This window comes from Camellia sinensis, chromosome 8 (assembly GCF_055761805.1).
Source record: "Camellia sinensis isolate YWXY chromosome 8, ASM5576180v1, whole genome shotgun sequence".
Lineage (NCBI taxonomy): Eukaryota > Viridiplantae > Streptophyta > Magnoliopsida > Ericales > Theaceae > Camellia > Camellia sinensis.
The window spans coordinates 32572548-32716726 of record NC_138968.1 but is presented as its reverse complement, the minus strand read 5'-3'; the positions used below and the strand labels follow the sequence as shown (position 1 = coordinate 32716726).

The window sequence follows — 144179 nt, the reverse complement described above, 5'->3', positions numbered from 1 at the left end:
AGATGAGCTCCTGGGGGCTCAAACCAAAATAACTCCATTAGGTTTTCCATTCCTAAACCACAGGAAAACTTAGCCCAAAAATATTTATAACACGGTTTACTTGTGTTAGACAATTTAATTTAAAATTTTTTGTTTTGGAAAACACATACCATAATATCAAATAATATGAAGTTAAATTTATTATTAGTATTTTTTTTTGTGCCCAAAACCATTGCTTTGATACTACTTTTGTCACGATCCAAACCCAGTACCCAAAGGCTTGGCATCGCAACAAGAAAAAATAAAAATAATTCTAAAACTATTGTAGTAGTAGCGTAGCGAATAAATTAAATAACTTAAAATAAAATAATTGGGTACTAAAAGTTTATTAAAAAAAAAAGAAAAATAGTCATTTAGGCTTTCATTTTATTATAAGAGTCCAATCAAAAATACAGATAGTACAAAAAAAGAAGAAGGAAACACTGTAGTTTATCCCCCATCTTGATCCTGCTAAATCTCGTCACCTGAAAGGGGTAACAGTTATATGCACATAGCAAAGTGAGAAATATTATACTATGAGTATCGGGGCACAAAATAGCCATAGATAGTTATTTAAGCTAAAACATTAACATAATTTAAGTTGAATAAACAAATTAATTAAGTAGCAGAAACTGAAATACAGAAATTACGTAAATAACTATAACCACAGTACAGGACAGGACAGAACAGAACAAGGGTCAATGGAGTGACAATCAGAACATGGGTCAATGGATTCATGACAAACTGAGGACCACAAAGTGGCTAAACAGAGGCCAATGGTTATTTAAGTCCCCCAAGGCGTGGGACTCCCGTAGTGGTACTTACAGAAAATAATTGTTTACAAGATATTTGTCAAATAATTATTAAAAGTTAAATAGACATATCCATGGGTTTCAATTTAAGTAAAAAGAGTTCAGAAAATAAGCCACGTAATTGAAACATTAACGTAACCATAAAACATAAATTATACAAAATAAATTTTGGTAACTCAAAACATTCGTAAAATATATTATGGTAACTCAAGACATATTTAAAACATGTTATGGTAACTCAAGGTATAATATAACTCACCTTAGAATTGACCCTTAGCTTTTGGTTTCCTACTACTAACTCTCTGCTACTTGTATGCTGCCTCTTAGTTATTGATTTATATACATTTCTTTTTATTTTGTTGAAGCTCAGTCAGTCACTACCTATTTATAGGTAGTGAGCGTGCATCTACCCTCGGCCACATGTCTTAACAGGCGCCACTTTGCCCTTCCCCTATGTGTCCCTCTAATTGGTGATTGATCAAAGTTATGAGGCCTAAGTTGGTGATTCACCAAAGCTATACCTGCTTCGTTTTTTTTTTTTTTTTTTGATAATATATAATCCCTAATTAAATTGCACCTTATCACATAACATTCACTATTTTATTTTATTCTAATTACACATGGTATTTAATTAAACAATTAGGGTGTCTCACTACCCCTCATTTGAGCTATTTGATGATAAGGAGAGGCAGGGTGGACAGACATCCCCTGAAAATGCTCTATTTGTTATCTGTTGCAGCAAAGCAGTACCACAAACTAATGGCCGACTGGCCACTTTTTCTGTACGGTCGTCCACCATTTCTGGCCGGCCGGTCAATTTTTTTCAGCTATGTAGTGTCCCTTTTTCCTACAAAACAAAGCAGAGGTTGAGGTGAAAACTGTGTAATTTTCTAACTGCAAAATTGAACCCTTTTGGCAGCAAAATAGAGGCATTTTCGGGTGGAAACCGCCTTCATGCATGAGCATTCCTTACTTCTTGGGGCTGATTAGTTAGAGTACTTAATTACTTCGCTTAATTAATTGTATAGTGTAGCTACTTAGTTAGTCCTTTATATTATTACATTTGTGTTGTAATTAATTAATTAGCGTAGCTAGTTAATTTTGTGTTGTAATTAGTTAGTCAAAGTAATTAATTTTGTGTTGTAATCATTTAATTAGCTAGGATAGTTAAATTTGGCGTTATAATAAGCTAGTTAAATAGCTTAGCTAATTCATTTATTCGAACCCTCTTTTGCGAGGGCCAATTTGTACTAATTAGCTAATGTAGTTAATTTATTTCATTTGGTTTGTAATAGTTAATTAATTCGTAGTAATTAGCTAGGGCATTCATTCGGACCCTCTTACGCGATGGCATACTTGTAATAATAAGTATGTCTTCCAACCTCACGTCTTTCTTCCTTTTATTTACTCGCTTATGTTGAATAACATAGAGCATCATATTTCGTTTAACATTTCGCCATGTATAAGGCATTCATTTGTCTTACATGCATTAAGCTCAGCTCATCATTCTAACTCACATTGTTATTTATTACTTCTTTGAAAACGTGCTCAAACTGCATGCTATCAAATTGATTCACATGCCATGTTAGTAGTCGAGCTGATTTAAATTGCATATCGCATGAATTGCATTAGTCATTTTGCATCCGTAAGATCATGCATTTTTTCTAACTCTTTTATTTGTTTTGGCTTGCCTTGGAGTACTAAGTGAGCATTTATTACTTTAGCATATCATATGCGTGTGATTGTTGTCATATTAAAAATGTTTTCCATAAGGGTAAGTGCTTAATATGCTTGTTTGAATGCTTGTGGATAAAGGATAATTACTCAAATTGGGATGATTAGATCAAATGTACATATGAGATCACTTTTTCAAGTGGTACATATTTGAAACAATTTTCAACCAAACATTAAATCAGAGTATTTTAATTTTTACAAATTAGTATATACTTGTGTGCATCACCTAGTAAAGTGTTACCCAAAAGACAATCTAAGATGGGAGTAAATTAGGTTTTTACAAATAAAAATAATAATACCCTAATAAAAATTATGACTAGCACAATAGATAAATATAGTTAATGAAATAAAAATAATTAAAACAAGTGTTCTAACAACTATGTCAATTAATGATTTTAGCACAATAAAAATATGAAATATAGCTATGGAAATTTAAATAAAATAAAGAGATAAAGGAGAGAGAGACAAACAAATTTATAGTGGTTCGGCTTCAACTCGGCCTACATCCACTCCTCAAGTTTCACTTGAGATTTTCCACTATTCTCTAGCTTCACAGGGTGCTAGCAACCTTTTCACAGATGGAGCAATCCTCCACGGATTTTACACAGACTTTCTAAGCCCAAAAAAACACTAACAGTACTACACTCTTACAAGATTGAAAAGGATGTATTTTTGCTTTCACAAAAAGCTACAAGAATTATCTCTAAAAAATAGATATAAAAATGAGACTCTGATTTTTCTGTAATCCTCACACAGGAAAGATGGGCTTAAAGCTATACGACTTAATGTATAATTTCTGAGAGAGGATGTAAACAAAAATTAAAGAACACTTCTCAGAAAAATTTTCAAAGAATAGATGAGAGCGATTTTAAATCAAAAAATATTTTCTGGTTTCTGTAACTTGTTTGTAGTTGCTGTCACTTGTTCACATCAGAGGCTTTGGTATATATAATGAAACTTATAGCCGTTTATAGCTGTTGTTTTCATTTGAATTTATAGCTGTTTATAGTCGTATTCATTTGAATATCTTCCACTCCATCATTACTAATTTGAATATCTTTCACTTGAACCTTTTGGCCGGTTGCTGTGTTGGGCTGTTTAAACCTTTGTTTTGGGCTGAGTGAACCTCTGGTTTGGGCATTATTTTTTTGGTTGAAATGAACTCCTGATTTAAGCAAATATTAAATACATTCAAACAATATTTAGGATAAAAGTTTAGGTGAGAAATAATGGGACAAAATAAATTTTGATTCTATTTTTCTCTTTCAAATAAATTAAAACATAATTGTGGGGAGGAGGTTTGGAAATACTCTTCTGATCTTGGGGGACGCTCGTGATCCTCAGCTAGCCACCTAAAAAGGAATGAACACTCCGGTCGAGAGTGCCGGAATTAGCACTCCGACGGATAAGTCAGTGTATATTCTCTTGATTGCTTGTATATTAAGTTAAGTATACTAGTTCTCACCTCCCTTTCTCTGACTGATGATCCTGCATTTATATTATTCTCTTTGGGCCTTAGGGCCAGGCCCATTCTCGATCCTTTACATGTGCTTTTACTCGGCATTTGTTCTACTGGTTGGAATGCCGATTATTTTATTTGGCTCTTCAATTGACTAGGATCAATGCCGAATAAAGGTTGTGTCCTAGGCTGGACTCGTTCATTCGTCCCTATTGATCCAATGAAATTCGGCTCCCACAATAATTAAATAAATCATCAAAATAAATTTTGGATTCTATTAAAACATAATTGAATAAATCATCAAAATAAATTTTGGATTCTATTAAAATATAATTAAATAAATCATCAAAATAAATTTTAGATTCTATTTTTCTTTGTCAAATAAATTAAAATATAATTAAATAAATCATCAAAATAAATTTTAGATTCTGTTTTTCTCTTTCAAATATATTAAAACATAATTAGATAAATTATTAAAATAAATAAGTTTAACAATAAAGTTAGCCTAATAATCGGAATAAGAGCATATAATGTAAAAAAGAATCACATCATGATTAGTAGAGGTCGATCTTTGATCAGGTGAGTGGGATGCTTAATTCATGACCTTCCTCTTTCGTACCAACGTTCCCGAGCCGAGACATTTTGGTTATGACGGACACGTGGCCTTTGGCACGAGTTATGGGTTTCCTAAATTTTCCAAAAATATTTAGATGGCGACTCTGTAATTTGGCAAAGCACTCCATTTTTGGCATTTTGATTCAAAATCGATTTTCTAAAAGAATTGTCGAATTTGGACTCATTTGTGTTTATCTATTTTACATTGCACTTGTGAAATCAAATTCAGAATCACGGGAGTTCGAACTATAAGGCTATCGTATCAGAAAGGAGCACGAAAAGTAAGCTACACTCCTTAGTGTATTTTTTCTAAACATAACACTCCAATCAATATAACGCACAAAAACTCCTTAGTGTACTTTTTCCAAACGTAACAATCTAATATAACATCAAAAAATCATACTAACAAAAATGCAGATTTTAACTTGACAATCAATATTTCAGCCACTAATCTCCCAAAAAAGAATCTTTCACCTCACTTTTCCATTTCTATTCCAAAAATGAATCAGAAAATTAGAAAAATGAATTACAAAAGGGCATTCACTTAGAGTAGGGGTGTAAAAATGGCTCGCGGCCCATAGGCAACCCAGGGTGGGCCCGGTTAGGCTCTGGCCCCAGCCCAGCCTGAGACCCTAAGCCTGGGCCTGGGCCATCATTTTGAAACTTGGCCCGGTCCGACTGGGTCAACCCGTCGCCTGGCCCATTGGCCCGCTCAAGGCTCACTAAAAGCCCAGCCTGTCCAAGGCCTGCTGTCATTTTTGGTTGAAAAAAATATAAAAAAATGTTCAAGCCCTGCCGACCGAGCTTGAACCCAGGCCCAAACCCATCGGCCATGTCCAGATACCCCTTAGACCTGGGCCTAATTTTCTAAATTGTGGGTCGGGCTGGCCCGAATTTTGGTGGGAGCTAAATTCGGCGAGAACCTGCGAGGCCCGACATGGGCCAAGCTGAGCCTAAGCCTAGGGGGCCGGGTCGGGCCAAATTTACACCCTTGGCTGAAAGGGTGTTTGGGATGATCTAAATAAGTATACTTTTTGACTTTTTACGAAAAAATATGTAAATAGGTAATGTAATCCAAAAAGATAAAAATATAAAAAAGTGTACTTTTGTAGAGAGATACTAAATAGTTCCTTAAACGCAAATGGTACCAAATTAAATAAATATAACTTTTTAAAACAAAAAAAAACTAATTAATTCATAAAAAAAAAAACTCTTAAAATTAAATAGATGAACAATCTCTCATATAAAATTTATGAGTAATGTTTTTTTTTTTAATCGCTCATAAAGTTATTTTTCCTTCTTTTACTAATGTGAAAAAATGGCACGAATAGAAGAGGGAAATTCACGTTCCTAGGATGGCATATACTATGGAGTTTAGATCCTCGGCCGCACTCCCTAGTGGTCCTCTCTGCCACGCTTGCCAAAACGACGTCATTTTATCTAGTGGTTTTTTTTCCCTCAAAATTTGAATTTCCCGCTTTTTCTTTTCACTTTTTTCTTCGTCTTTGTTTAGCCCTAATAGAGAGAGAAGAGAGGCGCAACTGGACAAAGAGAGAGAGAGGCGGAGAGACGATCGGCAAAGACGAAGAGACGATCGGTGAATAGAGAGACAAACGGCGTGATCTGCGAAGACGGAGAGAGAAACGAATTGAGAGATATGGTGGAGGGAGGCAACAGTGAATGACAGAGGTTGGCAGAGAGATGCGTGTTCGGCAGCGACGCGACGTCGGCAAGACGACATTGCATCCATAATGAGGTCCATTTCAGTCTCTGTCTCATTTCTCCATCGCTATATACATATATATGTATATATAATTGTTTTAATATTAGGTTATCTGCTTCAATGGGTATTTCAGTCTCTGTTTTATTTCAGTCTCTTGTGTTTGTTTTTGTTGAAATGGGTACTGTTGAAATGGGTTTAATGATATGATATATAAGATTAGTTGCTGATATGCAAAAGCGCATGCATAAGTATATTTATGTATATACATATATATAAACAACTTAATATATATCTATATGTATAACTGATGTTATGATTTTCTTTAAACTTCCAAGCCATGTAAAAAAGCAGCCAATATATTTGAACATTCACCATCGTTCTGGCTGTTGATGTTTATTTCATTTTAGATAATTTATGCATTGGAGCCCATTTTGTGCACATTGTAGCAGATGCTATCTTTTACTTAAGAACAATGAAGTAGAGAATTGTGTCCTTTAAGGTGATGATTGAAGTAGAAGTTTGAATGCCAGTTCAAATCATATGAAGCATGTACTGCCCAGAAATAAACGTGGCTAGATTTCTTTCACATCCATTTATTACGGTTTGTCTCTCCATCTAGTTTATGCCTAGACAGGCAGAGAAATAGAAAAAGTCTATTTTCTTTTATCTTATAGTTTGCTTGTTTAGATTTGAACTACCTTCCGTACCTTTATTTTTGTCTGAATGATAATTGGATGCACAGTGTTTGATGAAATGGGTTTGATGATATGTTGAAAACTCAAATATATGTCGCATTACATCAAGAAAAAATAACGGCTCTGTTTGTTTGTATTCTCAAATCAATTTTCTACGTGTGTTTTGGCGCATGATGTTTGGTTACGTTTTCAAATCAATTTTCTACACTCTCTGCAGAGAACTCTGTGCACACAGGCGTGTTTTCTGTCCAAAGGAAGACCACCCGGTAGACCACTCGGATGACCACCCGGTAGACCACCCGGATGTCCACCCAGATGTCCGGTTAATTTCCAGATTTTTTTTTTTTTTTTTTTTGCAATTGATTTACATAATCGGGACAAATATTTTCTGAAAATTTTTAAATTTTTTATGTGCTTTAAAATAATTTTGAATTGTATGTTTAGTTATGAGTTGTAAATTTTTGTATCACATATCAAATGTCACATCAATAATTTCTCACTCAAATCAAACCTCTTTTCCAAAACTATTTTCAAAACTCTTTACCAAACAAATTTTCTACACTCAAATCATAATTCCACAACACACAAACTCAAAATACAACTCATACTCTCAAATCACATTTACAAAACTCTACCAAACACTACCAACATGTTTCCTTCAAAATTAAGAAACAAAACATTTATAAATGATGCTTCAAACTCAAACTCAAACTCAAGCTTTTAAACTGAACTGCTAAATATATTTATTTATTATTGTTTAATATTAGGTTATCTGCTTCAACTATTGTGTGCTTTTGAAGCTAAAGTTCTGTTTTTTCCCCTATATAATTAGAAAGTTAGTATATGTTTATAGATTGCTGATGTAATTAAACTAGAAACATAGGTACTTTATTAAATTAGAAACACAGACGTAGAAAATTAAACACTGTCATACCTGTCCAAAAAAATTCAATTAATATAAATTGTTTCATTGCACCTATAAATTGAATTGGAGGTAATGAAAGAAAATAATGTTGTTAATGAGTTGGCCAATTATGGTTGGAAGCTGAAATTAGGCATGTCATTTGACTTTGAACAAGCTGTGTATGACTTTTACAATACCTATGGCAGAAAGTTGGGCTTTAGTATTAGGAAGGCATTTGTACACAAGAACAAATAGACTAAGGAAATAACTTCACAGACTTTTGTATGTTACAAAGAGGGAACTCGGGGTATTGACAAGCGAGATCCACTAGTAAAATTTCCGAGACAAGAGGTGAGATGTGGTTGTGGTGCCCGATTTAGTATCAAGTTAGATAGAAATTTAGAAAAATATGTTGCAATTAATTTTGTTGAACATCATAATCATGACCTTGTGCCTCAAGAGTGCATTCATACGTTGCCATCCCAAAGAAAAATATCTACCACCCAAGCAATTGAAATAGAATTGGCTTTAGAATTTGGAATTCCTCTTAGGTCTGCTTATGAGCTATTTGGTAAGGAATCTGGTAGAAGAGCATCACTTGGCTTCACGAAATTAGACCAAAAAAATTACTTGAGATCGAAGAGACAAAAACATTTGGAAAATGGAGAAGTGGGTAGTGTGTTGTAGTACTTTCGTAAGAAAACTGTGAAAAATCCATCCTTTTATTATGCAGTCCAATTAGATTGTGAAGAGCAAATAAGTAATATATTTTGGGCCGATGCTCAAATGATAATGGACTATGCTCAATTTGATGATTTAGTGACCCTTGACACTATTTACAAATTAAATAATGAGCATAGACCTTTTGGAACCTTTGTTGGATTTAATCATCATCGAGAAACAGTTATATTCGGTGCAACATTGTTGTATGATGAGATTGCTGAATTATTCACGTGGTTGTTTTAGATTTTTTTGGAGGCAATGTCAAACAAAGCTCTAAAAACTATTTTCACAGATCAAGATACTACGATGGCTAAGGCTATTCCAATTGTCATGCCTAATACAAACCACCGATTTTGCATATGGCATTTGATGCAAAATGCTGTGAAGCATGTAAGTTCTCTTTTTGAAGATGTAGGGGGAAAGGGTGTGTTTTTAAAATTTATGCATAAAATTGATGACAAAGAAGAATTCATAATATAATGGGACTAAATGTTTGATAGGTATGATGCACGGAACAATCATTGGTTGGAGCAAACTTTTGGTGTGAAGGAGAAATGGGGATGGCCATATATTATGAATTCTTGGGCAGCTGGAATGAGTACTACTCAACTAAGTGAATCTTTCAATGCATTTTTGAAGAATTATCTCAATTGTGATCATAACTTGATAAAAAATTTTATACATTTTGAGAGGGTGCTATATGAGAAGAGGTATAAAGAATTAGAAGCCGAGTATAATTTGTCCCAAAAATTGCCAAGGATTTCAATTCCAACTTTGATGTTAAAGCAAGTGGCAGAGATTTACATCAAAACAATTTTTGAGGAATTCCAAAATGAGTACGTGCAGTCCATTGAAGCGTCCATTGTAGGCACTATTAATGATGGTGAGAGTACCATATTCACAATTTGAACGGTGGTAAATGGAAAAAAAGATAAGAATGTGACAAGGATAATGTGTCGACATTGTCTGAAGGTACTTAGAGATATATTCAATGCAACGGACCTTCCTGCACAATACATACTGAAATGATGGACTAAAAAAGTAAGGGCTGAAAGTGTGAAAGATAGCCGTGGATATGACGTCTAGGCTGATATAAAACTACATCAAAGCGACCGATATAGGTCATTGATGAATATGTTTAGAGCAATAGCAAGTAGAACCGCTGAAAGTGAAGAAACTTATTGTAGACGTCCCCGAACGTCCTGGGGAAATCCCGTTTTGTCCATTGGGCTTACTACAGTTCGGGCTCAATGTCACTGTTCTTAATCTGGTCTCGCAAAGTGCAATACGAGATTGATAAATCACCAAAGAGTCCAAATCCGGAAAATCATTTTGAAAAACTGATTTTTAGAAAGAAGTGCCAAACATAAACTGGTTTGCCAGATACAGAGTCGCCACCTAAATATTTTATTTTAGGAGAATTTAGGAAACCTTGATTCGTGCCTAAGGCCACGTGTCCGTCATCACCGAAGTTGCCTCGGCTCAGGAACTTGGGTACGATTAGGGAATGTCATGCAATGAGCACCCCCGCTCGCCCGATCAAAGATCGGGCACTACTAAACATGATATCTTTTTTTTGAAAAACATATGTGCTCTTATTCCGATTTATTAGCCTAGAATTGCTACGTGACGCACACAACATACAAGTATAGACTGGATCGTCTAAGTTGGAACAAAATATCTCATGTTTGTTTTTTAAAGCGGTTTGCTACTCGTAAGTAGGCTAAAATGCGGATTTTGCCACCCTCAAGTGGGCTTAGAAAACATGGTGATTTGCCACTCTCAAGTGGGCTTAAAACTCACAATCGATGAATTGTTCCAATTTAAATAATCCAACCTTCACCCACTAGCATTTAGGCAGGTATATCACATAAGCAGTTAGCCTCAAGGCAAACATGCTATCATGGCAATCACTCACACAGATGCAAGGATGCTAAAGCATAAACACTCACCGAGTACTCCAAGCCAAAACAGAAACTAGTTAGTAATCAATGCATGATCCTAGTTCATGTTAAGATAGCTAATGCAACACAAGCAAAATGCAACTAAGATAGGCTCGGCTATTCTAAGATGGCATATGAGATGCCACAGATAACATGTATTCAACTCGGAATTGAAATACAATGCAGTTAGTATGATGCGCCGAGCCCGGTGCATGCAAGACAGATGAATGAATGCAAACATGCTAGCATAATGATGCTAATTGAAACATGCCCTAAAACTAACCATTATAAGCTGGTAAATAAAAGGGAAAAATACGTGGGCTTGGAAGACATGCATCACACACACGCACACTTATTACAACAGTTGGCCCTCTCGGCGGAGGGTCCGAATAAATAATACAACACCAACTAGCTAGTCTAAACTAATCTAATTAAGCTAGTTATTACACAACTAAAATAAATAATGAATTACAGCTAATTATTACATAACTTTAATTAATTAACAAACTAACTAAGTAAGCAATTAAACTAGCATGCAAACTACAATACATGTGGACTGCCTCAGCTCTGCCTTGAATGATAAAGGATGCACGCATGCTCGAGTCGCCTCGTCAGGAAATCCATTGCGATGCCCCAACTCGCCTTTGTTTGCAATTGATCTCAGAAACTTGCACAAAGCTCCAGAGAGATGAAACTCCACCCTAGGAATCTATGGGAAGGCTGCCGACCAGCTTATGGGCATGGGAGACCACCTGCCGACCACCTTTTGTGGTGAAAACCAAAGAAGGTGGTCAGCCTGCCAGAAAACCTGGCCGGCCGAACAGTTTCTTCTCCTGGATTCTGTTTTTCTGCAACAAAGGAAAAGAGAGAGGCACGACAAGGTATTTGCAACACATGTGTGCATGACCACTCTCCCCATCCTTACATAAGCTCAAGGGAGTGTGGTCCTCGACCCTCGGGCCACCAATTACGCATTTCGATGCATGATGGCCGAGGAGCCGAATTGTAGGACTCAATATGAAATGAATGCACATATTAACACCTAAAGCCGACAACTCCATCATGGGTAGTCAAGAATGTCGGCGATCGGGAATTGAGGCACGTTTCATCACTTCAAGTATGAAACGTCCCTCGCTTCCCGTGTTTGGGGCTAACTCCTATCCCAAACACAATGTAACAAGCATGGCATGCTCAATGTGACTCCAAGTATGCAGCCTAAATGCTATGCAACTAAGTGATGCAAACATGCAAAGGATGACATGCAAACATGCAACTAGCATACACAATGCTATGAATTAACAATGGCATACTCAATGCACGTGGTACTTAGCATGCACAATGCACCTAAGAACTAACATACATAATGAGATGAACAAGGCATGCACAATGCAATGATCAATCATGCGACAATGTGGCATACTCAATGCTATGGAATACAATGGCATACTCAATGCAAAAATGGACTTAAACCAAAATGAATGGGCCTCAGCCACACCCAAATCAGTGACCAATGATGATGGAATCAAGGCACCAAAACACATACAAGTATACAAAATGCAATGGCCCAAGCCTAAGGCACAAAAACACAACTTTGCACATGCATTGAAAAGACTAAACATGGAGTACGATGGCATATATTCCAGCTCTGAAATGGCATATAACATGACTCCAAAATGACTCCGAATCATGCAAACAAATCACACCACACATGTTGAATGGCTCAAGCATTGAAACTAGTGAAGTGCATTACACTATAAGCATGCAAAGCGATGCTCAAATGATGAAACCAACCCCAAATAGACCCCATCCAGGCTCAAAACAGTAGCAAAATGGGTTGGGATGATGGCTTGAAAGGCACAAAAGTGAAGCTCATGCAATGGCTCACAAATAGGGCATAAATGCACAACTCTAAAGAGCACTTAAAGCATGGAAAATATGGAAGTGTATCACCCTTATAGGCTCTGAAATATCATGCTCAATCATGCTAAAGCATGCAAACACCTCAAGTTAAGCATGCAAGGGGATTCAAAACTTAAGGCTAAGCAAGGCTATTACACTACAACCATACATGGCAAGCATCACTCGACCAAGGGACCTCAAAAAAGAGCTAAGGCAGCCCAAAATATAAACAAAATCAGTTTGGAGCATGGCCAAAATATGCTAGCATAAAGGGCCAAAACAACATGCATTATAAGCTAGTGAACATGATTTACACTACAAGCGTATGAAGTATGTGAAGGACTACCAAGCCAAGCAAAAAAAGAATCATGGCATGCCAAATGATGCCCAAAAATCCACTGAAACAAGATCAATACATGCAAGAATGTCATGCTCCTTTGATAAGCCATGAAAAGGATTACTCTACACATGCAAGAAGCAAGCAAAAGGGGACGAAACCAACCATGGTCAGAGCCTAGGCAGGTCTTAGAAGTCACCAAAAAGTGCCTGAACTAGGCCTCCAAATGGTATAAACATATGCTCCTTTGATAGGCCAAAAATGCTAGTAAACAAGACAACAAGAGAGAGGGTCACCCCTCTCTGATTTAGGCCCTCAAAGCCACATTCTCACCAATGAAAATCCACTAGATTTCAGTGGTAGGAAGGCCAAGAAAAGACTAGCTCGAATGCCTTATGGCATGGCACAAAACAAGGCTAAATAGAGCATGAAAGAGGGTAGATGACCCTCAACACCAAAAGAGCCTTAAACAAACATGAAAATGACTTAAATATGAACCTTTTTTTAGTTGATAACAAATCTCAAATAAGCATGCAAATGAGGCTAAGAGAACGATCAAAATAATGCTTAAAAGAGGGAAAAGTGATTACCCTTGAAGCTCAGCAAAACCAGCAAGCTTCTAGACCAAAAACTCAACCTTTGAGACCTCTCAAGACCCTCCAAGAACTCAATAACAATGGTGGAGGTGTTAGGCTATGAGGTGTGGTGCAAAGGGCTAAGAATAACACTCTTTAAGGCCAAAATGTAAAGATATATAGAGAGATATGTTTCTTTGCCTTGGACCAAAATTTGAACCTGGTATAAGGAGAGGGAAGGCCTCTCTTATAGAGTTTCAAAGCCAAAGCTTCTCCAAGAAGCAAAAAACTTGGTTGGAAATCCTCCATACACGTGTATGGAGGATCCAATCTGTGCCTTCCAGCTGGCACAACTGGCATGCACTCAGACAGACAAAACAGGAGGAAGCTGGCCAACCAGAAAAGGTGGTCAGCCGACCACTTTCCCTGGTCGGCCGACCAGGTCAAGTGGTCTCCCAGATAGAAACTAGTCGGCCAAGGCAAATGGTGGTCTCCACATTGAAAGCAAGCTAGTGGTGTGGTGGGAGACCAGCAAATATGGCCCAAAGACCAAGAAAACCAGCTTCCTGACAAGAAAACCAGCTGGCGGGGAGAAAGTGGTCTCCAAGGAGAAAAGGTGGTCTCTCACCCTTGTACCACCTCTCAAACAAGGAAAACAAGGTTTTATGCCAAAAAATGAACCAACACGGATCAAAACGAGAGTTCGGGGGGCAAAGCGCGCGGCCGGGTGCCCCGAAAACTGGCTGTTGAGCACCAAAAGTGGCGTACAGCCACAAAAGTGGTCTCCCAGACCACAGTGTCCCTCTAGATAGAGGAAACAAGGTGTGTTCCAAAAACTGTGCCAAACGGAGAATGTTAAGCGGTTCCGAGCCGAGGCGCGCGGCTGACGGCTTCGAAAATCAGAAACTAGTCTCCAAACAGGAACAGTGGCCTACGACCACGAAAAGTAGTCTACGACCACTAAGAGATGGTTTACAAGACCTTTCCCTCCCTCTGGGATGAGAAAACAAGACTTAGTCCGTAGACCTAGTCAAAGTACAAAAGGGTCCCGAGGTCCGGAGGTGAGGCTCTCAGCCAAGAACTCCGAAACCTCGAAACGAGCACAACATGCACAATCACCGAGCGCTCAATCGATGACGTCTGAGTCTTAAGGTCGGTCAAAAATAGGGTGTCTACACTTATCATTTGTCACTTGCAAAAGGTGAAGAATTGAGTGTAATGGTTGAAGACAAAGTAAGTGTGCATATTTGTGGTCAAGTGCAAGTCACTGAATTGAGAAATTCCTCAACTAACACATACCCACAGAGTGATGAAGTAGATTGTTCAATCCAAGCTAAAAGACTCAAGAAAAGATAAGCAAACTAGTAAGGAAAGAATGAGGATCAAGGGCGGGATGGAAAAATCTATTGCAAAAAAGAAACGAATACAATCTAAGCAGGTAATTATAGGAAAAAGTTGCATATGATTAAATGATATTTGTTATGTGTTATGTGTGATTGTTATGTGTTATGTGATATGTGTTACCAATTTTGTGTTATGTGTGTCGGAAAAGTAATGAATTAAAGAAATTGGTTGTTTGTAGGGTGATGCTTTTTGTACTCTCGAAGGTCAATCTGAGCCTCTTGTCGCCATGGATAATAATTCTATTCAGGTAATATTTACTATTGTGTGCAACCTTGTACTAATCATGTTGGATTGGTTATTCTTGCAATCTAGTAGGGTGATATTTATTATTTTGGTCTTTTTTGATGCATGTAGGGTGGTTCTTTTTGTGTTTCCCAAGGTCAATCTCAACCTTCTTCCACCATAGGTAATCATTTAATACAAGTAATAGTTAATATTGTATGCAACCTTTGACATGCATAGACCTTAGGGAAATTGAACCTCATACGGAACCATTGTTTTATGTTATTAATGTTGTTGGATAACTAAGGCTCTATTTGGATGTGTTTTGAAATTACGTTTCAACCCTATCACTCCCGCTTCACGTTTGGATACCACTTTCAAAATAGAATTCCACCATATAATTCAAACTACAATTTGAAAACCCATTTGGCAGCTTCGTGATTCATTTCTCCACTTTCAATGTCTTCAGCCTTTTTCCTCTTCCTTTTTGAAAAGCTTCCATGTCCATCGTCTCTGAAAAGGTTCACGTGAACTGATCTACTCATCTTTCTCTGTTTCAAAGATCAGGACTGAAGATTCGTCACGTGTAGTGTTCACAGACCATTTTATAGATCATGAATGAACCCGCTCCCTACTTATACCATCTCCTACAAATCAAGTGACTTACAATTTGTGCGTTATGGAAGATTCATTCTACGGGCAACCAAACAATGACGGCACTGAGGTCAAATAAATCACAGATTTATTTCACATATTTTCTTATAGGTCACTGATTTGAAAAAATCATCCCTAATTTTATTCCTAATTGTTTTTTGTCTCAAGTCAAATTTATCAAACCTATTGTCAAATCAGATGACTACCAAAGAGTCGCACATTCAGTCACTGTACCCACTCCATCACGGGTGATAACTATTCAACTCCCACTAATCTGGTAAGTATATCCTTTAATTATCTGTTATGTGCAAATGAGTTCTGAAATGATTTCTGAGAAGTCCAAACGAGTATGGAGATAGTTTCTGAACTGTTTGACTCCTTTTGACACCTTTATAGCTGAGCCAGTCATCCCCCGGGTCATCCGACCGGTCATCCCCCTGGTCATCCGGCCGGTCGATCTCCCTACTGCTCTTTTTCTGCTGCTGCTTATTTCTTCTTCTCTTATTCTGCTTATTTCTTCTTCTGGCCTTATTCTTCTGCTTATTTGCGGTTATTTTTTTACTATGCAAACTTGCTTCACAAACTTTTTACAAACAATGTTACGTGATTTTTATTTTGTCTCTGTTTTGGCCTTTAAATCATCTGTCTTTCTTACAGTTCAAATAAACATTGATGTTATCTGTTTTTATTTTCTCTCTGTTGCCCTTCAAATCATCTACTTCTCCTAGCATTATTTAATAAGTTCAAGTAAACATTAATGTTATATGGTTTTATTTTTTTATTTGTGTTTCCTTTCAAATCATCTGTTTTTCCTAACATTATTTACAAAGTTGAAATAAATATTACTTTTGGTTCCTACATAAATAATTGTAATTGGTTTTTGCTATGTTATTTTTTTATATCCACTCCAAAGTAGTTTGCCCTGTTATTCTTTTATATCCACTCCAGAGTAGTTTAAATATAAATTGTATGTTTATAGATAAATGGAAACAATTCCGATGACAATCAAGATACAAAAATGTGGACTCCCAAAATTGAAATGAAATTAATAAACATGTTGAGAGAAGAAGTTAAAAAAAATCAAACAACAGGTTGTACTACTGTGTCGACAATTAGCCATTGGAATCATTTTGCAAATCAATTTCACAATCTGTATGGATTTCAGTATACAGCAAAAACAGATGCAACAAAAATATTAGCGATTGAAAGCTGATTACCAGACGTTTAAGCGACTGCAGGCACAGATTAGTTTGGGATGGGATCCCATTGTAGGCACTGTTGTAGCACCCGATGAATTTTGGGATAAGATTTTTCATTAATCTGTACCATTTTCAAATTTTTTTTTTAACATTTCATCACATATACAGTATGCATAATTCAATATTTTCAATTGTTGTAGGCTACCAGAAATGTAAAGAAGTTTAGGACAAAAGGATTTGAGTATTTTCAAGAAATAGCGGAAATTGTTGAAAATTGTTGTGCCACAAGGGCCTTGTCTCGTGCATCCACACAAGGAGCCCTTAACTCAGATGAAGAAAATGAAATGCTAAATAAATTTTGGAACCCTAAAATTGGTGAGAGTAATGCTGCTGAAGACATTCCTGTTGACTTATTCGGCGATGAGTACATGGATCCAGCAAAGGGCAAAAGTCACAAGAGGGGCCCTACAAGCAGCCAGACTGACAGTGGTCGTTCGAAAAAGTCACGGTCAAGTGGGTTCGATGATGTGTCCGCAACTTTCACATCCTACGTACAGGCAAAAATAGAACATTCACATGCACGATCAAATGAGACAGAGGCTGTAAGTGCAGGTGGTGATGTGTAACAACCCTCATACTGCTTACCGATTTATGGCTGATTGATTACCGATAACCATCGATTACCGTTAAATTGAATTGATTATGACTGATAATTGGACTGATTAAAGTACTAAACTGACTGACTGGAATTAATTGACTGAGTCTATCTGTTTAATTGTGCATCTATCTGTTTGGTAAGATTATTTGATCTGTTCGTGTTTTACGTTTAAACTGCTAATTGAAGGCCTTATCGGCGGCCGAACCGGGAATTGATTGATGTTTTATGATCGTCATAATTTATGTGATTTTATGGTATATTTATCTGAAACTGATTAGGTATGATTAAATTAGATTAAAATGAGTTAATTTGCACCAGTTGCCGTAATTACCATTTTGCCACACTTAGTGGCCACTATCTCACACACATGTGAGCCTTGTACACACTTGAACAACATTTCATTAGCCCCTTCTTCTTGTTCAACCGACCATGAGAGGGAGAGAGTGAGAGAATTTGGTTTTCATCTTGAATTGCTTGGAACTTGGAGAATTGCTTGCTAATTACAGAGTAGATTGCTTAATTGAACCTCTAGACTTGCATTCAAGGAACCTAGGTATGAATTTCATCCTTTTGGTTTGTCTTTAAGTTGATTCGTGCATGGTCCATGTTTAATTGTAGAGATAAGCCTTGTTTTAGTTCATACATGTTGATATAGAGCTCATTCCATGCTTGCATGTTTGAATTAATGAGTTTTGAGTTGAATTCATGGTGAAATGGTGCATGCATGTTCATGATTTTGTAATGGTCCATGTTTTCAACTTGTTTTTGGATCAATTGGCTTCTTAGAGCATCAATTTGGAACTTCAAAGTGATTTGAATTCATGCATGTTTGCATGTTCATATTGTTCTTGAAAAATGGTTTGAAGTTGGGTTTCGATTAAACACCCTTGGGCTTTGATTTCTCAAAATTGAGTTTTGAACTATGATATTCTATGTGTTTATAAATGTTTTCCAGAAAATGGGCCCAAGAGGATTGGTTTTGATGCATTTGTAGGTGAGTTTGAGCTTGGAGGTGTAATCTGGACTTCCCAGATTCTGCACTTCCGCTCGAGCGGGGGAAGTGCCGCTCGAGCGTGGAATCCAAGCATCCAGTATCTCTGCACTGTTTTACTGTACGCTCGAGCGAAGGATTGGACACTCGAGCGGAGTCATGTCTCAAGCTCGAGCGGGCGTCGAGCGGAGATTCCACCCATCCAGTACTTTTACAGTACGCTCGAGCGGGAAAGTTGACGCTTGAGCGTGTGCCTTTGTTGCATGACCGCTCGAGCGGGGAAACCTGCGCTCGAGCGGGATTCTGTTTTTCTGAAAATCCTGAAACAGTTTTCTGATTACATCTTTGCATCCTCATTCCGTTCTAGGCATTCTTAGGCCTAGTTTTAGACATCTTGTTGAGGATAGATGTAGAACACACCGAGGCATTAGGGGTTAAATTATGTTATCTCCCAACTGTGTAGCTTAGTGTGTGTTCAATCTGTTAACTGTGTAGGGTTGGCGACTGGGGAGACACGCTCTAGCATACTGTACCCCAAACTCTGTGAGTAACGATTGTGTAAAGATATGTTCACAATGATTATTTCTGAACAACTGAACTGTACTGTTTTAAACTGATTACTGTTAACTGATTGAATGTATGTCCGATATTCTGAACTGTATTGTGGCATCCTTAGCACCTACTATTTACTGTTACTGTGACAGAAATCTCTGTCGGTTCCCTCGTTGGAACCACTACTGTTTACTGACTGATGGCCATCATTACTGTTCGGTCTTTTAAGACCTACTGTTTACTGTACTGTTATGCTAATGGGTGTACCACATATGACTGTACTGATTGAATGACTGAATACTATTTAAATGAACTGTTTTCATACTGTAAGGACATTCATTCTTAACCTCTTTACGCATTATGTTATTCACTGGGCTTTAGCTCACTGCTCATATATATATGTAGGTGTGCAGGCACCAGACCGCGGCTAAAGGCGTCAGGGTAACTCCAGTTTTGTCAAGCCAGCCTATGTGCCTCACTGCGAGGTTCCGAGCCTATTGTGTTAAGGCTTAGGGGTGTTTTACAATTCCCCTTCTGCACCGTCTTACTGTTCTGTATAGACTGACTCTTTACTGTACTGCTTTATAGGGTTGAGTCCCTAGTCTGAATGATTGTAAATATTGTGCGTACTGTTCTGTACCGTTTATGTATGAATGTATGAAAAGTCTTTTTCATATAGACTGTCACAGCTCAGTGGACATTATTTATTTACTGTTTTGGCTTCCGCCAGGCCCTGTACTCTGTTTTACTGTATTACTGTTAAGCAGGCCTTTGGTAATCTCGGATTATTGGCCGGTTACGGTGCTAAACCCATAGGGCCGGGTTTGGGTCGTGACATGATGAGTATTCCCTTTATGTATGTTAAGATGCATTGCTAAAGCTTGGGGACTTACCACCAGTGCAGTACGTTAGGGCACTGACACTGTTTAAAGACAAGGAATAGCGAAGGTTTTTTATGCATAGCTATGGTCCTTGTTTTGCAGTGAAGTGAGAAGTTGTGTTTTGATTGTGTTAGCGAATCTCCTTGTCGTTCTGCAAGATGATTTCATGATTTCTGATTTGTTTTTTATCATTTTTTTCATTCCATGAGATGCTCTTTCTTTTCCATCTTCGTATGTTTAATTTTATTGAACTTTTAAGTAGTTTCTGTTTTACATCAATATGTTGTGTTATTACAAGATGACTACATATTAAACAAATTTTCTTCTCATATATATTTTAGTAGATGCTGGTAAATGACTAAGGCCGACTATTCATGTAGCCACTTTTTAATTCAGTTTCACCAATAATGGTAAGCGTTACCATATTGTCAAACATTATTTTATAATTATGCTTTTACTGTGATGTAGACGAAACAATATGTCATCCGACACAGAAAACAACGCAATGGAGATCTCATCAGAGGAGGATGAGGTTACTGAAGATTTTATAGATTTTTTGATGATTGCTTTCATCCATGACCATATCAACGCATCAAGTAGTCGCCGACCGCCGCGAACTTGTCCATTCAGAGGTGATGATTACATCTTCAGCTTATTAAATGGCCATCCAGAAACAATGATGGACATTATGCGAATGGATGCACAAATATTCATTTTATTGAAAAACACCTTACTCTAAAATGGCTTTATCGATATTGAACATATGCATATCAGTGTGGAGGAATCGCTTGGATTTTTTTTATACACTTTTGCACAAAATGATCGCTATCGACTACTGGCAGATAGATTTCAACACTCCACGGAAACAATTTGCCGGCACATAAAAATTATTATGCGGGCATTGTGCAAGCTTGCATCAACGGTTATCAAACCACGTAACCAAGACGAGATACCGGCAAAAATTTTAAATGACAAGAGGTTTTTTTCCTGGTTCAAGGTATGAATTTAATGATTGTCCTGTAAGTTTTACATAACAATAAGGGACGATATTTTTTTTTTCTCCTATTATAAAAGTAATATCCAAGTTTGTTTCGCTTTTAATGTCAAACAAATATCTTTCAATTAGGATTGTGTCGGTGCTATCGATGGCACATTGGTGGATGCACGGGTCCCTGCTTCAAGACAAAATACATTCCGCAATCACAAATCTACGGTATCGCAAAATGTACTTACAGCTTGCGACTTCGACATGTTGTTCACATTTATTAATTCTGGATGGGAATGTAGCGCTCACGACAACGTTATTTAAGTTGACTCTATTACAAGAGCTGACCTACAGTTCCCACACCCACCTAATGGTGAGTGTCCCGAAATATCATACGGTACACATTTCGGAATTATTTTTTTGTACATCTGTTTGACAGAACAGTTCATTCATTATTTACATGTAGGCAAGTATTATTTAGTGGATGCTAGTTTCAAGAACATGCCTGGATTTCGTGCCCCATTTCGTTCCAAACGCTATCACTTACAAGAGTTTCATGGCTGTCATTAGTCAGGACCTAAGGAATTGTTTAACCATCGACATTCGTTGTTACGCAATGTCATAGAAAAAACATTTGGTGTTCTGAAGAAGCAATTCATCCCAATATTACGATCCATGCCAAATTACAATGTGTACTGTACAATTGGATCCGTTTACATACAGATATAGACCCATTCTTCATGGAAGCTGATAATGAAATTGCCGCAGAAGCCGAAGCAGACGGGCTTGTTGGAGACCAAGCTGAGTATGTTGACATGTCACAACATGGGTTAACGTACCAATCTAACTTTAGGGATGCAACTGCTACTGCTATGTGGCAAAATCATGTTGGCCATGGATGGATTTGTGATATGAACAACGCAAGTGAATATCGTAGTGACTAATGGTTTTAAATGTATAATTATTTTACTAGTTTCAATCATTATGACACCTTCATTACATAACTTCGCCCACTTTACATAACTGTGAATTTAATGACTTCTTTTCTGTTTTTGTAGGATAACTAACAATGAGGACAACGATTGGGTTAAATGGCAATTAAATGAAAGGGAACATAAAAATCAACACATGGTCAATCAGTAAAATGTTATTACGTTAATGAAGACACTTAAATATGTTGTTGATACAATGTATAATATGCAGAGTCAAATACTTTATTGAATTTGATGGTTGTATGATGCATGCAAAAATTGTAGTTTATGATATTCATTCAGTTTATGATGTTCATTAACTTTTTATTAAAAAAAATTTGTTGGGCATGGATAGATTTGTTATTAATTTTAATTTTTTTAATTATTTGTATACGACATTTTTTTATTACTTTATTTTTTTCATTTTATTGAAATTTTGGCTTTGTTATTAATTTAAATGTCTTTTTATTAATTTTTTTTTTTGTTCATGTTATTAACATAATGGTTTTGTTAGTAATTTTTATATCAAACAAGTTTTTATTAATTTTTTTCCTTTTTATTAAAGAAAATATATAATTACTACTTTATAACTTTTTTTTATTTCATTTTAGCCGAATTTTTTTTCTTAATTTGTTTTTTCCATTTCATTAAAATAATGGTTTTGTTATTAATTTAAATTTTTTAAACTTAATTTGTACACGACATATTTTTATTAATTTACTTTTCTCTTCTTAAAACAATTTGAAGGCTATGTTATTAATTTTAATTTCTTTTTATTAATTGTTTTTTTGTTCATGTTAAAATAATGGTTTTGTTATTTTCAGATATTATACCAAACAAGTTTTTATTAATTCTTTTTTGGGTTGCCCTAAATAAGTCCACTTTTTGGCTTTTTGGACTAAAAAGTTGGGGAAAAAAAAGATGGTTGTTTGGAATAACTTTTTGGCTTTTTACGAAAAAAATGTGTATTTAAAAATTGTATAAATTAATGTGTATGAGAAGATTGGATGGAATAGGTGGTACGGTGGGCTGAATGCAGGGACAGCGTTGGTAGAGTAGAGGTTGGGACATGTTTCCTTGTTTTTCGAGCATTGAATCGGAGGTGTTGTCCGGCCTGTGGGGACCCACCACGGGTCCCGTTTTGCTAATCAAAACCGTTCAATGTGTAGAACTCGTCAAGTACTATCTTCTTGTAAAAAATTACGTTGATCAGATATCGATAGCTATCTCATTGGATTAGTTTGTTTTCAACCGCTAACTATAACACCATCCATTTTATAAATTTTAACTAATTTGATCATATAGTTACCGATATCTGATCAACGTGATTTTCCACAAGCATATAGTACTCGACAATTTCTATACATTGAACGGTTCAGATTATTAAAACGGGACCCATGATGGGTCCCTACGGGCTGAACAACATTGAGTTATTAGTGCACCTAAATAGAAGCTCGTTTCCAAAAAGTGAGCTCTGTCTGTCCCACATCAGAGTTGTTTGAAATTTTATTTTGTGTAAAATTATTTTTTTAATATTTTTTTTGATGAATAGTGATAATTTTTTAACTTTTTGAGTAACTTTTTTAACTTTTTGGGTTTTTTTTGAGATCCCAAACCAGGCCTAATTCCTTTTTCCTTTTCATTTAAGAAAATGTATAATTATTAATTTTTAACTTTTTTTATTTCATGTTAGCTGAATTTTTTTTCTTAACTTGTTTTTTTCATTTTATTAAAATAATGGTTTTGTTATTAATTTAATTTTTTTATAATTAATTTGTAGATGACATATTTTTATTAATTTAGTTTTCTCATTTTCAAACAATTTGAAGGCTTTGTTATTAAATTTAATTTCTTTTTATTAATTTTTTTTTTGTTCATGTTAACATAATGGTTTTGTTATTTTCAGATATTGTACCAAATAAGTTTTTATTAATTTTTATTTCCTTTTTATTAAAAATAAAGTATAATTATTAATTTTTAACTTGTTTTATTTCATTTGAGCCGATTTTTTTTTAATTTGTTTTTTTTTTCATTTCATTCAAATAATGGTTTTGTTAAATTTAAATTTTTTTTATTAATTCGTACACTTTTTTAATTTTAATTTTAATTTGAATTTTTTCATTTTATTGAAATGAAGGCTTGGTTACACATTTATTAATTTCTTTTTATTAATTTTTGTACGATTTTTTTTTAATTTCATAATATAACTCAAAAATTGTTATAACATTGTCATTGGTTAATTTTACAGTGCAGAAAAAAAATTGACTATTCATTACATCAATACAAAATATTACAACAAAATAACAAAATAAAATTACCACAACAAAATGAGAAAACAAAATAAGAAAACAAAATATAACCACAGTATGTGTGAACCATTTAAACGCTCATCGAAATAAGTTAAGCATCATTGTCAGGTGGTGGTAAAGGTGGAGGGAAGTAGTAATGGTACACCTGAGTGACTCGATGGTCAATCTGATCAATGCGGTTCCTAGTCACTTCATCACGTCTCCCTGAGTCTACACGAAACTCACCAAATTGTTGAATTAGTGAGTTCTGAGCGGCGGCAAATTCATCGAATCGAGTACCCAATGTATTGACCTGATTAGCCATTTGTTGTTCCCATTATAGGCGTTGATTGTACCGTTCTTGTTCCAATGCTAAATAATCAGTTCAGTATTTGGGTTGTTCATTTGGTGGCATGGCATTGTCATTGAGTTCTTCCTCTTCAAGTATTAGTTCATTTTCAAAATTAATAAAATCGAGTAAGTTTTCAGCACCACCAGCTCGAGTCAGTGTGTACTCAGAAATTGGTGAAGTGATTCTCACATCTACTTCACCTTCCAGGTTGACATGATGCGCTTTGAAAATTTTGGTTAACAAAGCTCCAAAAGGTAGTGACCAGCCACTAAGAGTACCAAATTTTGCAACCATCATTTCTCTCAGTAATATGTAACATAAATCTAATTTTTGTCCAATTTCAAAACAATATAACAAATAAACATTAAGACATGGAACAGCATCAAAATGTCCTTTTTTGGGAGTGACATTTTCAACTATCTATCAATGAAGAATACGGAGGTGGGGTTTTAAATGTCTTGCTTGTAAATTAGTACTGGTGAATCGGCTCTCACATATTGTGGTATAAACCTCAGTTAGATCACCAACAATGTTAGCTAGCTGATCCTCATTTTGAAAATGGCATTGCAAATCTTCTGTTTCAACTCCAATAATTTGTGTGAAAGTGTGGGGGTTGAGTGTGATTACTTCCTCTTTCACATAAGAGGTCAAACTGAACGGTTCCACTTGTTCCTCAACAGATGTCAAGTGAAAGTAAAATAAATATACAAGATAGGGATATACCTTATATGGTAAATTAGTTAAAGGTAATCATCCCATCGTATCCAGTATGCCGAGCAACAGTGGATCATATTGAGAAGGTAGCTTTACCTTTCTCCCCGTAACAATTGGTCGATTAGCAAAATTTGAATAAGGTTGTTCGTGATGATATGTGAGAAAATCAACAGTTGGATAGCGATGATGTTGTTGCTGTGGTTGACGTTGTACAGGGTTAGAGGTTTCACCACGTTCGGGTCTCGCTCTTTTTGTTCTCGGTATGATGACTGCAAAAATTAAGAGAAATGTATGAAAAATGTATAGTAAAATGTATGATGTTGGTGTGAAAAAAAAAGGAACAAATAGGCAAACTGAGCCTCTGCTAAAAGGCAACCAACAGATAGCGAAATTGAGCGCAGAAGGCGAACTGTGGCTCAATCCAGATGACTGGCCGGATGACCAGCGGGATGACCGGCCGGTTGTCCCGTCTAGTGGTTCTTCGCCTTCCTACAACTCAGCTCTGAAGCTATCAAGAATATGAACTTTAACTCAGCTCTGAGGCTATCAACAATATGAACTGTGCTTTTTACTAACCTCTTATCTCTTCCTTCACACGGATATCTACACTGAATGCAGTTAATATTGTGGGGGTGAAGGAGTTGCTGAAGTTGTTGGAATGAGATGGTGAAGATGGTATGGTTAAACGAATGGATAGATAATGACTTATATAAAGGCTCAAGTTCAGAAGGTCCAGAAAGGGTTTTTTTTTTTTTCCTTATTTACTTTTCATTTCTTACTGATTATTTTTTTTTTGTTGTCCTTACTTATTTTTAATTTTTGCCATATATATGTGTGCAGGTTTTTGGCTTCTTCTTTCTTTTCCTTTATCGCACCTAAGTGATGAACTGAATAAACTGACATGCTGTGGGTCTATTGATGAGCGAAATTACAGTATTATCCTTTTCATTTAATTCTGACATAACAACTTGTCATTCAAGTCAAGAGGGGCGAATTAGTAATTTTGTACACAAATATCACTCTTGCCCCCAATTATATGACCTTCACGGGTGAGAATCAGACGACAATAATGCACCAACGAAAAGAAATGATTTTTTTTATTAAATTAATAAAATTTAATAAATGAAAAAATGTTGATAATGTTTGGTAACGTTTACGTTTTGGTTTGTATTTAAAACTATTGAACACATTGATTTTTGTTAATTTTTATCAATATGTAATCTCTAAAGTTGTTGACTTCAACAAAATTTTTGAAAAATATTAAAAACGTATTGTACAAAATGTTTGTACAGGCCGTAAAAATGAATTAACAGAAAATTAATTGACACAAAATAATTGACATAGAAGTTATTTAAAAAAACAATTATTTGAAAAAAAAATTATTCAAAAAAATTACTTAAAAACAATTAATTGAAAAAAAAAATCATTTTTTTATTTGAGTATTTTAAAAATAGTTTGGTTATGACTGTTGATCAAAAATACGGATATCGATATATGAGTTGTGTATTTCATTATCAATTACAGGTTGAATTAAGTTTTGAAAACTATTTTGAAAACTCATCACCAAACAAATTTTCCTATTTCACATGTCACATTAAACTTTCAAAAGTCAATTCCACATACAATTCAAAACTCAATTCAACACTCTATTCAAAAACCATAACCAAACAAATTTTCTACAGTCAAATCATAATTCCACAACTCACAAACTCAAAATACAACTCATACTCTCAAATCATATTTACAAAACTCTACCAAACGCAACCTAAGATTCCCATATAAGTTTATGAAGATTATAGCTTGTATTCAATGAATATCATATACAAAGAGGTCATCAGTATATAACCCTAACCTACCACTGAAAAAGGAAATACAGATTAATTCCTATTTACATCACCACAATCTTGCCTAATTTGCCTAATTCCTAATATCCACAAGTATACCATATATACATGTATTCTCATACCCCCACTCAAACTCAAGGTGTTTTAATAGAAAACACGGAGAGTTTGCCAAGAAGAAACTGAAACCGAGCGGTAGTGTGAGTCTTGGTGAAGAAGTCCGCAAGTTGCAAAATCGAGGAGACGAAAAGAAGCAAGATAGGGCCAGACTATAGATGTTGGCGAACAAAGTGACAATCAATCTCAATGTGATTGGTCCGTTCATGGAAGACCGTGTTGTGGGCAATCTAAATAGCACTACGATTGTCACAATAGAGAGAGGTCGGAGAAGACTGAGGGACACCCAAATAAGAGAGAAGACAACGAAACCAAACAAGCTCAGTAGTAGCATAAGCCATAGCACGGTACTCAGCTTCGGTAGTAGAGCAAGCAACAACAGTTTGTTTCTTGCTTTTCCAAGAGATCAAGGAATAGCCAAGAAACATACAGAAACCAGAGGTGGACTTGCGATCATTAACATCACCAGCCCAATTAGAATCAGCATAGGCCACCAAATCTAAAGAGGAAGTAGAGGACAACAGCAAGCCCTGAAAGATGGTACCTTGGAGATAGGGAAGAATGTGAACCAAAGCAGCCCAATGGGTAGAGCAAGGAGCAGAAATGAACTGACTAACCACATGAACAGCATAAGTAAGATCAGGGCGAGTGATAGTCAAATAAACTAAACAACCTACCAGCTTACGAAAATCCGTGGGATCATCCAGAGGGACACCATCAGTAGAGTTGGGCTTCACATTAAGCTTAATAGGTGTATCAGAAACCTTAGTATCAATAAGACCGGCAGGTGAAAATCTCATTAGCATACTTGGCTTGAGATAGAAGATAGCCTTTTGGAGAAGAGGCAACCTCAATACCAAGAAAATACCGCAATGGACCCAGATATTTCATTTCGAAGGTGTGGAAGAGATGTTGCTTGACCTCGAAGATAGCAGAAGAGTCAGAGCCAGTGATGATCATATCATCCACATAGAGTAGGAGAGCAACAAAACCGAGGTAAATCTCAAAAACAAAGTAGAGTCGGAAGCAGAATGATGAAATCCAAGCTCGGTAACAGCAATTTGAAAGCAATCATACTAAGCACGAGGAGACTGCTTCAAACCATACAGAGCACGCCGAAGATGACAAACCTGTCTAGAGGAGTGGAGAAGACTATGGGGAGGACGCATGTAGACCTCCTCAGTGAGATGACCGTTAAGAAAAGCATTCTTAATGTCCATCTGATAGAGAGGCCAATGGCAAACAGCAGCAACAGAAATCAAGGTACGGACAGTAGTCATCTTGGCAATAGAGGCAAAAGTCTCCTCATAATCAATACCATATTCCTACGAGAAACCCTTGGCAACCAAGCGAGCTTTGTAACGCTCGAGAGAACCATCAGAATGAGTCTTGACTTTATAGACCCATTTGTAACCAATTAGATTCTTGTCAGCAGACAAAGGAACCAACTCCCAAGTGTTAGTCTTCTACAAGGCAAACAACTCATCCTCCATAGCGTGAACCCAATTAGGATCCTAACAGGCCTCCGTGCAAGATTAAGGTTCTGAAAAAGAATGAATAACAAACAAAAAGGTACGATAGGAAGTAGAAAAACATATATTAGACCAATCCAACCTGCTTGGAGAATGACGCTCACGAGTAGGACAGCGGTGTATAGCAGGATCAGAGTCGTCAAAAGCAGAAGGAGCAGTAACAAGAGTAAAGACAACTGGTGGTGGGGGAGCCTTGAGACGAGAATGGACCAACAACGGAGGAGAAGAAGAAGTTGAATGAGGAGAAGGAGCCATGGGTGACGCAGATGAAGAAGGAAGAATCGCCTCATGAGGAACAGTAGAAATGTACTCATCAGACGGGACCTCAGAAGGAAATAGGTCAATGTGAACCAAATCCTCGTTGGAAACGGGAGCAGTGAGGGGGTCAAGCTGAAAGTAAGACAAACGTTAGAGAACGGCAACATGACGGGAGACATAAAAGCGACGAGAGACAGGGTCATAACAACGGTAGCCTTTCTGAGTAAGACTGTAACCCAAAAAGACACGCAAGGCAGATCGAGTACTGAGTTTAGTCCTATCTTTACGGGGAAAGAGGACAAAACAAGCTGACCCAAAGATACGTAGGAGGGAATAATTGGGAGGTTGTGAATACAGAGCCTGATAAGGGGATTGACCAGAGAGTAGGGAAGTCGGCATGCTATTAAAGAGGAAAACAGCGGTAAGAACTGCCTCTCATTCTTTCTGTTGCACGACTATTTTGGGCAGGGATATCAGTACAGGAGGTTTGGTGAATAGTACCCAATGTAGCCAAATACTCATAGACTTCAGTTTTAAAGTATTCCGCCCCCAAGTCAGATCGAAGTATTTTAATTGTGGCACCAAACTGTGTAGTGATCATAAAACTGAAAGGTACGATATATTTGGTAGAAGTCAGATTTATAAGCCATAAGATAAACCCAGATATAGTGGGTACAATCATCAATAAAGGACACATAGTACGTAGAACCCCCTTTAGTAAGAACAGGAAAAAGTCCCTAGACATCAGTATGTACAAGATAAAAAGGAAAAGCAGAAATAGAAGTACTGTTATTAAAAGGTAAAGCCGTCATTTTAGAAAGTTTACATCCTCGACACTCATTAATTTGACTAGGAGAAAGTTTACTTAACAAGCCTGACTGAACTAAAGACCGGAAGTGGTCAACAGATAAATGACCTAAGCAAAAATGCCATAAATAAAACTGACTCGACTGAGAATCTAACTGAAAAGATGAAAGTGCAACAGGGGAGATAGACAGAGAAAGATACAGGCTTTCCACCACATAGAGATCTCCAACTTTATGGCTGGTCTCAATCTGCTTCTTGGACACCCGATCCTGCACACAACAGACAGAAGAAGAAAAGATAACATCAAAACCCAAAGCATCAAGCTGACTGATAGAAAACAAGCTAACAGATAGTTGAGGAACATAAAGAACAGAGGAAATAGTAACAGCGGACATAGCAGAGGATAAGACAGACCCAATAGATAGGACAAACATACTAAACCCATTAGCAACATTAATAGTAATAGGAAAGGGAGGAGGGATACAGTTTTGGAGTAAGGAAAAGTGATGAGTCATATGATGAGAGGCACTAGAATCAAACAGCCAGATAGAGGAAGGAATACCTGAAGAAGACCCAAGAAAACGTGAATGAAGAGAGGTGAGAGCAGAGGTATATGAAGATGACTGAAAGATGGACCAGAGATGCTGAAGCCGGGCAATCTGGGCACTCAAGGAAGTCAAGTCAGGATTAGAAGCTGAAGCAGATGTAATGTAAGTAGTAGGAGGGCGAAACGTACTCGGAGCAGGACCTCGGAACTGTGTCCGAGAAGATTGAGCAGACTGACGGCCCTTTTTGGGACAATTATACTTCCAATGGCCCTTTTGATGGCAAAAAACACACTCATCAGAGGCTAGTGGCCCCTTCTTGGGCTTTGCAGTGGCCTAAAGCTGATGAGGGGCGTTTGACAGTAAAAGAGGTTGAGTATAAGCCAAGAAAACAGATGGAGACAGAGTTTGACTGGCCATTTTGAGACAGGTTTCGTCGGAGTGGAGCTCACGAACAATAGCATCCACAGAGGGGAGAGGAGACCGATGAAGGATACCACTACAAATAGCCTCATACTGAAAAGAGATAGCCGTCAGAAATTGGACCAGACGACCATCTTCCTAAAACCGTAGATAATCATTTATCACCTTGATGCTAAGAAGCTCCATCAAAGCAAGTTGATCCCAGAGACCAGTCATCTTAACATAAAAGTCCTGAATAGACTTATCTTGCTGGCGAGCACTCTGAAGAGCGGTTTCCAACTCATAGTGTTTGGAAAAGTTGGACTGTTGATAGACACTGAGTAAATACGCCCACACCTCCTTTATCAGAATCACAAGCATCACATGCAGCCTCATATCCCTCTTTCTTAGAATCAGATGGACAAGGGACTGAACCAGAAACATGACCCCACTTTTTACGGCCGACGAGAAAATTTTTCATAACACTGGCCCAATATGTGTAATTGGAACCAATTAGGCGGCAACTAATGGCATGGCTTTTGTCTTTAGACATGATGAGAACTTAGAAGGGTCAGATTGCAAATACCAGAAAATCTCGAGGTCAGAGTGAAATAACCAACAAACTAAGAATACTTAGCAAGTACACAACCAAAGCTGAGAACCAGATCCGAAGCTGAACCAGATAGAAAACCAGAAGACGATGGGCCAGAGGTGGTTCGCGACTTGTCTGAGACAGAGTGCAACAGCAATCGGGAACCAGAAACAAGAATCGTGAGTCTGATGATGGTCAGAAATAGATCGCGACAGTCGCGATGAAGAAGACAGAGTGAAGGAGTGATGATGGCGATGTAAAATCTTAGGTTGCACAACGATTGCGACTTATGTTGATGACGATCGCAATTTCTGAGGTTGATGGCTAGGGTTTCGGACACGGCTCTGATACCATGTAAGTTGTTTGTATTCAATGAATATCATATACAAAGAGGTCATCAGTATATAACCCTAACCTACGATTGAAAAAGGAAATACATATTAATTCCTATTTACATCACCACAATCTTGCCTAATTTGCCTAATTCCTAATATACACAAGTATACCATATATACATATATTCTCACAACATATCTTCAATTGGTTCTTCTTGCAATCTAGTCATGTGAATTTTTTTTTCCTGCATTGGTTGTATAGGGTGTTGCTGTTTATACTCCCCAAGGTCAATCTCAACCTTCTTTTGCCATGGGTAGTAATTCTGTTGAGGTAATAATTCATATTGTGTGGTTTTTTAAAATGAAAATGCATTATTAATTTTTTTTTTCATTACATATATTTTTTGCTTTATGTTGGTTTACTTTAGGGTCATGGTCATGGTGTCTATATTTCTCAATCTCAACCTGAATCTCAATCTCAACCTCCATTTGCCATGGGTCGTACAAGTGTTTATCATGTCATGTATCCTACATATGATGTGAGTTATAATTATTTACATACTTTACATTCAAATGGTAGTATACATTGTATCAATATTTTAATAAATTTAGTGCTATTGCAGGGAAATAACACGCCTCAGGCAATGCCTTTAGTCTATCCTACTCAGACATCATTTGAGGAGTTGCTTCGAGGTACTAGTGTTCAACACTCTGCAGTCCAAATGTCGCAAGTATCACATAGTCCTGTTGACAGTCATGCAGATGGACATCCCTGAACGAACGATGATATTATTATATTTTCAGATTTGAGAGTATTTTTTTTATGTTGTTTGGATTTGGGTCATTTTTGATGTTATTTTTTGCAATGGGAACAATATTTGGAAACAATGTTCTTCTTATTCATTGCAATGGAAACAATGTTTGGAAAGAATTTGGGTCTTTTTTGGTGTTATTTTTTTATTCTTATGCTATGAATCAGAAGAATGTTCAAATTCTATTATGCTGGGTATTGGCTGTATGACTGAGATAGGGATTTACAAGTTTAAATATTGGGAGTAGAATGCATGCATATATATATATATATTTGGTAATTTGTTGGGTGTATGATTGATATAGGGATGGACAGATTATTTGTCAAATGATAACAATGTTGCTATATTTTGTGAGAACTTAACAATACTCACAAACCTATTAACATATTAACTTGTTCAAAGGTACATTTAACTTGTTGTCTGTGTTTGAAGTGTATATACAAAGTTGCAGTCAACACATTTTTTGTGTTTTCACTGCGAGAGGGGAATAAAGTATAAAAATGTTAACATATTAACAATGTTCCATTCAGGATTAATAATAGTCAATGTACCATTTAGCAGTCAAAGAATGGACATAACAAATCGATAAAAAGAATGTCGCTTTCTATAATTTCATAGAGGAAAACTTCAAGGTACAAAGTGCCACCACCAAGTCCAACAAACATCAGTAAAAAAATGGCACCAACCAACCTGCAATACATTAGTAATAGCAACATTCTCAAAATATATACATTACATGCATAAATAAAGAGAAATATATTACTTCTATTTCTAACTTGCATATATATTACTACATCTTCATAACTGATACGATACCAACTACAAGCAAGATGAACAACCCACAAATACGACACCAACTTCGATTTATGTTTGTTTCCAATTTAATCATTTTCGCGCTTTGAAATTGAAGTTGTTCGCTCATAAATCAAAGCTGATCAGTGATAGTTAGCATATTTTCCATTTGCACTTCTCCTTCACCTTTACATTGTGAATTTGTAGGCAAGCACCATCCAATAAAACCACCGCAATCATGACAACAATAAAATAATTTGTTTTTGTTTCGCTCCATCTCGAAAATTCGAATAGTTGATTTTTTACGACATTTAGGACAATTTTTGTTGCAATATGTAAATTGATTTGAGGTATTGCCGTTAATACTTGAAGTTGATATCTGCAAAAAATATAGAGCCAAAGTAAACGAAGATATTCATTTATAATATGAATAAAAAAACTAATGTTGTAAATGAAAAGTGAACCATCATCACTATGTAAAAAAAGAAATAATCAGCCCAAAACAATTGAAATTCCAACAAGAAAATAATCAAGAAATTACAAACTCATTAACACATTCTATGAGAAAAAGAAGTAATTTCTATTAGAACTATAAGTACAATATAAAGAATAATATAAGACAATCAACCATTCTATTTTATTATATATATTTAATCAGCATTGTCCAATTACTTAAAGAATATGTATAATCCTATACAATATTCTAACTATTACTAATCATGTCCAATTCAGATGTAACCATTGTATATATATATTGCCACAATTTAACCAATAGTCATATATAATCTAGGGTCATTTACTTGCCAACACATTTGAGCTCCAGACAACAAACACAAAGATATGGGTCATGGATTTATCCTGATGCCCTGTTTAGTTAGAGAAACAAACATAAAGGTCTAGGTTATGGATTTTTTAAAAAAATAATCAAAGCAGATGTAGAAAAATGGGTACACAAATTCACAATGTAGGGATCGCATTCTATCATTTTTGTAGAGAAATTCACAAAAATTCTACAAAAATAAGACTAGTCATTTCTCTATATCAAATGTAGGCAAGCACTGTCCAATATAAAAAAAAAAAAAAAAAATGATAGAATGTACACAAGTACCATCAATCATAAAATGTGAAATTGGCGGTTTTATGGGATCACATTCTATCATTTTTGTAAAGACATTCTATCACATTCTATCATTTTTGTACACAAATTGACAATCTAGCTAGTCTTTACACAAATTCACAATGCAGGGATCGCATTCACAAAGCAGATGTACGGATCACATTCTATCATCTTTGTACACAAATTCACATTATGGTTGGTATTTACACAAATTCACAATGTAGGGATAACATTCACAAAGCAGATCAAGGGATCTTAATCTATCATTTTTACTCTGTAAAACAAACAATCAAATAAAGACCAAAGGGAGAGAAATTATAATGAAGACCAAAGGGAGAGAAACGGACCTCGTCGCTGTCTCGCGTTTGTCGTCCTCTCTCTTCGGCTCTTGCCAACTCTCTCTGTTAGTCTTTCGCTGCTTCCAGTCACCTCACCGCCGCTTGTCCTCGCCTCACCTCGCCTCGCCTTGTCTCTATGGCGTCTCCGTTTATCACCTCCGTCACCTCGCCTCGCCTCCGACGCCTCTTCATTCATCGGCTCTCTCTCTCGTCCAGATCCTCACCTCTATTCGTCTATCTCAAAGTCTAAGGTTTAAAAATAAAAAGAGGAAAGTAAAATAATAATAAATATATATATATATATATATATAAAAGTATATAAAACGATGTCGTTTTGTAACGCGAGACAGGGAAGACCACAGGCAAGTGCAAGCATCCGGACTCTATACTGTGCGTCATTTTTAAGCGGTGTGCAATGCTAGTTTTTTTTGTTTGGAGGACCCAAAAAAAAAAAAAAAAATTTAGATCATGAGTTGCGCGAATTTTTATAATCAAACAGCAAGCATCCAAATGAATTAGGGTTTTGACCATCCAGCGGCCCAAACATGCGCCACCGTCTAACCATATATAATCCCAAACCCTAATTCCTTTCTCTTCCTCTCTTCAGCTCCTGCTTCTGCAATTCATTTGCAGCAGGACGGCCCCCCCTCTCTCTCTCTCTCTAGTTTGTCATGCCTTCTCTCGCTGTATCTGAGCCTCAGAAGAAGCATAAGATGAAGATCGACTCGAACGGTGAAACCCTAGAATTCGACCTTTCCTCTGTTAAGAAGATCAAGAAGGAGAAGAAACTGAAGAAGTCGAAGGTCTCCGAGTCTGATTCCGAAGAATTGAACTTCACTGAGAAGAAGAGCAAGAAGAAAGATAAGAAGCGCAAGGCTTCGGAGGTTGACGAGGATAGCGACGAGCAGAAGAGCGAGACGAGCTCCGAATTAGGCGCGCCGATGAATTTGAAGTCTGTCGGTGAGTCGGTGAAGAAGAAGAAGATGAAGTTGGAGGAGATTGATCATGAGGAGGTGGAGAAAGATGGTGGTGTTAGTGAAGATGAAAATCCGAATGCTTTGTCGAATTTTAGAATTTCTCCGCAGTTGGTAGATATGCTGAAATCGAAGGGTATTGAATCGTTGTTTCCTATTCAGTCTATGACTTTTGATGTTGTTCTTGATGGGGCCGATTTGGTTGGTCGAGCACGTACTGGTCAGGTATAGGCTCTGCATTAGAACCATTATTAATATCTCAATATTTTATATTTTATTTTGGTTTGTTGATTATTAATACATGATTGGTATGTAAATTGCAGAATTAATATAGGTTTTCTCATCAAAATTGAATCTTGTAGTGTGTTATAGCTCTAATTTTTGTTTTCTTTTTTGAGTAGTTTGGGATTAACATGGATTGGTCTGCTATGTTTTATTATTGTTTGAAGTATCTTGAATAATTGGTTGTTGTGTGGTGCTGTCTTTTTTGGGTATCAGGAAGGGCATGAGATAGATTCATTTAGGAAGGTAATGACACTAAGTTAGTGTTTGGTTCTCTGGAATGGAGTGAAATGGAATGATCATTTTATTAAAACGTTCATTCCCATGTTTGTTGACTAAAAAATAATAAAAAATACATAACAGATGGAATCATCATTCACAATTCAAGGGAATAGTCATTCTATAAGAGAGATCATTCCATTCCATTCCATTCAATCTCATTCCAGTCAACTGAATTCAAAATTCTGAGGATGGTACTATGTGAAGTTCAATACACAGACACACCTTACATTTGACTACTTGAACAAATTCTCCAGCCCTTTATCTGTTCCCATATCAAACTTAAATGTGAATAAACACCCCCTCCAAACCCTTTCATCTCCTTTACTCAAACTCTTATTAAGATGAGTTTTTCTTAAATCAAGGGTGACTCGAATGTTTACTCTAATTTTTCAAGGCTATTTTGTAACTTTCACAATGCAGCTACAAGAAGTTGAGTTACTGAACTTCTGCATTTTGATTACTGAAAAGACAGATATCCTATTATTGTTGTTTTTTCTTTTTGGCCTTTGTATTTTTTCGCATTGTTTCTTTGTTTTTTTTCCTGTAATGAAGTTAGTGTGCTGATCTTAGCTCTCTCAACATCAAACTTAATTATTGTATTTTGTTACGCTTTTGAAGGACTTGTATTCTCTGAAGTTACGGATTTCTTGGATTTCATTCACTTTATGGTTCTTTGCATAATTAGTTCCCAATTTTCTTTTCTTGTTTACCGAATGCAAACAACTATGCCTTGCAATCGTACAGGGTAAAACATTGGCCTTTGTGTTGCCCATATTGGAATCTTTAACAAATGGTCCTTCAAAAGCAGCACGGAAGACTGGATATGGGAGGGTTCCAAGTGTTCTTGTACTTCTACCAACTAGGGAATTGGCCACTCAGGTATTACATAAGAACCCTAGTTTAAGAATTGTTCTCTTTTACCTTCTTTTTTTTATATTTGTTGTTTTTGTTTATTCTTTATTACAGGTGTTTGCTGACTTTGAAGTTTATGGTGGGGCATTGGGGCTGCAATCATGTTGTTTATATGGAGGAGCTCCCTACCAAAGTCAACAGGTTAAATTGAAGAGGGGGGTTGATATAGTTGTAGGAACTCCAGGCCGCATTAAGGTAGCTGTTTCATTAATTTATTTATGCCCTAGTCATGTACTTCATGATTGTGATCATCGTCTTTGTTTAAAATGCCTTGCATGTGATATTACTATTTTCTTCTTTTGGTAAATTTGACCATCTTATTCCATGAAATTCTTGTTGTAGGATCACATAGAGAGGGGAAACATTGATTTGAGCTCATTGAAGTTCCGTGTCCTTGATGAAGCTGATGAAATGCTTCGGATGGGTTTTGTTGAAGATGTTGAACTTATTCTGGGTATGTAATTCACTACGTAATTCGTATATAAGTACCTTAAGGTTAATAACAATCAGTTGGTTTTGCTAAATACCTTGCACTGGATCGTAGTGTCCAGTACTGAAAATTTTGTTAATATCTTGTATATGTATCATTACATGTGAATAATATTTACTGTTTATCAATGAATTTTGTATTCTATTTGTAGATGTATGCTGTTCTTACAGCTATACATGGGATAAAAGTGGTTATGAATTTTGTTGGAGTTTGAATTGTAATGATCATTTCATATGGCATTATTAATGTCTCAGCTGTTTAAATTTTGTAGGCAAGGTGGAGGACGCAAACAAAGTTCAAACGCTTCTATTCAGTGCTACTTTGCCATCTTGGGTGAAGCAGGTTAGTTTCTTTACTAATATACTTCTTACTTTAAATTCTACTGCGAATTCAGAATTCAAATTGTAGCACATGCTGTTCTTCCCACCCCCCACTCTTTACTTTTTTGACTAAGTATTTGGTTTTATTTTTTATTTCAAACATGTCCCTTCCTCTTCCCTATCTGTCTCTGTTTATCTTGCTGAAACCCTTGTTTTTTTGCATTGACAGATTTCTTCTAGGTTTCTTAAACCTGATAAAAGAACTGTTGATCTTGTTGGTAATGAAAAAATGAAGGCTAGTATCAATGTGAGGCATATAATTATTCCCTGCTCTAGTTCAGCCAGAGCCCAGCTTATTCCTGATATTATTCGCTGTTATAGCAGGTTGGTTGTTTCTGGTGTCCGACTATTTATTAAGTTTTTCAGTTATTCCTTACAAAGTTGTTGATTAGTCCTCTTGATTTCTTTTCACCTGTGGGATGGTTGATTCAGTGGAGGGCGCACTATTATTTTCACCGAGACAAAGGATTCTGCTTCTGGACTTGCTGGCATATTGCCTGGAGCACGTGCTTTGCATGGGGACATACAGCAAGCTCAGCGTGAGGTATGTTAAGCAATTGCTTTCCTATGTTAAGGGCAGAGAATTTTTTTTATTGATTTTTCAGGTTGCAGTGTGGTGTATGTTCAGCAATTTGTGCTTTTGAATTGTTTAATCACTAATGCTATGGGCACATAACCGGCAATAGAACCAACTACATAACCAACCACCGAGCAAGCATAAATGGGTTGCAGGGGTGTTCAACAATCCGATTCACTCGAAAACCCAAACTGAAACGTTCAACCCGATTATACTGTGGGCGGTTTTGACTATGTATTCAGACGGCTGTGGTTCCTTTTTTGCAATTTCTTCGGTTTTTCAATTGGACATCAGATTAAATAAAAAAATATTCGAATAACCCGAACAGACCGACTTAATTATAAATAGGCATTAATTCTGCCTAGGTAAAAATAAATTCATTTCTCCCAAGACATATTTGGCTCTTCAATGTACATACACCTTTCATTGTAGTTGATGTAGTTGCATCAACATCTTCCCAAGACTTTCCTTTCCAATTATCTGATGCAACCTTTCGTGTCTATCTCTCTCTCACTCTTTTTAAATTTACCTTCCCAACACAAAAACATTTCCATCTTCTCTTCCACTTTCTCATATCTCTCTCTTAAACCTCTCTTAACCTTTCTCTCTAAATTTTCCCAATGACAAACAAATATCTGACCTCACCCTTCTACCTTTTATCTTCTTCTCTTTCTTCCACTCTCATCTCATCTCTTCTTTCTATCTCTTAAACCTTTTGCCGCTCTCTCACCCACACTCATCTCCATCTCCCTTTTCTGTCAACCCTTTCGTCTCCTCTCTCACCCACCCCCTTTTTCTTTGTCTCTAACCAGCTCCTTCTCTCCCTCACGATTTGCACCTCTTCTCTCTGCGATTGTGGCGACGGGGCGTGAGATCATCGAAGGGGTGATGGCTTAAGATCGACTATGCTGAGATTGCAGCGCTGATGATGGTGATAGTGTTTTCGTTAAGTTCTGTTTTGCTTCTTCCTTATCTCTTGAAACCTTCACCCTCCCTCTCTTGCCTAGAAACCCTTTCTTCCTCACACCCTTTACTTTGAGATAGTAGAATTTCATTACAGCATTGACCGAAGTTTGTACCACCCGCAACGAACGGTTTCGATGCAGTTTTCGGTTGACATCGGATGAAAAGTTTGCCAAACTGAAGGTGTTCGGATGTTGGTGACTGTCAAAACCGATTCAATCCGACCCATGTACAACCATAATGGTTTGCATCTATAGATGCAAAACCCTTGTTATGCGTGTTCGGTGGTTGGTGGTTGGTTATATGTCCATGGCATTTTTGTTGTTTAATTAGTTACTATCATTTTCTTTTAAGCATTGTGGAAGGATACTTTTTAATCTTGGTAGAGGTTTTGCATTGAACACATTGTTTTTCTAGTTTTCCTTGCCACTCGGGAAGCTGTTTATAGTTGTGCTGAACATGAACAGAACACTTTGATCACCATAGTTCTTTTCTGTAGCCTACTTTTTCCACCCTGCCATAGCGAACAAAACTTCAGTGACCTCAAATGAACAAAACATCAGTTATCTGCCTGTGTTTAGCCTGTGTTTATGATACCTATTCATGTACTCACTACTCATCCTCCTCTGTTTTCTAAAATGTGATCTGATGCTCCCAGGTCACGCTTTCTGGATTTAGATCAGGCAAGTTCTTGACATTAGTGGCCACAAATGTGGCAGCAAGGGGATTAGACATCAATGATGTCCAGTTAATCATCCAGGTTTGTGTTACTAATTATATGCAGATACAGATTCTGTTATTGTCAACCTCTGTTTTCAGCTATGTATATGTAATGATATACTGATAATGCCTCTATGCTTTTAGTGTGAACCTCCACGTGATGTAGAAGCATATATTCATCGATCTGGACGGACTGGGAGAGCTGGTAAATTCTAAACTTGTCTCTTTACTTTTTAAACTTAAGAGAGTTGTTTGAATGGTTGTAGTTGGGTGAATTACTTAGAGGTAATGCTATGTCATGTTTTCTAGGAAATACGGGGGTTGCTGTGATGCTTTATGATCCAAGAAGGTCAAATATTTCTAAGATAGAAAGAGAATCTGGTGTAAAATTTGAGCACATAGCTGCACCTCAGCCAGCTGATATTGCCAAAGCTGCTGGTTCAACAGCAGCAGAAACTATCTCAAAAGTGTCTGATGGGTAATTATTTTGCGTTCTTGTTTTTTGTTTTTGTTTAGTGGGATAATTTTAGTGCTGTCTACCCACATGATATATATGCTTTAAAACTGTAGTGTCATTCCCATCTTCAAATCTGCTGCTGAGGAGCTACTGAGTACCTCTGGTCTGTCACCGGTAGATCTGCTTGCAAAAGCACTTGCCAAGACAGCTGTGAGTTCTGTTTTCTTATCTTGTTTTATTATAAACTTGGATTTCTTGTAACGGTTGGGCTTATCATGTATTATCATTATGCAGGGTTATACTGAGATTACTAGTAGATCACTCCTCACTTCCATGGAGAACCATGTCACTGTACTTTTGGAGGCTGGAAGGCCCATCTACACGCTTTCGTGAGTCCTGGAAACCTTTTTATATTATTATTATTATTATTGTTATTATTATTATTATTATTATGTTTATCTGTATCCCACACATTTTGTTATGATGTCAATGAGAAAAAACTTTGTAGCGAAGTGATACTGCTTGCCTTGATTTTTATTATGGGACTTGCTAATTTTCATCATGGGGCTCACTAATTTTTATGATGTTATTTCAGCTTTGCTTATGGGGTCTTGAGGAGGTTTTTACCTGAGGAGAAGGTGGAGGAAGTGAAGGGTATTGCTTTAACAGCTGATGGAAAGGGGGCTGTATTTGATGTTCCTACTGAAGATTTGGATACATTTCTTGCAGGTATGTTCTGCATGATCAATTCCTGTAGAGCACAGGATTCTTTTAAAGATTCAACCTATTTCCAGAACTAGTTTTTTGCTTCTGTTTGGGGTCATCTAAAAAGTTATATATATATATATATATTTTCTTTAGTGCAATTATTTTAGATGTGTTAAATTTTTGTTGCTTTTCATGTGATTGTAGTCTAGATAGATCTAAAAAGACTTCTTTTGGAAATTTTTTCACCAAAGACCAAAAAAATCCTTATTTTTTAGGGTTTTTTTCTTTTTTTTTTTCTGGTCGTCGAAGGTTTTATTTTATTTTACTCTTCGGGTCCAGTTAGTCCAGTAAAACTTGAAAGTGTATAGTTTTTTGAGTTCAGATGAGAAAAAAGTCAACAAAAAAGTTGCTAAAAAGGCAATTCTCAAACTACACAAGGTGAGTTTTTCATAAAAATGTTCAACAAGCTAGGGATGACAGTTTTGTTTTGCATCAGTGTTTCTGGAAATTGTTTGCATGGTTACATATGCTGAAATCTTTCATAAAATGTTGAACAATCAGGGGTTTATATTATTGTTTTCCTTGGCCTTTCGTGTGTGCTTCATATAATTGGCTCATGTAACTAAACGTCTATTTGTTACTTGTTTTGTCTTTTGCTGTGCTGCACAGGCCAGGAAAATGCAGCTGGTGTGAGCTTAGAGGTGGTGAAAACACTGCCTGCCTTGCAAGAGAGAGAACAGTCAAGAGGGGGAAGATTTGGCGGTGGTGGGTTTTCAGGAGGAAGGGGTGGGAGAGGTGGCAATTTCTCTGGCCGAAGAAATGATAGATTTGGAGGGAGAGGAGGTCGTGGTGGCAAAAGCAAATGGTGAAAGATCTCTGAAATTGTCACAACTTACTGCTGACGGAAGAGAAGATGTGTTGGTTTGATGTTGCAGCGAAATTTTTTTGTGATAATGAAGAAAATAGAAAAATTTATTCTTCAGCTGTTATTAAGGAGAATCAAATCAGCTGAAACTATAGGAATTTTGTCTCATTCATGTGTTCTACTCTCTATTTTAATATTTTAAATTTTGTCTGGGGTTTTTCCAATGTGGCACCCCGTTTTTGTTTTAAAAAAAAATTGCTGCAAATGAGAGAGATTACGGGTCGAGGATGTACTCTTGTTTCTTGGGCAAATGTGTAGTCTGAAGTTATATTTATTTAGTGGCTTTGTATATGGCTCTTGACTCTAGGACATGTATGCATCTCATGTTTGTGAGAGCTATTTATCTGCCTATTAGCTCTTAAATTGATGGTATTAGATTGAACTATTATATCTGTAGTTATTGTCCTGCCTCTCCCCTTTGAATAAGGGTGACAGAATTCAGTTAAATATTTGGAGATTAGTTTTTCTCACATGAATTTTAAAGGAGGGTTTTGAGACAGTTTAGATATATTTTACAGGGCACTCAAGCGAGAGCTTTATTTTTGAGACTGTTAGCTAAGAGGGACATCTATCTAAACGATTACCTATTTGTCTAATATTATCTGTCTGTTTAAATGTCTTCTATTTATACATGGATTATTTATCTGTTCAACTATTTATTTTTTCAGTTTTGCTGGGTAGCTATAAAACGAGTTGCCCCAAATGGCTTAAATGCTAAAGCGACATCGTTTGGCATATTTTTTTTTTTCCCCTTCTGCTGTTGAAACTGGTCTGAGAGAAACAAAGAGGTGAGAGAAGGAGAAGAGGACGACGAAGAGCATTCCATCAAACACCATACAGGCATCTTCAAAAGACCCACATTTAGCGTACATACTAATTTAGTCTTAGTAAATGGGTCAATCTCACTTAACAAACCAATATGCTTATGCAATTTGCATCTCTTTCTGAAATTTCCTCTGTTCTTTTTTGTTCGGTATCTTTGGTGATTTCAAAATCAAAATCAAAATCTAAAAACCAAACCCAAAATCAAATCCCAAAATCAAAACCAAACCTATAGAATCAAAATCAAAACCCAAAATCAAAATCAAAACCAACCCAAAATCAAAATCTAAATCTAAAATTCAAAATCAAATATCAAAATCAAAACCAAACCCACAGAATCAGAAAAACCAAATCCAAAATCAAGATTTAGCTTCGGCTTAGCTTGGACTCACGTTAGGCAATGGAGTCAAGAGCAGCTATGGCTTCTTCTATGGCTTCTTCTAGGTGTTCATTTTTGCAGAGGAAGTTCACATGTGCTCCTGTGACTCTTGAATCGAGTTTTATGGAGAGGGAGGAAGTGAGAGAAAGAGGAGAAAGATGGAGGTTTAACAGAGATGAGAGGGATATGGGATGAGAGGAATGAGAAGGATGAGAGGGAACAAAGATAGCGAGGAGAGGAGAGAGAAAATTTGTACCATTTTGGGCCATTTGAGCTCAGCAACTTCGAGCTACGAATCATCTTTCTTATTTTTTTGAGAATGTTTGACTATTTATTTAAATGTCACCTATATGTACATGTGACATTTATTTATTTGTTTAATGTCATCTATCTGTTTGTTTTACTACCACTAGTTGTTGTCAATTGCTAGCAAATTTTTTGATGTTGGTGATTTTTTTGAGAAATTTTCAATGTGTATCTTTATCACCAAAAAAGAATTAAATTTTAGATTAAATAACATATGGCATCATAAAAATGGATTTTTCACCAATTAACTATTTTATTAAAAGTTTTGATGAAAAATTTGACTCTCATAGGAGTGATTTATATCAAATTAAAGCTTTCGATCTAAAATGTCGAAAATTTGATGATATGCTCTGACAACCGAATGTAAGAAGAAATTTATTTTAGGATAAATTATAAATACATTCCTGAGATTAACTTAAAATACAGATCGTTCCTTGTGGTTTAAAAAATTATAAATACCCCTTTATTAGAATTTTTTATTTAACAGAATTAACTAAAAAAATAAAATTCATAATTGCTCTCCTATATAATAATAAAATTACTTAAATTATTAATTGAAACATATTTTTAACATCATTAAAAACTGTTAATTGACTTGATGATTTATTAATAAAATGGACGATTTGTTATGAAATTAGAAACATCAGGGGGTGAAATATAATTTTCAAAATCACATGAGGCGATTCGTATTTTAATCAAGCCTCAGGAGATATATTTGTAATTTATCATAATTGAATCTATTTTAGAGCTCTTTTTTTTTTATATGAATAATGGTATATGTACCAATTAATGTACCACCTAAGTATACTAATAGATAATGTGATATAATTTTGTAAGTTTTAGGTATTTGTAATTTTTATAATAGGTGAGGTCAGTAATAATAGTATAACACTAATTGGTATACTAGTATGTACATTAATTAGTACAGGTAATATCATCGCTCTTTTATTGAGTCTATTCTAATATTAGAAAGTGATTAAGGCCTCGTTTGGCAACATGCTAATTTAGTAATTTTTTGACTATTTGGCTAAACTATGAGCTAAAAAAATAGTATGTTTGGGATGACTTTTTGACTTTTTACAAAAAAATATGCAAAAAACAGAGAGAAAATAGAAATTTTGACTTTTTAATATGAGTTGTTAACTTTTTGACTTTTTAACTAAACCGGTCGCTTCGAAGCCTAAGAGCTCTAAAATTAGAACTATAATTTGAACTCTAGTGATATAACAAAGCTTTAAAAAAAAAAAAAAAAAAATCATATCACAGTAAAACCCACCCCAATAAAACCCTCTAAAACTCCTTTATTAGAGTTTTCCGTCATTTTTATCTAATATTTGACTCTTTTAATGGTGCGTTTAAACTTGTGTTTTGTAGAAAAATGGCTGGTAGCTCGAAAGTGAAGGGTCGAATGGGTCGAAAATATTCTCTTACCGGTAAGAGAATACAAAAAAAGCCTAAAACGACGTCGTTTTGGGATTTCGAGCCATTCGACCCTCTGATATTTCGAGCTACCAACCGGAGTTGTGTTTTGTATTAGGGTCAGTTATATATATAAAAAGAAGAGTCCTACTAGTGTGACCCCCTAATGATGTAGACCTTTGCATTTCAGGTATTGGTTGGTTTGTATATAAAGGGTGCTGTTATGGTGTGCAATCCCTTAAGGTTGCACATTATGTGCAATCAACACAAAAGGTATAAATAAAAGGTGTAAACATAAAACAGGACAACAAACAGAAAGGCGTAAGCGTAAGGTGTAAATTACACACTTAAGAAAAGTCCGTATATAAATTACTCAATTAAAACTCAAAACTCTCTTCGGGACATATTTTTAAGGTCTCTATTATAACTAGATTTGGCAAAGTTCATCTTTTTGAATTTTATTAATTATGTTTGGTTTATAAATTTAGATAAAAATTTTAAATATATATATATATATATAATTATATTTTACCTATATTTTAAATATGTTTTTTTTATCCTTTTAAATTCAAAAACCGCACACAGCTTAAAACCTTTCTATTTTCTTCAAAATTGGGTTTTTTTTTTTTTTTAAATATTTATTTTCATATTGGGCAAAATCAAATCCTTCAAGTTCCAGACACGTCCATCCACACTCTCTTCCCACTCCAAACAATATCACAAAGCGGTTGCTCTATCAATCCAGACTCTTCTATATCTATACTATTATATCTATATACTACTATCACATTTCACAATGATTCTCTATGATTCTCTTCTTGTAGATTTCCCAACACTATTTGATTACCAATTTCCCACAATATCATGGGTTGGTACAGAAGATCAAAACTCGCATTCGAGACCCTTCACACCTTCGCTTCAAAGATCAAACCCCAAAACAACCCAATTCGAAATCCCACTCACTTCACCCAAATCCCAGGTTTCTTCTCCGATGTCCACAACTCTGGGTTTTCAATCTGGGTTCAAATTCAAACAGAATCAACACAACCCATTTCATGCCTTTCCTCGTAGATTTTACAATGCTGATCGATACGATGTTCAGCATTTCAAGCCTCGAGGTCCTCGAAAATGGTATAACAATCCCAGAACTGTATTCACTGTTGTGCTGTTGAGTTCTGGGGTTATAATCACTGTCTATTTCGGGAATCTAGAGACTGTCCCGCACACAAATCGAAAGCATTTCGTGCTGTTATCGAGAAATCTCGAGAAGCAAATCGGAGAAGCTCAATTCAAGCAAATCAAAGCTGCATTCAACGGGAAAATCTTACCTGCGATTCACCCAGAAAGCATTCGAGTCCGATTGATCTCTCAGGACATCATAGGGGCTTTGCATAGAGGGTTGAGGATTGGGGAGGCTTGGAATGATCTCGGGTACGCGTCGGTGAACGATTCGATATCGGAGATTGATGGGATTGAGGCTTTGGTTGCTCTGAGTGAGAGCAAAGAAGGGAAGTGGTATAGAGATGATGAGGTTCTTGATGATAAGTGGGTTCAGAAGAGTAGGAAGAAAGGGAAGGAGAGAGGGTCTAAGCCTGATACAGGGCATTTGGAAGGGTTGAATTGGGAGGTGTTGGTGGTGGATGAACCAGTTGTGAATGCTTTCTGTTTGCCTGGTGGGAAAATTGTGGTGTTTACTGGGTTGCTTCAGCATTTTAGAACAGATCCTGAGATTGCAACTATAATTGGGCATGAGGTATAATTTCTTTTATAGAATTGTTTAAGAATGGTTTCTATTTGCACATCCCCTTATTTCTCAGTGCACACCATTTGTTATTTTATTTATGGGCAAATTGCGACAGTAGTCCTGTGCTTTGGTCTTGTGTTATTTTGATCCTCTAATTTTAATTGGCTTGATTTTGACCATGAATTTATAATTTTGTTTCAATGTGATCGAATTGATTACAACTCATATTTTTATTTTTTATTTTTTATGAAAAATATGCTTATGTGTACGATGTGTCATAATTATAAATTTACTGACTTCACATTCAATGATTATTTTCAGTCAAAAACTCTAACAACATTATCAATTGGATTAAATTGACACAAAATTTAAAATCAATGGTCAAAATTGTGTCAATTAAAAGTGAGGGACCTAGGAACAAAATATAAGTATTACTGGTACAATTTGCCCGTTATTTATTTATTTTCATTGTATCCCTCAAACAAATTTGGATAAAAGTTGCCCAATACCATATTTTTCAGTACACACCATTTGCTATTATTTTTTATTTCAATTGTATCCCTCAAGCAAATTATTTTTTTGGGTAAAATCCTAAAATTCAATCTCTCAGGCGGGGCTGGAAAGGGGGATTGCAGCAGCCGCAGGAGGGGGCTGGCGGAGGGTCTGGGGACTGGGATGGTGGCTGAGGCGGGTGGTGAAGTTAGGGTTTGAGTTTGGAGAATATGGGAATATTTTGGTATTATTTGAAAATTAATGGTGTGAATTGAAAAAAAAAAAAAAAAAAAAAGGTTTAAATTGTGTGTGGTGTGTATTGAGTAAATGAGTAAATGGTGTGTATTGAGATGAGAGGTGGTGCGGAAATAGAATTTCCCATCGTTTAACCATTTTATTTCTTTGGTAAATTACGTTTTGCACCCTTTCATTTTAGGCCGAATCTAACTTTGGTCCTTCATTTAAAAAAAAAAAAAATTGTAACAGTTAATTTTTGCACTTCCGGTCAAGTTACAACGTAGTTTTCCTGTTAGTAGGTGTTAAATTCATCAATGAAAATTGTAATGTGACTCTCACATGATGTATTTTTTACAGGTAAAATGTAATTTTTTTCTTTTGCTCTTTCTCTATGTTTTCACTCTGTATTTTCTCAGCTGATCACCATTGATCACCCCTTCTATATCCTCCTTGTTGGTGGAGGGTTCGACCACAGAATGTTTAGAAAATACTTACAGTAGATAAATACAGAAGAACAAGAAAAAAGAAAAAGAAAGAAACTTACATTTTCGTCCTAAAAATGTTTTATGTGAGGGTTATCTAACAATTTCCATTTAGCAAATTTAACACCAAACTAACAATATGATTTATATTGTAACTTGTTTGAAAGTGCAACGGATTGACTTTTACAATTGAAAAATGAGGGATTAGATTGGGATTCAGTGTAAGGTGCAAGGGTACTAAGCGTAAGTTACCCTACTTTCTTTGTTATATTGCGGCTCAAGTATTTTGGTATTCAAATATTCATTTCTTGATAGGTTGGGCATGCTGTGGCTCGACACATAGCTGAAGGAATTACGAAAAATCTATGGTTCGTCATGTTGCAATTGATTCTTTTTCAGTTCATTATGCCTGATCTTGTCTATACAATGTCCACTCTTTTCCTAAAGCTTCCTTTTTCACGGAGGTAATTTTACTTTTTATTTTTTACTTTCATTTGTCATATTGTTCAAGTTTGTTTCTTTTGATAGTACTTTATTTGTTGAACATTAATGCCAGAAATTCTTGCTTGATTCAGAACATATACTAGTTAAGATTGTTAATTACTCATTTACTATTATTTTTGTCAAGGGGCAAAATATGTGGGGTCATTGCATAGTAGCTATGTCGTGTGCTTCATTACCTATCAACTCAACGTTATCTTTTGTTAACTCTTGTTTCACATGTAATTTTCATTGCATAAATCTTTCTGATGTGCTTCATTACACTTGGCAGCCTGAGCTTTTAAATGTACTTTGTTTGTAATTGTAAGAGGGGCTAATTTCAGCCCACTTTAGGCCCAATAGCCCAAGATTAGTGGGCCCGAATTTATCGCAAGTCCAAGAATCGGTGGGCCCAGATTTATCGCCATCAAACGGATTGAATCGCTGTAAGCCTCGAAAGGGTTCGGGTCCACGAACCTAGAGACTTACTCGGGCCCGGACTCGAAAGGGTATTAAGCAAGCCTAGAGATCCGAGACACTCGGACTCGAAAGGATTCGGACCCACGAATCTAGAGATCCGAAGTACTTGGCTTCGAACGAATTCAGACGCAATCTAGAAGTCGCTCCGTTAATGAGTCCCAGAACACTTGCGGGCTCGGAGCTTTCCGGGATCTACGCACCAGAACCATGGGCGTAATGGAGTTCGAACAAAGGACCCGATCTCGAGGACGGTGAGTGGAGATAAATTCACTCTTCGGTTAAACTAGCCTATACCCGGGTCGAGGTGGCACGACCCCGGGGGGTTCCATGAGACTCGGCAATATTTTGCGGCAGGACGTCCTCTGGGACTACCCCTGACCCTTTGGAATGATTGGGGATCATTGGTTAGGTGTGGCTAAGAAGAAGGGTTCGCCGAGGGATTGATCTCCTCTTCGGGGTTTTCTCATCCTCGGAGAAGTCACCTCCTCGGAGAAGTCACCTCCTCGGACAAGGTGGTTAGAGAGAATATCCCCCATGTGCCTTGCACATGGGCTCCATCCTACATCATGAGGTGCCTATAAATAGCACCCACCCATAGCTTTACAAGGGATGGATTTTGAAGATTTTTTAACTCTTGGGAAAGAACTAATTTCCCTTCTCCATTATTAACCTTGAGAGTGAAAGTGGGAGATCCATGGAAGAGCCTTGCCATTATTCTATTCTCTAGCCATTTTGCCTTCTTCTTCACCCAATCTCTTATCTCCATCATCTCCTTTGTTGTCGTGTTCCTAAGTTGAGATTATTGAAGAATCTAAGCCTCTCATCATATTCTAGAGAATTCGAAATTGTTCTTCAAGGATCTTCGAAGATCTTCGAATTTTCCAACTCCTTTCTTGAACCCTCTCCTACATTTTGGCGACTCTGCTGGGGAGGCGGATTGGTTAATGGTCTCAACGAGATCTGGAATCCACACAACTCCAACAAGAATGGCGGGAGAAGATGAAGTTCACCAACAAGGATCCTCTAATGGTGGTGATGACAGAACCATGACTCCAGATCAACCACTTTTGCTTGAAGCCATTCAAGGACTTCAGAATACTCAGCAAGAGATTCTTACCACTCTTCAGAATCTCACTCACACCATGTTGGTGATGAGTTCTAACTTTGCACCGGCGCCAAACGGGAATCAAACTGGTGGTGGAGTTATTCTCGCCGGAGCGCAAAATCAAATCCAAGGAGAAGTAGGCCCCAATCAGCCTATGGCTCATGGCAACACGGCCACAGTAACACATGCTCAAACCACAGTAGGCGGCGGCAGTTTGCCCATGCCCGGGCTCCATGGCGTGCCAAGCCAAGATCCAATGGTGACTAGGGGAGTTTCTAGTGTAATGAATGGTGCTCCGGCGACTGTTGGTGTCCAGGAAAACATAAGGAGCGTGATGGCGCAAAAGGGAGCTCTGCCCGTACCTAATCTTGTCACGCCACCAGTAAATGTTACCCAAGCACCAAGCGGGCCTCCTTTGGTGCCGACAACAAATCTGCAAGCACAACCCGGTATAGCGGCGCCGTACGGTGGACTTTACGGGCCTCAATTCAATATCCCATCACCAACTGGCTTGTCTATAGGCGCTGATGGCCAGTATCGTCAAATGTCCTCACCAATGATGAATTCGCAGCACCAGAATGGCCAAGACGCCCCTAGCTCAGTCTTCGGGTACATAAGCCAAGTCCCGGGAATACCACCATCAAACTCTCTCCCTCAACAGTTTCTCACTCTCGCCGATGTGCAGGCCATGTTCGATCTCGAACGGGGCAAGAGGACCTTACCCTCTTTGCCTGATCCAGACGTCAAGCCGCCTTACCCCATTGAGATGCTGAGCTATCCATACCCTGAGGGGTATACAGTGTCGAAGTTCATCAAGTTCGACGGCAAACAAGGAAATGCCCGAGAACATGTTGTGCGATTCATCGAGACTCTAGGTATTCATGGTTCAAACCACGTCCTCCGACTGAGAGAATTCTCTAAGTCCCTCACCGACCGAGCATATAGTTGGTATGTTAATTTGGCCCCAAACTCTGTCCGAAGTTGGGAGGAAATGGTTAACAAATTCCACTCCAAGTTCTTTCAAGTGGCGGAGAAGGTGACCACACTTACATTGTGTAAAGAGAAGCAACAAGAAAGTGAAGACATCCTTGACTACGTCAAAAGGTTTCAGGACAAGGCCGTGGATTGTCATGAAGCAGTTGAGGAGAGTTATCTGGTTCAAATTTGTCTAGAAGGGGCATTGAGCAGGTACAAAATGTTTCTAGTTAACCACAAGCTACCCACCTTCTCGGCATTAATAGAAGCAGCTCGGAACATTAGCATCCCTCAGGCTCAGGAGTCCGGATTTAAAGCCAGTTACAAGACTAGTTTCAAGTCATCTCGTGGACCTATCGTTGCTGCTGCCTCTGCCCCGGATACCCGAAATTCACAAGGAGGAGGTCATAGGGGCCAGAAAAGAAAGCAATATAATGGTGAAAAGGGGAATGCTTCTTATCCATGTGGAATCGAGGAAGTGAAAGCTCTAGTTAAGGAATGGGTGGCTGACGGAGAACTAAAATTGCCTTATGTTGAAGAAATGCCATCAAAAAAGGACCGTGAGAGCCCTGAATTTTGTGTCTACCATCGTACATTGAAACATCTGACAGAGAAGTGTTGGACTCTCAGGAAAATCTTCAGAGATAAAGTCGAGACAGACGAATTGAGGTTCAAAAAGCGAGGGACTCAAGACATCCGAGAACAACCGTATCCTTAACACCGAGACAAGGGCAAGAATGTTGCTATGATAGCTTATGAAGGCCCAATGATCGAGGCTATCGCTAATCTCGATGACGATGACTGTTATCTGGACGACATCCTCGAGCCAGAGGGTGAGCAAGTTTACTATGGAAGTGCTCTCGATCCAGAGGGCAGAACATTTATGACTCATGGCGAAGATCCCTTTGATCCAGAAGGAGGAGAAGAATACTATGGAAGAGGAGGACACCATGTTTATGTGGCATCTTATTTTGAGGAGACCGAGGAGATGGTTAACTACGAGCCTCCAAGAGTGGAAAAAGATCCGGATCACTATGCCAAAACCCTGCAAGACTGTGTAAAGTTCAAGCAGTTCTTTGACCAGCTTGGACTTTCCAGGGAGGCAAGAACGGAAATCACCAAGTCTATCATTAATATAGCCGAGGCACACCATGAGGAATGCATGTCGACTGAGGGGACTTAGAAAATATGAGGAAGAAGAAATATATTTCTGTTATATTCAAAACTTCTTATTTTACAAGACCAAATGACACTCCTTATATAGGAGATATTACAAACATCATTATAACCCATTATATGCCACTTACATATTATATATTACCACTATCTACCACTATCATATTATATATATGCCACTATCTACCACCAACACCACTATCATATTCTATACATGCCACTATCTACCACCAATACCACTATCATATTCTATACATGCCACTATCTACCACCAACACCACTATCATATGCCACTATCTTATTATATGCATTAACACAAATTTCCAGCACTCCCCCTCAAGCTGGTTTGAAGATATCTTCCATAGCCAGCTTGCTAGTCAGCTTATCAAATTGCTTCTTGTGTAGTCCCTTCGTAAGCACATCAGCTAATTGTTCACCTGTTGGAAGGTAGGTCATACAGATTATGCCAGCATTGATTTTCTCCTTGATGAAATGTTTATCCACTTCTATATGTTTTGTGCGATCATGTAGAACTGGATTATGAGCTATAGATATAGCTGCTTTGTTGTCACAATAGACCTTCATAGGTGTCGGGTGAGAAAGCTTTAATTCTTCAAGAATTCTTTTAATCCACATTACTTCACAGATTCCATGGGCAACAGCTCTGAACTCTGCTTCTGCACTACTTCTAGCTACCACATTCTGTTTTTTACTCCGCCATGTAACTAGGTTCCCACCTACAAAGGAGCAGTATCCGGATGTTGATCTCCTGTCTGTAACACTTCCTGCCCAGTCTGCATCTGTGTATACTTCAACTTGAAGATGTCCATGTTTCTTGAACAGTAAGCCTCTCCCTGGAGTTCCTTTCAAATATCTTAAGATCTTATAAACGGCCTCAAAGTGCTCTGCCCCTGGTGAGTGCATGAACTGACTTACCATGCTGACTGCAAAGGCAATATCAGGCCGCATATGAGACAAGTAAATCAATTTCCCGACAAGTCGCTGATATTGTTCCCTCTCTTTGACTTCTTCAGCCTTAGCAGCTTGTAACTTCAAGTTAGGCTCGATCGGAGTCTCCACCATCTTACAACCAAGCATACCTGTTTCTCCAAGGAGATCAAGAACATATTTTCTCTGATTAACGAATATACCTTCCTTGGATCTTGCAAATTCCATTCCGAGAAAATACTTGAGGGCTCCCAGATCCTTAATGTGAAATTCTTTTGCGAGTTTCTCTTTGAGGGCTGCTAACTCTGCTTCATCATTACCAGTTAAAATGATGTCATCAACATAAACAATCAAAATTGCAATTTTACTGTTTTTTGAATGTTTATAAAATATTGTGTGATCTGCTTGACTCTAATTTTACTGTTTTTTGAATGTTTATAAAATATTGTGTGATCTGCTTGACTCTGCGAGAAGCCACAACTGATAACTGCCTTCCCAAAGCGTTCAAACCACGCTCTTGGTGATTGTTTGAGTCCGTATAATGACTTGTTCAATCTGCATACTCTGTCGCTTCCAAGTCTCTGCTCAAATCCCGGCGGTAGGCTCATGAACACCTCCTCTTCAAGATCACCATTGAGAAATGCATTTTTAATGTCAAGTTGATGTAGAGGCCAATCTGAATTTACTGCAAGAGATAACAGTACTCTGATGGAATTTATTTTAGCAACAGGAGCAAACGTCTCCTGATAGTCGATCCCATAAGTTTGAGTGAAACCTTTAGCCACCAGTCTCGCCTTGTATCTCTCAACGCTTCCATCTGCGTTACATTTTATCGTAAACACCCATTTACACCCAACTGTTTTCTTGTCTTTGGGTAGATCAACTATCTCCCAAGTACCACTTCTCCTTAAAGCATTCATCTCCTCTATGACTGCTAATTTCCAATTCGGATCATCCAATGCTTCCTGTATATTCCTTGGAACAAACAAGTGTGAAATCCTAGATGTGAAAGCTCTATGGTTTTTAGACAGTCTTTGATAGGAGAGGTAATTTGCAATAGGATGTTTAATGCAATTTCGGACACCTTTCCTTATTGCTATAGGAACATCAAGGTCGGAAATAGAAGGAATAGGATTACCTAAAATTTCGATGCCAGAACTCGGGTGGACATTCGGGTCATTAGGATGGACATTCGGGTCATTATTCCTCAGATGAAATCGCTTCCTAGTATAAACCTGAAGCTCAGGATTTAGATCATTTTGTAGTACTTCTCCCCCTAAACAAGAATCTTCTTGACTAGGCACTATAGAACTTGGTTCTCCTAAGTGATCATTATCAGACAGATGTGGTTTTTGTGTAGGATAAATGACATTGGGGAGCGGGATAGAAATATCCCAAAAACGGTCTTCTACTCCACTTGTCTCCCCCTGAAGAGAAGTGTTGGGGAAATAGGATTTTGTTTCCACAAATGACACATCCATACTCACATGAAATTTCTTGGTTTGAGGATCGAAACACTTATACCCCTTTTTGTTTGAGGAATAACCCAAAAAAACACATTTTATAGCACGGGGGTCAAGTTTTGAACGAAATTGACTAGGAACATGAACATAGGCAGTACATCCAAAAACTTTGGCGGGTAAATCAGAAAACAACCTCGTGTTAGGAAAAAAAGTTTTGAGACAATCGAAAGGTGTTTTGTATGTTAACACCTTTGTAGGCATCCTGTTTATCAAATAAGAGGCTGTTAAAATTGCTTCACCCCATAAATATTTAGGAACATGCATGTAAAACATTATAGCACGTGCTACTTCAAGTAGATGTTTATTTTTTCGTTCTGCAATGCCATTTTGTTGAGGGGTATCCCGACATGTAGATTGATGAAAAATCCCCTTTTTTTCCAAAAACTCACCCAACTGCTCATTGAAATATTCTGTTCCATTATCAGAATGTAAAATACCAATTTTGGTTTGAAATTGGTTTTCAATCATATTGTAAAAATTTGTGAATAAATTTTTCACGTCAGATTTTTTATTCATCAAATAAATCCAACATAAGCGGGTATGGTCATCAATAAATGTAACAAACCATCTTTTACCAGAAAGAGTAGTGATTTTAGAAGGGCCCCAAACATCACTATGAATCAAATAAAAATGTTTGGAAGCCTGGTAAGGTTTTGGCAAATAAGTAGAGCGATGAAATTTTGCAAAAATGCAACTTTCACAATGAAAAGAAGAACAATCAATCCCTTTAAATAATTCTGGAAATAAATGTTTCAGATAAAGAAAACTAGGATGTCCTAGCCTATAGTGCCATAGCATTATTTTTTCTCGAACAGAGATTGAACTAGTACTATTAAAGCTTTGAGCTTTTTTATTACTAACAGGTACTTCATCAAAGTAGTAAAGACCTTCAAGCATCCTAGCACGCCCAATCATCATCCCCGAGTTCTGGTCCTGAAATTCACAATGGGATTCAAAAAATGTAACACGACAATTAGAATCCTTAGATAGTTTACTGACAGACAAAAGGTTACAGGCTAAGTTGGGGACGTGAAGAACAGCATTGAGATTAATTTTCTCAGTTAGTTTAATAAATCCTTTTCCTGCAATAGGTGAAAAACTACCATCGGCTATTCTGATTTTGTCATGACCAGAACAAGGGAAATAGGTACTAAATAAATGGGAAAAATTAGTCATGTGATCGGAGGCACCGGAATCTATGATCCACGGAGAGAAGTTTAGGCAAGAGAAGGCTTTAGGATTTCTACCTGTTTGTGCCAACAAAACACTAGGAGTAACGGATGAGGAGTTGGATTTTATCAGCTTTAAGAGTTGATCAATCTGCTCTTTGTTGAAGGGACCTGAATCGGCTTCATTAGCGGTAGGAAAGCCACAATTCTTCTCTCCTTGTTTGCTGCTTTTCCAGTTGACAGGTTTGCCATGGATCTTCCAACACGTTTCGCGTGTATGGCGAGGCTTGTTGCAAAAATCACACCAGACCCGTGGCTTATCATCAAACCTGCGCTGGTAATTTGCAGCCTTGTTGGCCGCAGCATCGCTAATTAAAGCAGAAATTTCAATTGATTCACCAGTACCTTTTTTCTTAAGCATGACGCTCCTTCGGCTCTCTTCCCTTCTGACTTCGGCAAATACTTCGCCAATGGATGGGAGAGGAGGTCTGCCAATAATTCTTCCTCGCACTTCATCGAACTCAATGTTGAGGCCGGCAAAAAACTTGTAAATACGGCTGTCTTCCACAGTTTTCTTGTGGTGGTTGCAGTCGTTAACCGATTTCCATTCGTATGTGTTGAAGATGTCAAGATCCTGCCACAACCTTTTCAACGAATTGAAATATTTGGTGACGGAATCATCTCCTTGACGAATCTCTCCCAACTTCAAAGTTAATTCGAAAACTTGAGATTGATTTCCTAGGTCAGAATACATCTGACTAACATTATCCCACAATTCTTGTGCAGTAGGATAGCACATGTAATTAGAGCTTATATCCTCCTCCATGGAATTGACCAACCATGTCATAACCATGGAGTTTTCAGCGTCCCAACTGTCGAACAGCGGATCATTAACAGCAGGAGCCTTCTTGTCACCAGTGATGTAACCGATCTTTCCTTGCCCACGGATATACATCCGGACAAATTGTGACCAGCGGAGAAAATTATCACCATTTAGGCGGATGGTGGTGATTTGGACAGAGTGGGAGTTGGACGTTTTCACCGGAATGGCAGCGGCAGGGGTTGAAGTGGTTTCTGACGTGACTTCCGACATGGCTATGACGGTTTTAGGGCTGCTGTGTTTTTTGTAGCTCTGATACCAACTTAGAAAATATGAGGAAGAAGAAATATATTTCTGTTATATTCAAAACTTCTTATTTTACAAGACCAAATGACACTCCTTATATAGGAGATATTACAAACATCATTATAACCCATTATATGCCACTTACATATTATATATTACCACTATCTACCACTATCATATTATATACATGCCACTATCTACCACCAACACCACTATCATATTCTATACATGCCACTATCTACCACCAACACCACTATCATATTCTATACATGCCACTATCTACCACCAACACCACTATCATATGCCACTATCTTATTATATGCATTAACACAAATTTCCAGCAAGGGGTCTATCCCGAGGAAGGCAAAAGAGCAATCTAGTGCCATTACTTTCTCCGAGGCTGATCGAAAGTATCCTTTTTCTCACAATTGCCCGCTTTATGTGACTGTTTTTATTAACGGGGTTGAGTTCAAAAGGGCCTTTCTAGATAGTGGAGCCTCTATCAACATTATGACTCGCGCTACTCTAGAAAAAGCCGGAATCTCTGAAGAACGCATTGTGAAGCAGCCGATAGTCATCACTGGCTTCGGTGGAGAAAGGAGAGTTACTATCGGATGCGTAACAGTTGATTTAGCCGTTGGAGAGATTCGCTCGGCCACCAAGTTCCATATTATCGATTCTGAGGCAAATTATCACATCATTCTAGGGAGGACCTGGATGCATAGATATGGGGCTGTACCATCAAGTTATCATCAGTGTGTTAAGGCTAAATGGGGAAAGAAGACGGTGACAATCCAGGCTACAGAAAGGCCGTTCGAGATCCATGAAGCTCATTATTCTGATGCCATCTACTTCACCGAACTGGCTGTCGAAGAAGTTCCCACCACCTCTAAGCCTCGAGGGGTCAAAATTCCTCGTTGGGAGGATATCAAAGATGACAAGGAGCCGATGACAGAATCAAGTAAGCGGGCGATGTCTAGACCAGAAAGTCCGCCTATTCCTCGGAAGGTGATGAAAGTTCGAGAAGGAGGCAAGATGGTGTATTATTTATGAAGGTGCGGGGAGTCGGTTTCTTCAGTCACCGACTTCGAGTCAAAAGAAGAGCCTCCTGACAATGATATAGTAATAAAGCCTGAAGTGGCTCCAGAATGTATGCAAGATGGGCCGAAGCCTCAGCCTGAACAACTTATCGAAATAGATCTGAGTGATGGACAAGATGCACCGAGGCCGGTATTCGTAAGTTCGAGCCTTAGCCCAGAAAAGCGGGAACAGTTGTTAAAGTTGATAAGCCGATACTCAGATGTGTTTGCTTGGTCATATAAGGAAATGCCTGACCTAGTCTCCCACTATCTTGATGTGTTCCCAAACTCCAAGCCAATTAAGCAAGCTGCTCGAAAATATCATCCAGATCTCGAAGAGAAGATTAAGGAGGAGATTGAAAAACTTCAACAGGCTGGTTTCATCCGGCCAATACAGTACCCCACGTGGTTAGCAAACATCGTGCCAGTAAAGAAGAAGAATGGCCAAATCAGAGTATGTGTAGACTTTCGAGATTTGAACAAATCTTGCCCGAAGGATGAATTCCCTCTTCCTCACATCGACACCCTCGTGGATACTACCTCGGGACACCAGATGTTCTCATTCATGGATGGATTCAGTGGATACAATCAGATTAAGATGGCTGAAGAAGACGCATAAAAGACTGCTTTTAGAACACCTCTCGGAAACTTCTTCTATACAGTCATGCCTTTCGGACTCAAGAATGCCGGTGCAACTTACCAAAGGGCTATGACTGCAATCTTTCATGACATGATCCATCATGAGATGGAAGATTATGTTGATGATCTAGTGGTGAAATCCAAGAAAGAAGAAGACCATCTCCGAGACCTTGAGAAGGTATTCAAGAGGTGCCAGAAATTCAAAATGAGGATGAATCCTCTCAAATGTGCTTTCGGGGTGACGGCCGGGAAGTTCCTCGGGTTTCTTGTACATAGGCATGGTATCGAGGCAGATGAAGACAAGGTCAAATCTATCAGAGCAATGCCTCCCCCGCATTCTCAGAAGGAGTTAAAGAAGTTCCTCGGGAAGGTGTCTTATATTCGGAGGTTTATCCCAGCACTGGCAGAGATCTCTGCGCCTTTCGGCTCTTTGTTAAAGAGTTGACCGTATTAAAATTCAGAATATTGTTATATGCAACATGATGGGTTTATCAACAAATTCAACTTCGGACGTCATCAACAATTCATTTTCTTGGATATTCTTCAAGCTCAACAAATTTTAATACCAATGGGTGCATCATCAACATATAGATTTTCGTCTTCTATCATCAATAAGAGGTGCAATGTCATAGGTCGCTTCATGATGAAGTTTAATTGGGTCAATTTCTTTAATATTTATACACGTTATTTCAGCCATATGTCTTCTCGAAAGAAACCCGTTGTCCCGGGGTCATCGGAACCGGCTCTCATGAAAGAGAGGGATGTACCTCCGGCATCTGAGTGGAGGAAATCTCCTTATTTTGGTCGGAAGGATCCCTTCTGGCGGGCGGCTACCTCCACCACTTCTCTTCTATCTCCGAAGGGGTCTCCATTATGTCTCACTGAGGACACTGACTCTGGACATGAGGCCCTCATTTCTCCTTCCTCGGTGCTACGCTTTCCGATTGAGCGGGGGGACTTTCCATACTGTTATCCTCAGTTCAAGGGCTTCTCAAACCCTCCTTTTGGTTGGCATGAGTGGGTCGATGATGTCCTCTCGGACAAAAGCTTCTGTCAGCGGCTTCAAGAGGCCCGACTATTGATCCCGGTGAAAATATCTAGATCTCTATCCATCCGTCGCAACAATGCTAGCCTGGAAGCCATGGCTCTTCGGTGGAGCACTGAGACACACACCTTTATACTTGGCCAGCACGAGATAGGGCCCACCCTCGAGGATGTGTTCATGTTGCTGCGTCTGGAAGTGACCGGCCCTGATGCCTTCGACCCTGAGCAAACACCCCCTGAAGATGATTCTTTGATCCAATCTCTGAAACTAAATCTTCAAACTTATGGTCGGTGGAGTTCCGTTTTCGATGGTTCAGCGAGGAGGACTAGTCGAGTAAGGACGGACCGTGCCTCCTATACTGCATGGATCCGCCACTTCTTCAAGGATCTTCAGCCCTTGGCCAGAGATGCTGACCCTGACTCTCGGGAGTATGAGACCGGTCCGATGTATGGCTCCAGGCTCTATTTCTTGGGATTTCTGGCTTGCTTCCTTTCATTCTTCATTCTTCCGAGCACACCTCCGGATTCCCTCAATCCTTTCGTCTTCCCCTTGGCAGTCAGGCTCTTCAGAGGAGATCGGATCCCTTTGGCTCCCCTATTTCTTGGGAATCTCTATTATCGGCTGGATCTGCTACATCGAGATATGGTTCGCTCCGTGGGTCGATATGAGCCTGTCTCCTTCATTCACAGCCAGTTCCTGCTTTGTTTCTTCTTCGAGAGGTTCCCAAAATTTGCCCCTGCTCCGACTGTATTCGAGGCGGAGGTTCTTCGGGAGACAGTGGATAAAGATGGCATCCCCGTGCTTGATACTGATGGGTCTCGGACATTTGAGAAAGCGAAGTCTTGCCAGCCGTTGATTACACGCTGGTCACGTACCATTTCCACCTTATCCTTGAATACTCTGGTGGATGATCCCCGACGCTTTGTGGCACGGCCGTATGTATGCCCACCTGTGGGTGTGGCCACACCGCTTATCTATCATGGTTCCTCCCGCTCGGTGTCCTTTCCTTTGCCGAAGAACATCCCTGCACCCTTTATTGATATGCTGATTATGATCCGTCCGGGTTCATTACCGGTGTGGCATGAGGAAGGCGTTGATAGTGCCGTTTATAGGCCTGACCGTGTAGCATGTCAATTCGGGTTTGATCAATGTGCCCCGGGGCCAGCACCTCATTTATTATCATTTTCAGAGAGCTACGGGCGCTTCAGTCGCGGGCTTGTACACACCGTGCTTCCCATATCCGGTTCTTTGACGATGCCAGGCTTGAGCCGAGTAGGGGGTTTCACCCCCTCTTTCAGGCGGTATTGGCAGAAGAATATCGATGCGTTTATTGCATTTGTCCAGAGCAGACCGACCGTATGTTTGCCTCCGCCGATTTATAAGAAGGATTCTTCTCTTCGGCTACCCGAGAGCCGAAAATCTGACCACATGTACGAGGGTTTCTTCACTTCATCTGCTCCAACTGACCTTTCTGCTCGGGCATCTGCTTCTAGCTTGGCAATTACTTCTCCAGAGCCAGTCCCCTTGAATAAGGCCTCTGGTCCTCGAACGACCCGCCTTAAGAAGATGGCTCACAAGAGGACTTCTGATGCCAGTCCCTCCGCTCCTCGCCTTTCCAAAAGGCTTCATGAGGTACCTGAAATTCTTGATTTGAAGCTACTTTCCTTCTTGCGATTATACCTTCTAAAATGAAAACTTTTATTTGCCCATGTTGTGTAGGATCCTGCGGTTGTTGACGTTGTCAGTACCGTGGCTCCTGGCCATGCTGCCTTCCCCAGGCCGGACTCAGACTTGGACGACACCCTTCCTTTGTCTGCAAGACTTGTGAAGATGCGCACCCCTCGTATAGCAGTTATAGATGACGATGATGATGAGGCTGAGTCCTCCGATCATTTTTGTGACCTTATTCCACGCACGCGTCGTCACCGCCCTACCGTAGCTGAGGAGGAGCACTATCTTGGTGACGAGGTTATTGGGGCTCACCGTTCTGATGTTGAGATTGCTGGAGGGACTGATGCCACAGGAATTGATGCCGCGGGCCATGCTTCTAGAAGCAATGTAGAGATGAGGTGCGCCTCTGGGAATGGTGTGGAGGTAGATGTGCTAGAGATCTCTGAGACTCGCTCTGGCACTTATGGTGATTCTCACCCTCCGGCCCTCCTTCCTTCTTCAGGGATGACTGCTACTGTTCAGGCTTCGTCAGACATTGAGATCGATCAGGTGTTCTCTATACGGCCAAGTGACCTTGCTGATGCTAGGAGTCCTTCAGTCGCTCCGGCTTTGCATATTGATTCTCCCTCTGGTAATCTTTCTTTCTGAAGTTTGTCATTTACTTTTATCTGTGAGAAATCTTTACTCAAATGGCTTTCATGTTCCCTACCTCTAATAAGGCCTTCTTATCTTTTCTTCAGTGTTAGCTGCTAACGGGGTCTTGCCTTCACCTACCTCAGACTCTGCTCTAGTGTTAGCTGCTACCGGGGTCCTGCCTTCACCTGCCTCGGACTCTGCTCCAGTGTTAGCTGCTACCGGGGTCCTGCCTTCACCTGCCTCGGGCTCTACTCCGACTCTCTTTGTAACTCCTCACGGTTCTCCTTCTCAAGGGGGGACACCTGCCTTTGAGACGACTGCCAGAGGTTCTTCATCGCCAGTGCCTTCGAATATTTTGGATCTGAATCTTAGTGATTTCCACATTGATAGTGATGCTTTTGGTCTTTCCCCTTATCGTTCGGCACTCTCAGGCTCGGGACCTCTGCCGGGAGTTACCCCTCCGGGTGGTTCATCTAACCCGATAGACATTGGGGAGATTCCTGAGACTAGCAGCTTTCCGGCCCCAATTCCTCCTTCAGCTTCTGGCAAAGTATCATTTCTCCATTATTGGGTAGCTCCTGAGTTTGCTTCAGTTCTACAGCTTGTGCATTCAAGTTACCCGGAGACCTTTGCTTCATTTGCTTGCCAGTGTCCACTCATTCAGACTGCTCTTCTCGAGTCTTTTGCCACTATCTCATATAGCTTAGACAGGCAACGGTTGTGTGACCTTAATGGGAAAGTAGTCGAGACGGCGTATCAGGGGATCTCTGACATGGAGCGTCACCAAGTGGACTTATCATGGCTTCGGAAGCGCCTGGATATAGCTTCGAACGCCAGTCATCAGCTGGAACTTATGTCTGTGCTTGCCTCTTATCGCACCTCTATAGATGAGATAAAGGCAACTCTTCGTGAACTTGAGTCGGGTTATGCTCGGGCCTTGGAGACTTTAGAGGCACACTCTACTGTTTGTCCTCCAGATGTAGATATGACGGGCAGCTTCTTCGAGGGTGTCTTTAGGAAAGATTGAGTTTTTTTTTTTATCATTACTTTTTTTTTTTTTTTCACGTGTTTTTATTTTATTTTATTTTATTTTTTTGGCAAGTCAGCACACTCATCACGTGTATATACACGTATATAGAATACATGACAGAATAGGAATATTCAAAGAATAATTCCCCATTTTATTTCTATTTAAAGAAAGGCCCAAAACCCTAAACCTCACAAAATTTTTGCACAGCCGCCGCACCATTTCTCAGCCTATTCTCTCTCTCTGGATCGAGAGGCCATCTTCCTTCTTCTTTCTTTTTTTTTTTTTATTTTTTTTCTAAACCGAGAGACCACACCAGGTAGCCTTGTTTCTTCAACAAACCAAAGGCTAAAAGTGTGCACACTGACTGCCATCACAGCCCCGACCAACACCACTGATCTGTCCCAGCTCCGGCTGCCGCAGACGTCGCGACCCAGTCACCGACCTATCCCAGCGTCGTGACCCAGCCACCGACCAGTCCCCGCGTCGCGATCGCCGCAGACGTGTGATCCAAGCTGCTACTCACCATTGCTGCTTCACTTCAGCTTAGCGTCCTCTCTGATTTCAACTAGAAGAGAGCAAAGCTCTGAATGTGTGGATAAATCAAAGAAGGTGAGCGAAGTATAAATTTTTTCTCATTTTTCCTGTTACATGTTCCTTGTCTAACTTATACAGTTTTTCATTATTGACCAGACTGTCAATCATAAAGGAAATGGGCTGCCTAGTCAACCTTTGGATGTTTCTAGAAGAGGAATGGTTTTCAGAAATTTGCAGCCTTCTATTATTGGTATTGTGCTCGTGAAAGCTACCTAGATGTGATTCTGGATGTTTAATTGTTTGTGTGCACATGATCTACACGGCATATCTATATTTAAGTCTCTTCCTGCTAAACACAGATAACTGCAATGCATTTTGAGTGTACATCAAATATGGGCCAAACTAATTCAGATTGTTGCCCTTTTTTTATGCAGAGGATACTGATATGAAGCAAATTTATGATGCTAATGTTTCTGCAAGAAGTCCTCCAAAGGCAGATGGAGAAATATCCTGCCGAATGAAAAAGTCACGGGGTAGTGTGTGGGACAGATTGGGCAAGCCTTGTAAAGAAAACTCCTTTGTTAATGATAAAGCTGTTGATGCTCATGCTGTTGATATTGTAGAGAAAGATCAAGAAATGTATGACCAGCATACATTATTGGTCCCTGTTCGCAATGAAGAACTTTATTTTATGTTGAAATTTATGTAATATTGATTGTTATTGATTACAAGATTGTTAATATTCTATATATTACAATTCCTATATATAGAGGAGAAGATGGTAGTGGAGTGTGTGATAGTGGAGGTGGATGGTAGTGGAGTGTGTGATAGTGGAGTGTGTGATAGTGGAGGTGGTAGGTGTGGAGAAAGATAGTGGAGGTAGTAGGTGAGTGGTAAATTCTAACAGCCCCCCGCAAACTCAAGGAGGATAGAAACTAACCAACTTGAGTTTGAAGAGAGGAACAAAACAAGAAAATACATAAAAATAAAAAAAAAAAGATAGGAGACACTGTATGGTCGTGTCAGACCGTTGATGAAGACACTGAAAGGTGGTGCCATAACATGGTAGAGGACACTGTATGGTGGTGTCAGACCGATGTAGAAGACAGTTTATGGGGTCATGTCGGACCGTTGTAGCAGACAATGTTGTGACAGTTGTTGTGACAGTTTACGGAGTCTTGCTGGACCCTTGTAGAAACTAACCGGAATCAATGTCGGGACAGTTTACAGAGTCTTGTCGGACCCTTGTAGAAACTAACCGGAATCAATGTCGGGACAGTTTACAGAGTCTTGTCGGACCCATAAAGGAGCTAACCGGAATCAATGTCGGGACAGTTTACAGAGTCTTGTCGGACCCCTTAAAAAATCGCATCCTCAAAAGGTGCACCCAATTTTTCAAAAAGGCGTGCCATCAAAAGGCGTGCCCAATTCATCAAAAGGTGTGCCGGACATGATGGCGAGGCACGTGGGTGCCTTGGCTTGCGTGCCCGTTTGTCGGCTGGTGGCAAGAGGCGCGCGATGCGCGTGGCTGCCTCGGCTATAAGACGGAGGCTGAGGCTGAGGCAGAGAAAAGCTGCGAAAAAACCTCTGAATAAAAAACTTCATTGTGCTGAGAGAGAGAGTCTGAAAAACTCTGTTGCGAGAGATATTCTGTAACACTCTGTTGCCCAGAAAATGGCTTCATCGTCTTCCCTGAGAGAGAGAGTTTGAAAAACTCTGTTGCGAGAGATATTCTGTAACACTCTGTTGCCCAGAAAATGGCTTCATCGTCTTCCCGCGGGCTGCTCACCCTCTTTCCCGACCTCAACGAGTCAACAAGAGAGACAACTGGTGCGGTGGCACTGGAACCTCAACCAAGCGCCCCGGAGTTTACTCCGTTGAACTTTCCGATGCGGTCTGTGGAGCAAAGAATGGCAGTGCAGTCGGATGTGGAGGCCAATCAGTATACTTTGAAGGCATGTGTGGAAAGCATGACGGCGGTCACAAATTTGTCGAACCGGCTGCAGAGTAGGACAAATGAGGTGCAGCATTTAAATTCCCAACTGGCTCTGCTCCAACGCATGTATAAGGATGCGCGAGCAGAGATAAGCGTGCTAAGGGCAGAAAACAAGGAGCTGAAGCGGAAGGCCACCGTGATGTTCCGATTTGGAAGGCCACCATATGCTGCAGTGGAGGAGCAGGGAGTAGTGATCGTGCCCAGTGGAATGGGAAACACGGAGGCAACACCGGCAAGGGCCCCAGGACGGAGTCAAGAAGAAAAGACCAGCGGCAGAGTAGAGAAGAAAAAGCCCACCTGTGAATGTGGTTGTTTGTTTGTTTTTGTTTGTTTGTTTGTTTGTTTGTTTGTTTGTTTTTTTTTTTTTTTTTCTTTTTTTTAATTTTGGTGTGTAAAACGGTGATCGGGGTTGATCCCGGAGATGAATAAAAGATGGGTGTGCTGCAAATATGGAAATTGTGGGTTGTGTGTGTGTTTTTATTATTATTAGTATTATTTTTTATTTTTATTTTTATTTATTTATTTTATTTTTATTTTTTTTTGTTTACGTGTTCCCCTTCTTGACAAAACAAAAACAATAAAATAAAAGAAAATAATAATATATATATATATATATATATATATGGGGCAGTGTAAAAGATGGGTTTGAAAAATAGTGGGTATGTGAAGGATGTGATTTTAGTGGGAGTGATGATTATGCTGGGTGTGTGTATCAGTGTGTGTGAGAAATGAAATAAAATAAAATAAAGTGTGGAAAAAAAAAACAGAGGTGATGGAATCGGTGGGCTCGTATGTAAATATATATATATATATAAAAATAAAATAAAAGAAAGGTGAGTGGGGGTGGTGTGTAAAGCGTGAATGGAATGATGAAAGTTTTTTTATTTTTATTTTTATTTTATTTTATTTTATTTTATTTATTGTAAAGTGGGGTATGGTAAATTCTAACAGCCCCCCGCAAACTCAAGGAGTTTGTTTCCATATTTGTCTTGACATCGGCAACAGTGTGTTGAGGGTTCACTTCGGTTTCGAAGTGAGTGCCTTTGAACGTCTGGACGAAGATTTTCATGTTTGAATTTGTGGGTAAGAAAATCGAGTGTCTGAATCCGATCTCTTGGTGGCCGATTAGCAAGAGAAAGCCAACACAAAGTGAGAAAGAGAGTGACCGAAAAAACCAGAAACAGACCAAGGAGAGGAAGGAGAAGAAGGGTTCATGTGAAACCCATTGTTGGGAATGATGATTCTTGGCGAAGATTGGAGAAATGGGTTGGGACTTTCGTCTGAGGTTGCAGAAGCTTGTGCAACTGGTGGATGTTGTAGCTGCCATGAATTGTTAAGAGTGTGTTTGGGAGATATTACAATTACAAGGATTCCTATTATTGTAGCTGCCGTGGATGTTGTAACTGGTGTAAGAAAAATTGATGTATATTATTGATTGATTGTATTTGTGTAGATATTACAATTACAAGGATTCCTATTATATAGGAGTGTGTTTGGGAGTAGGTGGAGAGTAGGTGAAGTGGAGGTGGTAGTGGTGTAGTGGGTTAGGTTTAGTGGAGTAGGTGAGGTGGTAGTGGTGTAGTGGGTTAGGTTTAGTGGAGTAGGTGAGGTGGTAGTGGTGGTAGGTTTATGGTAAATTCTAACAGCCCCCCGCAAACTCAAGGAGGATAGAAACTAACCAACTTGAGTTTGAAGAGAGGAACAAAACAAGAAAATACATAAAAATAAAAGAGGATAAGAGACACTGTATGGTCGTGTCAGACCATTGGTGAAGACACTGGATGGTGGTGTCATAACGTTGTAGAGGACACTGTATGGGGGTGTCATAACCATGTAGAGGACACTGTATGGTGGTGTCATAACGGTGTAGAGGACACTGGATGGCGGTGTCAGACCGATGTAGAAGACAGTTTATGGGGTCATGTCGGACCGTTGTAGAAGACAGTTTATGGGGTCATGTCGGACCGTTGTAGAAGACAGTTTACGGAGTCTTGTCGGACCCTTGTAGAAACTAACCGGAATCTATGTCGGGACAGTTTACAGAGTCTTGTCGGACCCTTGTAGAAACTAACCGGAATCTATGTCGGGACAGTTTACAGAGTCTTGTCGGACCCATAAAGGAGCTAACCGGAATCAATGTCGGGACAGTTTACAGAGTCTTGTCGGACCCTTAAAAAGTCGCACTCTCAAAAGGTGTGCCCAATTTTTCAAAAGGCGTGCCATCAAAAGGCGTGCCCAATTCATCAAAAGGCGTGTCCACTTTATCAAAACATGTGCCATGAAAAGGCGTGCCAGATTGTCGGGCGTCTTGGCTTGCGCGCCCGTTTTGTCGTCTGGTGGCAAGAGGCGCGCGATGCGCGTGGCTACCTCGGCTATTAAACCAAGACGGAGGCTGAGGCTTGAAAGCATAACTAACCAGTGGAAACCTCTTCGTTCTCTGAGAGAGATTTCTGAGAGAGATACTCTGTAATACTCTGGTGTCTCTGTTTTCTGAGAGAGATTTCTGAGAGAGATACGCTGTAACACTCTGTTTTCTGAGAGAGATTTCTGAGAGAGACACTCTGTAACACTCTGTTGCCTAGAAAATGGCTTCATCGTCTTCCCGCGGGCTGCTCACCCTCTTTCCCGACCTCAACGAGTCAACGAGAGAGAGAACTGGTGCGGCGGCACTGGAAACTCAACCAAGCGCCCCGGAGTTTGCTCCGTTGAACTTTCCGATGCGGTCGGTGGAGCAAAGAATGGCAGTGAAGTCGGATGTGGAAGCCAATCAGTATACATTGAAGTCATGTGTGGAAACCATGACTGCGGTTACAAACTTGTCGAACCGGCTGCAGAGTAGGGCAAATGAGGTGCAGCATTTAAACGGCCAACTGGCTCTGCTCCAGCGCATGTATAAGGATGCGCGAGCAGAGATAAGTGTGCTGAAGGCGGAAAACAAGGAGCTGAAGCGGAAGGCCACCGTGATGTTCCGATTTGGAGGTCCACCATATGCTGTAGTGGAGGAGCAGGGAAGAGGCAACTTGCTTGGTGGTCTAGGAAGCACGGAGGCAACACCGGCAAGGACCACCCAGGACGGAGGCAAGAAGAAAAGACCGGCGGCTGAGTAGAGAAGGAAAAATCCCACTGTGGGTGTGGTGGTTTTGTTTTTGTGTTTTTGTGTTTTTTTTTTTTTTTTTTTTTTGATGTAAAATGGTGAACGGGGGGAGCCCCGACATGAATAAAAGGAGTGTGGTGTGCAAGGTCGTCTTATGCCTGGTTGTTTTTTTTTGTTTTTTTTTGTTTTTTGTTTTTTGTTTTTTGCAAAAATAAAAAAAGAAACAAAAAAATAATAATAATAAGAATAATAATAAGACTAATAAGAATGGGCTGTGCAATAGATTAAAAGAAACATAGATATATATAGATAGAGATATATTAAAATAAGAGAAAGTGGAGTGGGGTGGATAAAATAAAAAAAGGAAAAAGAAAAGGGGCTCTTTATGCAGGTGTATGTCGGCTAGTGGAAAAAAAGAAAGGAAAAGAGGGTGGCTGAATATGCCTTTCACTATGCTAAGGCCCATGGTAGAGAGAGAGTGTCTGCAATCCACAAAGCCAACATCATGCAGAAAACTGACGGTCTCTTTCTTAAGTGTTGTCGCGAAATTGCCGAGAAGTATCCTGACATAACATATGAGGAAGTTGTTATTGACAACTGCTGTATGATGCTTGTGAAAAATCCAGCTCTTTTTGACCTTCTAGTGATGCCTAATCTGTATGGTGACATTATCAGTGGCCTTTGTGCTGGGTTGATTGGAGGCTTGGGCTTAACACCAAGCTGCAATATTGGTGAGGGAGGCATTGCTCTTGCTGAGGCTGTGCATGGTTCTGCACCTGATATTGCTGGAAAGAATCTGGCAAACCCAACAGCTCTAATGTTGAGTGCTGTAACGATGCTTCGCCATCTGGAGCTGCATGATAAAGCTGATCAGATACCATGTTAAAGTGGATGACAGATCTGGCTTCAACCCGCATGGTTTCGAGCCATGGCTTGTTCTAGAAAGAGAAAGTATGAGAGAGATCTTGCGAGTTGATGGAGGTCTCAAATTGGTTGAGGTCCGGCGGCTTTCTCTTAACAAATTGGTTGAGGTCCGGCGGCTCAAATTGGTTGAGGTCCGGCGGCTCTGATACCAGGGAAAGAGGGTGACCGAAAAAACCAGAAACAGACCAAGGAGAGGAAGGAGAAGAAGGGTTCATGTGAAACCCATTGTTGGGAATGATGATTCTTGGCGAAGATTGGAGAAATGGGTTGGGACTTTCGTCTGAGGTTGCAGAAGCTTGTGCAACTGGTGGATGTTGTAGCTGCCATGAATTGTTAAGAGAGAGAGAGAGAGAGAGAGGGGTTGAGTTGGTTGAGATCCGGCGGGCGGTCAAGGCAAGGTCGCCGCCCGCCGGAAGGCGAAGAAGATCAAGATCTTTAACCTTGCTCTGATACCATGTTGAAATTTATGTAATATTGATTGTTATTGATTACAAGATTGTTAATATTCTGTATATTACAATTCCTATATATAGAGGAGAAGATGGTAGTGGAGTGTGTGATAGTGGAGGTGGATGGTAGTGGAGTGTGTGATAGTGGAGGTGGATGGTAGTGGAGTGTGTGATAGTGGAGGTGGATGGTAGTGGAGTGTGTGATAGTGGAGGTAGTAGGTGAGTGGTAAATTCTAACATTTTATTTTTTTACTTTGCTGCTTGACAAACTTTGGGCAAATATATATATATATATTGATTATCATATATATTTTTTTTTTGTTTAGAGCTCGGATTACCCACATTAGCCTTGGCTTGTGCACAATCAATCGCTGCTTCCGGCTTCAGCTTATCCGATGTCGACCACGCACGTTCGCCCTCTCAACGCAACGTGTGTGGTCTTGCCCAATCTAGCTCCACATCGCTGCTTCCGGCTTCAGCTTATCCGACGTTGACCACGCACGTTCGCCCTCTCAACGCAACGTGTGTGGTCTTGCCCAAGCCTCTCTGATTTCAGCTTAAATTTCCAGTATCGGCTTCGGACTTCACCTCTCTAACTGCCCAAATTTGTAAGTATGACATTCAACCCCCTCTTCCGAATATAAATATATTTAAATATATATAAATATATTTTTGTGGCAATGTAGAGGGCTCAAGCAATCTGATGAAAATAAAAATAAAATAAAAAAAATAAAAAAAAAAAGTACAAAAAAAAAAAAATATTTGCTTGTCAATTTTTTCTGTAAATTGAAGTGCGTCATCAACTTTATCCATAGGCTCTGTCGTGACAAAACGTTTTTTTTTTGGGGAACGTGATGCGAAATAGGGTCGAAGAAATGACAGTATGCATGTCTGAGAAATTTAAAATTTCTCATACACGCAAGGGGCAAATGTAAGAGGGGCTAATTTCAGCCCACTAAATTATTTAGGCCCAATAGCCCAAGATTAGTGGGCCCGAATTTATCGCAAGTCCAAGAATCGGTGGGCCCAGATTTATCGCCATCAAACGGATTGAATCGCTGTAAGCCTCGAAAGGGTTCGGGTCCACGAACCTAGAGACTTACTCGGGCCCGGACTCGAAAGGGTATTAAGCAAGTCTAGAGATCCGAGGCACTCGGACTCGAAAGGATTCGGACCCACGAATCTAGAGATCCGAAGTACTTGGCTTCGAACGGATTCAGACGCAATCTAGAAGTCGCTCCGTTAATGAGTCCCAGAACACTTGCGGGCTCGGAGCTTTCCGGGATCTACGCACTAGAACCATGGGCGTAATGGAGTTCGAACAAAGGACCCGATCCCGAGGACGGTGAGTGGAGATAAATTCACTCTTCGGTTAAACTAGCCTATACCCGGGTCGAGGTGGCACGACCCCGGGGGGGTCCATGAGACTCGGCAATATTTTGCGGCAGGACGTCCTCTGGGACTACCCCTGACCCTTTGGGATGATTGGGGATCATTGGTTAGGTGTGGCTAAGAAGAAGGGTTCGCCGAGGGATTGATCTCCTCTTCGGGGTTTTCTCATCCTCGGAGAAGTCACCTCCTCGGAGAGGTCACCTCCTCGGACAAGGTGGTTAGAGAGAATATCCCCCATGTGCCTTGCACATGGGTTCCATCCTACATCATGAGGTGCCTATAAATAGCACCCACCCATAGCTTTACAAGGGATGGATTTTGAAGATTTTTTAACTCTTGGGAAAGAACTAATTTCCCTTCTCCATTATCAACCTTGAGAGTGAAAGTGGGAGATCCATGGGAGAGCCTTGCCATTATTCTATTCTCTAGCCATTTTGCCTTCTTCTTCACCCAATCTCTTATTTCCATCATCTCCTTTGTTGTCGTGTTCCTAAGTTGAGATTATTGAAGAATCTAAGCCTCTCATCATATTTTAGAGAATTCGAAATTGTTCTTCAAGGATCTTCGAAGATCTTCGAATTTTCCAACTCCTTTCTTGAACCCTCTCCTACAGTAATATATAAAAGTTTGCCTTCATAGTTTCCAAAAGAAACACTCAGTTGTTGGTTGAGTACTTCCATTACAATTATTTGGTCTTAATGGTATAAACGTAGGGAGAGTTATAATTTATCAAAAAAAAAAAAAGATGGGGAGAGTTAAAAATGTTTTCATGTACTAATGTTTTTGGAGAAATAAAACTAAACGGTTGTACTTGGGTTGCTTGAAGATAGAAACATAAAATGTATTTTGACTGATTTAGAGTAGGAAGCAGCTTTGGCTTGGGCTTATAAAAATGTATTTTGACTCGGTTTTAGCTACCCTTGGCCCAGCTCAGCCAGCATAATTGGCAGTCCACATCCCTAGATTTATTTGGGAAGATCATTGTTATTTTCTGAAGATAGAAACATAACCGCGCAGGAGGATTGATAATATTCAGATTGAAGGTATTCCAAGTTCGTAGGAAGAGGGGAGACGATGTGGGTGTCGTATTAGGATCCTCTACAATTTGCTAAATACTTGAACAATTCAAAAAATGGCAGAAGAGAATTGCTTAATATGGTAGTTGGAAGATGTTTTTGGCACCCGAAAAGGCAGAGTTCTCTGAAAAGGGACTACATTTTACCAAAGTTTCATGGTAGCCATCTCAGAAACTTCATCTCAGTGAGCTCGTTATTTATTGGAATTGGAGATTGGTCATAGAGTGTAAGTGATAAATTGTTGGACCAAAATCTGAGAAGTTAGTTTGCTCTTTTCAAGGTAATTATTTTCACTTTGTTGTTTGTTTTTCCTTTTCTTGGAGAAGAGAAATGTAAAGGGGTAGGGAAGGGTAGTTCTATTCAGGGATGTGTTGTTTTTCCTTTTATGTAAGCTTCCACTTGGTTTCCCTGGATTTCATTTCAGTTTCTGCCTCCTCCCATCTATATAAGCCTGGCAGTTTGTATAAAGGTGGAGGATTCATAGTGTGGTACGTTAGGATACTTGGAAGCTAAGAAGCACAGAAACGGTGATTTTGAAAAAATTAGGATACGGAGGCAACGGGAATACGGATTTTTATTACATATATATTTACTATATATATGAATATAAATTCAGGGCACAGAGATATAAGAGACATTAATGTATATGTGTGTAGCTTTACTATTATTTTTTGACTTTCCTCCCCTTGGTTTTCATATATTTCACTATTCCAAATCATATTTCTAAAATTATGAAAAAAGAAACTCACAAAGGTGTCCTTAGGTGTGTCGAAACACAAGACTTGCACGCCTGTAAAGTGTCCTGTAAAAAAATAATGTTCCTGGTGTGTTGGTATTCCCTACGTGTCCGACATGTGGATGCAAGGTTTTAAAAGCGGCCGCAACCGTTATGTAACGTCGTTACGTAACGGTTATGGTGGTTACCGCCACCCGTTACGGCCGCTTTTGCAATGTGATTGAGATTCACAGGTGTGTCAGTCGTAGCGGCTGCCGTAGTGGTCATAACGGTGTCATAACAGCCGTAACAGTCTGTTACGCACCATTATGTAACAGTTCCGAACTGTTTCTTTTGAAAAAACACACAAAAAAAAGTTAAAAATGGGAGAAGAGGGATATAGAGAAGAGGGAAGGTAAAGAGAGAAGATGGAGGAGCAAGAGATAGAGAGAGAGAGAGATGAGGGAAGATGAAAAACATGTTATTGATTTGTTAAAATTTTAAGACCTATGCTATTCTATTCAGCTGCTATCACTCAACCATTTCATTTGTGTGTGTCTATCTATATATTGTTTGAAAATAATAATAATAATAACAAGTGTGGTCATTTTCTATTTGGCTTGGTTAAAATATCTATATATATATATATATATATATATTTAGGCTCTTATTTATGCTCTTACTTTTGTTATTGTTTATCTTATATATAATAGTTAGTGATTGATTGATTTTTTATATAATATAAAGTCATTAATTATTAAAATAAAATGTAAAAAACTCTGTTTATAATGATTTAAAAATATAAAATATATTGGATCATACTTAAAAATTTATAAAAATTGATCAATATTTATTTTAAACCCAATAAATATGATCATGGAAAAAAAATATGCATATAAGTAAGTTTTTTTCAAATTGTGTGAAAAATAAAAAAATTAACGGTTCCGGTTACCGCAATCGTTATGCTACAGCCTTTACACCCCGCAACCACAACCGTGCCACCGCCACCGTTACGGCGACCGCAACCGCTTTTCAGAACCTTGTGTGGATGTGTGTTCCCGGTGTGTTAGTGTTCTATATGCGTCCAACACAGACACGACACCCATTTTGAATTGTCACTGCTTCATAGCTTGGAAGGGTGTGTCTCATTTTTAAGAGTTTGGGGGTGGGAATTGATGTGCTTGAAGCTAAGGTTTTTTTTATTTATTACTCTCTCCCTCCAGGGGTGACCATTGGTTCAATGGTTAAGACTTGGCTTAATAACTTTAAGGTTATGAGTTCAAGTCTTGGGGCCACCACTTTGTACCTTATATCAAAGGTTAGGTGTGTACTCAATTTTTCCCATCCTGTGTACTAATTGGGCATTGTTTTTACTCTCTCCCTCCAGTTATTTGGAGCTGGATTGGGGCAGTGTTGGTGAACAAAGATTTATGAATGGTCAATGAACTTGATATGTATATACGTGTGTACGCGCGCATATTTCCAATACCCTGGTGAAGAAGTACCTCTGTCTATCTTAGCCAACATGGGGAATTTGGGCACACTTGCTTTTCTTTGTATTAAAACTGTCATCCTGAAATAGAACCGAGTCACAAGTGTTGTTGGAGATCGAAGAATGTATTACTATTTGTCCAAGTGCTTTCATTCCAACCTCAACAACTAATTTATTTCCGTGATCTTTTTTGCTTTCTAGGATGGAAATGGAGGCTGACTACATTGGGCTGCTGTTAATGTCTTCAGCCGGGTATGACCCTCGAGTGGCGCCAAAAGTGTATGAGAAGTTGGGTATGATCACGGGCAATTCAAAGTTGAGAGATTATCTCTCTACACATCCTTCTGGAAAGAAGAGAGCTGTGCTTCTATCCCAAGCCAAAGTCATGGAAGAAGCCATGGCCATATATAGGGAAGCCATCTTGGGACAAGGGGTTTTGGGTTTTCTTTGACGACAGTGAGAAAACAAGAAATAGTCCCCTCTCTTCTCTTTATTTTTAACCTCTGCTGATTATTTTTATTTTATTTTATTTTATTTTATTTTTTAAAGTCTTTTGTTTTGGTTTCAGCTGTAATGATCTTTGGCTTTTAACTTAGTTGTTGTGTATAGGGTAGTTTTTCAAGAACATTATGTATACCTCTCTACCAATATCTGTATTAGGATTTGGAGGTTGTAGAGAATAGATCATGTATGTGAATATTCTAGCACAAGTGTAACTTCTAATTTTACTTGTTTAACTGCTATTTTTACTTGATGATCAAAAAAAAAAAAAAAACCGACTATTTTTACTTGTTTTATTGGTTACTCCGTTTATAACATTTGTGTCTCAAATATGTGTCTGTGTTCTAAAATACTAGTAATTGTCAAATTTCGGGACGTGAGAATTTTTATATATGGTTTAATAATGGCGAGACAGATTTAGGACAAAAAATTTTGGAATGATGCTAGGGATCTTAAATAATCTATTAAATTTTTTACTAAATCTTTCACATGGGTGTGGGATTTATATACATGTGGATTTGTGTGATGTGAAAGTTTTGGTAGAAAATTGAGTAAATTATTTGGGGTCTATAACATTTTTCAAAATTTTGAGCTGCTATTTATAATTAAGTTGTACTGCACTCAAGTTATGTTTGACATAAGTTTTTTTTGGCTATTTTAATTATAAAAAGATAAAAAGATTAGAAAGTCAATAAGATAAAATATCACATTTAAATCATAATCATTTTATTTTTTTTTCTCACAAAAATTAAAAAAAAAATCAAAAAGTTCATTCTATCCCAAATTAAAATAGTTAAAAAGTCATAAAATTTAAAAAACTAACCACACCTCAAAGGAAGGCTCATATTCAAGGAGTTGTCCTTTCACACCTCAATAATTCATATGGTCTTATTGAAAATTTGCGGTCTCCCTCTCTAATTGTCTTGTAAGTCTTCGTCATCTAGTGGGGTTCTTTGGTGAAGTTTAAATTAGTTAATTATAATTTATTTTAATTTAGACGCTTGTAATAGGCTTTTTGGTATAATTTTTTTTTTAATAATTTATGAAGTAGAAATAATTTAAAAAATCTAATACGTTTTGACTGGTATTTTTTAATTATTTATTTTTAATTTATAATAAATTACATCAAATATTGTTAGACATATTTTGCTTTGCACGGTGTACTTTAAAATTAGTTGCCAAAATGTCCCACCGCTCCATTTGTAGACTCGAAGGGCGACACATTGACATTCAAATTGGAATAATTAACATGATAGCATAAATAGCACGCTTTTTGTCGTGTATGCTCCGAGTCTATGTAATTATTTTAACTAAAAACATATGGAATTTCAAAGCATTAACGCCTCATTTGTTCCTAGAGTTAGAGAATGAAATTGAAATTAATAGTGAGGTGGTATTATATTTATTTTAGAAAGTTGCCATAAGAGTCCTATGGGACTATAAAAGGCCTTGGATAAAGGGACTAGTAGTGGCCTAGGGGAGGTGGTATTAAAAAATGAATCACTTGGGACAATGGGTTAATTAACTATTTTACCCTTGTATTTATTGCTAAATTTGTTATAATACTTGAAATGAGACTCATAATATGGCTCATGTAATATTAAACATAAATAATTAAATAAAATTTTATTGATAGTTGGATTCTTTAATATTTGCCAAAAAGAAAAAAAAAAGGAGAGAGAATAACATTGAGTAAAAATTTATTGATAGTTGGATTCGTTAATATTAAAAAAAGAAAGAAAGAAAAAAGAAGAAGAATATTGAGTAAAAAAATTTTGATAGTTGGATTTTTTAATATTTAAAAAATATATGTAAAAAAAAAGAATAACATTGACTAAAAATTTATTTATTCTTTAGTTGGTATAAGCCTAAATTTGATAATAATGCAAAGGGTATTTGTGAAATTTTACAAGATTAATCCCGCTCCTATCTCTCAAAACAAACATAAACTATTACTAGTCCACTGGTTATCAAACAAATATAATTTTTTTTTAATCCTCTTACTAGCAATCCCTTCACTAGCCATCCCCTCACTAACAATCTCCTCCATTCTACCTCCGAAAACAAACGCACCCTAAGATCATCTTCAATAGTTTATCAATTATGCCATCAAATTTAAATTTGATGAAAAAATACATCTTTTCCTATTCTAATAATTTCATCAAATAAGTATCAAATTGAAAATATTAAAAATCTTTCACTAAATTGAGGAAGCTGGGAGCTTTCATCAAATCACTACTTATAACCGTTAAATTTTCATCACCAAATATTCTTTCGGATGACCACCTCTAAGCAAAAATTTGTAATAAAAATATATTGTCCGGTCGATCAGCCGGACATTCTCCTGATTGACTGATGTTATGATAAAAACTCAAAATCTTTTGTTAGAATACTTGATATCGAATGAAATTTTTACTTAAAAAAAAAAAAAATGCACAATTAGAGCAACTCAATAGATTGATGATATTCCCCAAGAGCACTGGCTATGGACTGAACTGAGTCTAAGGTTTTGTTTAGCTAGGGCTTTTTGGATTAAAAAAAGTATCAAAGATAAAATAAGTTAAATAGGATAAAATGTCACAAAAGTTAAAAAATCAATTCAAATGATTTTTTTAATTCCAAGTTAAAAAGTCCTAACTCAAAAAAATTAGCCCGGGTTTAGCTATTATTTTGGGGCTAAAAAAGCACAAAATAACAAAATAAGCTAAATAAGCTAATAAGACAAAATATCACATTCAATCCATAATTATTATATTTTTCCTCTCACAAAAGTCAAAAAAACTAAAATATTAAAACCAAACGTGGCTAAAAAAGCTCAAACACAAAAAATTTGGCTATATTAGCCAATGTCAAACAAAACTTTAACTAAAAAAGTTTTTGCTAAACGACAACTAAGGCTTTGTTTGGCATGTTTGGGTCACAATTATTTTATTTGAGTCACATCATCTCTTTATCACATTACTTCAAATCCAATTCATATTTTATATTTTTTCATAAAAAATTAAAAAGGATACTAAGCCTCCGTTTGGGAAGTGGGTTGGTTTTTTGACTTTTTGGCTTTTTTGGCTATTTGAGTCTGGGCTCAAAAGTTTGGTTTGGGAAGGGCTTTTTGGCTTTTTTGACTTTTTTTGTGAGAGAAGAGTGTAATGATTATGGGTTGGATGTGATGTTTTGTCTGTTGTGGCTCAAATAGCCTATTCTGTCTTTTGTGGCTCAAAGAGCCAAAAGATCCCAAATGAGCTCTTCCCAAATGACACCTAATATAGCATTTCTCCAATAACCCTTACCTATCCCAGATTTCATTGGCATTAGGGTTGCAAATGAACCGAGCTGTTCATGAATAAGCTCGGCTCGGCTCGGTAAGGGTTCGGCTCGGCTCGTTTAGTAAACGAGCTCGAGCTCGAATATTAGGCTCGTTTAGTAAACGAGCCGAGCTCGAGCGCACATGAGCTCGGCTCATCAAACTCGGCTGGTTTATCTATATTTAAATTATATAATATATATTATTAATATATTAAATAATATAAATAATATATAAATAATTGTATAAATACACTATTTATATATTAAATAATATAAATAATATTAAAAAAAAATTATCAAGCCGAGCCGAGTCGAGCTCGAGCTCAATAAACGAGCTTAACAAGTAAACGAGCCGAGCTCGAGCTCAGCAAAGCTCTGCTCGGCTCGGTTCGTTTGCAGCCCTAATTGGCATAGAGAGTGAAAGGTAAGTTTGGCATATTAAAAAAAGTGACATTTTTTCTTGATTTTTTTTTGGGTCTATAGTAATTTTTTTTATTATAAAAATTATGCCAATTTTTTTTTTATTTTTTAAATTTGTAAAAAATAAAAAATAATTAGTATTCATTTTACTTTTTTACTTTTTCCGACCTATCTAATTAAATAGAATTTAAAAGTATAAAGTTTTTCTCAATTTTTTTTACAAAAGTTCACTAAAAAAAACCCCAAAATCCCACGGAAATTAATATTAAGAAATCCAGAGTTTAGAGGAGAAGTAATAAAGAAACTACTGTTCTAGATGTGGGATTATCTGTTATGATTCATTCATGCACTTGGGGTTAACATATTTATCCTTAGGAAAATGACTCAGAGCTCGAAACTGAGAGGCTCGAAACGGCTCGAATTTTTTTTTCCTTTTCAAGCAAAGGAGCTCTGCACAAACAGAGGGAAGAGGAGAGGAGAAAGAGGGAGAGAAGAGAGGAAGAAGAGAGGAAAAGAGAAAGAGGAGGAGGCAGCACCACCGCCGCCGATTGTCGCAGCACCACCTCCTCGCCGATCGTCGCAGTCGCAGCACCACCGCCTCGCCGATCACAGTTCGTCGCAGCACCACCGCCTCCGCCGCTTCTCCACCACTAGTTGAGGCCCCATCCTGTCCAGTTCTCCCTTCTCCCTTCTCCCTTCCCTTCTTCTTCTTCTCCTCCCCTCTTCTTTTTCTTCCCTCTTCGTTTCTGATTGAACAAAAACCCAAGAAAAAAAAAAAAAAAAAAAAGACACCAAAACGACGTCGTTTTGGTGTCGAGCCAAAGAATTTCGAGTTACGTAGCACTGCCGTTATCCTTAATTGCATAATGATGAGTGATGTGCAATTGGGGTAAATTATAAATATATCTTCTGAAATTTGATTAAAATACGAATTGTCTTTTGTAATTTTGAAAATTACATTCCACCCCCTGTGGTTTATAATTTCGTAACAAATCGCCCATTTTATTAATAAATCATTAAGTCAATTAACAGTTTTTAATGATGTTAAAAATATGTTTAAATTAATAATTTAGGTAATTTTATTATTGTATAGAAGAGTAATTATGAATTTCATTTCTTAGTTAATTCTGTTAAATAAAAAATTCTAATAAGAGATATTTGTAATTTTTCAAACCACAGAGAGTAACATATATTTTAAGCAAATCTCAAGAGGTGTATTTATAATTTATCATTTTTATATCACTTCTCTACTTTATTTTCATATTTTATTTTTTAGGTATTAAAAAAAATTAAAAACCAACTTTTAACCTACTTTCCAAAATCACTGAAAGAATTTTAACAGCTTGTTTGGTTTTAGTTTTCAAAAAACAGTTTTCATAAAATTTTACTTTTTTATTTTTCGTATTTTAATGTTTTCAATGATTTTTTTTAATATTTTAAGTAATTTTTTTTTTAATTTTTAGACACATCTAATATAAATACACTTAAAAATATAATATTTATAAAAAAAAATATTAAAAAAATTCACTAAATATAAAAAAATATAAAAAAATTTGCAAAAATTTAGTACTTTTTTATATTTTTATATATTTATTAAAATTAAAAAAATATTCACTAAAAAAATACTAAAGACAAAAAAAATTCAATTATCAAAAAAAATAATTTAAAAAACTCAAACCATCCTCACTTGTCTCAGTCCGCGTCTCAGTCAAAATCCGCCTCACTCTCAACTATGCATGTTTTCAGATACACGCACACAAAACAGAACCCCAAATCTCAGAGAGCCTATGCTAGTAAATTTAACAATGGAGATTGTAAGAGAAGCTGATTTGAGCCCACTAAATTAATTAGGCTCAGTAGTCCAAGGTTGGTGGCCCTGAATTTATCGCAAGTCCAAGATTGATGGGCTCGGATTTATCGCCATCAAACGGGTTGAATCGCTCTAAGTCTCGAAAGGATTCGGATCCACGAACTTAGAGACGTACTCGGGCGCCGGACTTGAAAGGGTATTGAGCAAGCCTAGAGATCCGAGGCACTCGGACTCGAAAGGGTTCGGATCCATGAACCTAGAGATCCGAAGCACTTGACTTTGAACGGATTCAGACACAATCTAGAAGTCGCTTCGTTAATGAGTCCCAGAACACTTGCGAACTCGGAGCTTTCCGGGATCTACGCACCAGAGCCATGGGCGTAATGGAGTTCGAACAAAAGACCCGATCTCGAGGACGGTGAGCGGAAATAAATTCACTCTTCGATTAAACTAGCCTATACCCGGGTCGAGGTGGCACGATCTAGGGGGTCCCTGAGACTCGGCAATATTTGCGGCAGGGCATTCTCTTGAACTACCCCTGACCCTTATGCGGCAGGACGTCCTTTGGGACTACTCCTGACCCTTTGGGATGATTGGGGATTATTTGTTAGGTGTGACTAAGAAGAAGGTTTGGCCGAGAGGTTGATCTCCTCATCAGGATTTTCCTTATCCTCGAAGAGGTCACCTCCTCAAACAAGGTGGTTAGAGAGAATATTCCCTATGGGCCTATATCACACTCACCCATAGCTTTACAATGGATGAATTTTGGAGAGATGACTCTTGGGAAAGAACTAATTTCCCACCTCCATTATCAACCTGGAGAGTAAAAGTAGGAGATTCATAAGAAAACTTTATCATTATTCTCTTTCTAACTACTTTGTCTCGTTCTTCACCCAATCTCTAATCTCCATCATCTCCTTTACTGTCGTGTTCCTAAATTGAGATAATTGAAGAATCTAATCTTCTAAAAAATTCAAAGTTGTTCTTCAAGATCTTCGAAGACCTTCAATTTTCCAACGATGAACCCCTCTCATACAGAGATGAACCCAGTTCGCAAAATGAGCCTGCACTGTGGCTCAGGTCGAAGCATTCGCGGGCTTGCTGTCAAGTATGGATTTCATAACGCTCTATATTTACTCGAATCGAAATTCGTTGATTTGTTTTTATTCTAAATTTGGGTTTTTTGAATAGTGCACGGAACATGTTCGATGAAATGTCGAGCTGGGATATTATTGTTTATTGTTTGACTTTTTAAGTATAGAGTTTGTGTTCAAAATATTTTCTTCAATATGAGAAATTATGCTCATCAGTGATATAAAAAATTTCAGAAATTTCTTCTTTGAATCGAAGATTTGGTGTTATTTAGAGATTCAGAGGGTTCCTGATTCTTGAAGAACATCGTGAGGGGCATGGAATGACAAAATTCCAGACTTTTCACATGATGGAGGTAAATAGTCACTCCTGATTAGTATTTTATTGTTGGGTAAAAAATATAACCAATCTTACTAATTTAATATAATTACATCGTGCTCGTTTTAATTCATATAACAATTTGACAACCTTTTCATCTTGGTCGATTCAATCTGCAATACGGATGAACTCTACTAGTCATAAAAATAAATAAATAAATAAATAAAGATAGAGAAGAGCCTCTATTGCTTGCAATGAACACTAACATTTGACAGATATGGCTTCAGTTAGATCTGCATGACAACAGATAAGCTGGCTGTCAAATATATTATATTCATGATTGTGTAAGATATAATTTTCTGTTTGGGTCATTTTGGCATTATCAACATCTCCTGTGTGAAACCATCCCAGAGTCAACGACGGCTATCAATATTAAAAAGATTACCTCTTTCCTTTGTGTGAACATAGTTAGATTGTTAAAAAATTCACAAGCAAAATGGATTTTACGGTCCTTTTGGATGGATTGATTTGATGAAAAATGAATTTCTCTTGGCTACTAAAGAGGAGAGAAATGGGAAGAAATGAAGAGAAAAGGATTTCTCTAAAAACCCATTTTTTTGAATCTCTCCAGAAATGGAGGGATTGGGAGAGAAGAAGTCAGCTCATTACTAATATTTTATAATACCAATTGCCCATCTAAGAAATAAAAAAGAATGACATCATGTTGAAAAAGACATAATAAACAAATCATTAGTTGAAGCAACCTGAATGTCATGCTGAAAACAACCATCTACATAAAACTGACAATCCGAAGTAGAAAAAACTCAAAAGAAAAGATACCAAGTTTTATGTCAAATCAAACACTAGTGACGCCATTGCACAAGGTATTGAATTATATACAAAGTCTACTGGTTGAATTGTCATCAAGTACGAAAATTTCTTTTTGAATGATACTCATTGAAATTCTTGTTTTCAGATTCTACCAAAAACATTCTACATGATGGGCATTCTCTTCTTTGCTTGCACTGGTTTCTTCCTTCTCACGGGATTCTTTGTCGGAGTATCTTTCATTTTAGTTGTGGTTGGAGTGTTGACTTTCTTTGTGATTGGATTAGCAGCTGTATTTCTAGTCATCTACATCAGAGAATTGATCTCAAATGATAATCGACATCCAGTTGCAGGGCCAATATTCAATCTACTCATACACTTCAACAGACTTTTCAATTACCAAACATCCCTTGCTCGGAAGTACAGTACTTATCGCCTGATCACACCGTTTAAAAGTGACGTATACACTGCTGATCCGGTTAACGTTGAATATATACTTAAAACCAAGTTCTCCAATTATGGCAAGGTAACAGAGTTTTTATAGGCTGTCAAACTTTCTTCAGTATTTGGATTGTTTTATAGTGTTATTTTGGTTAATATCATTACAGGGAAAGTTTAATTCTAATTTGATGAGAGATCTGTCTGGCGATGGGATTTTTGCGGTGGATGGAGAAAAATGGCGCCACCTGCGGAAGCTTGCCAGCTATGAATTCTCAACAAAAGTTTTGAGAGATTTCAGTGCCACCGTGTTTCGAACTAATGCTGCTAAATTAGCTTCAGACGTTTCTATAGCAGCAACTACTAAGCAAATGATAGATTTGCAGGTTTGTAATCAGGCTAGAAGCTAAAGGGCCTGTCCGATTGTATTTTCGTTTTCTCTAATTTTGTTTTCCATCTTTTCTAAAACAAAACTAATGACAAGTTTGAAATACTCATTATTTTTATTTTTGTGCAAAAATAATTTTCAAAAATTGGAACAAGTTTTTGGTTTTCCCAAAAAAGTGGGTTGTTTTCGTAAAACTTTTCTGCAAACAGTTTTTGGAATTAGTTCACCGAATGAGTTTTCTGTATTTCAGGAAAAATGAATACATAAAAGAGAACAAAAACAGAACCAAACAAATAGATTGGGCCATTTGGTTGTCTTTGTTTTTTGTTTTCATTTTTTAGAAAGTGAACTTGTTTGGCATGTTGGTTTCGAAAACTATTTTCAAAAAACAATATCTGGACACAACACACTTCCAAGGAAACACTAAATGTTTTTGAAAACTGTTTTTGCACAAAAATGAAAATGATGGATGTTTTTGAAACTTTTCATTATCTTTGTTTTGAAAATTTGAAAATGGTAACAAAGAGTACAAAATCAAAATCAAAATCAAATGGGGCAAATGTTTCTAAACTGCTGTTATTTTCTAAAGAAAATCTAATTTAAGTTATCAAGAATCTCTATGATGACCATTAAATATATGCCTAAACACAGCACACCCTAACATTTTGAACAAAAGAGGGGACCCTTCTGTTGCAGGATTTACTGATGAAGTCTACGACTCCATATTCAAAGTGGGATTTGGAGTTGAGCTTAATACTCTATCTGGTTCAGATGAATTCAGCACCTGATTCATGAAAGCCTTTGATGACTCGAATGTTATTGTCTATTGGCGATATGTTGATCTATTATGGAAGATTAAAAGGTTTCTTAATATTGGCTTGGAAGCAGATCTTAAGCAAAACATCAAAGTCATAGACAATTTTGTATATGAATTGATCCAGCAAAAGAGGGAGCAAATGAAAAATGGAAAGCTTGACATGAGTAAATTTTACTTTTGAGAGTAATTGTATTTGTTAAAATTCATCTACTCTCCACCTACTTCACCCACTTAAACCTACTCCACTAAACCTAACCCACTACACCACTACCACCTCACCTACTCCACTAAACCTAACCCACTACACCACTACCACCTCCACTTCACCTACTCCTTACCTACTACACACTCACCCTCTTCTATATATAGGAATCATGAATCATTGTAATAGAAATCAATAAAAATCAATCAATAATATACATCAATATTTTACATGGTATCAGAGCAAGGTTAACAACCTAGTCATTCTACTTCACCGGCGGGCGGCAGTCTCGCCTTGGCCGCCCGCCGGACCTCTACACATACCTTCACTCCGCTGTATCTTCCAACAAGATCCTTTGTGTGTTCAGATCTTTGTATCCATGACACTAAAGTTAGCTACTGAAGCAGCAATCTTGGTCTTGTCAAATTTGCAGGTTCCACGATCAGTACCGGTGTAAGGATAGTCCTCTTCTCGCATAAGTCCACCAGCTTTGAGTGTGTACTCAAAGGCACTATTCATCAGCCCGCCATTGCAACCAGAGTCGCAAGAATCAGCTTCCTCTGGATCACACTCATGGTCACAATCCACAAGTTGTTGCTCGCTAAAGCTCACAAGCTTCCTTGTTGCAAGGAAATTCGCACCCTCCAAGGCCCCAGTGGCACTAAACGACCAGCATGATCCACAAGAACCCTGATTCTTTACGGGCGCGACGGCTCCGTGATCTCTCCAATCGAAATCTGTCGGGAGATCATTTGTCGGAAGGATCGGAGCCTTGTTAGCGTCGGATGGAAGCTTGAGGTGCCTCCTCAAGCCGAGGTGTTGCTGGCGAAACTCCGCCGGAGACAGATCGGAGAACTGAGTGACGCCGTGGACCGCCGTGGACCGCCGTGGGGTCGAGTTGCTGGTGGCGGCGAGCCCGGCGTAGGTTAGACTTGAAGATCGAGAACCTGTGATCATGCTCCTCCATGGTGGCGCCGTCCGAATCTCTCTCTCTCAACCCATCTCTCTCTCTCTCTCTCCCTTGTAAAAGTCTACAGAAGTCTTGAAATCATACTCGCATTCTCTCTTCTCCAGATACTCCATTGCTGCCTTTTGCTTCTTTCCTTTCTTTTTCTTTTACTATTTACATCCACTTTTGTCCCCCACTTTCTCTCTCTCTTTTTTTTTTTAAAAATAATTTCCAACCCACCGCCCCACATGCACTTTATGATTCCTTATTCCACCCATTTTTTTTATTCCACCCACCAGCGCATGCTTTCCCATTAATACCTTTTTCTTATTATTATTTTTTTTTTATTCTTATTATTCTTCCCACCATAAAAAAAAAAAAAAACAAAAAAAAAAAACCTCAAACATTTCAAATTTGCACAACAACCCATATTTTATTCATCTCAGGGATCACCCCGAGCACAATTTTACACAAAAAAAAAAAAAAAAACAAAAAACAAAACACACCACAACAACCAACCAAAACAGTGGCATTTTTTCTTCTCTACTCTGCTGCCGGTCTCTTCTTCTTGCCTCCGTCCTGGGCGGCCCTTGCCGGTGTTTGCCTCCGTGTTTCCCACTCCACTGGGCATGATCACTACTCCCTGCTCCTCCACTGCAGCATATGGCGGACCTCCAAAACGGAACATCACGGTGGCCTTCCGCTTCAGCTCCTTGTTCTCCGCCTTTAGCACACTTATCTCTGCTCGCGCATCCTTATACATGCGTTGGAGCAGAGCCAGTTGGGCGTTTAACTGCTGCACCTCATTTGTCCTACTCTGCAGCCGGTGCGACAGGTTTGTGACCGCAGTCATGGTTTCCACACATGACTTCAGAGTATACTGATTGGCCTCAATATCAGTTTGCACTGCCATTTTTTGCTCCACCGACCGCATCGGAAAGTTCAACGGAGCAAAACCAGAGGTGTTTGGTTGAGGTTCACGGGCCACCGCACCTGTTATCTCTCCTGTTGACTCGTTGAGGTCGGGAAAGAGAGTGAGCAGACCACGGGAAGATGAGGCCATGTTCTGGGTAGCTGAACGGGAAGAAGAGGCCATGTTTTTTGGGTTGCTGAGTGTTTCCGAGAAGGGTTGGATACAGAGTATTTACAGATTGTTTCAGAATGACAAGTTCAGAGGTTTCAGTCTGGTTTGGTTTCCTCCGCCTCTGCATTGGTTTATATTGACACTGACGACGCGGCCGACACGCCGCTCTGTCGCTCACGTGCCTCGCCGCGTCTCCGGCTCACCTTTTGATGGCTCGACGCTTTCTGTCGGGCACGACTTTTGATGAAGTGGGCGCGCCTTTTGAGGGCGCAACTTTTGATAGCACGCCTTTTTATGGATTGGGCACGTATTTTGATGGCACGCCTTTTTATGGATTGGGCACGTCTTTTGATGGCACGCCTTTTGAAAGATTGGGCACGCCTTTTGAGGGTGCGACTTTTTAAGGGTCCGACAAGACTCTGTAAACTGTCCCGACATTGATTCCGGTTAGCTCCTTCAAGGGTCCGATAAGACTCTGTAAACTGTCCCGACATTGATTCCGGTTAGTTTCTACAAGGGTCCAGCAAGACTCCGTAAACTGTCACAACAACTGTCACAACAGTGTCTGTTACAACGGTCCGACATGACCCCGTAAACTGTCTTCTACATCGGTCCGACATGACCCCATAAACTGTCTTCTACATCGGTATGACACGACCACACAGTGTCTGCTACAACGGTCCGACATGACCCCATAAACTGTCTTCTACATCGGTCTGACACCACCATACAGTGTCCTCTACATGGTTATGACACCCCCATACAGTGTCCTCTACAACGTTATGACACTACCATCCAGTGTCTTTACCAATGGTCTGACACGACCATACAGTGTCTCTTATCCTCTTTTATTTTTATGTATTTTCTTGTTTTGTTACTCTCTCCAAACTCAAATTGGTTAGTTCCTATCCCCCTTGAGTTTGCAGGGGGCTGTTAAAATTCATCTACTCTCCACCTACTTCACCCACTTAAACCTACTCCACTAAACCTAACCCACTATACCACTAACACCTCACCTACTCCACTAAACCTAACCCACTACACCACTACCACCTCCACTTCACCTACTCCTTACCTACTACACACTCACCCTCTTCTATATATAGGAATCATGAATCATTGTAATAGAAATCAAGAAAGAGCTCTCAATAATATACATCAATATTTTACAGTATTTTATTGGGTAAATTACACTTTGCACTCTTGCACTTAACACTGAATCTCACTTTAGTCTCTCATTTTTCAATTGTACCACTCAACAACTTGAACTGTCAGTCAATTTGCAATGTAGCTCTTACATTAGTCTATTGTTTTTAACATAAATTGTCATGTGATCCTCACATTATGCAATTTTTAAGGCAAAAAGGTAATTTTGTTTCCTCTTTCTTCTTCTTTTTCTCTATTTCTCCACTATAATTATTCTCTTAAAAAATGATGGAAGAGTGGCAGGGAAGGGGTTGCCGGTGGTGTTGGGTTTAGAAAATGTAGTAAAGATAAAATAAAGCGACAGAAAGAGAAGAAAAAAGAAGAAAATTACATTTTTGTCTTAAAAAAGCCTCATGAGAGGCTTGCGTAATAATTTTCGTTAGCAAATTTAACACTGAACTAATGAAAGCGCCACATTGCAACTTGGTCAAAAGTGCAAGAGGTTGATTGTTACAATTAAAAAATGAGAAACCAATGTGAGATTCGATTTAAACTGCCGGAGTGCAAAATGTAATTTACTATATTTTATTTTATTCATTCAACTCTGCATGTGGACTAATTGATACTTTTTTCTTCTTCTGCAAGTAGAGAGGGAAAGAAGATATATTATCAAGGTTTCTGTAAGATAAATTGATAGAGAGAGAAATACAGAGAGAATAAATTGTATGTATTATGATTGATGTATGTTGATTTTAATTACAATGATTCATGATTCCTATATATAGAAGAGGGTGAGTGTGTAGTAGGTAAGGAGTAGGTGAAGTGGAGGTGGTAGTGGTGTAGTGGGTTAGGTTTAGTGGAGTAGGTGAGGTGGTAGTGGTGTAGTGGGTTAGGTTTAGTGGAGTAGGTTTAAGTGGGTGAAGTAGGTGATAGGTTTTAACAGCCCCCCGCAAACTCAAGGGGGATAGGAACTAGCCAACTTGAGTTTGGAGAGAGTTACAAAACAAGAAAATACATAAAAATAAAAGAGGATAGGTGACACTGTATGGTCGTGTCAGACCATTGGTGAAGACACTGGATGGTGGTGTCATAATGTTGTAGAGGACACTGTATGGGGGTGTCATAACGTTGTAGAGGACACTGTACTGACAGTTGTTGTGACAGTTTACAGAGTCTTGCTGGACCCTTGTAGAAACTAACCGGAATCAATGTCGGGACAGTTTACAGAGTCTTGTCGGACCCATAAAGGAGCTAACCGGAATCAATGTCGGGACAGTTTACAGAGTCTTGTCGGACCCATAAAAAGGCGCACTCTCAAAAGGTGTGCCCAATCTTTCAAAAAAGGCGTGCCATCAAAAGGCGTGCCCAATCCATAAAAAGGCGTGCCAGATATGATGGCGAGGCACGTGAGTGCCTTGGCTGGCGCGCCCGTTTGTCGTCTGGCGTCAAGTGGCGCGCGATACGCGTGGCTGCCTCAGCTATTTAACCAAGGTTGTGAAGCTTGGGTAACCAGCTTGGGGAATGATAGAATATCACCCCCTATTTATAAAAGAAGATTAGGGTTTACAAGAAATGCAATTTACAAGATGATCCCTGAGTGCTATCCCTGAGTGCTGATTACAGTGATTACAGACAGACCCTAGTGTGCCTTTCGGCGAATATAAAATGCTATCACTTAATATAATATGCTAACACTCCCCCTCAAGCTGGTGCGAAGATATCTATCATGCCCAGCTTGCCTACGATGTCATGAAATGGTTTATTCCCAATTCCCTTGGTGAGAATGTCAGCAAGTTGTTCACCTGACTGGACAAAGGGAGTACAAATGATACCACTAGTGAGTTTCTCCTTAATGAAGTGGCGATCAATCTCAACATGTTTTGTCCTGTCATGTTGAACTGGATTGTGAGCGATGTTGATGGCGGCCTTATTGTCACAGTATAACCGCATGGAGTCCGTCTGATCAATACCTAGATCATGCAACAATAATTTGATCCATAAAAGTTCACACACACCTTGTGCCATAGCTCTAAACTCAGCTTCTGCGCTTGACCTGGCAACCACATTCTGTTTCTTACTCCTCCAAGTAACTAGGTTGCCGCCAACAAATGTGCAATACCCTGAAGTTGATCTCCTATCAGTTACTGACCCAGCCCAGTCAGCATCTGTATAGGCTTCTACACGAAGATGATCATACTTTGAAAAATACAGACCCTTACCAGGAGCAGACTTCAAATACCTCAAGATTCTCATGACAGCCTCAAGGTGAATCTGATGAGGAGCATGCATAAACTGACTAACTATACTGACAGCAACAGCAATATCAGGACGGGAGTGAGAGAGGTAAATGAGCTTTCCCACTAATCGTTGATAGCTCCCCTTATCCACAACTTCTCCTCCTTCATCATCCCCTAATTTCTGATTGGGTTCCAGGGGGGTGGCACATGCCTTGCAACCAAGCATCCCAGTTTCCTTCAACAGGTCAAGCACATATTTTCTCTGTGAAATAAATATCCCATCCTTAGAGCGAGCAACTTCAATGCCCAGAAAATACTTCAAGCTGCCCAAGTCTTTGATTTCAAACTCTTTAGCTAAATATTTCTTCAACAGAGGTATTTCCCCACTATCATTGCCTGTAAGAACTATGTCATCTACATAAACAATAAGTGCTGTAGTCTTACCGTGTGAGGAATGTTTCACAAACAATGTGTGATCTGCCTGACTTTGTTTGAAGCCATATTTAATCATAGCCTGAGTGAATCTCTCAAACCAAGCCCTTGGAGACTGTTTGAGACCATATAATGACTTCCGAAGTTTGCATACTTTGCCTTCTGTTTGATGATCCTCAAAACCCGGAGGAATGTCCATATATACTTCTTCTTCGAGGTCACCATGGAGAAAAGCATTCTTGACATCAAACTGATAAAGCAGCCAATCTAGATTAGCTGCTAGAGAGAGAAGTATTCTGACTGAATTCATTTTAGCCACGGGTGCGAAGGTCTCCTGATAATCAATGCCATATGTCTGAGTAAACCCTTTTGCCACAAGTCTTGCCTTGTAACGCTCAATAGACCCATCTGCTTTGTGTTTCACAGTATATACCCATTTACATCCCACAGGTCGTTTGCCCGGAGGTAACTCAGTCAATTCCCAAGTGCCATTCTTCCTAAGTGCTTTCATTTCCTCAATCATGGCTAGTTTCCATTCAGAGGTAGCAAGAGCATCCTGAAAATGGTTAGGAATGCTAACAGAGGAAATATTGGACACAAACGCTTTATATGAGGATGACAAATGAGAGTATGATACAAACTGTGAGATAGGATGTTGAGTACAAGATCTCACACCCTTCCTCTTGGCAATAGGAACATCAAGATCAATGGACTCGAGAGATTCAAAATTACCTCGACTCTCATCAGAAGCAGGCGATGGCAGTGGGGTAGCAGAAACGGTCCCGTGTATCCAGTTAACTTGTTTTCTGTCTATGTCCCGGACATAAACATGCCCATCCGTATTTTTGGTGACAGTGGGTTCTATAGTCCTAGTAGAAGAGGGGGGTTCAAGAACAACTGGTTCCACCATAGGAAGCACAGTAGTAGAGGGTGGTGCAAGAACAACTGGTTCCACCATAGGAGGCACAGGACTCACTTCACACCAAGGCTCCCCCGGAAATGAGGACGGTGACACCGGAGAGAACAAGAAATAGGACTGGGATTCAAAGAAAGTGACATCCATGGACACAAACCACTTACGAGACGAAGGGTGGGAACATTTATACCCCTTTTGAGTAGGAGAGTAACCAAGGAAAACACACTTGAGGGAGCGAGGGTCCAACTTACCACGAGAGGGAGAGTGATTGTGGACAAAACAGACACAACCAAATATTTTAGGAGGAATAGAAAACAAGGACTGAGAACCGAGGAGGACGTGAAGCGGAGCCTGTTTGGCCAAGACCTGGGTAGGGAGACGATTAATAAGATGGGCAGCGGTGAGAACAGCGTCGCCCCAATAGGGTCGAGGCACATGCATAAAAAAACACATGCACCGAGCCATGTCAAGAAGATGCCGATTTTTGCGTTCGGCCACCCCATTCTGTTGAGGGGTATTTGTGCAAGAGGTCTGATGGATAATGCCATGAGTAGAGAAATATTGTCCTAACCCAGAATCGATGTATTCCCCGCCATTATCAGAACGAAAGATTTTGATAGTGGCCCCAAACTGAGTACAAATCATCTTATGAAAAGTGCGAAACACAGAGAAAACCTCACTTTTATCTTTCATGAGATACACCCAAGTAGCACGAGAAAAATCATCAATAAATGTAACAAACCAGCGATGACCTTTCACAGACAGAACACGAGAGGGACCCCAAACATCAGAATGTATTAATGAAAAAGGAACAAAACTTTTATTCAAACTGGGAGCAAAAGAAGCTCTATGTTGTTTTCCAAGTTGACAAGACTCACAAAGAAAGTCAGACACATGATGATTTGCGAAACTAGAAGGAAATAAATGCTTAAGTAAATGAAAGGAGGGATGCCCAAGACGCCGATGCCACAGCCATACATCAGCGGGGTTAGTAGAAGACGTGGTGGAAGAATAAGCAAGTTTGTCCGGTTGATCTAGGAAGTAGAGACCATTTGCTGCACTACCACTGCCAATCGTCCTCCCCGTGACAAGGTCCTGAAAAAGACAATGATCAGGAAAAAACGTCACACGACAATTCAAATCCTGGGTAAGACGACTTAAGGATAATAGATTAACAGAAAACTTGGGGACATGGAGAACAGAAGATAGATGTATGGTAGGAGTGACTTGGACTAAACCTTTGCCAGAAATGGAAGAAACAGTTCCATCGGCAATCCTAACTTTGTCCTGACCTGAAGAGGGCTTATAGACAGAGAAAAGATCAGCGGAGCCAGACATATGATCTGAGGCACCAGAATCAATAATCCAAGGCAAAGATGTATGACACAGAAAAGCACAAGGAGAAGATGCTAAGTTACCTGAGCGGGCAAAGGACGAGGAAGCGGTACTGAGAGCAGTAGAAGATCGGCGGTCCAACAATTGGCGCAAAGCATCCTCCAGCTCAGTATCAGAAGCTTGGGTAACAGAAGTAGAAGTAGTATCAAGGGTATCAACGGCACTAGACTGATGAGCCCGGGAATAGGAACCACGTCCCCTAGATGGACCTGACCGACCTCCTCGAGAACCAGACCTATCACTGCGACCCCCGGAGGGAGTCCCATGAAGCTTCCAACACGTCTCACGAGTATGCCGCGGCTTCTTGCAATAATCACAAAATACAGACTCCTTAGCAGCAGACGGATGAGGCAGGCTGAGGCCATCTCGAGGAGTAGACAGTAATGCGGAACGGTCAGTAGAGACAGGGGACATCATAGCAGACCGGCGACTCTCCTCATTTTGTACATAGGAAAATGCCTCCTGAAGTGAAGGAAGAGTATCCATACTCAGAACCCGACCCCTAACTGGATCATACTCCACATTTAGGCCGGCCAAAAATTTAAAGACCCGTTCCCGTGCGATGAACTTCTTGTACCCGATAGAATCAGTAGGGCAAACGGGCTTATAGTCTTCCAGGTGATCAAGGCGTTTCCAGCCGTTGGTGAGGAAAGTGAAGTACTGAAGAACAGTTTGCTCCCCCTGAAGTGTGCTCTCAATAGAGCGGCGCAACTCAAATGCCTGTGAAAAATTCCCTTTGCGGGAATAGGTAACAGCCACAGCCTCCCAAACATCCTGGGCAGTCTCCATAGACAAGTAGCCCTCACCAAGTTCTGGAACCATCGAATGGATAAGCCAACTCATAATTAAAGAGTTGGTAATCTCCCATTGTTCATAACTTGAGTCAGTGGTACTAGGGGCCTGTATCCTGCCATCAACATATCCCATCTTCCCTCTGCTCTTCAAAAACATAGTCAAACTTTGGGACCATGCTAGGTAGTTCTGACCATTAAATAGAGAGGTGGTGATTTTCAGACTAGGGTTGGGATTCTCAATCATGGCAGTAGGTAGAATGGGACTCTCACTCTTTGGTGTTTGAGAAGAAGGAGACACACTGGTGGAGTCTGTCATGGATACAATACTACCGAACCCGCAACACAACTAGGGGTAATCACAAACCTGGAAGGTGGTAGTGATATAACAGGCACAATGACCACTATAAAGATATAACAAAATTAAGAAACCATTTTTTTTTTTTATTTTTTTTTATTTTTGTTTTTTTGTTTTTTTGTTTTTTTGTTTTTTTGTTTTTTTGTTTTTTTTTTTTTTTGATTAATTTATGTAGATATCAGGATATATACATATATTTATATATAAATATATATATATCAGGCTATTTATATATATATATATATCAGGCTATTTATATATATATATATATATTTATAGATAGACTAGAGTCGGAGAGTATACCACAGTGAGGACGACGAGGGACGACGAGGGACGACGAGTGACGGAGACGACAGAGCTGACGGAGACGAAGAGGGCGACGAGTGACGGAGACGACAGAGCTGAGGAGACGAAGACGAGCTGAGGACCTGAGGAGATCGGCGAAGCAGGAGATCAACGAAGACGAAGCAGATGATCCAATCGGCTGATGAAGACGAAGCGGCTGATGAAGACGGTGGCTGAAGATCGACGAAGCAGATGATCCAACTAGGTACGGTTTTGAACCCTAACCCTAGAGCTCTGCTCTGATACCATGAAGCTTGGGTAACCAGCTTGGGGAATGATAGAATATCACCCCCTATTTATAAAAGAAGATTAGGGTTTACAAGAAATGCAATTTACAAGATGATCCCTGAGTGCTATCCCTGAGTGCTGATTACAGTGATTACAGACAGACCCTAGTGTGCCTTTCGGCGAATATAAAATGCTATCACTTAATATAATATGCTAACAGGTTGATGCTGAGGCTGAGGCAGACAAAAAACTTCTGAAAATCCTCTGAAAAAACTCTTCCTTTGCTGAGAGAGAAATTCTGTAATACTCTGTAACCAACCCGTCTCTGAAACACTTAGCAACATGGCCTCTTCTTCCCGTCCAGCTACCCAGAACATGGCCTCCTCTTCCCGTGGTCTGCTCACGCTCTTTCCAGAACTGAACGAGTCCACAAGAGAAATAACTGGTGCGGTGGCCAGTGAACCTCAACCAAACACCTCTGGTTTTGCTCCGTTGAACTTTCCGATGCGGTCGGTGGAGCAAAAAATGGCGGTGCAAACTGATATTGAGGCCAATCAGTATACTCTGAAGTCATGTGTGGAAACCATGACTGCGGTCACAAACTTGTCGCACCGGCTGCAGAGCAGGACAAATGAGGTGCAACAGGTAAACTCCTAGCTGGCTCTGCTCCAACGCATGTATAAGGATGCGCGAGCAGAGATAAGTGTGCTAAAGACAGAAAACAAGGAGCTGAAGCGGAAGGCCACCGTGATGTTCCGATTTGGAGGTTCGCCATATGCTGCAGTGGAGGAGCAGTGTGGAGTGATCGTGCCCAGTGGAGTGGGAAACACGGAGGCAACACTGTCAAGGGCCGCCCAGGACGGAGGCAAGAAGAAAAGACCGGCGGAATAGGCGAAGAAGTGAGGTCGGTGTGTGGCCGTCTGCAGAAACTGTAGTCCGGGCAAATCAAAGAGCAATACTGCAACAAGAAGATCTGGTCCTTTCTTTGTTGAAGCTTGATGGGAAGTTGATCTTGACGGGCCGAATAGGTTGAGGTCCGGCGGGCGGCCAAGGCGAGGTTGCCGCCCGCCGGTGAAGCGAAAAATACTAAGGTCTTAACCTTGCTCTGATACCATGTGATGGAGAGTGCTAAGGATCCAGAGAAAATGACTGATAGATACTTGAGAGATATTTCTCTCAATTTCATTATTGCCGGCAAGGACACATCTGCCAACACACTCACTTGGTTTTTTTACATGCTGTGTAGACATCCTTTTGTTCAGGAGAAGATTGCACAGGAAGCGAGAGAAGCAACTGAGGCTGAGGATAACATCTCTACTGATGAATTTGCCAATAAATTAACTGAAGCAGCCCTGGAAAAAATGTGGTATCTTCATGCAGCTCTGACCGAGACTCTCAGACTCTATCCTGCAGTTCCTGTGGTAATTCTGCAATGATATTCTCTCTAGTTACAACATGATTGGGCAAAGGGGTCATAGAAAAATATGCGAAAAGTTTGATTGCACAGCGGAATTTCACAAAATGGGACACGGATGCTAGACTCTTTGTCTCACATCTGTATCCTATTTTGTGAAATTCTTCTGTGCTACAATCAGCTGGAAAAATAGCAGTGCATTGTAATTCCAGGAATAGTTTCTTTCCTCCTCCGCTCCCCTCCTCAGCAGAGATTGGTCAGCATAGTATGTTATAGAATATAATCATATAGCTGCAAGAAATATATGAAAATTTGTGCTCTTTTTAACATTAGAAGCCCAACTCTAGCTAATCCAACCATATTGACTCATAATATGTAGTCTCTAACATGACATTCTATTTTTAACTCCTATTTTCAGTTTCACTTGTGGATATGGTCTTTAATGTGACAAATTGAATAGTACTTGTGTTTCTCTTTCCTGATATTTCTTTGCTTATTATGGTGGTGATTATGCAGAAGTGTTTTTTTTTTTTTTCCCCTTTTTCTTTTTCTGTGTGACACCTAGTAGACCTCTTATCACATTGGAATTCTCTTTGATAAGATCCCACTATTACAATATCCACCCCTTTTCATGGATTCAAGATTAATAAGTGGTGGGCATGGTTTTGCAATTCCTGATTTTCACAGAAAGGAAGCTCAGTGTTCATTTTATGCGAAAGTTTTTGGTAGGAGAGAGTTAATTTGGAAACTAGAAATTTTCTTAGTCTTGTTACTGTAAATGCAGGACGGAAAGAATTCGGAAGAAGATGATATTCTACCCGATGGCTTCAAAGTAAAGAAAGGAGATGGTGTAAACTACAAGGCGTATGCCATGGGAAGGATGACATACATCTGGGGAGAGGATGCCGCAGATTTTAGACCCGAAAGATGGCTTGATAATGGCATTTTCCGAGCTGAAAGTTCTTTTAAATTCACGGCCTTTCAGGTCAGCCACTATTCTTACCATTCCTCACTTATTTGACAACATGATGAACAGTTTATTGATTCTTTGTGCTTTTCTTTGTTATGTCAGGCTGGGCCTCGGATATGCCTGGGAAAGGAGTTTGCTTATAGGCAAATGAAAATTCTGGCCTCTTCTCTGCTCTTCTTCTTCAAATTCAAACTTGTGGATGAAAGCAAGGAAGCTACATATCGAACCATGTTCACCCTTCACATGGATAAAGGGCTTCATCTGTATGCATTTTCTTGTCTGTGAATTGAGAAATTTGCAAATGTTTGTAAATTTTAGTTTGAAAAAATAAATAATATTAATACTGTTGGAGACCGTTTGTACTTACTTTACATACAGGAAATTATTGCCATATAATGGGCTTGTTGGGTGCACATTTTCTCAAATTAAAAGTTGATGATCAGAAATAAGAAGAGTTGGAGTACCCATACTCCAGTTTCTAGATAATTATTTTTTTTCTTTCACTTTATTTAACTTATTTATGTTTCGTAAACTATAAGCAGATATTGTATCAAATACTTTGACATAGATTTTCAAAATAAAAAAAAAATTATAATCAATTCCAATAAACTGCACCAAACATGTGTGGCCAACATCATCTATAGGCCCCTTTCTATCCACCGACCACATGTGAAGCAAAAATATCCTATTCGGGGACCTTGTTCTTATGGATACATAAATGGGAAGTCATTTGTTGAAATTATCAGCATAAACTCCTTTTAAGTGATAAATTTAGTTTCTTAATAGAAAATTTGATTTTTTTTAGGTCATATTTGGTTCACGAAAGATAGTTATCTTAAAATTACTTATTATGGGATAATTTGTCTTGATGGAGTATTTTAATCATTTTGCGGTGTGGGTTAGAATTGAAGGAGTTTCTATTTGTACGTCACAATCATTCTTAGTCTACACTGTTTTTTTTTTAAAAAAAAAAAAAATTGACTATTGAACAAAAAGTCATGATTAATATTCAAGCATAAAAAATGATATGAAGTAAAGAAAAGAGTATGTGTAACTAGAAGTTCCTTGAAAATAAGTTGTCCTACCCTTCCTCAGATAAAATTTGTAGAATCACTCTGGATGGGAAATCTCTCTCTCTCTCTCTCTCTCTCCTTGCATCATTTTCTTCTTCTCCATTAAGGTAGGCTTTGTCATACAACAACTAACATTTTTCATGTGGGCATGCTATTGGCTAGGACACAACTAATCAATAGGACTTTGACTTTTCAAATCCTTATCTATTAGCACTATGGTTGCTTTTCACACAGAAGGATTAAAGTTTAGAGATCCACATTCAAAACATAAGATTTCCCAATATATCATCTATATCTCACATCAATTAAAATAATAAACACACAAAGCACATAAGAATTTGTGTGATTTAGTTATATGTCCAATGTTCATGGACAAAGAATGACAAAAGAGTGTCACTATAAATGTAAAAATTCCAATGAGCTGCCGTGCGCTCTCTCTCTCTCTCTCATGCACACACAACTATGTTACAAAAGCTCACAAGATTATCATAGCCCTAAAACTAGGAAATAACCAAAGTAAATTGGGTCAAAATAGACTCAAATACAATAGTCGGGTCAGAATGACCAAACCCGGACCCCACAGAAAAGGCGAGAAAACATCATCATTTGCCCATTAATCGGGTCATATGGGTTTCAACAAATAATAAGCATAATCACATCATAACAATACAAACCAACAAATGACTCCAATGGATTTTTTACCCAATCCCATCTCACTCATAGTTGCCACTGCAGCTATAATTCTGGTAATATGTTCGACCAAGTTTGTTGCAGGAAAATTGCCGGAGAAGAGAAAGAGAAATCCTCCCATTGCCGGCACGGTGTTTAATCAGCTAGTGAACTTCCACAGGCTCCATGATTACTTGGCTGACCTTGCAACCAAACACAGGACATACAGGTTGCTTGACCTTTTCAGGAGTCAGATTCACACTTGTGACCCTGCAAATGTTGAGTATATCCTCAAGACCAACTTTGCAAACTATGGCAAGGAAATATTGCCTTATTAATTCAGTGCAATTTTGTATGTTTTTCTAATTCATGATTGTGTGATTCTCTGTTTGGTTGCCAAGAAATTGTAAGAAAGAAAAAGAAGACTAAAAGATTCCCTGTTCTCATATCTTATGTTTATTGACAATTTGATGGGGCAAAAGCTTTTTGGGTTCTTGATTTTACTGTACCTATTCAAGTTCTGAGTGCTATAACAACAAACCAAAGCCCTGTTTGGAATTGTTTTTGTTTTTGTTCTTTTTTTCTTTTCATTTTCATGTTTTTTTGGTGGTCTTTGGAAACAAAAACATTGACAAATTTAAAAGCCATTGTGTTCATTTTGTATTAGACCATAAGAACTTTTTGGTGTTTCCTAAAAATAGAGATGGTTTTCATAAAACTTCCCAAAGACAGTTTTAGGAAATAGATTTTCAAACAATTTATTTCTCTCTCGAAAAATGAAAAAGAAAACAGAAAACAGTGTTTTGGTTCTGTTTTCGATTTGTTGATTTTGTTTTTTGTGTTAATGGAAGCAAAACAATGTCATTTTCAAATTGTGTGAAAACAAATTCAAAAGTTCGGAAAATAAAAAAAAAAATCCAAAATCTGTTTTTGGAAAACGAAAAACACAATCAAACAAAACATGTATGGCATTGAACCTTGGAGTTTTATATTATCCCCAAGAAAGTATGAGCAAATTAAATGACTTAATTGACCCTCAAGAAACTTTCAACTCTTCTTCTGAGTTCTTGTAAAAAATGGTTATACTTGCAGGGATGGTACCACCACAGTGTCTTGACAGATCTTCTAGGCGATGGAATCTTCACCGTTGATGGAGACAAGTGGCGGCTTCAAAGGAAGCTATCAAGCAATGTCTTCTCCACCAAGATGCTCAGAGAGTTCAGCACTGATGTCTTTAGAAGTAATGCATCAAAACTTGCTCAAATAGTGTCTGAAGCTGCAACCTCTAATCAACGGATCGAGGTTCAAGTAAGACTCCAACTAGGCCTCCTGAGGGATCGGATTTAATCCGAATCCAATATGTTAATGAATATCCGATCCAATTATCTGATGAAATCTAATATGATCCGATTTGATTTTGATACTTAAATTTTTATATGTATAAATAGAACTATTATATTTAAAAAATAATTAGCAACTACAAAAATAAAAATTATGAGTAGGGTTGCAACATGAACCAAACTACTTAAGCTCGACTTGTGTTCGACTCGTTAAAATCTTATTCAAGATCGACTTATTATGTAAGGAATTTAATTTTGAACACTTTCAAAGCTCGTTAAGTTTTTCAAGCTAAGATTGAACAGTTTTCTACTCAGTTTAATAAGCATATGTGCACTACAAAAAATCAAGCTACTTGAGCTCAATTCGTATTTAGCTTGGTAAAACTCATTTGAAATTGACTCATTATGTAAACAAGTCAAACTTTAACACGTTTTGAAACTCATTAAATTTTCAAGCTAAGCTTGAATAATCTACTATTCAGCTTGACTCGGCTTGCAACCCTTGAGAAAGTTAAATTCGAATAAAAAGATATTAAAATAAATCGAGTCCAGTCTGATGTCCATCTTAAAAATATAAATTGGGTTTGGATGATCTCTTATCGGATATTCATGATTGGTTTGGATTTGTATGTGGATTTTTTATAATCGGGTCGGATTTGGATTACAGCAGATAAGGTCTGAATTCAATCCGTTGATAGGCCTAACCCCAACAATTCAAGCATGGCTAGGTAGGCCATCCCATTTTACATAACAAAAGACTAATACCTAGAATTCAATTTTCACAGGACTTGTTCATGAAATCATCGTTGGACTCGGTATTTAAGGTCATTCTAGGAGTGGACCTAGACAGCGTGCTTGGAACAAATGAAGAAGGAACTCGATTCGCCATTGCTTTTGACGAAGCGAGTGTAACAACTCTGTATCGATATTTCGACATTTCCTGGAAGATCAAACGGTTTTTGAACATAGGATCAGAAGCAAAATTGTCTGACAATGTCAAATTAATTGACAGGTTCGTATATAAACTAATTAAAACCAAGACAGAGCAAGTCAGCAGGCCACCGGACAATTCTACAGTGAGTTCTATTAATTGATTTTAATTTTTTTTTTTTTTTTTTTTGGGACTGAATAGAGTGCAATTATAATTAACATACATTGTGGATACACACACGAATGGCAGATGAAGAATGGAGACATCTTGTCGAGATTTTTGGAATTGAATGAGAGCGATCCAAAATACTTGAAAGACATAATTTTGAGCTTCATAATAGCTGGAAAGGATACAACCGCTAGCACTCTTTCGTGGTTCCTCTACATGATGTGCAAGTACCCAGTCGTACAGTCAAAAATTGCTAGGGAAGTGTGGGAAGCGACGAAACTTGGAGAGGAATCGAGCTTTGGTGAACTTGTAGCCAGTGTCAATGAAGAGGCACTCGACAAGATGCAGTATCTTCATGCTGTTCTGACCGAGACTTTAAGACTTTATCCTGCAATTCCAGTGGTAAGTTATGTTGCAAATACAGTAGGAATTTCTGATAGAATAAATACAATAATAATAATAATTAACCAAAGATAACAAAATTAACATAGAAAGTTCAGAATAGCCTATAAAGTGGTCGAGACACACGAAAACTAAGTTTGCTTCTGTGCAACAGAGCTTAAGTCACAAACTGAGTTGCCCAAAACAAATAAATAATATTTCAGATACAAACTTGCATACATACATTCTTGTAAGTCATTAAAATGATGTGTTATTCATATTTATGGTCGTTTTTTTTAAGTGGGTTCTTTTGGGGGTCTGACACAGGAGGGGAGGCTTTGTTTTTCGGATGATACATTGCCAGATGGATTCTATGTGAGGAAAGGGGATTTGGTGTCATTCCAACCTTATGCGATGGGGAGGTTGAAATGGATATGGGGTGATGATGCAGAGGATTTCCGCCCTGAGAGATGGCTCAATGAAAATGGCGTTTTCCAGCAAGAAAGCCCTTTCAAGTTCACAGCCTTTCTGGTGAGAAGGAAAATCTTGATAATATATATATGTTGTTCAATTTGAGCAAATTTCAAACATGAGAGACAAGCAAAGCATATTTAAACAGACACAAATACTCAAATCAATAAGCTTTCAATATTACATGGGGTTTGGCTACATGGATTTATCTTCTTAAGTTTGCTTGGTGTAAACTCACTTTGGCAATCATATTTTTTGGTTAAGACTGTTCTAATCAATGATTTAACGTGATATTTGAGAAGGGAAAGGAAAAAAGAACTAAAAAGTGAAAAAATTTAGCTTCTATTTCATTGACTTTTCCGTTCTCTTTTTCTTTCTTAGCAAAAATCCCTCAAATTCTTGAATCAAACACAGTTTCAAACTTTGACCCATATTCTATTTGGTGTTCTGGTCTTTTTGGCAGTTTCACTTTGGATCAAGTTATGACTTAAGGGACAATAACTAGTGCATGAGGTGTCCCATTGCAGGGTTTGATACCCTGGTCGAGTTTTACTAGTTACCATTATGTGACATAATTTTCCTTTTCTAAAACTCTTACTGATTATAAAAAAGGGATCAATTACCCGTCCTTGTCAGCCTACTTGTTCATCTAATGACACCATATCATATAAATTTATTTAATTTAATCTGCAATGAGTGATACTCACATACTGCTTCAAAATAAATTTGTTTCGTATTCTATTTTTTATTTTTAATAACACAACTTATCCATCTCAACATCCTAACTTCGGTGACACTCATTTTCTAAACATGTAATTTCTCAATAATTTAACATTTTTCTGTCATAGTTTAGTGTAACTAGCCTTTCAAACAGATACTGAGTATCAAACATTTTTGTTTTTAATACAGAGTCTGAAATGTTGAGTCAGAATGCTTAACTCAAACCATTGTTGTTTTTGTTTTGGTATATTTGCAGGCTGGACCAAGAATTTGTCTGGGAAGAGAGTTTGCTTATAGGCAGATGAAGATTTTCTTAGCAGTACTGATTGGAAGCTATGAATTCAAGCTCAGTGATGAACACAAAGCTGTCAATTACAGGATCATGCTTACTCTGCACATTGATGGGGGACTCCACCTTCAAGCCTCCCACAGATTAAGGCACACATAGGCCATGTTTGTTTGGTGTACTAAATTGTATATGACTAGTATTTTAGAACTGTTTGGGCTTGTTTGATTAGTAAGATTAATAGTGAGGAGATTAATAATTCATGTGATTAGTGTAGGATTGGTTATTCAGCTAGATTAGCAGAATAAATAATTTCCTCTATTTCACATTTTTTTTTTGTGGCAATAGTTATGTAAATATATAATTCCAATTATATTTATGTTTTGCATTATTAGTTGTGCCAATCTTGTTGGATAGAATATTAAAATCTAATCAGAATAACAAAAGTTGCAATAAAAGTATGGAATGTGAGTCCCATAGCGTAATAACTCCAATCCTATGCTATAATCTGTCCAATCAAACATGTCCTTAGTATTGGGGTTATCAATTTCTTTAAATTGTGTATCATGTTTGAATTGACCTAGAATTATGAAGAAAGATTATTAGTTTTGTAATTTAGCCAATCAGTTTAGAACTCTCCTTAGTTCAGGATTCAATAGACTCCTATATGGGGGATAGTATGTTTGGGTGGACGGTTAGTCTGTACTCCAATTTTTTTAGTTGCACATGGAATTATGTATGTTGTTAATTATTAATCCAATCCCAAAGTTATATCCCCTCAAACAAAAAGTCCTACGAGTAATGCTATATATAAATAAATTCCTCATCAGATTTTCTTGTCACTAGATATTAAAATATTGGTGTATATATTAATAAATATACATGAGATTCATGTCTTTGTGTTCAACAATAAGAAAATCAAAGTAAAAATCTGTATATGTATATCATTTTTCAAGTCTTATTTTATGTTGCATATTGTATATGTATAAGAGAATAGTTTTTGTACAGTCCACATATCTGGACAGCACTAGGTAATTTGCTTACTGTGGGTCCACTCCGAACTCATCTTAATAATTCAAACCACATCTTGTAAAGTTTGTCGAATAGATTATTTATACAAAAAATCAAATTAATTGGACATCAGTAAATATACATTCTAATGACATTTTCTTGTGAAAAATAAACGGCATGCATTATTTTCAAAATTGACCATTTATTTTTGGAAGTAAAGAGTAGCACAAAAATAAAATAATAGTAGTTTCAGAATATCGACTCAACACGCTGTTACGATGATTCCCAAACCAATAAGGAGCCCATTGCTCTCCCTTAGGAGACAAGCATTGGACAGTGAAGTTGAGCTATTCGCCAACGCCATGTTAATAGTTTTGATGATTCATTTTAATAATTTTTTAAGTTATACGTGTAGATTATTTATAAAAGTATTAAATTGATCTAATAATTATAGTCATATTATTTTATTACATTTGTCCTTAAAGAAATGAACAGTATACTTTTAAAATCATATTGTCGTTTATTATTTGAAAATATGTGATAATGATTATCCAATGGATCCAAAAAATTTTATATTTCGTTTTATGGATAATTCACACACATGTGACAAAAAATTGATAAGAATGAATGATCAAAATTGACAACATGGCACCAAAAAATAGCTCGATTGCATTGTCCCATACTTCTCTTTCCAACCAAATCAATAGTTATGAGATGAGTGGAGCTGATTTAGTTCCACCTTAATGAGTTAAACCGGAAACAAAATCGGTTCCAACAATAAAGCATGTGCACAGAATAATTTGTCCAAGACGTGTGAGATTACTTTAATCATAGTGAAACCTAAAAACAAAATGTAAGATAACAATATCTTTTTTATTTTTTTATTTTTTATGGTGGAACTACACGTATTGATGCCACTTTGATTGTGATATTGGTTAAGGATATATTATTGAGGAATGATTAGATGAAAAATTATTATTTGGAAAGTAACACTGCCTCACTTACCAAAAAAAAAAAAAAAATCTAAAAAAAAAAACATAATAAAACAAAAAAACAAAATACTCTCCGCCATCCAATTTTTATTTATTTTTATTTTTATTTTCGCTTGATAACAAAAGTGAAGCTATTTTCTTCCTCTTTATGGACTGTCGTTTGTAAAAAAAATTTATCCTGTTTTCACCACATCCATAATCGTAAAATATAATGAGAATCTCAAAATCCGATTGTGCGTTTGAAAGGGCATTAAGACATGTGTTTATACTCGTAGGAGTTAATTATACAAAGATTTTTTGAACTATTAGCGAATATAATTTTACTTTTCTTATCTATGTACCTGTTGTTGGCTTTTTGGCTTTTCGAAGAGTATTTTTGTGAATGTGAGCGTGCCAGCAAGGATCAATCAGTCCTTACAGAAATTGTGATTGCTAACCAATTATCAGACGATTGTGTTTTAGTTCTTTTCAGCCTCAATGAAGAGGACTTTTACTGGTGGCTTGACTTAGGAGAAATTAAGAGAAATAACAGTAATACGAAGAACAATTGAAGTATTTCATAAAAATGAACACTTACAATGGTCCAAACTCAGCCTCGGAGAGGTTTACAACAACAATCTACTTGAATCTACTTGAAGCTACTCCTATGAATCGAAGTACAGTGCGGGTATTTAAAGTGCAGGTATTTAAAGAACAGGTATTTAAAGACTGGAAATGTAAAAGACTGGAAAAGAAAATATATGAAGTAAATGACTGATTTGTATGATCTGAGTCCGTCCTTTTTTTCTGGGGGCTGCCCTGCTATTTATACTCGTCAGTGATGACCTTCGAACTGCACTTCGAACCGTCGAACTGCTCCTCCATGATCGCTGATCATGCTTCCTTACAAGTAGCTCCATTACGCCATTACTGGCAGTTGAGCTTCCCTCTTGTACTTGAATTTGAATATGAGTAACCGTTGAAGATATGCCATCTTGCATCCCGTTATTGATCTAGTGTTACTCAGATCATGTGAGGACCAATATTTATTGCCACGTGTACGATCAGGATTAAAGGCTTGAATAACCTTCCTTTATTACCCTTACTCTGCCACGTGTCGAACTGTAACTGGCTTTTACAAAATATGTAGCCAACATTACCCCCCGCACTAATATACCCAATACTTGGTGATATTAGTGGATTACAGTTTTCCCGCGCCTCTAGAACGTGTATGGAGTCCAAATTCTGGAAACACAACCGTCATCCATTTGGTGATCATTTGCATTAACTCGTCGAACATCCCAATACCTTAGTATTCGAACAAGCTATGGCTGCATCAACTTCCCTTACTACTGATCAAGCATATGAAGAGCCTTTGAGTGATGTTATTCCCCCTCGAAAGAACCTCCACGCATTCATTAGCCACCTTTACCCGCCCTTCTCTATTCAGGTAATGGAGGCTTTTGCAGATTATAAACCTTTGGACTACGAACACATTGCCTTTAATCCCTTGGTTTATAAACTTACAGATACAAAGAGTTCTTCCCCTAAACTCCCTTTGTATTTTGACCGAACTACTCTCAAGCCTTTGCTTCGACAAGTTGCAAATATGGACTTAGGAAACTCTTCTTCACAGACCTCTGCATGGGATGAAACTGTAACCTCTTCACCCTCTGGGGCTTCTGGCTGGACAAGCTGGTCAACTCCTGAGACTTATGATTTAAGGGAGCGAATCAATCACCATTTTGTTGAGTTCACTGACCCCTTGGAGTTTCCCTCCTACGCTCGAAGCTCAGTAGTCTACCCTTACGTGCCCATTGACCTTCGACGCAGCTTGGAAGAGACTCTGCTTGTGGCTTGGTATACTTCTTCCATGCCTACAAAGATAATGCACCCTGCCCGGCGTCCAGAAGAAGCACAAGGGTACACCCCTTCATTCTTAGCCAAGAAGGCGAAGATTTGTTCTTCTGATTGGCTTGATTACATTAATGCCTTTGTTCCTTCTGTTCCCGTGCCATCTCCCATGATAGAGGCATCCACACCCTCTTCTGCATCTTCTGAGATAGAAACATCTACTCCCTCCCCTTTGTCTTCTGAAGCAGAGCCATCTACTCTCTTCCCATCTTCCGAAGCAGGATCATCTTCTCCTTCTCCTTCTCCCATTCTTTCCTGGACAGAGAAACTAAGACTTGCCCTTCCAATGGACAAAGTTTTTCCACCTTACCAACCTCCGTCACCCCCTTCTCCAGCCGAGCGAAAGCAAGCTCAACTTTTGCTCGCGGCTTTCTCCCACCTGCCCTTCAATGTTCTTGAGGATGACATTCCTCTTAAGAACTTTCAATGGGCTTGTGATGTCCTGACTAGGGGTCATGTCCTCAACCCTCTTGCCCAAGCAGAGCTTCATTTGTTTTTGGACCAACTCCCAGTGCTCCTCTACTGGCATCGGAATTCTAAGATCACCATCCAAAATCTGGATCAACTTTTATCTCTCCGAATTCATGCCCAGTATGAAGCAGAAAATTTTATTGAAGAGTTCGATGACTTCAAGAATAAAGATTCTGCGTACTGGGACGATTTGGTTATAGATGAATCGGAACAAAAATCGAGGGAAGAGGCTTTTGAAACAAAGGCTGAAGAACTCTATTATGAAGTGAGAGCTCATCAGCTTATGCAGCCAACTTTAGAAGAGATAGAAGAAATAATAAAGAAAGAACAGAATTTTATTGACCATTGCTGGACAAAATTTCATGACCTCGTTATTTATTCTATTCCTTATTTTTATGAACTTGAATTTGTACCCAGATAGGGTCACTTAATGTAATCGTCTTGGCTTTAATATAAACAAAGTCTTTCTGTACTTAATACTGTTTGACTCTGTTTCCTTTTATCTCTAACAGCTAACTCATAACTTCGAATTGAACAATCTCATCCTTCGAGTCAATTGTTTAATGAAGTACTAAAAGAACCAACATGTCTTATTCCAATTTATGGAGTAAAATTGACAATTCTGGCCAATATCGTTTGGAATTAATGCTTTAAATTTTAACAATATTACTCCTCAAAACCAATTACAACCAACATATGGTCATGGTTAATATAATCAATCAATTCCAAATTGACCATTTCGAAGAGTAATATGTATAAAAAACCAACAATTGGTTCTGATGCTTTGAACAGTGTTTCTCATACTCAGAGAATATTAGGGTTTGCTCCGAAGGTCGTTACTTTGATTCATAGTCCCTAAACAGGTCTTTAAACCCTTTGAAATAGACCAATAATCAAGCAATTTAGCACCTTTACGCATATAATAGGCTTCGAAGCCGGCTTATGTATTTCGAAGCCGCTGTTATTTAATTTTTTGGCGCCAACTTCTTGTCTTCGAAGCCAAATATTTCATTTCGAAGCTGACCCCAATCCCGGAATAAGCTCTTCCCTCCAAAACTACCAAAATTGGAAGAGACTCCTCGCATTCGTACTTTTAATACTTAACGACTCACGGGGTATAATTTCGGACACAGAGATTTTAAAACCTTCTCGTTTCGTGTTCCGAAATCTCTTGCCTTTTACAAACCCTTCTCTCTACTGGTTCCTCTTTGCTTCGGTCTTCATCTTCTGAAGAGTGTATCATCAATGGCTTCTTCTTCACAAAAAGTACCAGCCCCAGAGCGCGTAAGCTCATCTTTAGCTTTGAAGAGGCTTATTGACGCAGAATGTGAGAAGTACAAGGCTGGAGAGAAAAGCGCTATCGATGGGCGTATCTTCGTCCCTCGTCGTCATGAGCAGCAGAACTACGTGCTTGGACCAATTTTCAAGGAAGTCCTTGCTGAGCTCCCAACCTTTTATCCGCGTCTGGTGGACCAACGTCTCCTTTATGAAGGTGGCCTTGACTGGAAGAACTGGAGAAGCAATCGTCCTCATCGATGCTGGCCCACGTTAAGACCGGAATGGCAAGAATGGTATGATCGGATCATTCCTGCTAAGACACTGGACCTCCAGGAGCTCTGCCTCCTCGATGCTCTTCGACTATCTAGGGTAACTATCTCAGAGGACCCTTTCCTAGTTCCTACTGCTTTGTGCTTTTGGAACCCCGTCTTCAATTTCTTTCAATTCAGATGCGGGATGATGGCCCCCACTGTTCTTGATATTTGCCATCTATTAGGAGTATCCCCCATTGGTACCCCCATCACACCAGATTTTCCTGACTTAGCAGTCCCTTTCTCCCTCACCTCTCTTAATTCATCTTAAGTGATTTTGTTAGAGCCGAGAACAAAAGAGTGGGTCCAGTAACTGATAGGGAATTCTTTTCCTTTTTATTATATTGGCTTTGCAAATTTCTATTCTGCACCTCCTCCCAAAGAATCATGCCTGAATTTGCTCCTCTTGCCAAAGCCTTGGTTTTGCAGAAAAGAGTAGCCTTAGCCCCATACATTCTGGGTCATGTATATAGAGTTTGTTCCCTCTTTTGTGAGAAACCCTTAGATGCTAGTCAAGGGGGACCATTTTGGATCCTTCAGCTTTGGCTCTTTGCCTATTTTACTGAACTACAACCCAAATGCCTTAAATTTTCTGGGCTACACTCTCTCACTCATGGCATAAAACTAGCCAATGCTTCACTTTATCCAGCTACTTTTGCCTTTTATTTCTCCTTCTTTCATCAACTACCAGCTGTTCTTCCTGATCACCGTTTCCGTCCCTTCGAAGCTAGCATAGGTCCAGCTTGGTTGAATCACTTCCTCAGTGACAGGCTCTGTGCCTTGCCTATTCATAAAGACATGTGGGCTTCCCTACTGATCCCCAGAGAACTGTTTATTGGGACCACCAACCCCAGAGCCTATAAATGCATAGCTGAGCCTTATTGTCCTGCTCAATTTGCTAGACAATTTGGCCTCACACAAGGAGTTCCAATACCTCTCTGCAGCAACACCAACTTAACTCTGACCAAGAGAGATTTGAAGGTTCGAAAGTCAAGGCTAGAAGAGGCAACCTTCAAGTTTATGGATGATTTGGCCACTTTTGAGTACATCCCTTTCATACCTCAAGGCACCTTTTTGAAGAGATATCAGAGTTGGTGGGTGAGTAATATGGAAGTTTATTTAGTTGAAGGTGATCAGAAATAAAAGAAGCGGAGACTGCTTGAGCCTGAGAAGAAAACAATTAAGGTGCAAGAAGAAGAAAAAGAAGATGCCCAAGATCAAGAGCATGAGTCACCCTTGATGAGGAGGAAAAGGGCGATTGATTTGTCCCAAGAGGAGACAACCACTAGGGAAGTAGAGGAGGAGGTTATTTTTAAGGAATCCGAACCTCAGGCTGAAGGAGCTGAGAAAACAATTGAGGAGCAGACAATGCCAATTCAAAGAAAAAAGAGGAGAAAGATTACTGTCTCTTCTTCTGAGTTTGATATCTCCCCTTCCAACTTTGATGAGGATTCTGATTCTGAGACAATCGCCCAAGCCATAGGAAAAAGAAGGAAAATGGCTGCTTCAACTACTGCTTTGATTGAAGATCCCCTTCATGAGGCAGCCGCCAAGGCCGTGGAACAAGAATATTCCAAAGCCATAGTCGTCTTTGAAAGGGCTGAGAAAAGACGGCAACAACAAATTTTAAGAGAGAGAGCTACTGCTGCTGATGCATTGCAAAGGGAACTAGCCAGAAAACAACGGACTGCTGGACACTATTCTCTTCGCAGTTCTCCCATCAGTACCAGTGCCTCTGGAACAAGTAATTTCTTTCATACCTCTACTGTTTTTTACTTTGTCAGCTTGTGGTATTGAAGTTCAACATTGTTCTGCATTTCTTCTTTTTGCAGCGACAACTACTGCACTCACCTTTCCAATAAGGCCTTCCTCAATTTCGGTTGAAGTTGATCAAATGCAAAATGTCAGGGTTGTTCGAATCGTACTTCCACTTCCAAAACCTATATTTGACGTACCTTCCTTAAGTCCCAGTATTCCTGCATCTCCTTTTCTTGGATTAAAGCCATACCTCCCTTTTTTGGCTCGTGACCTACCTCAGTCTACTTTTCCTTCGAGCCATGCTCTTTTTCCATCCTTTACAGAAACTCCAACTGCTGCTCCATTCCTAGTGGCAGTTGATTCTTCCACAGAGGACACTGGTAGCTCTTCAATTCATGGCTCATCACCAATGCCAACTCCCAGCCCCTCTTCACTTGATTTGCTGGTGGCCAAGACCATAGAGGCTGCCAAAGATGCTCCATCCGTTTCTCCCATCCCCATGCAGCCCTTTGTGTCTTCCACCACAACACTCTCTATGCCCTTCATGTCAAGGGACGACGTAGACATCTTCGAAGGAAGACTAGCTAGTCTCTTTGACATACCTTCTACCTCTCCCACCTCTACTGCTGAAGCTGAACCATTAGCCTTGGCTGACTCCCTACTGGAAATCTTCAAGAGTTCTCCTTCCTCCAGCAACAAGCCTTTTGCACCTTCAGTAGATTTGGACACATGCTTGCAACTGTTGACTTCTTTTTCAAGGATCCCCTTCGAGGCTCTACAAAGGCCTATCATCAGGAATGGATTCCTTCAATGCTGTAACATTGCTGAGCAGTCTGCCATGAGTGTCTCAAGTCATTTATCTCAGGCTGCAGCTACTATTGATTTTTATCTCAATATTTGTCATGCTGCTAAGACTGCGGATGAGAAGCTGGCTAAGGACCAGAGTTTTGTTTCTCAAGTGCATACTGAAGTATCGACTCTGAAAGAACAACACTCTTTTGCCTCCCACTTTCGAGTCCAACTTCTGGAGAAGAAAGCTCAGCTTGAAGAAGAGTTAGCCGCAGTAAACCAAGCCTTGGTTCGAACTGATAAGAAACTGCACATCACCAATCAAGGGCTGGCTAATCGAAAAGAAGACATGGCTGTGGCTATCCAATTATTTCCTTCCCTTAGCAATAGGAAAGCTATTGTACAAAAACAACTAAAGCATTGTAATGATTTTTGGGCCAATTTGTGGCACAATGTACTTGATTCTTTATGAAAGCACAATATTTTGTATATCATTTGAGCAAGCTTGTGTTTTTGCATATGATGCTTGCATATGATGTTTACTCTATCCCTTGTGTTTCCCAAATGGTTGGAAAATAAGGTTTTAAATATCTGCCATTAATCTTTTTAGGATGTACATAACCATTCAAATTTCTTAAATGGTATGCTCCAAAAGGCAGAATCCTATGAATTTGATATGGTCCTTCCCAGTTAGGTGACCATTTGCCAAACTTATGGCTTTTAATCCCAATTGGGAGTATTGTCTTCCATACCAAATCACCTTCATCAAAGCCAATGTGTTTGACTTTCTTATTATAATTCTTGGCTGCTTTCTTCTTTTGGAAAAGAATGCTATTTAATGCCAAAATTCTGGCTTCATCTATGCCTTCTAATTCTAAGCACATACTTTGATGGTATTGTTCAGGATTCAATTGATCTTGACATCTTACTCTCAAAGATTTAACATTAATCTCTACTGGTAAGACTGCATCATGTCCATACACCAAGGCATAGGGAGTGACTCCTGTGCTTGACCTCGGTGAGGTTCTATATGCCCACAGAACATCCAATAATAGGTTATGCCAATCCCTGGGATTGTCATCCACAACCTTTTGTATTCCTTTTTTCAAGGACTTATTGGATGACTCAGCTTGACCATTAGCCTGTGCATAATAGGGTGTGGAATTAACAAGGCTAATTCCAAATTCTGCCACAAAAGCCTTCACCATCTTCCCATCAAACACAGTTCCATTATCAACTGTTATAGTTTGCGGGATGCCAAATCTATGGATCAAATCTTTAATAAAACCAATAACCTCTGTTTGGTCTACAGCCTTGTATGGCTTAGCTTCGACCCATTTAGTGAAGTAGTCAGTGGCCACTAGAATGAAACAATGATGCTTCGAAGAAGGTGGGTGTATTTTTCCCATCATATCCATGGCCCACCCTCTGAATGGCCAAGGCTTCACTACTGCATGTAGGTCAGTTATGGGCACGTGCCTTATTGTGCCATGCTTTTGACATGCCTGACACCCCTTTGCTTATTCTATGCAGTCTTTAAGGATGGTTGGCCAATAATAGGAATGCCTTCGAAGCAACCACCTCATTTTTACACCAGGTTGATGAGCACCACAGATGCCTTCATGAACCTCAGCCATGGCTGTTAATGCTTCTTTCGGGCCTAGACATTCTAACAATAAGCCATCTCCCCCCCTTTTGTAGAGAGCATTACCATATATCATATATTGCATAGACTGCAATTTAACTTTTCTACTGGCCTTCGAAGATGGACCAGTCAAGTACTGCTTTATTGGATGCCTCCAATCTTGTTCTTGTAAGTCATTATGATTGACTTCCAAGATCATATTCCTTTTATTCAAAGGTTGTATTAATCTCTGATATGTTGTTTGGCTTATGTCCCTTTGGGTATTATCCCTTCTCTTGAAGTTCGAAGCCTTTTGAGCCACATCATTGGCTCTGGTGTTCAAGAATCTTGGAACATGGGTTACATTTGCTATATGAAACTGAGAAAGCAAATGTAATGCAACAACATAATATGGCAGGATACTTATGCTTTGACACTTGAAAATTCCTTTCACTTGGTTAACCACCAATTGAGAATCTCCAAATATGTCAACTGCATGTACTTGTAATCCAATAAGAATCTCTAATCCCACAATTAAGGCTTCATATTCAGCTTGGTTATTGGAACAGGTAGCTTCATCTACTCTAAAACCATGGGTAGTTTCTGTCCCATGTGGAGACTTGATTACAATACCAATTCCAATTAACCCATTTGCTTTCGACCCATCGAACCACATTTGCCATGGCTCAACACTGGCCATACCAAGTTCCATTATCTCCTGGCTCTCTGTTTGAGATGGATGATCTGCCAAGAAATTGGCTAAAACCTGCCCTTTTACTGCCCTTTGAGGGACATATTCTAGATGAAATTCTGATAAGGCAAGCATCCATTTGCCAATTCTTCCCCTCAACATTGGTCTAGATAACATATATTTAACCAAATCTGTGGTTGCAATTACCAAGACAGTTGTAGGCAAAAGATAATATCTTAATTTTATTGCAGCAAAATACAAAGCAAGACACAGCTTTTCAACAGCTGAATATTTACATTCACAAGAATTTAAAAACCTACTAAGGTAATAAATAGCTTGCTCCTTGCCTCCTTCATTGTCTTGGGCTAAGAAAGCTCCCAATGAATCCTCTGCTGCGGCTATGTACAACTTCAAGGGCTTGTTCCCCTTTGGTGGCATCAGCACTGGAGGGTTAGCCAAGTAGGCCTTGATACCTTCGAAAGCAATTTGATGCTCTGCTGTCCACACAAATTCCTCTTCATCTTTCAGCCTTAACAAGGAAGAAAATACTTTAGTTTTCCCTGCAGTGTTAGAAATGAACCTTCGAAGAAAGTTAACCTGCCCAAGGAACCTTTGTAATTCTTTCTTACTTGATGGGGGTTTGGCTTCAATGATTGCTTTGGCTTTATTCTGATCAATCTGTATTCCTTTCTTGTGAACAACATAGCCCAAGAAATTTCCAGATGATACACCAAAAGCACATTTAAGAGGATTGAGTTTTAACTTGAACTTCCTCATCCTTTCAAAAGCTGCTTCTAAGTGAAACAGGTGCTCTTCCATGGATTGGGATTTAACCACAATGTCATCAATATAACATTCCAAATATCCTCCAATAAGATCATGAAAGATAGTGTTCATGGCTCTTTGATATGTAGCTCCAGCATTCTTTAGACCAAATGGCATTTTAACCCATTCAAAGGTGCCAATATTCCCAGGACATCTGAATGCTGTCTTGTGGATATCTTCCTCTGCAATGCAGATTTGGTTATAGCCGGAATGCCCATCCATCATTGACAAGACTTGGTGACCTGCTGAACTGTCCACCAGCAAGTCCACTATAGGCATAGGGTACTCATCTTTGGGAGTCGCCAGATTTAAATTTCTGAAATCGATACATACCCTCATTTTGCCATTCTTCTTAACTACAGGCACAATATTAGATAGCCACTCGACATACCTGGCTGTTCTAATAAAACCTGCCTTGAGGAGTCTAAGGATCTCTTCCTTAACCTTCTGAATTACTTCTGGACTCATCCTCCTTGGTTTCTGCTTGTAAGGCTTGAAATTAGGCTTCATGGGGAGCCTATGTTCCACTAATGACCTATCCAATCCTGGTAGTTCATTATAAGGCCATGCAAAGCAATCTTTGTATTTCTTCAGAACAACCAATAGCTGGTTTCTGTCCAGAGCATTCAAACAAGCACTTATATAAGTGGGCTGTTGTACAGAACCTTCCCCTAGATTTACTTCTTCTAAAGGGTCTTGTGCATGAGAACTCCCTCTGGTTTCTTCTACCTTTGAAGTGATCTTTAAGCTTGGTTCTGCCCCCAGGTTCTTCAATTCAATATCTCTGCCCTCCTCTTCATAGACAAAATCTGTCCACAAGGCTTCCTCTTCCTGTATCTCCTGGACTTTTGTTTCAATGTCCAAGGCACAGTACTTACCAAGAGTCAAGACTCTAGCCTGTTGCTTCTGCTGTTTGCAGCAAATTATCATGGCCTCTCTCTCTTGCTCCTGAACTTTCTGGACTATTGCTTTTATATCCAATGCTGAAAATTTAATCAAAGCCAAGGACTTGGCTTCTTGTGGTTCCTCTCTTTGCCTATAACCAGGCATCATTGTCATCTCTAAGGACAACCTCTTCATCAGCACTTTCTTGGACTAAGTGCTTCAGGTGTGTCACCTCCTCATCAGCCGTTACTTCGGCTGAACTGTCATCTTTCATTAGTATACTGAGTGGTGTCACTCCCTCAATATACAATTTAGCCTCCGCAAAGTCTGCACAGGCTATGAAGGGTTGAGGATCTGCATCGATTTCCTCTGTCTCTCCATTGCCTAAAGCCATCATGATTTTCTGATGTAAAGAAGAAGGCACACATTTGTTAGTGTGGATCCAATCCCTTCCAAGCAAAGCATTGTATTTAGCATTACTGTCGATTACGAAGAATGCTGTCATACAATCCCTGGTTCCCACACTTAAATTAATGGGTAGAATCCCCTGAGCCATTTGCTTATCTCCAGCAAAACCAGCAATGGTTGTGCTGGTTGGTATCAACCTGGGATTCTTTTTTCCTAGTTTCTTCAAAGAAGATTTCGGGAGTAGGTTTACTGCTGCCCCATTGTCTATCAGGACTCGGTTCAGTTGTATCCCATCAAAGAAAGCCTTGATGTACAAAGGCTTGACGTGCTGCATCATCGAATTCGAGGGGTACTAAAATGGATACGATAGATTGATGCTTACCACTTCCTCACTTTCATATTCATCTTCCATCGGGGTAACCATTTCGAAATTATCTTGCACCATACTTGCTTGTGAGTCTTCACTAGAGATCTGAACTGGATCAGCTTCCTGCCCCTCTTGATTTTCATCTCCAGCTTGGAATTCCTGTGGTAGTATGTGTACCATGTTCACTGATACTGGGGGAAACGAGCCAAACTGGATGGCTGGCTGTACTTGTTTCCCCTCTTGGTTACTTTGGTCGACTCCCTCAGAAACATTCTGCATGATGCATTCTGGTATTTCATTGCTAACTGATCCCTTCGAAGGATCTTTCTCAACTGGCTCTTCAGTCAGAAACGTTTGTTCAGCCATGAAGGCTTCGAACATCTCTTCTTCCATCATTTCTTTCTTTTGGCTTGTGACAATCTCTTCTTCCGTCTCACCATCACTCTCCATCAGAGTCTTCTCCAAACCAGCTAAACTAGACTTTTCTCTGGCTGTTAGTTCGGCATGAACCTTAGCCAATTGTTCTCGGCTGCAGACCACTTTGCTCTGTGGAACCGGCTTTGGAGCATGGTCTGACTTTGGGTTCTTCCTTCCTTCCGTTTTGACTGGTGAAGAATTTTCTCCACCCTTCAGATCTTTCTGGTACAGGGTGTACCTGCGCTGAATTTTTCTCCTCTGTGATCTTGAGATGACTGGGACCATGCCTGGTTCCCTCGTCTTTGGGTGTTTAAGCAGCACCCAGTTATTCGGAGCCACTATAGGAGGCCTGATCATCCTGCCTTGGTTTACAACATCTCCTCGAACAGGCAATTCCCTAGGTTTGTTTTGCATTACAAACCAGTCTGGGACTCCAGGTACCCATGAGCTTGCTGATTCAGATGCTGACCTGCCTTTTTCCACCTTCGAAGCCATCTTCGAAACTGGCCGTGAAGGTAAGTGCTTGGTTTTGTCCTCATGTTTTGAATTTGATTCAGACCTTCGATAAGGGTGACCATTTTCTGTCCTGCATGAAGCTGGTCTAGGGGGCCAATCTCTGGCTTTGATTCCATGAACTGAACCTCTCTCCAGTTTTCTTTTAGAATGGCTACTCTCCATTCTATAATAGTTATGTGGCCTGGATTCATGCAAGAGCTTCTTGCCTTTGTCATGCATTCTGTTCACCACAGGCTCAACCACTGGTGGTCTCTGCCTATCACTAGCCGGATACGGCCTTTTGTTGTAAGCATTGGTTGACTTAGGACGTCTCTGAACATCCCTGTAGTATTGCTTCCCATCAGTTGGAAGCCCCTTCAACCACTTGTAACTGAGTCTGCACCTGGGGCACATTCTCTGCATCACCGCTGCTTCTAAAGAATCATCATCCAGTGATTCTTCATCAGAACGTTCCATCTGGTGCGAGAAACCCTGTTCAATAACTGGTGGGCTTCTAGTATTCTTCTTAATGTTGGTTTGATTAGCAACATGCATCTGCACATTGACTTCCTCTAATTCTGTCAAGGACAAGTTCTGGAAGTCTGATGTAATGACATTGGCTGCTGCCTCTCCAACTTCTGGAAAGGGATCACTGTCAATTCCCATGGCTTTTTCTGTTTTAGCTGAGAACTTCAAACTTCCTTTTCGAATCTGTTCTTGGATCCTGTCTCGAAAAACAATGCAGTTTTTAGTCAAGTGAGACCAAGAATTATGCCATTTACAGTATACTTTTCCTTTCAGTTCATCTGGAGATGGTAGTTTTACTCCTTTAGGTAACTTAAGGAAATTAGCCGCGAGCAAATGATCAAAGATGTCATCTGCTTTTGTTAAATCGAAAGAGTATTTTCTGTGAAAGTCTTTCTTTTTAAACTGTTGGTCTATAGTTGTATCCTTATGAATTAATGCTTCACAGATTACAGGTTCTTTGCCTACAATCTCTGCTGCATCTATTTCATAATTAGGATCTCTATAATATGTCTTATATGATGCATTATTTCGATCTTGTTCCTCTTCTAATAATGCTTCATATCGAGACACCTTATAGGTCAGTTCGACCAAATCTCTGAATTCAGTTGAATCAAACTTCTTTCGAAGCCTGAATTCTAAACCATTTTGAGCCAATCTGACGAATTCTGGCTCTGGCAGGATGACTCTACATTTATTTCGAGCCCTTTTAAATCTGGCAATAAACTGAGTAGCCTTTTCTTCAGGCCTTTGACTCAATCTAGCCAAATCTGCCATAGATACTTCTGGCTCTGATTGGAAGAATTGGGCATGAAATGCCTCTTCCATTTGTTGCCAATTTTGAATGGAGCCAGGTGTAAGGTTGATGTACCATACAAATGCTCCCCCTGTTAGGGAATTTGGAAATAATCTCAGTTTCATATAGTCATGGTTAGTAAATTCACCACATTGAGCAGCAAACCTAGCAATATGTTCTATCGTTGATTGATTTCCAGTCCCATAAAAAAGGGTAAAATCTGGTATCCTGAATCCCCTTGGGTATTCATGTACCCTATCCACCCATTCTGGGTATGGTTTTCTGTATACAGGAGTCTGGACCCCCCGAGCCATTGGTCCACATATCTCCCTAACAATATCAGCAATCTGGTTTCTAGGGACCATATTTTGTGCCTGCTGAACCACTACTGGAGGGGCAAACACAGGATTTGGTGGACAAACTTGTGCTTGTGGTCCTCTTGGTCCATAAGGTAGTAAATTTGGGGCTGGTTGTCCTTGCGGTGCAGGTTGCTGTTGAGGGTATGGGTAACCCCTTTGAGCATGACCTGCGAAAGGACCTGCAAAAGGTGCTGGAACAGGTGCTGGGTCTCTGCCATTTGTAGGAAAACCCTCCAACCCCCCGGGTGTAAATTCGAATAAGGGATTAGTGTACCCCCTTGTGCCAGGTATGGCTTCGAACATGGGATTTGTAACCATTCTTATGCCAGCTTCTTGTACTTGGCCAGATCCACCATCCTGTGTGGCTTCATTATTAAATACTGAGGCATTTTGGCCTGCTATAGGCCTTGAAATGGGTTCATACCAAGACTGAGGTGATGGTCTTTTAAAGTTTTGGGTACTAGTTTGACCATTAGAATGTCTATTAACTTGCATAGGCTGTTTCTCTTTAGCCAATCTTTGTTGGGGGACATTTACAACTTCTTCCGTGTGTCTTGTGTTTGTTGGTTGGTGGTTATTCATTCGATCCAAAAAGGATGTTGCCCACCTTTCCATTGTGTTCATTAATTGTTGTCCCATGGCATCTACTAAACCATCCCATGGATTTGTTGGTTGAGTAAATGGCACAATGGATGGTCCAATTCCTTGGTTTCGTCCAGTAATATGAACATATGGTTCTTGTCCAGAAGTATTGGTCTGTTCGACCATAGGTTCTGACAATATAGGAGTTTCCACAGGATGTGTTACCACATTATCCTCTGGATTTGGTATTTCTACCTCTCCTTCCACGCCTTCTTCCAAGCGTTCATTTTCTCCTTGTCGTCTTCTTCTAGCCATTTTTAATCGAGTCCCACTGGGCGTGCCAAAAATATATGTTGGCTTTTTGGCTTTTCGAAGGGTATTTTTGTGAATGTGAGCGTGCCAGCAAGGATCAATCAGTCCTTACAGAAATTGTGATTGCCAACCAATTATCAGACGATTGTGTTTTAGTTCTTTTCAGCCTCAATGAAGAGGACTTTTACTGGTGGCTTGACTTAGGAGAAATTAAGAGAAATAACAGTAATACGAAGAACAATTGAAGTATTTCATAAAAATGAACACTTACAATGGTCCAAACTCAGCCTCGGAGAGGTTTACAACAACAATCTACTTGAATCTACTTGAAGCTACTCCTATGAATCGAAGTACAGTGCGGGTATTTAAAGTGCAGGTATTTAAAGAACAAGTATTTAAAGACTGGAAATGTAAAAGACTGGAAAAGAAAATATATGAAGTAAATGACTGATTTGTATGATCTGAGTCCGTCCTTTTTTTTTGGGGGCTGCCCTGCTATTTATACTCGTCAGTGATGACCTTCGAACTGCACTTCGAACCGTCGAACTGCTCCTCGATGATCGCTGATCATGCTTCCTTACAAGTAGCTCCATTACGCCATTACTGGCAGTTGAGCTTCCCTCTTGTACTTGAATTTGAATATGAGTAACCGTTGAAGATATGTCATATTGCATCCCGTTATTGATCTAGTGTTACTCAGATCATGTGAGGACCAATATTTATTGCCACGTGTACGATCAGGATTAAAGGCTTGAATAACCTTCCTTTATTACCCTTACTCTGCCACGTGTTGAACTGTAACTGGCTTTTACAAAATATGTAGCCAACACCTGTGCATACTAATCCTCATAATTATAAAAATTGTACATTTACCCTCCTTTTTAAGATAGTTTGGAAGAGACAAAATGATATATTTTCATCAGCGATGATAGGTATCATGAAAAACATTTCATGAAAATAATTATGAAGTTTTGTGACATTTGGATTACACTTAGAATAAAGCACCACACACTAATTAAGGTAATCCAAAGATCATAAATTTTTCATGATCATTTTCATGAAAAAATTTTCATGATCCCTAATTTTTCTCTATTTTTATAGATAAATAAATCAATATATATAAGTTCATGGATGAGGAAAGTAAATTAATATTTGCAAATTGTTAAGGGTCATGGTGTAATTAACCCTATTTATAGCAAGGTAATAACTTCCTTGTCATATTTTCATTGACCATAGTGCCTAATTTGAATTAATTTGTAAGGAAAATATTGATTTAATTTGAATTAATGATCCAAAAGATTCAGCCAATCTAGGTAAAATATTTAATTTTACTTTGAAATTTGGTCAAATCTCGGGAAAAAAAAGAAAAAAAAGAAGAAAAAAAAAAGCTATGAACATACAAAATGCTATGAATAATTTCTCCAAAAATAATTAACTAAGAATAAATGCTTGCAATTTAATGAGGCTGTATTAATGGGGTTTTCTATATATAAAAAATAATATTATATGTGCCAATTAATAGTTAAGGGTCATGGTGTAATTAATCCTATTTATAGCAAGGTAATAACCTCCTTGTCATATTTTCATTGACCATAGTGCCTAATTTGAATTAATTTGTAAGGAAAATATTGATTTAATTTGAATTAATGATCCAAAAGATTCAGCCAATCTAGGTAAAATATTTAATTTTACTTTGAAGTTTGGTCAAATCTCGGGGAAAAAAAAAGCTATGAACATACAAAATGCTATGAATAATTTCTCCAAAAATAATTAACTAAGAATAAATGCTTGCAATTTAATGAGGCTGTATTAATGGGGTTTTCTATATATAAAGAATAATATTATATGTACCAATTAGTATTTTAGTTAGTGTACTAACAGATAATATGGTATAATTTTAGAAGCTTTGGATATTTGTAATTTATATAATGGGTGTGGTCAGTAATAATATCATAACATATACTGGTATATTAAGTCGTTTATCAATTGATATACGCAACGAGTAATGTTAGAAACCCCAAATATTCTATCAAAAATTTTATCAAATATCTCACATGGGTGTGGAACCCACACAATGTGGGTCGCATGTGGGTCCCACAGCCATGTGAGACATTTGCTAAAATTTTTAGTAAAATTTTTGAGACCTTTAATATTTTTGATATGTAACACCACCGATATATAAATGTTGTATTAAATAAACTGTATTTAATTTGGATATGTCAAAAGTAGTAACCACTTAACAAAAAATGCTATCTAGCGTTATTAGGACATTATTTAATATTGAGATTAAATTGAAATGTGCTTTGAAAATAATTGGAAAAGAGTAAAAATATTTTGAAATTAATGAAAAATATTTTATATTTTTCTTAATATTTTTTTAACTTCAAGAGCACTTATTAACAAGATCATAATAATAAAATAAAAAACAGAAAAAAGAAAAGAGAACAACACAAACACTTTTCATATATTTCAAATTCTTTTTTAACATCTCTACCTATTTCAAAAACACTTTTCACGCCATTCCCAATAATACTAAAAGAGATCTTATGAACACTCGTTAACATTTGTATAAAAATTAGTTTTTTTTTTATTTTTTGATTTGAACTTGACAGTGTAAGTTTACCAAATTAACATAAATACTCATTTTTATAAAATTTCCAAGAAAAAGTAAAAAATTTCTATTGCATTATTCATCAAAAAATGAAATAGAAACTTTCAACTACAAGTATCCAACCCCTTACACCTCTTTATGCCTTGCTTAGATGAAGACTTGAATTTTATTAACTTTAAAGCTTTAGTGCTTTCTTGTGGCACAACTTTAGGACTTTAGCACATAAATAAGACAATAGAGCACAAACAATGGGCATGTCCAAAAAGCTAAATGCAAAAGTGAGGCACTTAATGGACCAATATTTTGAAGTTACTGCTCTTTGGGATGCCAAAAGGGATCAAAGTGGAGGCCAGTGGAAGAAATTAAAGGCACCCCTCGTGATTTGGTGATTTTAATTGTCACACTGGAGGCGTATACTACTCCCTTTTCAAGTCTGTGAAGTTTCTTATAACCTACAACGGTCCCCCTCGCAATCAAATTCCCATCGATGTAAATTTCGTGTTGTTTGATTCGTTGACCCAGTCCGATTGCCTCTTGAATTCTGACCACATTGAATCTCAACTTTTCATCTGTTGCCCTAAATTCAATCCAATAATCTTTTTCTTGATCACTGGGAGCCCAATAGGTCCATAAATGGTCACTATCTAGAACATTTTCGGGCCCAAAACCACCGTCCTTACCTCCTCTTTGGCTACTTGCTTTTGTAGAACATTTCTCAGCCAAATTTGTTGAAAAAATGGTGTCAATTGCACTTCTAAACTCTTTCAATCGTTGCACATCGTTCTCAGATAATAGACCGGTCGTATTAGGCGGCACATTGAGTAGTAGCAAGCAGTTTCGTCCGACCGAGTTGTAATAGATCTCTAGCAATTGGCTCAGTTTCTTTGGTTCTTGTGATTTATGCCAGAACCACCCAGTTCGGATCGAAACATCGCACTCTGCCGGTAGCCAATCGGTTCCTTTCGGATCACCAGTATTGAGATAACTGCACATTATTATTAACAAATATATTTTAGGTAATGTACCAACTTGATGCATACGTTAGAGCATCTCCAATGGTAGTAGGCATTTTACCTATTTAAATATTACTATAAAGTATATATTTTATTTTGCCTATCGACTGTTTTATGTTTTTACTCCAACCATGCTCTTTATTTTAGCTATTTATCCAAATACTATTAATTTTATAGAATGCCACGTCAACAACAAAGATGGAGGGAAATGATCCTAATGATTGAATACATTTTGCCTAGCATTGAAGGCTAGCTACATGTAGCTAGTGAATATGAGTTGAGGCAAAATGCCTAATCATATGCCTAGTACATTGGAATTGAAAAAAGTGAATCACACTAGGCATTTTAACTAACAAGTATTATATGCCTAGTGCATTGGAGATGCTCTTATGCTAAATGAATTGAAAAAAAAAATGCTGACAAGTTAGTGGGCCTTATGTTGCCTGGGACCCACTAATCGCAATCCTTTATTTTTTAAGGAAAAATTATCATTTAGGAAGAGTTTTTAAAAATTATTACACATTAATAAAAAAAAATTTGACTGTTAAATATTAATATTTATAATATTCATAACTTTTTTTCGTATATATTTTTCTCACAACCACTAATTTATAATTCCCCAGCATTCAATATCCTAAGACCTATTTTTAAACTTGAAAAAATAGTGCACCTTTTAGCCAAATATTTTTGGATAAATTATAAATACATATTCTGAGATTTGCTTAAAATACGAATTGCTTCATATAGGTTGAAAAATTACAAATACCTCTCTGTCAGATTTTTTATTTAACAAAATTAATTGAAAAAATAAAATTTCTAACTGCTCACCTATACAATAATAAAATTATCTGAATTATTAATTGAAATAAAATTTTAACATGTTAGGTAGCTCTTTCATTTTCAATTTTCAGTTTTTATTCATAAAAATTTAGAAAACTATCATAGAAACTTGTTTGATAATTTTTTTTGATTTATAAATGGTTATCTCAGTTTGTAAATTTGAAGAAAAAACGTAAACTCAAAAAAATTAAGAATTTTACGTTAGTTTTTAAACAAAAATTTAAAAATTTGACTAACAATTGTTTTTTTCAATTAGTTTTTTTTTTCAGTTAATTTTTTTTTTCAAATAAATTTTTTGTCAATTAATTTTTTTTCTCAATTAGTTTTTTTAAATATTTTTTTTCAATTATAATATGTATGATCCCATTCTCATAAATAATAAAATAAATAAATATAAATATTTTAGCTCTGAACAAATATATTTTTTAATTTATGTTTTTAAAATTTTTCAAACATTTTGTTTAAATCAAACGTGTTTGTAGTTTATGTTTTTCTAAAAATAAACAAAAATCAATTTATAAAATTTTTGTAAACATAAACAAAAAACGTAAACATTACCAAACGCTACCTAATTAACTTGATAATTTGTTAATAAAATGACCTACTTGTTATGAAATTAGAAATTTTAAGAGGTATAATGTAATTTTTAAAACTATAAGAAGTAATTTGTAATTTAAATAAATCTCAGAAGGTGTGTTTATAATTTATCCAATCTTCTTTTTTTTTTTTTTTTGTTACACCCACCAAAAAATTGCTTTTGAGTTTTGGCAGTTGAGAAGCATGAAGTTGCTGAGGATGATCATTAAAAATTAAAATATACAGAGGTGAACAGTTTTTTGGAAATTTTTATAAAATAATAAATTACTTAAAAAATTAAAAAAAATTATTGTGAAGCATAAAATAAAAAAAATAAAAAAGTGCTTTTGAAATTTTCAAAATTTATTTTTACTTACTTAACAATGCTTGCATTTCCGATTGAGAGTGAGGTACGGTTAATAGTGGACCAGCATGTCTTCCCGGCAAACCCGTTTTCATCTCCGACCCATCTCACGTCCGGTCCGGCATCGGAAAAAATGTTGATTGTGCTCTGCAATTCCTTCACCATTCCGAACCAATCACTAAAATAATAGGTCATGTTTGTCGCATTCGCTCCCTTTGCTCCGTCGAACCATATCTCTCTAACACTTCCATAACTATTAACCAAAAAAAAAAAAAAAAAAAAAAAAAAAATCTCATAACAAGATCATTAATTCCAAATCCTTATTATAGTTATTTAAATTGTTTGGTATGCATTATTTTAGCACATTATTTTATTTGAATCATAATTATCTTATTTAAATCATATTACTCAACACATTTTATATTTTTTCATAAAAATTTAATGCTTTCCAAACAATTCCTAATTCTGTTTTACAGTTGGATTTTTGTCATTCTAACACTGACACAACCCAGTGGACTGTTCGAATGAAATGACGTGTGCTGGTCAGTTTTCGGTAGGTATTGGGTAGTTTTCCATTTATATCGGTTTTTATCTAATTCATGATCATGAGCCAATATGACTGATTCCCGAATCTCAATACAATCGATTGTAAAATTTTCTTATACTGTTGATGATTTTAAAAAATTTATGAGACATACAGACATGTGATTAGTAATTCATATGATATAAAAATAAATTAACATACCACTTTATTTATTTTTTTATGTATTTTTTTCATAAAAAATTAAAATAATTTATTCCAAAAGCTTAATTTGAAATCATGTACTTACTTGTTGAGTAGCTCTTGTAATTGGGCCAAATAGTACTCATTGTACTCCACATTATTGCCATACCTCCGGTCATGCCGATCCCACGGTGACAGATACAAGCCGATATCGACGCCGCGAGATTTTGCAGCGTCCACTAGAGCTTGAACAACGTCGCCATGACCGTCTTTCCACGGACTTCCAATGACAGAATGGTCAGTGTACTTGGAAGGCCACAAGCAAAAACCATCATGGTGTTTTGCAGTGAGAATCATGAGAGAGATTCCGGCTTGGAGCGCGGTGTCGACCCATTGATCGGCGTTGAGCCCGGTCGGGTTGAAAATGTCCGGGTTTTCTTGCCCGGTTCCCCATTCGGAGTTGGTGAAGGTATTGACTCCGAAGTGGAGGAACATGATGATCTCTCTTTGTTGCCATTTGAGTTGGGAATAGGATGGGAGAGGAAGGATTGGCAATGGTGGTGTTGTTAGCCATGAAAATGTGAATTGGAATAGTGATGATAATAGTACTGTCACACACAACAAAGAATGAGGAAGCTTCATCATAATGGTCTCTCTTTTTCTCTCTCTCTCTCTCTCCTCTTTCTAGCTTTCCTCTTTCTTGCTCAGCTTATAAAGGAAAGGTGGACATGGGTTTACAACAAGACAAAGACTAGCTTAGCCATAATGGTCCTTTCTGTCTCTCCTCTCTCTTTGGTAGGCTAATAAGATTTCGTTTGGGATTTGAGATGGTTTTTTAATTTTTTAATTATTTTAATTTATGGTTAAAAAGTTTATTTAGAATAAATTTTTTTACTTTTTTAATTTTAATGAGAAGAAAAATAAAATAATTATGATTTAGATGTGACATTTTATTTTATTAAATTAAAAAGTTTATTTTATCTTTTTGTGACTATTTTAGTCAAAAAGTCTAAAAATCTCGTACGCTAAACAAAGGCTAAAATAGAGGAGATGGGTTCATATTAAGGGCATCTCCAACGGTACATCACTTTTTTTACTAAATTTGAGTAAAAACTCTCTTTGATATCGCCTGTTCCAACGAAGGGATTTGACTTTTCATCAAATCACTGGTTGACCGGGTGGTCGATCGACCAATGTAAATTTTTCACCAATTGAGAGGTCATCCGGGGGGTTAACCGCCCAGTGTAAAATTTTTACAAAATTTTGCTTTGAGGTGGTCATCCGGGAGGACATCCAGAGGACATTCGATGGTGAAAATACAACGGTAATAAATAGTGATTTAATGAAAGGCATAAAGATCAGTAACATTACATTCTTAGAACTTTTATTTAAAAATATTAAAATATAGTCGGGATTCATTTTATATACGGTAGAATTCAAGTCTTATTTTGCAAAGGAAAATGATTGGTGGCCCTAAAAAAGTTGCCCCTAATATCCCTAATTTCCATTTTTGGAAACTGTTTTCTTTTTTTCTTTCTTTTTTCCTTTTTTTTTTTTTTTTTTACCTGAAATGGAATTTCGGGGCATTCGGGCCACCCCATTTCGGGCCCTCAATCACTGCCGTTTTGCAAATGTAGCTTTTCTTTATTTTTTATTGGGGGAATTACATCTCAATGAGACAAATTTTTTTATTTTTTATTGGGGGAATTACATCTCAATGAGACAAATTTTTTTTATTTTTTTATTTTTTTTACAAACATAGCGGGGCAACATTTCACTTGCATCCTATCAAAAAAATCACTTCATGCTTTGGTAATCTTTTTCTGTCCCGTTGTATTGTAGTTTTCCTTCCTTATTACCTTTTCTTGGGAAAAAATAAAAATAAAAAAATGCCCTTATTAGAAATATGAAAAGATTATTTTTAAACTTTCAAAAAAATATTTTTACACAAAAATAAAAGGGCTGGGTTCCTTCTAGTCTACTGGAGTGTGTTGTCTAGTTTGTAGGGTCATAGCGCTTATCATGCGGTTCCGTTTCGATAATCTTAACTGTTTATTTTATAAAAAATTTTGTACATATTATTCACACACAAAATTAGATTAGTCCGATAGTCATGGCACGTTCAATTTATCATGTTTCTCACAAATAATAATAATAATAATATAAAATAGACGGTCTATTTTTAAAAAAAAAATCATCTTATATATATATATATATATAAATAAATGTAATAAATTGAATAGGTAACGATTATTAAATCGACTTAATTTTTGTGTGTACATGATATACACTTAAGACTACAAAACGAACGGTTTAAATTATCGAAATGAAACCTATGGTGAGCTTGAACAACACTCTCCAATCCAAGATCAGGACTAAAGGGAAGCCAAACCCAAAATAAAAAGATAAAATTACAATTAAGTTAGGTTTTAAAAAATAATTATAAATAAGTAATAAATTTTACAGATATTACTAATTAAAACAATAAAAATTTTCATGAATTTTTAATAACTTTTTTCTGTTACCACTTAAGGGCAGTTTCTGAAATAAAAATGATGGGAGCTTTTAAATTTTGTATTCTTTGTTTTAAAAAACAAACAATAGACAACTTAATTATTATATCACTTAGCCTGTCTTCTGAGTCTCATTAAGAATATTTTCAAAAATTCTTATCTTTGAAATTCTCAATTTTTCTAAAAATCTAAACATGATAAAATCTCATTTTATTATCGTCAACTTTAAGCAACTACTAAAATACAAAATGAAAACACAAGTATTAATTTAGCAGGGATTGGATGAGAGAGAAATGTGGGGGACTAATTTAGAAGACAGGTGGAATGAAGGATAGAATTAAAAAAAGTGGTGGAAGATTCTTTGGATGGAGTTGAGCCAAACAGAGGAAAAGGGGTGCTGAGAAATCTGTGTTGGAATTTTGTTTGATTCCTTTTTGTAGATTTATGTGAAGTGTAGTTGTAATTATTGTCACGGTCTTGTGAATTACAATCATTCACGGGTTTGGTTTGGTTTTACCTTTCCTTTCACTCTCATCACAATCAGCTCAGCTGTAAGAATGAACAACAATAAAGTGGACAGGTTTGGCTTTCCCTTTCCAAAGATTTTAAAATGGAAAATGTTTGAGACTTTAATTATTCTTTTGTAATTTTATTTTTAATAATGTAAAATAATAAGTGTTAATTTTTTATTTGCCATATAAAAGTTGTACTTTCTTATCACATTATTATAAATGTATTTAAAAATCTAAAATGTAAAGATTTTTCTTTTAAAAGTATTCTGTTGGTCCATTTTAATATCTTTTATTTATTGATTGATATATTCTGTTCATCAATGGAGTTTCATTACTTTAGTAACCTTTTATCTTGTTCATGAATAGAGTTTCATTACTTTGGTAACATTTTATCTTGTTCATGAATGGAGAGTAATTAGAATTCATGAACTTGGTGGTGAGTTAGTTTTTGGAGTTGCTCCATTTTCTCCAGTTTAATGATCATCTTTATTTTTGGTGTAACTTGTACAGTCCTAGTAACCTATAAATAGTCCCTCTCATCTACTCTTTTCTATACCAACACACACCAACTATTTTCTATACAAGAAAGATTGCTAGCAAAGAAGGGTGTTTTTCTTGGTGGAGCTTTGGGTTCACCATCTTGTGCAAAGTTGGCCTGAACCATATGACAAGTGATCGGACTGTTGTATCCTGGAGGGGACAAGTCATAGTTTTGTGATTGCTGCATCGGTATTTGGGTTCTTCCTATCGCAGCGAGCTTGATCTCTTTAAAGAAAACGAGATATCCGTGCCTCAGCCTAATCTATTTGTATCTCATTTTCTTTGCATCACTTATCAATAAAATATAATTTTTTTTGGTATTTTCACTAACAATTTTAAGGAGATCAAACATGGAACAAGTGCCAAAAAAAATCAATGATGGAATTGGAGATCTCAACAAGCCTTTTAAGTTCAAGAGAATTCATTTTAAGAGGTAGAAAGGAAAAGTTCTTTTTTACCTCAGCCTTTTGAAAGTTGCATATGTTCTTACCGAGAAGAACCCAAACAAAATCTCAACCGAGGAGATGAATGATGAAGACTACGAGGCACATGAAGAAAAAGTGGCTTCCTACAATACAGATGAGTATAAATGTCGCTTTTATCTCTTAAATTGCCTTGCTGATTAATTTTATAATTATTACTGTGACACCACTTACATTTTGTCTTCTATTAGTTTTTGGTATGCTTGCTTGTGTTATATTAATAGTAAATATGTGGGAATCATGAGTAGTTTAGGATTAATTCCTAAAGTGACAAAAAAATTTGAGAAATGTGAAGTTTGCAGTAAAGCAAAAATTACCAAGAGGCCTCATAAAAGTGTTGAAAAAAATACCGAATTGCTAAAATTATTTCATACTGATTTGTGTGAATTTGAAGGAATTTTAACTCGAGGCAGTAATCGATATTTTATTACTTTTATTGATGATTTTTCAAAATACACAAACGTATATTTATTAAAAAAATAAAAGTTATACTTTTGAGAAATTTAAAGAATTCCTTCTTGAAGTATAAAATCAATACGGTAAAAAAATTAAAAGAATTAGAAGTAATAGAGGCCGGGAGTATGAATCTCTAGGATTCAACTCTTTTGTTCAGTCATTGTGAATTATTCATGAGGCTACTCCACTATATTCACCTTTATCTAATGGCGTAGCTGAAAGAAAAAATAGAACGTTAATTGACTTAACGAATGCTATACTTATTGATTTAGGTGCTCCATCAAATCTTTAGGGCGAGGCTAGCTTGTCATGTGATAAATAGAGTGCCATACAAAAAGACTAAAATTGTACCTTATGAGTTATGGCGGGGGCACAAACCAAATCTAGATTATTTGAGAGTTTGGGGTTGTTTAGCTTTTGTGAGACTTGTAGATCTTAAATGACCTAAATTGGGTGAACGAGCTACCACCTGTGCTTTTCTTGGGTATGCATTGCATAGTACAGCTTATAGATTTTGTGATATGGAAAATAATATTATTTTTGAATCAGGTGATGCTATTTTTCATGAAAATAAATTTCTTTTCAAATCTAGAAATAGTGGGGGTCAAATAATTTCTGAAATTATCTTATCCATGCCTAGCTCTTCTACTCCTTCTCAAGTTTTTCAAGAACAAAAAAATTCTCAAATCCAACCAAGGAGAAATGAACGAGCTAGAGTTGAAAAAGATTTTGGCCCTAACTATTATCTGTACAATGTAGAAGAAATTCCTCTTACGATGCAAGAAGCTTTGTTATCACCTGATGCTATTTTCTGGAGTGAGGTTGTAAATGATGACATAGATTCACTACTTTCAAACAAAACATGGAAGCTAGTGGATTTACTTCCAGGTTGTAAAACTATTGGGTGTAAATGGGTCCTTCGTAAAAAACTTAAACCGGATGAAACTATAGATAAATATAAAACGAGGCTTGTCGCTAAAGGTCTTAAGCAACAAGTTGATCTTGATGTCTTTGATACTTTTTCTCTGGTTACTAGAGTTACATCCATTAGACTGTTGATTGCAGTGGCTGTAATTCATGATTTAAAAATTCATCAAATGGATGTAGAAACAACATTTTTAAATGGAGATCTAGATGAGGAAATTTACAAGGACCAACCCCAAAGGCTTTGTGGAGCCTGGCCAAGAAAGCAAGGTATGTAAGCTAACTAAATTCCTTTATGATTTAAAACAAGCTTCTAAACAGTGGCATGAGAAATTTGATTCTTGCATGCTTAAAAATGGCTATAAGACGAATGAATGTGATAAGTGCATATATTACAAAACTTGTGAAAATGCACATGTGATTATTAGCCTATATATAGATGATCTACTTATCTTTGACTCTAATTTGCATATCATAAATGAGACTAAAAATATGCTTAATAGCCAATTTGATATGAAAGATCTTGGTGAAGCCAATTTTATTTTGGGAATTAAAATTACCAAGACTAAGGATGTCATTTTTCTTGATCAGTCGCATTATGTTAAGAAAGTTTTAAAGAAATATAACTTTCTAGACTGTAAACATGTTGCTACTCCTTTTGATGCAAGCATACAATTATCTATTGTAACAAATGAAAAAGAAGTGATTAATCAAAAGGAATATGCTAGCATGATTGGTAGTTTGAGATATGCTACTGACATTACATATGCTATTGGAATACTTAGCAGGTTTACTAGCAAACCAAGTCAAGATCATTGGGTAACCATGGGACGAATTATGAGATATTTATCTGGTATCAAAAATTATGGTTTGTTTTATAACAAGTATCCTGTGGTACTTGAGGGATATAGTGATACTGATTGGAACACTTTGTCAGGTGATTTTCTCTATACCTTGGGTTTTATTTTTACCTTGGGTGGTGGTACTATATGTTGGAAGTCAAAAAAATAGATTATAATTGCTAATTCTACAATGGAAGTTGAGCTTATAGCGTTAGTTTCAACATGTGAGGAAGTGAATTGGTTGAGAGATTTATTACATGAAATTCCTTTTTGGGAAAAACCAATTCCTCCTGTGTTAATTCATTGTGATAGTACTACTGCTATTGGTAGAGTGAACAACCATTTTTATAATGGTAAATGTGGGGATGTATTTTCTGAATACCAACACGTGGCATGGTGATGCCGACGTGTCAGCCGAGGTGCTACGTGTCCTGGTAGTTATGCCGAGGTTACCTAGGCAAGGCCGAGGTGATCTCCGAAGATATCGGAATCTGAGATAAGCGGATAAGGGACAAGAGTCCTAGAGTAAAGACAAGACTTTGCTAAGATAAAGATAAAGCTCTTAGGGAGTTTATCTTTATCTCTTGAAGAGTCCAAAGTTAACATTAAATTGGAGTCCATAGAAGTCAGACTTCTAGTGGGACTTGGATTTAGTAAACTATAAAAGAGAGGCACCCCCGTGGGTCTAAGGTACGCAGTTTTATACTCAAGATTGTGAGTTTAGCACTTGATTATCTTTGAGAGATATATTAACTTGATCGTCGGAGCGCCCCCGGGTGGAAGAGCCACCGCCGGAGCCTTTTCTTTCTGTTGCAGGTTCACTGAAGTCATCTATTCTGCCAGTGCTCTCCAGCTGATTACTAGGCGGGCAGTGTGGTCGGAAAATCACCCACACAATTTGGCGCCGTCTGTGGGAATCTTAGAAGAATAGATGGCCAGTGACGGACAAAGGGAAAACATTGGGGCGACACTCTTGCTAGGAGTGGCAGACCAATTGATCTTGACGTTGAAGGAGACAATCACAGTACAGAAAATCATGACCAGGGCCACAGAGAGAAAGACATCGGCCAGGAGGGCGGTACTTCGAAGCGAACAGACCAAAGCAAGTATTACAACGAAGATAACTTTCAGGTATGGAGGGATAGGTGCCTACGGAGAGATGAGGAAGTAAAAGACTTGGCAAACAAGTTGGCAGACCTACAGTCAGTGGTCAACTTCATGATGCAAAACAATGTTATGCAGCCACTATTCCCGCAGCAAGATACGCCGATACCGGCAATTAACACCCAGAAGGGAGGAAGGAAAGCAATCCCTAAAGCCCCTCAGCACACCAGGAGTGGAAGGCACTCACACCGACCTTCCAGGGAAGTCGGACGAGAGGAGTCGAGGCAAGAAGAGTCCCGAAGGACACATCGAATGAAGGATCCAGGGCATAAAGAACATCGACATGTTCAAGGGCAGGCACTCTGCTTTGACACAACCCATGGAGAAAGATCGAAACGGGCCCACCACGAGGCCGAGAGTAGTGTGCCAAAAAGATTGAAGTCCAGAGATAGCCGAGCTCTAGGTAGGAGTAAGGAAGACTTTAGGGATTACCTTAAAAGGAGGCAGCAGAATGTTGAAGTCGAGGTGACATCCCCAGTTAAGCGGAGAACACCGTTCTCGGTGGAACTGGACAAATTTGAAGCACCAAAGAGATATAGTATGCCAAGGTTCCAAATTTATGATGGTAAGTCAGATCCCAACTTTCATGTTGGACTATACCTGAACTCAATGGCATTATACAGTGGGAACGAGCCGTTGCTCTGCAAAGTATTTCCCTCATCCTTTGGGGAATTTACATCTGATTGGTTCCATAAACTACCGAAGGGAAGCGTAAAGACATGGGAAGGCTTGGCCGAGATGTTTGTGGCCAGGTTTGTAATGAACAAATTACAGCCTCTGAGGGTCGACGCCCTGATGGCTTTAAGAATCACCAAGGAAGAAGGCCTTAGGGCCTACGCTACGAGGTGTTCAATCGAATACCCGAATGCAACCAAGAAGTGGCGGTCGTGTCTTTCAAGAACGGCCTGAAAGATGACTGCCCACTACGGAAGTCTTTGGCAAAAACATTGCCAAAAAGCATGGAAGAACTCATGGCGAGAATCTAGAAGTACGCCAGAGCCGAGGAAGATATATCGGGAAACAAAGAGATGAAGCAGGAGAAGGGAAACGGCTCGCCGAAGCGAGGCCGAGGTACCAACGGGCCGACCAAACAAGAAACAGATTTGAAGAGTAAACAGGCAGTGACGACGGTGTTCCGAATCCCTATCCATAAAGTCCTGGACCAAATACGAAATCAACCCTATTTCAGGGCACCGGCAAGAGCACCAGGGGAATTTATGGGAAGAAACGTTGGTAGGCGCTGTGCTTACCATAATGAAGAAGGACACCCAACTCAGGGTTGCAGAGCCTTAAAAGCACACTTAGAAGACTTAGTAAGGCAAGGCCATCTGAGGGACCTTGTTGATGAAGCCAGGACAAGAGAAGAACAGGCAAGATTGCCTCAAGCACCAGCAACACCGCCTCCCCCAGCACAGCAATCACAGGCAGGAAGACCACGGGTGGTTAATGTAATCCACTCAAAGGTAAACGAAAGCGACATTCGGGGAGAAACCCAAAGAGTAAAACACCTGCAGCACGTGAACCAGGTCGGATACAAACGACCTCGGCCTGAAGAATGCCAAGGACCGATGATAACTTTCACTGAAGCCGACCTGGAGTTGGTCCAATATCCGCATAATGATGCCTTGGTAGTATCCCTCCAGGTTGGGGAATGCCAAGTGAAACGCATCCTGATAGATCAAGGCAGCTCTTGTGACATCATGTACATCAGATGTTACAAGGAGCTGGGCCTTCACCCTGATGACCTGGAACAATCCAGCAACCCTATGGTCGGCTTCAATGGAACGCCAACATGGCCACTAGGCGCAGCAAGCATGGAAGTACAAGCGGGTACTAAAAAGATCAAGATAGAGTTTATGGTGATTGACACACCCTCACCATATAACATCATCTTGGGAAGACCATGGTTGCATGCAATGGGGGCAGTTACACTGCATCAACTACTACGGTTCCCAACAGAGCATGGGATTGAAGAAGTCAGAGGAGATCAACTGCAGGCAAAAACTTGCTCTATGGCAGCAATGAAGACTACTTGCAGCATTCGAAAGCCCAAAGAGGTAGAGATTGAAGACGAGGACACGGAGGTCCTAGAAGATGTCGGCAAGGAGACAACCGAAAAGAGTGAAGAGACACTAAAGAAAATCCTTGTCCAGGAGGGCGACGAAGAACGCTTCTTTCTTCTCGGCTAAGGCTTAGCCGAAGAAGAGGAAAGAGAACTGGAAGATTTTTTGAGAGCCAACATTGAGGTGTTCGCCTGGACACCTTACGAGATGCCTGGAATTGACCCCGATGTCACTTACCACAGACTGAATGTCGACAGGTCGGCAAAACCTATGACTCAACGAGCCAGAAGACCGACGTTGATGCACGTCGAAGCAGTAGAAGAAGAAGTAGATAGACTTCTGGAGGCCAGGGCCATCCGAGAAGTTCACTACCCAACTTGGCTATCCAACACAGTAGTGGTGAAGAAGAAGAACGGAAAATGGAGGGTTTGTGTAGACTTTACCAGCCTCAACAAAGCCTGCCCCAAAGACAGCTTTCCTCTGCCCAAGATTGACCAGCTCGTAGACGCTACTTCAGGGCATGAAAGAATGAGTTTTCTGGATGCATACAGAGGGTACCACTAGATTGCCATGTACCCTCCAGACGAGGAGAAGACCGCGTTCATCACCCCTAAAGGCTTGTACTGTTACAAGGTAATGCCTTTTGGGTTGAAAAACGCAGGAGCAACTTACCAAAGGTTAGTAACAAAGATGTTCAAGCACCTGATTGGCAAAACGGTAGAAGTCTACATCGATGACATGGTCGTGAAGACCAAGGAATCTAAGGGTCATCTTGCCGACCTAAAAGAAGTCTTTGATATACTCAAAACATACCGGCTCCGACTCAACGCATCAAAGTGCGCGTTTGGAGTTGGATCAGGTAAGTTTTTAGGGTACTTGGTAACGAGAAAGGGCATTGAGACCAGCCCAGACCAAATCAAGGCCATCCTAGAGCTGCAGAGCCCGACGTCGGCAAAACAGGTTCAGATACTTACTGGAAGGGCCGTAGCCCTAAACAGATTTATCAGCAGAAGCTCAGACAAATGCAGACCCTTCTTCAACCTGGTGAAAAAAGCCACAGACTTTCTGTGGACAGAAGAATGCGAGGCCGCTTTAACCGACCTAAAGAAGTACTTGACCACAACCCCGGTTCTTTCCAACCCAGAACCAAGGGAAGGACTGTTTTTGTACTTGGCAGTTTCAGAACACGCAGTAAGTGCAGTACTAATCCGAGAAGAAAAAAGGGAGCAAAAGGCTGTTTATTATGTTAGTAAAACCTTGGCTGATGCAGAAACAAGGTATCTACCACTGGAGAAATTAATGCTAGCCTTAGTAATGGCTTCAAAGAAGTTGAACCATTACTTTCAGGCGCACAAGATTGTGGTCCTAACAGAGCACCCACTGAAGTCCTTGTTGCAACAAGGAGACTTAACAGGAAGGATAGCAAGATGGGCAGTAGCCCTGGGCCAGTATGACCTGGAGTTCAGGACAAGAACAACAATTAAAGGCCAAGTTTTGGCCGACTTCGTGGCAGAATTCACACCCGAAACCATCGAACATCGGGCTCCGTTGAGCCAAGATGAGCATTGTCCCAGTAAGCAAAAAGAATCCCAGCCTAGGGAAAAAGAACAAAGAAAGGAAAAACTCAGACCCTGCAGCATCTACATCGGCGATTCATTCAGACTGTTCGTCGATGGAAGTTCGAACCGACAAGGAGCGGGGGCAGGAGTGCTGTTGATATCTCCAGATGGAGAAATAATAGAACAGTCCATCCGTTTGGGGTTCAAGGCCTCAAACAATGAAGCGGAATACGAAGCATTAATTGCAGGGCTAAAACTGGCAGCTGCAGCAGAAGCAGATGAGGTAATAGTTTTTTGTGATTCACAACTTATTGTTAACCAGTCCACAGGTGAATTTGCAGCCAGGGACGAAAGGATGTCTGCATATGCAAAAGAGGTCATCAGATTGGCAGCCCTATTTCAAAAATGCCGACTACTCCAAGTTAGCCGAGATGACAGCACCCACGCCGACGCGTTGGCGTACCTGGCAAGTTCAATGCACACTGGAAAAACAAGGACAATTATGATCGACTATATGTCGGGCCCGAGCATAGAACCACGGAGCACAGGACAGGAAGTAATGTGTGTGGACATGGGGCCAAGCTAGATGGATGCAATTGTTGTATTCCTGAAAGAAGGAAAGCTGCCAGAAGATCGTAAAGAAGCACACAAAGTCAGACTGAAGTCAGCAAGATTCTATCTGACAGAAGATGGACACCTCTACAGAAGGTCCTTCACTGGACCACTTTTAAGGTGCGTACACCCTTTGTAGGTTGAAGATTTCCTGTATGAAATTCATGAAGGAATTTGCGGAAGCCATGCTGGGGGCAGATCATTAGCCCACAGGGCCATTACCCAGGGGTATTGGTGGCCCTACATGCAGAAGGATGCTGAAGCCTACGTAAAGAAGTGTGAACAATGCCAAAAGTTTGCACCTTTGATACATCAGCCAGTTGCTGACCTAAACCCAGTATCCAGCCCTTGGCCGTTTGCCCAATGGGGCATGGATCTGGTTGGGAAATTTTCCCAGGCAACTGGGCAGAGAAAATACTTGCTGGTGGCAACAGATTACTTTACAAAGTGGATAGAGGCAGAACCTCTTGCCAAAATCCGAGATGTGGACGTCAAGAACTTTATATGGAGAAACATTATCACCAGATTTGGGATTCCAAGAGCAATAGTTGCCGACAACGGAACACAGTTTGACAGCAAACTCATCAAGAACTTTTGTGCGAAATTCAAGATCAAGAATTACTTTTCAACACCAAATTTTCCCCAAAGTAATGGGCAAGCAGAAGCATCCAACAAAGTAATTTTGGATGGAATAAAGAAGAGGCTGCAGGCAGCAAAAGGAAAGTGGATAGACGAATTGCCCAACGTACTTTGGGTATATCGGACTACGCTGAGAAGATCAACAGGGGAATCCCCCTTTGCCATGGCTTATGGCACAGAAGCAGTCATCCCATTGGAGATCGGCATCCCAGGGATCAGAACCCAGGGAGTAGAGAATGACACCAATGATATAATCCTAGCCCGAAATCTGGATCTTTTGGAAGAACGAAGAGAGAAAGCTGCAATTCAGCTCGGAGTATACTAACAACAGCTTGCTAGAGCTTACAACAAGAAAGTCAATCCAAGAGATTTTCAAGTCGGCGACCTGGTCCTAAGAAAAGTCGTCGGAAACAAGAAAAATCCCAGAGAGGGCAAGCTTGGCCCAAACTGGGAAGGACCCTACAGAATTACTTCAGTATTAGGCAATGGAGCTTATCAGCTTGAAGATAACGAGGGCAAAGCACTACCAAGACCTTGGAATACTTGTAATTTAAAATTCTTCTATCATTAGATGTGCAGTATTTTTGGCCGATGTCATCAATAAAATCTTTTCCCTTTTCTTTAAAACGCATATAAAGTTACATATTGGTGTTTTTGGAGACATGAATAATGAGAACCCAAGAAGAACTCAAGTTCACATTGGGGGCAGAGAGAAGGCAGAGACACTTAATTCACTTGTTGAAATTTGTAGCAATTTACAAGTTAGAATTAAGCTGATTCCTTATCTTCACTTGTTGAAATTTGTAGCAATTTACAAATCGAAGTTAAGCCGAGATTATTCCTTAATTCACTTGTTGAAATTTGTAGCAATTTACAAGTTGGAATTAAGCTGATTCCTTATCTTCACTTGTTGAAATTTGTAGCAATTTACAAGTCAAAGTTAAGCCGAGATTATTCCTTAATTCACTTTTGAAATTTGTAGCAATTTATAAGTTGGAATTAAGCTGATTCCTTATCTTCACTTGTTGAAATTTGTAGCAATTTACAAGTCGAAGTTAAGCCGAGATTATTCCTTAATTCACTTGTTGAAATTTGTAGCAATTTACAAGTTGAAATTAAGCTGATTCCTTATCTTCACTTGTTGAAATTTGTAGCAATTTACAAGTCGAAGTTAAGCCGAGATTACTGGTTCTCTTCACTTGTTGAAATTTGTAGCAATTTACAAGCCGAAGTAAAGCCAAGGTTATTGGTTAAACACATATAAAAATTTACAAGTTGGTTAACCCGAAGAAGATGCTTAACACTTGTTGAAATTTGTAGCAATTTACAAGATGACGTTAAGCCGACATATGATCATCCGTTGAAATTTGCAGCAATTTACAGGTTGAAGTAAAAGCTAAGTATATTGTTTAAACACTTGTTGAAATTTGTAGCAATTTACAAGTAGATCATTCATAACTTAAGAAAAATTTACAGTATAAGTTAACACTTGTTGAAATTTGTAGCAATTTACAAGTAGGTTAGACCGAGATCACTGTTTGTAAAGTACTTGTTGAAATTACTTGTTAAAAATACTTGTTGAAACTTATGAAAAGATTGCAGGTTAGTATCTTATCGAAGTAAAGCTTGTAATTATTACACCCGAGATATGTAACCCCGAGAAGATTGCACAAGCAAGGAAAGAAGTATGTAAATCATGCAAAATATTCTAAGTATAGAAACCACGCAGAAGCAATCAAAGAAAAGACAAAGATTCAAGCGTTAAGAAAAGGAAAGCTGAGTTAACATTTACAAAATTGGGAGGCACGTCGGCCACGCAAAAGCTTACATTGTTCAGAAAAAGATAAAAACAAAATACAAGTAAGCAAAAGAAGAACATAAAGCTAAGGGTCTTCTCCTCCAGATTGTTGGATTTGGAGATCAGATACAACCTCGGCCTCCTTCTCAGCCGCTATTTCGGCGTCAATTTCCTCAAGAGTTTGTTCGACAGTCTTAACCTCGGAAGGGATGTCGGTTGGAACAGTGTCAGGAACAGCTTCAGGGATAACCTCATCACCTTCTTCATCTTGAGTTAAGTCAAGGACTTGCTCATTCTGAGGAGGGGACTTAGCCTCATTAGCATCTTTTGGTTTTCTGACCAAAGCCTCATCCTCTTCCTCATCGGCATCCTCAGACTCAGATTCAGATTCTCCTCCAGGTTGACTTGATGGAGGAGGAAGGGGGAACGGCAGAGGAATAGCATCGGCTTTGCGCAGTGGCGAATCATCAGGAATGTTTAGTTTTTTGGCAAGGGCTATCCAACCAAGGGAGAAGCCCCTGTTGCATGCCTGCCTGACTTGCAGTTTGTACTCCTCAGTGACGTCGGCCATTCCCTGGGAGTAAGCCTTTTCATCAGCTTCTTTAATCTCGGCTTCTTTGGTGGCCAGAGCCTTCTGAAGCTCTTTCTCAGCCTGGGCCTTTTTGACCTCGGCCTCTCTCTTCTCGGCCTCGGAAAATTTTTTGATGGCCTCAGCAGACTCGGCCTTTTCTTCGGCTAGGGTTTGGGCTTTGGTGGCAGCCTCAGCTTGGTCTTCCAGTTTTTTCATTTTTAACTGAAGAGTTTTGCTCTCATTTTTAAGAGCAGAAACCTCCCTCTTCATGTCAGCCAATCTCTCCCTTGTTTCAAAAGCTTACATGGAGAGGGAGTGGGCATGTTGGATGGCCTGAAAGAACACAAGGCACAAATTATTACAAAATTCTACAAATTAAGAAAGAAAACAGATTTCAACACAAAGGCACTTACTTGGACAGAGTGTTGCAGCATTAAGGCGTAGTTCTCATATTCACTCATCTTGGCATTTCGCTCAAGATCTCCTGGGAGGAGTAGAGTAGTACTTAGGGCCACGCCAACGTTTATGTCATCAGCACTGTCGCTGGCTAGGATTGGTTTATCTTCCAGAGTAATCTCTGGTCTCCAAGGGACTTTTGGTATTCTGGAACCCGAAGTCGTCGCTGACGATGACCTCGACTTCTTTGATTGGGTGGATTCTGATGGCTGGGCCTCAGCAGACCTTTTTGAAGAAGTAGAAGCAGATTTTTTACTCTCTGCCAATTGTGAGATGGGCAGAGCATCCTCAGCCTCAACCTCAGTAGCTTTGGCCTTAGGCTGAGCCTTTTTGATTCTCTTCGGCTTTGGTGGGGGCATGGTTTGCGTCGGTTGAGCGTCAACATCCGTGGGAAGGTCGGCCAGGAGATCTTGGACAACAGGCTTCGGGTGACCCATCTCTGTAGTTTTGACGAGTCGTCGCCGACGTTTTCTTTTTGGTATTGGGATTAAGTATGGAGCTGAAGTTGATGGTTAGTCGGCTGGATCAGAGGTTGACCCTTGGTCAACCCGAGATGTTGATGCTGTTTGCAGAGTGGTAGCAGAGGGAAGAGATAGGCTCTTCTTCTTTCTTTTTGGGACGTTGGGCAATGTGGATTTGTATGTCGGAATAAAATTCAGTAACAGGGGAGCCTTGCGTTTGTGGATTGGAAGATCTAGGAGCTTCTTTAAATCTTTTCCTGGGAAGAAGGATTGGCGGAAGTTTTTTGGTGGCTGATGAAGATCTGCAGGACAAACAAACAGACATTAGAAACAGACAAAGTTTTGAAGACTTGGAAAAGAAATAACTAAGTATTGACGCTGGGCTCTTACCCTTGCCCTCTTTAACTGTTCGAGGAAGAGGGTAGAGGTGAACATCTTCGTCTGGACCAAATTCCCAATTTCCCGAAGCAATGACAAAGTCATCCCCGGCTCCCTTGTTGGAGTCCGGGAGGTCGGCTACAATTTTGAATTCAGTAGACCTCGGCTTGAGGTAGTAGACGTAACCTTTTTCCTTCAGGTTAAGGGGGCACATGGTATAACAATATTGTACATCGGCAAGGGTGATCCTAACATTCTCCTGCCTAGCTAGGGCTATGATACCATTGATCACTCGATAAGAGTTTATGGCAAGTTGCATAGGGTTCAACTTGTAAAAATGAAGAATTTCGCGAAAAAGAATGTTAAGTGGGAGCCGGAGTCCGCACTCAGTAAAAGCTACTATAGGAAAGGGCATTGAATCATCTATGGGCATGATAGAGTCACTATCTTCAGCTAGCCTCAGATGGACATCGGCAGGAATAGAGAACTCCCGCCTAAAGTATTCGAGTTTGGTTGGGGTATCTACCCTATGTCTTCACATACCCATAACGTCGGCCTAAAAACAGAGGGCTAGGTTTCAGAAAGAAAGGTGTTCTTAAGGGGTTATCCAGACCTCGGCGAAACCCTAGGTATATGCTGGTAAGGATTGTTTCAGTTTTCCCTAAATTAAAGGTTCTACAAACAAATCCCAAGCCTAAGAACTATGAAGATGAAGATCAAAGGCACAGATCTGGAAAAGAAAAACAGAAAACAAGAAACAAAGAATGACGTTTCAGAAACGAAGAACAGAGGTATGGTTCTCAAAAGCGAAAGAAATACAGAAGTAAAAGGTCAAGAACAGTGGCAAGAAAAGTATTAAAACAGTGCAAGTGTTCAAGATATGAGTAAAATCATGGAAAAGACACATCCAGATGAATAGTTCAGCAAATCAAAGGTTTGAACAGCGCAATAATGACAATAAGTAAACGAAAGCACATAAAAGAAATTGGGAATAAGAGGAACAGAGGCTTACCAGAACAAATGAAGCCGGAATAAAAGATCGCCGAGGTAAGGCAACGGTTGCAGACACAACGGAACGACGAAAACTTCAAAGGGAGAATGAAAACGGTTGCAGAGCTTGGAGCTAGAGCAATGGCGGATTTGAGAAAGTTTAAGAGAGAGAGAAAGCCAAAAAATCGAAAACAAAAGTAAAGAGACGAAAAGAAAGGGGGAAAAGTTTTGTAAAAAACTTGAAACGGCGGCAAAAGCAGGGCATTTATTACGCCTGGAGCAACGCACACGTCAGACGGCGCAGATGGGTGAAATATAGTTTTCAGGCGCGTCACAGACACGGGCCAATGAGGATAAAGCACGTGAGGGGAACGGTTGAGAAAAGGTGCATGACAGCTCATGCGCGTGGAGGAGTTCGTTTGAGTTCTTGTTCTTTGATGAAGGCATGTCGGCCTAAAATGAATGATCTCGGCCGAAGAGTTCTCATGCCGAGGTACTGGAAGAAAATACAGATATAGGTTCCATCATCTCAGAATGCCGAGGTAATAGAACCTAGGGGGCAGTTGTGGGGATGTATTTTCTGAATACCAACACGTGGCATGGTGATGCCGACGTGTCAGCCGAGGTGCCACGTATCCTGGTAGTTATGCCGAGGTTACCTAGGCAAGGCTGAGGTGATCTCTGAAGATATTGGAATCCGAGATAAGCGGATAAGGGACAAGAGTCCTAGAGTAAAGAGAAGACTTTGCTAAGATAAAGATAAAGCTCTTAGGGAGTTTA

At 38.5% G+C, this 144179-nt stretch overlaps 6 protein-coding genes, 1 long non-coding RNA gene and 1 pseudogene across 8 annotated transcripts; 6 read left to right on the top strand and 2 right to left on the bottom strand.

Moving 5' to 3' along the window:
• Nucleotides 1-8752: 8752 nt before the first annotated feature.
• Nucleotides 8753-9592, top strand: LOC145797667 (protein FAR1-RELATED SEQUENCE 5-like). Its single transcript, XM_082885068.1, has 2 exons — nucleotides 8753-8916; nucleotides 9184-9592. Exons 1-2 carry the CDS (start codon nucleotides 8753-8755, stop codon nucleotides 9590-9592), a joined length of 573 nt encoding a protein of 190 aa, XP_082741194.1.
• A 25547-nt stretch (nucleotides 9593-35139) lies between these two features.
• Nucleotides 35140-42829, top strand: PRH75 (DEAD box RNA helicase (PRH75)). Its single transcript, XM_028224277.2, has 14 exons — nucleotides 35140-35995; nucleotides 37079-37213; nucleotides 37301-37441; nucleotides 37589-37700; nucleotides 38008-38078; nucleotides 38286-38440; nucleotides 38549-38660; nucleotides 40315-40416; nucleotides 40521-40581; nucleotides 40686-40854; nucleotides 40947-41043; nucleotides 41128-41222; nucleotides 41429-41562; nucleotides 42211-42829. Exons 1-14 carry the CDS (start codon nucleotides 35468-35470, stop codon nucleotides 42408-42410), a joined length of 2112 nt encoding a protein of 703 aa, XP_028080078.1. The 5' UTR covers nucleotides 35140-35467; the 3' UTR covers nucleotides 42411-42829.
• Nucleotides 42830-46089: 3260 nt separating this feature from the next.
• On the top strand, nucleotides 46090-75898 carry LOC114281726 (mitochondrial metalloendopeptidase OMA1). Its single transcript, XM_028224278.2, is given in 4 exon segments — nucleotides 46090-46405; nucleotides 46407-47145; nucleotides 48663-48811; nucleotides 75303-75898. Coding segments are annotated over 4 exon segments (1287 nt in total). The 5' UTR covers nucleotides 46090-46256; the 3' UTR covers nucleotides 75553-75898.
• Nucleotides 66010-69252, top strand: LOC145796877 (uncharacterized). The gene is made up of 2 exons (XR_014337528.1): nucleotides 66010-67526; nucleotides 67569-69252. It is a non-coding gene; the product is annotated as an uncharacterized LOC145796877 (long non-coding RNA).
• Nucleotides 75899-82072: 6174 nt separating the features above from the next.
• LOC114281728 (cytochrome P450 704C1) lies at nucleotides 82073-97849 on the top strand. The gene is made up of 8 exons (XM_082882417.1): nucleotides 82073-82243; nucleotides 82464-82582; nucleotides 83522-83899; nucleotides 83982-84197; nucleotides 89046-89078; nucleotides 96218-96520; nucleotides 97298-97498; nucleotides 97586-97849. Exons 2-8 carry the CDS (start codon nucleotides 82550-82552, stop codon nucleotides 97766-97768), a joined length of 1347 nt encoding a protein of 448 aa, XP_082738543.1. The 5' UTR covers nucleotides 82073-82243; nucleotides 82464-82549; the 3' UTR covers nucleotides 97769-97849.
• LOC145796876 (cysteine protease RD19A pseudogene) lies at nucleotides 85239-86200 on the bottom strand (annotated as a pseudogene). The gene has a single exon (XR_014337527.1). The product of XR_014337527.1 is annotated as a cysteine protease RD19A pseudogene (transcript).
• A 133-nt stretch (nucleotides 97850-97982) lies between the features above and the next one.
• On the top strand, nucleotides 97983-103926 carry LOC114281727 (cytochrome P450 704C1). The gene is made up of 6 exons (XM_082882416.1): nucleotides 97983-99546; nucleotides 100319-100533; nucleotides 101351-101641; nucleotides 101746-102066; nucleotides 102373-102576; nucleotides 103493-103926. Exons 1-6 carry the CDS (start codon nucleotides 99237-99239, stop codon nucleotides 103682-103684), a joined length of 1533 nt encoding a protein of 510 aa, XP_082738542.1. The 5' UTR covers nucleotides 97983-99236; the 3' UTR covers nucleotides 103685-103926.
• Nucleotides 103927-122965: 19039 nt separating this feature from the next.
• Nucleotides 122966-127214, bottom strand: LOC114281729 (alpha-L-fucosidase 1). The gene is made up of 3 exons (XM_028224282.2): nucleotides 126546-127214; nucleotides 125729-125968; nucleotides 122966-123907 (listed from the first exon to the last, which is right to left on the bottom strand). The coding sequence occupies exons 1-3, from the start codon at nucleotides 127082-127084 to the stop codon at nucleotides 123232-123234; spliced, it is 1455 nt and encodes a 484-aa protein (XP_028080083.2). The 5' UTR covers nucleotides 127085-127214; the 3' UTR covers nucleotides 122966-123231.
• Between the last annotated feature and the right edge of the window lie 16965 nt (nucleotides 127215-144179).

Coding starts and splice junctions, on each gene's coding strand:
- LOC114281729 (XM_028224282.2), bottom strand. CDS start 127,084: ATGATGAAGCTTCCTCATTCTTTGTTGTGTGTGACAGTACTATTATCA. Junction 125,969..126,545: donor TTACAAGAGCTACTCAACAA/GTAAGTACATGA, acceptor TTTGGTTAATAG/TTATGGAAGTGTTAGAGAGA. Junction 123,908..125,728: donor GGAAATGCAAGCATTGTTAA/GTAAGTAAAAAT, acceptor AATAATGTGCAG/TTATCTCAATACTGGTGATC.
- LOC145797667 (XM_082885068.1), top strand. CDS start 8,753: ATGGACTATGCTCAATTTGATGATTTAGTGACCCTTGACACTATTTAC. Junction 8,917..9,183: donor ATTGCTGAATTATTCACGTG/GTTGTTTTAGAT, acceptor AATGTTTGATAG/GTATGATGCACGGAACAATC.
- PRH75 (XM_028224277.2), top strand. CDS start 35,468: ATGCCTTCTCTCGCTGTATCTGAGCCTCAGAAGAAGCATAAGATGAAG. Junction 41,044..41,127: donor AAGCACTTGCCAAGACAGCT/GTGAGTTCTGTT, acceptor ATCATTATGCAG/GGTTATACTGAGATTACTAG. Junction 41,223..41,428: donor AGGCCCATCTACACGCTTTC/GTGAGTCCTGGA, acceptor ATGTTATTTCAG/CTTTGCTTATGGGGTCTTGA.
- LOC114281727 (XM_082882416.1), top strand. CDS start 99,237: ATGACTCCAATGGATTTTTTACCCAATCCCATCTCACTCATAGTTGCC. Junction 99,547..100,318: donor CTTTGCAAACTATGGCAAGG/AAATATTGCCTT, acceptor TATACTTGCAGG/GATGGTACCACCACAGTGTC. Junction 102,577..103,492: donor TCAAGTTCACAGCCTTTCTG/GTGAGAAGGAAA, acceptor GTATATTTGCAG/GCTGGACCAAGAATTTGTCT.
- LOC114281728 (XM_082882417.1), top strand. CDS start 82,550: ATGACAAAATTCCAGACTTTTCACATGATGGAG. Junction 89,079..96,217: donor ATATATTATCAAGGTTTCTG/TAAGATAAATTG, acceptor TGATACCATGTG/ATGGAGAGTGCTAAGGATCC. Junction 96,521..97,297: donor TCTATCCTGCAGTTCCTGTG/GTAATTCTGCAA, acceptor CTGTAAATGCAG/GACGGAAAGAATTCGGAAGA.